At 46.9% G+C, this 141,681-nt stretch overlaps 11 protein-coding genes and 1 pseudogene across 17 annotated transcripts; 9 read left to right on the top strand and 3 right to left on the bottom strand.

Annotated features, from left to right (window-relative positions):
• Nucleotides 1-40,362: 40,362 nt before the first annotated feature.
• On the bottom strand, nucleotides 40,363-46,804 carry LOC117191191. 3 transcript variants are annotated; one of them, XM_033396133.1, is made up of 5 exons: nucleotides 41,857-42,039; nucleotides 41,471-41,776; nucleotides 41,014-41,405; nucleotides 40,791-40,952; nucleotides 40,364-40,727 (listed from the first exon to the last, which is right to left on the bottom strand). In XM_033396133.1, the coding sequence occupies exons 2-5, from the start codon at nucleotides 41,544-41,546 to the stop codon at nucleotides 40,428-40,430; spliced, it is 930 nt and encodes a 309-aa protein (XP_033252024.1). In that variant the 5' UTR covers nucleotides 41,547-41,776; nucleotides 41,857-42,039; the 3' UTR covers nucleotides 40,364-40,427. The 3 variants fall into 3 exon arrangements, with proteins under 3 accessions (XP_033252023.1, XP_033252024.1, XP_033252025.1); XM_033396132.1 differs by lacking the exons at nucleotides 41,471-41,776; nucleotides 41,857-42,039 and adding an exon at nucleotides 46,407-46,804 and having other exon boundaries at nucleotides 40,363-40,727; XM_033396134.1 differs by lacking the exon at nucleotides 41,471-41,776 and having other exon boundaries at nucleotides 40,366-40,727; nucleotides 41,857-42,036.
• A 2,446-nt stretch (nucleotides 46,805-49,250) lies between these two features.
• LOC117190981 (natterin-1-like) lies at nucleotides 49,251-56,889 on the top strand. Of its 2 annotated transcripts, XM_033395960.1 has the most exons (4): nucleotides 49,255-49,359; nucleotides 49,506-49,538; nucleotides 49,751-50,290; nucleotides 56,840-56,889. In XM_033395960.1, exons 1-3 carry the CDS (start codon nucleotides 49,356-49,358, stop codon nucleotides 50,239-50,241), a joined length of 528 nt encoding a protein of 175 aa, XP_033251851.1. In that variant the 5' UTR covers nucleotides 49,255-49,355; the 3' UTR covers nucleotides 50,242-50,290; nucleotides 56,840-56,889. The 2 variants fall into 2 exon arrangements, with proteins under 2 accessions (XP_033251852.1, XP_033251851.1); XM_033395961.1 differs by lacking the exon at nucleotides 49,506-49,538 and having other exon boundaries at nucleotides 49,251-49,359.
• On the top strand, nucleotides 56,633-57,437 carry LOC117190982 (the record flags this gene model as incomplete). Its single annotated transcript, XM_033395962.1, has 1 exon — nucleotides 56,633-57,437. A coding segment is annotated over one exon (594 nt), but the record flags the coding sequence as incomplete, so codon positions are not given.
• A 3,449-nt stretch (nucleotides 57,438-60,886) lies between these two features.
• LOC117190980 lies at nucleotides 60,887-61,798 on the top strand. The gene has a single exon (XM_033395959.1). The coding sequence runs from the start codon at nucleotides 60,904-60,906 to the stop codon at nucleotides 61,609-61,611; it is 708 nt and encodes a 235-aa protein (XP_033251850.1). The 5' UTR covers nucleotides 60,887-60,903; the 3' UTR covers nucleotides 61,612-61,798.
• A 13,306-nt stretch (nucleotides 61,799-75,104) lies between these two features.
• On the top strand, nucleotides 75,105-79,751 carry LOC117190791 (annotated as a pseudogene).
• Nucleotides 79,752-79,929: 178 nt separating this feature from the next.
• LOC108158276 lies at nucleotides 79,930-81,041 on the top strand. Its single transcript, XM_017290512.2, has one exon. It carries the CDS (start codon nucleotides 79,979-79,981, stop codon nucleotides 80,876-80,878), a length of 900 nt encoding a protein of 299 aa, XP_017146001.2. The 5' UTR covers nucleotides 79,930-79,978; the 3' UTR covers nucleotides 80,879-81,041.
• Nucleotides 81,042-81,210: 169 nt separating this feature from the next.
• On the top strand, nucleotides 81,211-82,698 carry LOC108160732 (sugar transporter SWEET1). Its single transcript, XM_017294918.2, has 5 exons — nucleotides 81,211-81,385; nucleotides 81,448-81,525; nucleotides 81,748-81,977; nucleotides 82,034-82,209; nucleotides 82,274-82,698. Exons 1-5 carry the CDS (start codon nucleotides 81,312-81,314, stop codon nucleotides 82,391-82,393), a joined length of 678 nt encoding a protein of 225 aa, XP_017150407.2. The 5' UTR covers nucleotides 81,211-81,311; the 3' UTR covers nucleotides 82,394-82,698.
• A 10,220-nt stretch (nucleotides 82,699-92,918) lies between these two features.
• LOC117191018 (vacuolar protein sorting-associated protein 28 homolog) lies at nucleotides 92,919-93,883 on the top strand. Its single transcript, XM_033395995.1, has one exon. It carries the CDS (start codon nucleotides 93,006-93,008, stop codon nucleotides 93,639-93,641), a length of 636 nt encoding a protein of 211 aa, XP_033251886.1. The 5' UTR covers nucleotides 92,919-93,005; the 3' UTR covers nucleotides 93,642-93,883.
• A 4,265-nt stretch (nucleotides 93,884-98,148) lies between these two features.
• Nucleotides 98,149-98,968, top strand: LOC117191017 (vacuolar protein sorting-associated protein 28 homolog). The gene has a single exon (XM_033395994.1). The coding sequence runs from the start codon at nucleotides 98,236-98,238 to the stop codon at nucleotides 98,869-98,871; it is 636 nt and encodes a 211-aa protein (XP_033251885.1). The 5' UTR covers nucleotides 98,149-98,235; the 3' UTR covers nucleotides 98,872-98,968.
• A 48-nt stretch (nucleotides 98,969-99,016) lies between these two features.
• LOC117191016 (protein lingerer-like) lies at nucleotides 99,017-103,518 on the bottom strand. Its single transcript, XM_033395993.1, has 6 exons — nucleotides 103,403-103,518; nucleotides 103,197-103,322; nucleotides 102,883-103,134; nucleotides 102,657-102,812; nucleotides 100,560-100,592; nucleotides 99,017-100,130 (listed from the first exon to the last, which is right to left on the bottom strand). Exons 1-6 carry the CDS (start codon nucleotides 103,454-103,456, stop codon nucleotides 100,032-100,034), a joined length of 720 nt encoding a protein of 239 aa, XP_033251884.1. The 5' UTR covers nucleotides 103,457-103,518; the 3' UTR covers nucleotides 99,017-100,031.
• On the bottom strand, nucleotides 103,458-109,482 carry LOC117191012 (protein lingerer-like). Of its 4 annotated transcripts, none has more exons than XM_033395988.1 (10): nucleotides 109,390-109,478; nucleotides 108,133-108,529; nucleotides 107,902-108,076; nucleotides 106,413-107,836; nucleotides 105,910-106,343; nucleotides 105,642-105,734; nucleotides 105,434-105,538; nucleotides 105,191-105,297; nucleotides 104,710-105,119; nucleotides 103,458-103,537 (listed from the first exon to the last, which is right to left on the bottom strand). In XM_033395988.1, the coding sequence occupies exons 2-10, from the start codon at nucleotides 108,499-108,501 to the stop codon at nucleotides 103,496-103,498; spliced, it is 3,159 nt and encodes a 1,052-aa protein (XP_033251879.1). In that variant the 5' UTR covers nucleotides 108,502-108,529; nucleotides 109,390-109,478; the 3' UTR covers nucleotides 103,458-103,495. The 4 variants fall into 4 exon arrangements, with proteins under 4 accessions (XP_033251879.1, XP_033251878.1, XP_033251877.1 ...); XM_033395987.1 differs by having other exon boundaries at nucleotides 103,466-103,537; nucleotides 104,614-105,119; nucleotides 105,642-105,722; nucleotides 109,390-109,482; XM_033395986.1 differs by having other exon boundaries at nucleotides 103,466-103,537; nucleotides 104,614-105,119; nucleotides 109,390-109,475.
• Nucleotides 109,483-110,290: 808 nt separating this feature from the next.
• On the top strand, nucleotides 110,291-111,296 carry LOC117191020. Its single transcript, XM_033395997.1, has 4 exons — nucleotides 110,291-110,583; nucleotides 110,639-110,907; nucleotides 110,967-111,123; nucleotides 111,181-111,296. Exons 1-4 carry the CDS (start codon nucleotides 110,580-110,582, stop codon nucleotides 111,204-111,206), a joined length of 456 nt encoding a protein of 151 aa, XP_033251888.1. The 5' UTR covers nucleotides 110,291-110,579; the 3' UTR covers nucleotides 111,207-111,296.
• The last annotated feature ends 30,385 nt before the right edge of the window (nucleotides 111,297-141,681 follow it).

Raw genomic sequence — 141,681 nt, 5'->3', positions numbered from 1 at the left:
CCGATTCCCTTTCCTGCTGAGGCTGCATTGCCAACAAGATTTAACCAGCCCGTAGCCGTAACATAATAAAATGGCGCCCAACGTGGGGCCCGAAGACGAAACGACGTGTTATAATCGGAAAAGTGTAGAAAAGATACGATTATTTCCAGATGAGGATAATTCCGAACGGTTGGAGTAACCTTCGTGCTTCACGGTTAAGCTCTGTTAATACATCCATTAGCCTGTTAATTAGAAAATTCGGTATATCGTGTAGACGTGTAGTCAGCTTTTGGAATGGAGATTTCAATTCGACTGAGTAGGGATTGGTCTACCAAGAAATGACGGCGTGAACTGTATAGATGTCTGAAGAAAATATTTTAGTAGAATAAAGATGTTAGTGCCGTGTATCTGAGCTGTGGAATTTGCGATTGCAATTCAGGATTTTGTATTGATCGACCCAAGCAGACACACGACCACTTTCAACTTTATAGGAACATGACTTGTTCGGTACTTGGAATGGCGGGTCTTAGAGAAACTTTGAGTTCCCGACGAGTATCAGACATAGTCTAATAGGAACCTTTAATATCCATTTAATTCAATAATCATAGAGGCAGAAGAGAGGAGTTACACATCGATGTAGAATTGGCATTTGTGGAAAAGACAGAAAATATTTTGCTGATTGGGGAAAAAAAATTAAGAGGAAATATGGCCAGTAAAGATAATAGCTTTGAAACTGCATTAAATCAGCATGGCTATTGTCGCATTTGCCACGATAAACTTGAGAAATATCAATTGTTTGCCACGACACCGTGTCAACATCAATTTCACCATTCCTGTTTGACCGATTGGCTTAAGAGTTCACCGAGTTGTCCAACCTGTCGCGGACTATGCACTACAGAATTGTTAGTTCGGGGAAATGTTGATTTGGCGACGGAATTAAATAACGCGGACCTTGCAGAGGTAGGAGATTCGAGCACCTTGAGGAGCCTGAACCAATAATATCAGCGATCATGCGTAATAAGGTGTCCTGCTGGAATTGTGATAAGATAGGGCATAGATGGGATGATTGTGTGGAACCTAGAAGCATATTCTGTTACGGTTGTGGAACCAAGAATGTTTACAAGCCACGTTGCTCTAAGTGCCATCCTTCGGAAAACCGGCTGCGGGATGTGTCAACGAACCCCCTGTAGGCACATCCGTACCAAAACATAGCGAAAGCATCAGTCAGACTATAGATGAGGGTTTAGCTAAAACCGCTATGGACTCAGGATTTTTATCGGATAAACGACCAACTAGATATTTACCCTTACATGTAAGACTGTCAAATTACAAGAAAACTAGAAATAGGATATTTGGCGATCTTTGTACCATATCAACTACGACAAAATCTAAAAGGTCTACCCTTCGATTACGCAAATTTTGGAAAACAGTTGTTAGCACTCGACAATGCTTAATTGCTTCCATATTCAGTACGGGAGATAACCGTCTGTACACACCCATCACGATTGAAGACAAGGGTTACAACGCCTTGTTAGATTCTGGAGCGTCGGTTAGTTGCGTTGGCAACAATGCCGCCCGTGCTCTCCTTAACCATCCGAAATCACGTAAGTGTTCGGGAAGGGTTAAAACAGCCAGCGGAACCAAATGCTCGGTTGAGGGCATTTTCACAGCGACTATTACATATCGTAGTCTCACGGAAAGTATAGATTTTTTCATCATACCAAACTTAACCCAAGAGGTTTACTTAGGAATTGACTTTTTTAAGAAATTGAAACTTGCTGATCGACTCCTGAGCGAAAGTGTCTCTGAGTTAGATATAGGTCCCACGGAGGATGAGGAAAGCTCACCCAAGTTACACAAACTTTCTAGTAAAGAGCAGGAGAGACTGCAAGGTGTCGTCGAAATTTTTCCTTCGTACGAACGAGACGGATTGGGCAGAACCAGCATTATTTCGCACTCGATCGACGTAGGTGATGCTAAGGCGATTAAACAAAGACACTGGCCAATCTCCCCTGCGCGCGAAAAACTTATGTTTGCTGAGGTAGATAACATGTTAGCTCTCGATATCATAGAACCTTCTTGCAGTCCTTGGAGTAGTAATTGTGTTCTTGTTCAAAAAGGTGATAAGGTTCGGTTGTGTTTAGACTCTCGCGAGATCAATACATACACGAGGAAGGATGCTTACCCCTTACCACATATTGACGGGATCTTAAGCCGCTTACCTCCAGCGCGGTATATAACTGGTCTTGATATGAAACATGCTTTCTGGCAAATACCACGACCGTATACTGCGTTTACCGTTCCGAATCGTCCACTGTACCAATATAAGGTCATGCCATTTGGTCTGACAAATGCACCTCAGACCTTATGCCGCTTAATGGACCATGTCATCCCCCCACATTTACGGAATCGAGTTTTTGTATATCTCGATGACTTGCTTGTTCTATCGGATGACTTTGATTCGCACTTGATTCTTTTGCAAGAAATCGCACTATACTTAAGAAAAGCGAATATCACTATCAACGTTCGAAAATCTAAGTTCTGCATGAGAGAGATTAAATATCTCGGTTTCATAATTTCGGATGGTCAGATCAAGACTGATTCATTTAATATTCAGGCAATCAACGACTTCCCAATTCCAGCAACGGTAAAGCAGTTACGACGGTTTCTCGGTTTATCCGGATGGTATCGACGTTTCGTCGAGAATTATGCCTCCGTGAGCTATCCATTGACCGATATGCTTAAGAAACAGAATACTTCCTTAATATGGAATGAAACCGCAACCAATGCTTTTGAAGAATTGAAACGAAGATTAACATCAGCTCCAATCCTAAGAACTCCTGATTTTTCTAAGAAATTCATCTTATTGTGTGATGCTAGTTCTTTTGGTCTCGGGTGCGTCCTATCTCAAGAGAATGAAGAAGGCTTCGAAATGCCAATTGGATACATGTCGGTTAAGTTATCCAAAGCTCAACGGAATTATTCCGTTACAGAACTAGAATGTCTAGCAGTTATTAAGGGAATTAAGAAATTTCGAGCTTACATAGAAGGCCAGGAATTCTTAGTAATAACCGACCATGCAGCATTGCAGTGGTTGATGCGACAAAAGGATTTGTCTGGAAGGCTCGCGCGATGGTCTATACAGTTACAGGGTTTTGATTTTCGCATTGAACACCGGAAGGGTTCACAAAATGTTATTGCTGACACTCTGTCAAGGCAAAATGAATCGTCAGTAGATGAGTTTATAGATCTAGGGCCGATCATCGATTTAGAGTCCGAGCATTTCACTTCGTTGGAATATCTTGATTTAATTGAACGCATTCAGAGAAACTTCCAGATTTAAAAATAACAGATGGCTATGTATACAAACGCACCGAAGCTTCGATTGGAGATTCTGAATCTGACCACCAGTCGTGGAAATTATGGGTACCCTCTGGCCTAGTCAGTAGTGTTATCAAACAAGCCCATGATTCTCCTAGCGCATCACATGGCGGGATGGGTAAAACCGTTGAAAAACTTAAGAGATACCTGTTCTGGCCCAAGATGTTGGTTCAAATCCGAGAGTATGTAAATAATTGTGTCATTTATAAACAGACCAAAAGTCGCAATATAGTATTACGACCACCATTGGGAAAGCCAATGCAATCAGAGAGACCGTTTCAACGACTCTACATGGATCTGTTAGGTCCATACCCTCGTTCAAAGGCAGGGAATATCGGATTATTAATAATCGTGGATCATTGTACAAAATTCCATTTCCTCTGTCCATTGAAACGATTCACTTCCGGAAAGATTTGCGAGTACTTAGAAAATTCCATTTTCTTTACGTTTGGAGTGCCGGAATCCATCTTAACGGACAATGGTTCTCAATTTCGATCAGGATTCTTTGAGGCTTTTCTAACTCGATTTTCAATTAAACATATTTGTACCGCTTTTTATTCGCCTCAAGCGAATGCAAGCGTGCGCTTAAACCGATCGGTTTTGGCGGCGATCCGTGCGTACGTGGGGAAAGATCACACTACCTGGGATCAACGACTGAATGAGATTAACGGTGCTATTCGATCCAGTCTACATACAACCACCGGATATTCTCCTTACTTCCTTACGTTTGGGCAAAACATGATTTTGAATGGCAAGGATTTCGAATTGCTCAGGAAACTTAACTTGCTATCAGATGATTCTAGAGTTAATTACCCCGATGCTCTGCAGTTGGCAAGGTATGCAGCAAAGGTCAACAATGCAAAGGCTCATGCAACCAACGCGAGGGTATACAATTTGAGGAGTAGAAACATACAATTCAACGTCGGAGATCAGGTTTACGTTCGCAATTTCTTCCAAAGCAACGCGTCTAAACAATTCAGCCATAAATTAGCGCAGGTGTTTGTGACAGCAACAGTAACGAAAAAGCTAAGTCCTGTTTATTACGAATTATCGAACGAGAAAGGAAAGAAAATGGGAGTATACCACGTAAAGGATATTCAAACCCGCTAATTCACTGTCCTTCTTTTCTTTTCGATTACGATCCCTGTCGATCACTCCGGGACATAATCTGGTGGTGGAGAGTGTAATGGCCAGTGAAGCAAACCCAGATTAAATTCCCTAATAATTTCCCAGATATAAAACAGATTCAAATCACGCGCCAACTTGATTAGTTCGAACACCAAGGCTTTAAAAACAGCTACTTCGAATATGGAGCTTTAATTGCTCGAATGTTCTTTTTCGTCTCTCGAGACCGAATTCCATGGAAGGGTCCCGTTAAAGCTCGTCTATGCCGCTTAAGCCGACAGCGACGGTGAACACGCGGATCAATTCCATTTTTCTCCCAAAACACTTCGGTTGTGCCTGTGCCAATAGTGCCAAACTCTAGTGGAAGTTCACGTGTCCCTGTATTACATAATACATACCAAATTACATAGCTGCAAGTCGGCGGAGAATCGACTAAAAAGCAAGATCAAGCTATATTGTGTGGTGAAAGTGCAAAGTGCTACGTAGAGAAAAAGAAGGTGATTATAGAGGAAAGCAGGTTTGGTACATTCACTGAATTCCGAATCTATTACAGAATCTCTTGGTCACTGGAGGTCTGCCGTGCTTTGGCGCTCTCACGCCTAACCCCCCACGCAACCTCCAGTGTCTTATTTTTGGCCGTTTCGAATTACCAGCGTTTCCGTTGTACGGACGATCTGTATCGACTTTTGAATGCCCTCTAATCGTATCTTGCGAGATGCAACTCAACATCCTTGATGCGGAATCGACAACGCCTAGGAGTTAAAGTGGAAATTTATGTCAGCTAAAATTGTGCAGAAGATGTGAATACAAGATCAGGAATCGGAATTTAGGGTGACCTGTGTCGTGGACAACATGTGATCATCGATTCGTGAGTACGAACATACCCGCGAAATAGCAGGGTATAGCAGCGGTGCAGCGTAATGAAAGGGAGAGCGTGATAACTCACACGCCAAGAGCGAGCTTTCGTTCGAAGAGAATTCGGGCATATGCGTGCGTATGCACACACATATAAACGTGCATTAATTTGATCATCGACATTCTCTTTGCTTTGTCTTGTTCTTTTCTTTTGCTTGCATTCTTGTGTTTGCACTGCAATTAAATTTGACTTTAAATGTAAAATCATATAAACATATACAGTTATATTAAGGAATATCTTTCCTATAGAATTAATTTCTTTATCATATGTCTTAAGTCCTTTCCTAATCAACTCAATGTTAAGCCTTGATTCACTCTGGCAATGTCGGCCAAAATATCATTCTTTAATTCTTTACTATTTTTATATAATTAATATTGTTCCACAGCTACCGAAGCAGTTCATTGGGCCCAACGAGCTCGTCAAGGAAAGTGTTTGAATTTGGTAATGATCATTAATTTCGTATTGAATGGAAATGTTGACCTTCGTGAGTAAAAAGGCTCAGTTTTGCTATGAATTGTATTTTATATTCTTAAGTTAATGAACCTTTTGTTATATATGAATCTTTTGAATCTTGATTAATCGAACTATATTGAATTGACATGAATTTGGAATAAATAACAACCATTCTGTCTAAGTACATAATGCCAATGATGCATCGAGTGTAATAATGCAGCGGTAGTTACGATAGGGGCCATGCCAACATCGTTCCACGCATTGCCGAAGGTAGGGAGGGTATAGAGGAACTAGTGATCTCCTACACCTAGGATCACTAAATTAAATACGCGACTACCGGATTCCTTCTTGCCATCTATGCCGACCGGGGATTGATTACATTTGTTTTTTTTTTTTGTTTTGATCAAAGTAGATTCTGTGTCAGTGCACTTAAATTTTTATAATATGGCGAGAACAAGGAAGTATATGGATAGGAAAGACCCCGACCCCATCCGGCGAGCTGAGCCCAGAGCGCAGTATAGTGCACCCCGATTCCCTTTCCTGCTGAGGCTGCATTGCCAACAAGATTTAACCAGCCCGTAGCCGTAACATAATAAAATGGCGCCCAACGTGGGGCCCGAAGACGGAACGACGTGTTATAATCGGAAAAGTGTAGAAAAGATACGATTATTTCCAGATAAGGATAATTCCGAACGGTTGGAGTAACCTTCGTGCTTCACGGTTAAGCTCTGTTAATACATCCATTAGCCTGTTAATTAGAAAATTCGGTATATCGTGTAGACGTGTAGTCAGCTTTTGGAATGGAGATTTCAATTCGACTGAGTAGGGATTGGTCTACCAAGAAATGACGGCGTGAACTGTATAGATGTCTGAAGAAAATATTTTAGTAGAATAAAGATGTTAGTGCCGTGTATCTGAGCTGTGGAATTTGCGATTGCAATTCAGGATTTTGTATTGATCGACCCAAGCAGACGCACGACCACTTTCAACTTTATAGGAACATGACTTGTTCGGTACTTGGAATGGCGGGTCTTAGAGAAACTTTGAGTTCCCGACGAGTATCAGACATAGTCTAATAGGAACCTTTAATATCCATTTAATTCAATAATCATAGAGGCAGAAGAGAGGAGTTACACATCGATGTAGAATTGGCATTTGTGGAAAAGACAGAAAATATTTTGCTGATTGGGGAAAAAAAAAATTAAGAGGAAATATGGCCAGTAAAGATAATAGCTTTGAAACTGCATTAAATCAGCATGGCTATTGTCGCATTTGCCACGATAAACTTGAGAAAGATCAATTGTTTGCCACGACACCGTGTCAACATCAATTTCACCATTCCTGTTTGACCGATTGGCTTAAGAGTTCACCGAGTTGTCCAACCTGTCGCGGACTATGCACTACAGAATTGTTAGTTCGGGGAAATGTTGATTTGGCGACGGAATTAAATAACGCGGACCTTGCAGAGGTAGGAGATTCGAACACCTTGAGGAGCCTGAACCAATAATATCAGCGATCATGCGTAATAAGGTGTCCTGCTGGAATTGTGATAAGATAGGGCATAGATGGGATGATTGTGTGGAACCTAGAAGCATATTCTGTTACGGTTGTGGAACCAAGAATTTTTACAAGCCACGTTGCTCTAAGTGCCATCCTTCGGAAAACCGGCTGCGGGATGTGTCAACGAACCCCCTGTAGGCACATCCGTACCAAAACATAGCGAAAGCATCAGTCAGACTATAGATGAGGGTTTAGCTAAAACCGCTATGGACTCAGGATTTTTATCGGATAAACTACCGACGGATAAACTAGATATTTACCCTTACATGTAAGACTGTCAAATTACAAGAAAACTAGAAATAGGATATTTGGCGATCTTTGTACCATATCAACTACAACAAAATCTAAAAGATCTACCCTTCTTAATGCTTAATGCTTAATTGCTTCCATATTCAGTACGGGAGATAACCGTCTGTACACACCCATCACGATTGAAGACAAGGGTTACAACGCCTTGTTAGATTCTGGAGCGTCGGTTAGTTGCGTTGGCAACAATGCCGCCCGTGCTCTCCTTAACCATCCGAAATCACGTAAGTGTTCGGGAAGGGTTAAAACAGCCAGCGGAACCAAATGCTCGGTTGAGGGCATTTTCACAGCGACTATTACATATCGTAGTCTCACGGAAAGTATAGATTTTTTCATCATACCAAACTTAACCCAAGAGGTTTACTTAGGAATTGACTTTTTTAAGAAATTTAAACTTGCTGATCTACTCCTGAGCGAAAGTGTCTCTGAGTTAGATATAGGTCCCACGGAGGATGAGGAAAGCTCACCCAAGTTACACAAACTTTCTAGTAAAGAGCAGGAGAGACTGCAAGGTGTCGTCGAAATTTTTCCTTCGTACGAACGAGACGGATTGGGCAGAACCAGCATTATTTCGCACTCGATCGACGTAGGTGATGCTAAGGCGATTAAACAAAGACACTGGCCAATCTCCCCTGCGCGCGAAAAACTTATGTTTGCTGAGGTAGATAACATGTTAGCTCTCGATATCATAGAACCTTCTTGCAGTCCTTGGAGTAGTAATTGTGTTCTTGTTCAAAAAGGTGATAAGGTTCGGTTGTGTTTAGACTCTCGCGAGATCAATACATACACGAGGAAGGATGCTTACCCCTTACCACATATTGACGGGATCTTAAGCCGCTTACCTCCAGCGCGGTATATAACTGGTCTTGATATGAAACATGCTTTCTGGCAAATACCATTGGACGAGCCATCACGACCGTATACTGCGTTTACCGTTCCGAATCGTCCACTGTACCAATATAAGGTCATGCCATTTGGTCTGACAAATGCACCTCAGACCTTATGCCGCTTAATGGACCATGTCATACCCCCACATTTACGGAATCGAGTTTTTGTATATCTCGATGACTTGCTTGTTCTATCGGATGACTTTGATTCGCACTTGATTCTTTTGCAAGAAATCGCACTATGCTTAAGAAAAGCGAATATCACTAAGTTCTGCATGAGAGAGATTAAATATCTCGGTTTCATAAATTCGGATGGTCAGATCAAGACTGATTCATTTAAGATTCAGGCAATCAACGACTTCCCAATTCCAACAACGGTAAAGCAGTTACGACGGTTTCTCGGTTTATTCGGATGGTATCGACGTTTCGTCGAGAATTATGCCTCCGTGAGCTATCCATTGACCGATATGCTTAAGAAACAGAATACTTCCTTAATATGGAATGAAACCGCAACCAATGCTTTTGAAGAATTGAAACGAAGATTAACATCAGCTCCAATCCTCAGAACTCCTGATTTTTCTAAGAAATTCATCTTATTGTGTGATGCTGGTTCTTTTGGTCTCGGGTGCGTCCTATCTCAAGAGAATGAAGAAGGCTTCGAAATGCCAATTGGATACATGTCGGTTAAGTTATCCAAAGCTCAACGGAATTATTCCGTTACAGAACTAGAATGTCTAGCAGTTATTAAGGGAATATTATGTCTTGGCGAGCAGGGAGGCACTAGATACCCTAAGCACGACAAAGTCAGTGCGGATCTACTGGATTCCCAGCCACCAGGGCGTCGAAGGGAACGAGACGGCGGACGTACTAGCTAAGGAAGGCGTCGGGCTGGCGAATACGAGAACCGAGAACGTGCCTGTCTCCCTCAGAACGCTGCAAAGCGATCTAGAAAAGCAGGCCGGATCACAAACCGAATGTAGGTGGAGGAGTACCACCGCCTGCAGAACCTCGAAAATCATGTGCAAGGAACGCAATGACAAACTCAGCCACTACCTGCTGCACCTACCACGGAAGGACTGCAGATTATTAGTGGGAATATTAACGGGCCATTGCCTGGCTGCGGCGCATGCAACAAAGCTAGGCATCACAAACAGAGACAGTTGTAGGAAATGTGACGAACCTGGGGCAACCGAAACCCTGGAACATCTCATCTGCAACTGTCCTGCTCTCTTAAGGGCAAGGAGGAAGTACCTGGGCGCTCCAGTGCTGGCATCACTGGAAGATGCCTCCAAGAGGACGCCACAGCAACTACTGGCCTATGCGAAAAATACCTCGATCCTCGAGGACTTCAAAACCCACTAAACACTGCCGCGACGGTTCATACCCCCCCTATCCGGACAACTAAGGGCCATACTGGCCTATGTGGGGCCCCCTCTGAGGGCCGTCCGGGTCAACCTAACCTATTAAGGGAATTAAGAAATTTCGAGCTTACATAGAAGGCCAGGAATTCTTAGTAATAACCGACCATGCAGCATTGCAGTGGTTGATGCGACAAAAGGATTTGTCTGGAAGGCTCGCGCGATGGGCTATACAGTTACAGGGTTTTGATTTTCGCATTGAACACCGGAAGGGTTCACAAAATGTTATTGCTGACACTCTGTCAAGGCAAAATGAATCGTCAGTAGATGAGTTTATAGATCTAGGGCCGATCATCGATTTAGAGTCCGAGCATTTCACTTCGTTGGAATATCTTGATTTAATTGAACGCATTCAGAGAAACTTCCAGATTTAAAAATAACAGATGGCCATGTATACAAACGCACCGAAGCTTCGATTGGAGATTCTGAATCTGACCACCAGTCGTGGAAATTATGGGTAACCTCTGGCCTAGTCAGTAGTGTTATCAAACAAGCCCATGATTCTCCTAGCGCATCACATGGCGGGATGGGTAAAACCGTTGAAAAACTTAAGAGATACCTGTTCTGGCCCAAGATGTTGGTTCAAATCCGAGAGTATGTAAATAATTGTGTCATTTGTAAACAGACCAAAAGTCCCAATAAAGTATTACGACCACCATTGGGAAAGCCAATGCAATCAGAGAGACCGTTTCAACGACTCTACATGGATCTGTTAGGTCCATACCCTCGTTCAAAGGCAGGGAATATCGGATTATTAATAATCGTGGATCATTGTACAAAATTCCATTTCCTCTGTCCATTGAAACGATTCACTTCCGGAAAGATTTGCGAGTACTTAGAAAATTCCATTTTCTTTACGTTTGGAGTGCCGGAATCCATCTTAACGGACAATGGTTCTCAATTTCGATCAGGATTCTTTGAGGCTTTTCTAACTCGATTTTCAATTAAACATATTTGTACCGCTTTTTATTCGCCTCAAGCGAATGCAAGCGTGCGCTTAAACCGATCGCTTTTGGCGGCGATCCGTGCGTACGTGGGGAAAGATCACACTACCTGGAATAAACGACTGAATGAGATTAACGGTGCTATTCGATCCAGTCTACATACAACCACCGGATATTCTCCTTACTTCCTTACGTTTGGGCAAAACATGATTTTGAATGGCAAGGATTTCGAATTGCTCAGGAAACTTAACTTGCTATCAGATGATTCTAGAGTTAATTACCCCGATGCTCTGCAGTTGGCAAGGTATGCAGCAAAGGTCAACAATGCAAAGGCTCATGCAACCAACGCGAGGGTATACAATTTGAGGAGTAGAAACATACAATTCAACGTCGGAGATCAGGTTTACGTTCGCAATTTCTCCCAAAGCAACGCGTCTAAACAATTCAGCCATAAATTAGCGCAGGTGTTTGTGACAGCAACAGTAACGAAAAAGCTAAGTCCTGTTTATTACGAATTATCGAACGAGAAAGGAAAGAAAATGGGAGTATACCACGTAAAGGATATTCAAACCCGCTAATTCACTGTCCTTCTTTTCTTTTCGATTACGATCCCTGTCGATCACTCCGGGACATAATCTGGTGGTGGAGAGTGTAATGGCCAGTGAAGCAAACCCAGATTAAATTCCCTAATAATTTCCCAGATATAAAACAGATTCAAATCACGCGCCAACTTGATTAGTTCGAACACCAAGGCTTTAAAAACAGCTACTTCGAATATGGAGCTTTAATTGCTCGAATGTTCTTTTTCGTCTCTCGAGACCGAATTCCATGGAAGGGTCCCGTTAAAGCTCGTCTATGCCGCTTAAGCCGACAGCGACGGTGAACACGCGGATCAATTCCATTTTTCTCCCAAAACACTTCGGTTGTGCCTGTGCCAATAGTGCCAAACTCTAGTGGAAGTTCACGTGTCCCTGTATTACATAATACATACCAAATTACATAGCTGCAAGTCGGCGGAGAATCGACTAAAAAGCAAGATCAAGCTATATTGTGTGGTGAAAGTGCAAAGTGCTACGTAGAGAAAAAGAAGGTGATTATAGAGGAAAGCAGGTTTGGTACATTCACTGAATTCCGAATCTATTACAGAATCTCTTGGTCACTGGAGGTCTGCCGTGCTTTGGCGCTCTCACGCCTAACCCCCCCACGCAACCTCCAGTGTCTTATTTTTGGCCGTTTCGAATTACCAGCGTTTCCGTTGTACGGACGATCTGTATCGACTTTTGAATGCCCTCTAATCGTATCTTGCGAGATGCAACTCAACATCCTTGATGCGGAATCGACAACGCCTAGGAGTTAAAGTGGAAATTTATGTCAGCTAAAATTGTGCAGAAGATGTGAATACAAGATCAGGAATCGGAATTTAGGGTGACCTGTGTCGTGGACAACATGTGATCATCGATTCGTGAGTACGAACATACCCGCGAAATAGCAGGGTATAGCAGCGGTGCAGCGTAATGAAAGGGAGAGCGTGATAACTCACACGCCAAGAGCGAGCTTTCGTTCGAAGAGAATTCGGGCATATGCGTGCGTATGCACACACATATAAACGTGCATTAATTTGATCATCGACATTCTCTTTGCTTTGTCTTGTTCTTTTCTTTTGCTTGCATTCTTGTGTTTGCACTGCAATTAAATTTGACTTTAAATGTAAAATCATATAAACATATACAGTTATATTAAGGAATATCTTTCCTATAGAATTAATTTCTTTATCATATGTCTTAAGTCCTTTCCTAATCAACTCAATGTTAAGCCTTGATTCACTCTGGCAATGTTGGCCAAAATATCATTCTTTAATTCTTTACTATTTTTATATAATTAATATTGTTCCACAGCTACCGAAGCAGTTCATTGGGCCCAACGAGCTCGTCAAGGAAAGTGTTTGAATTTGGTAATGATCATTAATTTCGTATTGAATGGAAATGTTGACCTTCGTGAGTAAAAAGGCTCAGTTTTGCTATGAATTGTATTTTATATTCTTAAGTTAATGAACCTTTTGTTATATATGAATCTTTTGAATCTTGATTAATCGAACTATATTGAATTGACATGAATTTGGAATAAATAACAACCATTCTGTCTAAGTACATAATGCCAATGATGCATCGAGTGTAATAATGCAGCGGTAGTTACGATAGGGGCCATGCCAACATCGTTCCACGCATTGCCGAAGGTAGGGAGGGTATAGAGGAACTAGTGATCTCCTACACCTAGGATCACTAAATTAAATACGCGACTACCGGATTCCTTCTTGCCATCTATGCCGACCGGGGATTGATTACATTTGTTTTTTTTTTTGTTTTGATCAAAGTAGATTCTGTGTCAGTGCACTTAAATTTTTATAATATGGCGAGAACAAGGAAGTATATGGATAGGAAAGACCCCGACCCCATCCGGCGAGCTGAGCCCAGAGCGCAGTATAGTGCACCCCGATTCCCTTTCCTGCTGAGGCTGCATTGCCAACAAGATTTAACCAGCCCGTAGCCGTAACATAATAAAATGGCGCCCAACGTGGGGCCCGAAGACGGAACGACGTGTTATAATCGGAAAAGTGTAGAAAAGATACGATTATTTCCAGATAAGGATAATTCCGAACGGTTGGAGTAACCTTCGTGCTTCACGGTTAAGCTCTGTTAATACATCCATTAGCCTGTTAATTAGAAAATTCGGTATATCGTGTAGACGTGTAGTCAGCTTTTGGAATGGAGATTTCAATTCGACTGAGTAGGGATTGGTCTACCAAGAAATGACGGCGTGAACTGTATAGATGTCTGAAGAAAATATTTTAGTAGAATAAAGATGTTAGTGCCGTGTATCTGAGCTGTGGAATTTGCGATTGCAATTCAGGATTTTGTATTGATCGACCCAAGCAGACGCACGACCACTTTCAACTTTATAGGAACATGACTTGTTCGGTACTTGGAATGGCGGGTCTTAGAGAAACTTTGAGTTCCCGACGAGTATCAGACATAGTCTAATAGGAACCTTTAATATCCATTTAATTCAATAATCATAGAGGCAGAAGAGAGGAGTTACACATCGATGTAGAATTGGCATTTGTGGAAAAGACAGAAAATATTTTGCTGATTGGGGAAAAAAAAAATTAAGAGGAAATATGGCCAGTAAAGATAATAGCTTTGAAACTGCATTAAATCAGCATGGCTATTGTCGCATTTGCCACGATAAACTTGAGAAAGATCAATTGTTTGCCACGACACCGTGTCAACATCAATTTCACCATTCCTGTTTGACCGATTGGCTTAAGAGTTCACCGAGTTGTCCAACCTGTCGCGGACTATGCACTACAGAATTGTTAGTTCGGGGAAATGTTGATTTGGCGACGGAATTAAATAACGCGGACCTTGCAGAGGTAGGAGATTCGAACACCTTGAGGAGCCTGAACCAATAATATCAGCGATCATGCGTAATAAGGTGTCCTGCTGGAATTGTGATAAGATAGGGCATAGATGGGATGATTGTGTGGAACCTAGAAGCATATTCTGTTACGGTTGTGGAACCAAGAATTTTTACAAGCCACGTTGCTCTAAGTGCCATCCTTCGGAAAACCGGCTGCGGGATGTGTCAACGAACCCCCTGTAGGCACATCCGTACCAAAACATAGCGAAAGCATCAGTCAGACTATAGATGAGGGTTTAGCTAAAACCGCTATGGACTCAGGATTTTTATCGGATAAACTACCGACGGATAAACTAGATATTTACCCTTACATGTAAGACTGTCAAATTACAAGAAAACTAGAAATAGGATATTTGGCGATCTTTGTACCATATCAACTACAACAAAATCTAAAAGATCTACCCTTCTTAATGCTTAATGCTTAATTGCTTCCATATTCAGTACGGGAGATAACCGTCTGTACACACCCATCACGATTGAAGACAAGGGTTACAACGCCTTGTTAGATTCTGGAGCGTCGGTTAGTTGCGTTGGCAACAATGCCGCCCGTGCTCTCCTTAACCATCCGAAATCACGTAAGTGTTCGGGAAGGGTTAAAACAGCCAGCGGAACCAAATGCTCGGTTGAGGGCATTTTCACAGCGACTATTACATATCGTAGTCTCACGGAAAGTATAGATTTTTTCATCATACCAAACTTAACCCAAGAGGTTTACTTAGGAATTGACTTTTTTAAGAAATTTAAACTTGCTGATCTACTCCTGAGCGAAAGTGTCTCTGAGTTAGATATAGGTCCCACGGAGGATGAGGAAAGCTCACCCAAGTTACACAAACTTTCTAGTAAAGAGCAGGAGAGACTGCAAGGTGTCGTCGAAATTTTTCCTTCGTACGAACGAGACGGATTGGGCAGAACCAGCATTATTTCGCACTCGATCGACGTAGGTGATGCTAAGGCGATTAAACAAAGACACTGGCCAATCTCCCCTGCGCGCGAAAAACTTATGTTTGCTGAGGTAGATAACATGTTAGCTCTCGATATCATAGAACCTTCTTGCAGTCCTTGGAGTAGTAATTGTGTTCTTGTTCAAAAAGGTGATAAGGTTCGGTTGTGTTTAGACTCTCGCGAGATCAATACATACACGAGGAAGGATGCTTACCCCTTACCACATATTGACGGGATCTTAAGCCGCTTACCTCCAGCGCGGTATATAACTGGTCTTGATATGAAACATGCTTTCTGGCAAATACCATTGGACGAGCCATCACGACCGTATACTGCGTTTACCGTTCCGAATCGTCCACTGTACCAATATAAGGTCATGCCATTTGGTCTGACAAATGCACCTCAGACCTTATGCCGCTTAATGGACCATGTCATACCCCCACATTTACGGAATCGAGTTTTTGTATATCTCGATGACTTGCTTGTTCTATCGGATGACTTTGATTCGCACTTGATTCTTTTGCAAGAAATCGCACTATGCTTAAGAAAAGCGAATATCACTAAGTTCTGCATGAGAGAGATTAAATATCTCGGTTTCATAAATTCGGATGGTCAGATCAAGACTGATTCATTTAAGATTCAGGCAATCAACGACTTCCCAATTCCAACAACGGTAAAGCAGTTACGACGGTTTCTCGGTTTATTCGGATGGTATCGACGTTTCGTCGAGAATTATGCCTCCGTGAGCTATCCATTGACCGATATGCTTAAGAAACAGAATACTTCCTTAATATGGAATGAAACCGCAACCAATGCTTTTGAAGAATTGAAACGAAGATTAACATCAGCTCCAATCCTCAGAACTCCTGATTTTTCTAAGAAATTCATCTTATTGTGTGATGCTGGTTCTTTTGGTCTCGGGTGCGTCCTATCTCAAGAGAATGAAGAAGGCTTCGAAATGCCAATTGGATACATGTCGGTTAAGTTATCCAAAGCTCAACGGAATTATTCCGTTACAGAACTAGAATGTCTAGCAGTTATTAAGGGAATATTATGTCTTGGCGAGCAGGGAGGCACTAGATACCCTAAGCACGACAAAGTCAGTGCGGATCTACTGGATTCCCAGCCACCAGGGCGTCGAAGGGAACGAGACGGCGGACGTACTAGCTAAGGAAGGCGTCGGGCTGGCGAATACGAGAACCGAGAACGTGCCTGTCTCCCTCAGAACGCTGCAAAGCGATCTAGAAAAGCAGGCCGGATCACAAACCGAATGTAGGTGGAGGAGTACCACCGCCTGCAGAACCTCGAAAATCATGTGCAAGGAACGCAATGACAAACTCAGCCACTACCTGCTGCACCTACCACGGAAGGACTGCAGATTATTAGTGGGAATATTAACGGGCCATTGCCTGGCTGCGGCGCATGCAACAAAGCTAGGCATCACAAACAGAGACAGTTGTAGGAAATGTGACGAACCTGGGGCAACCGAAACCCTGGAACATCTCATCTGCAACTGTCCTGCTCTCTTAAGGGCAAGGAGGAAGTACCTGGGCGCTCCAGTGCTGGCATCACTGGAAGATGCCTCCAAGAGGACGCCACAGCAACTACTGGCCTATGCGAAAAATACCTCGATCCTCGAGGACTTCAAAACCCACTAAACACTGCCGCGACGGTTCATACCCCCCCCTATCCGGACAACTAAGGGCCATACTGGCCTATGTGGGGCCCCCTCTGAGGGCCGTCCGGGTCAACCTAACCTATTAAGGGAATTAAGAAATTTCGAGCTTACATAGAAGGCCAGGAATTCTTAGTAATAACCGACCATGCAGCATTGCAGTGGTTGATGCGACAAAAGGATTTGTCTGGAAGGCTCGCGCGATGGGCTATACAGTTACAGGGTTTTGATTTTCGCATTGAACACCGGAAGGGTTCACAAAATGTTATTGCTGACACTCTGTCAAGGCAAAATGAATCGTCAGTAGATGAGTTTATAGATCTAGGGCCGATCATCGATTTAGAGTCCGAGCATTTCACTTCGTTAGAATATCTTGATTTAATTGAACGCATTCAGAGAAACTTCCAGATTTAAAAATAACAGATGGCTATGTATACAAACGCACCGAAGCTTCGATTGGAGATTCTGAATCTGACCACCAGTCGTGGAAATTATGGGTAACCTCTGGCCTAGTCAGTAGTGTTATCAAACAAGCCCATGATTCTCCTAGCGCATCACATGGCGGGATGGGTAAAACCGTTGAAAAACTTAAGAGATACCTGTTCTGGCCCAAGATGTTGGTTCAAATCCGAGAGTATGTAAATAATTGTGTCATTTGTAAACAGACCAAAAGTCCCAATAAAGTATTACGACCACCATTGGGAAAGCCAATGCAATCAGAGAGACCTTTTCAACGACTCTACATGGATCTGTTAGGTCCATACCCTCGTTCAAAGGCAGGGAATATCGGATTATTAATAATCGTGGATCATTGTACAAAATTCCATTTCCTCTGTCCATTGAAACGATTCACTTCCGGAAAGATTTGCGAGTACTTAGAAAATTCCATTTTCTTTACGTTTGGAGTGCCGGAATCCATCTTAACGGACAATGGTTCTCAATTTCGATCAGGATTCTTTGAGGCTTTTCTAACTCGATTTTCAATTAAACATATTTGTACCGCTTTTTATTCGCCTCAAGCGAATGCAAGCGTGCGCTTAAACCGATCGCTTTTGGCGGCGATCCGTGCGTACGTGGGGAAAGATCACACTACCTGGAATAAACGACTGAATGAGATTAACGGTGCTATTCGATCCAGTCTACATACAACCACCGGATATTCTCCTTACTTCCTTACGTTTGGGCAAAACATGATTTTGAATGGCAAGGATTTCGAATTGCTCAGGAAACTTAACTTGCTATCAGATGATTCTAGAGTTAATTACCCCGATGCTCTGCAGTTGGCAAGGTATGCAGCAAAGGTCAACAATGCAAAGGCTCATGCAACCAACGCGAGGGTATACAATTTGAGGAGTAGAAACATACAATTCAACGTCGGAGATCAGGTTTACGTTCGCAATTTCTCCCAAAGCAACGCGTCTAAACAATTCAGCCATAAATTAGCGCAGGTGTTTGTGACAGCAACAGTAACGAAAAAGCTAAGTCCTGTTTATTACGAATTATCGAACGAGAAAGGAAAGAAAATGGGAGTATACCACGTAAAGGATATTCAAACCCGCTAATTCACTGTCCTTCTTTTCTTTTCGATTACGATCCCTGTCGATCACTCCGGGACATAATCTGGTGGTGGAGAGTGTAATGGCCAGTGAAGCAAACCCAGATTAAATTCCCTAATAATTTCCCAGATATAAAACAGATTCAAATCACGCGCCAACTTGATTAGTTCGAACACCAAGGCTTTAAAAACAGCTACTTCGAATATGGAGCTTTAATTGCTCGAATGTTCTTTTTTGTCTCTCGAGACCGAATTCCATGGAAGGGTCCCGTTAAAGCTTGTCTATGCCGCTTAAGCCGACAGCGACGGTGAACACGCGGATCAATTCCATTTTTCTCCCAAAACACTTCGGTTGTGCCTGTGCCAATAGTGCCAAACTCTAGTGGAAGTTCACGTGTCCCTGTATTACATAATACATACCAAATTACATAGCTGCAAGTCGGCGGAGAATCGACTAAAAAGCAAGATCAAGCTATATTGTGTGGTGAAAGTGCAAAGTGCTACGTAGAGAAAAAGAAGGTGATTATAGAGGAAAGCAGGTTTGGTACATTCACTGAATTCCGAATCTATTACAGAATCTCTTGGTCACTGGAGGTCTGCCGTGCTTTGGCGCTCTCACGCCTAACCCCCCCACGCAACCTCCAGTGTCTTATTTTTGGCCGCTTCGAATTACCAGCGTTTCCGTTGTACGGACGATCTGTATCGACTTTTGAATGCCCTCTAATCGTATCTTGCGAGATGCAACTCAACATCCTTGAGGCGGAATCGACAACGCCTAGGAATTAAAGTGGAAATTTATGTCAGCTAAAATTGTGCAGAAGATGTGAATACAAGATCAGGAATCGGAATTTAGGGTGACCTGTGTCGTGGACAACATGTGATCATCGATTCGTGAGTACGAACATACCCGCGAAATAGCAGGGTATAGCAGCGGTGCAGCGAAATGAAAGGGAGAGCGTGATAACTCACACGCCAAGAGCGAGCTTTCGTTCGAAGAGAATTCGGGCATATGCGTGCGTATGCACACACATATAAACGTGCATTAATTTGATCATCGACATTCTCTTTGCTTTGTCTTGTTCTTTTCTTTTGCTTGCATTCTTGTGTTTGCACTGCAATTAAATTTGACTTTAAATGTAAAATCATATAAACATATACAGTTATATTAAGGAATATCTTTCCTATAGAATTAATTTCTTTATCATATGTCTTAAGTCCTTTCCTAATCAACTCAATGTTAAGCCTTGATTCACTCTGGCAATGTCGGCCAAAATATCATTCTTTAATTCTTTACTATTTTTATATAATTAATATTGTTCCACAGCTACCGAAGCAGTTCATTGGGCCCAACGAGCTCGTCAAGGAAAGTGTTTGAATTTGGTAATGATCATTAATTTCGTATTGAATTGAAATGTTGACCTTCGTGAGTAAAAAGGCTCAGTTTTGCTATGAATTGTATTTTATATTCTTAAGTTAATGAACCTTTTGTTATATATGAATCTTTTGAATCTTGATTAATCGAACTATTTTGAATTGACATGAATTTGGAATAAATAACAACCATTCTGTCTAAGTACATAATGCCAATGATGCATCGAGTGTAATAATGCAGCGGTAGTTACGATAGGGGCCATGCCAACATCGTTCCACGCATTGCCGAAGGTAGGGAGGGGATAGAGGAACTAGTGATCTCCTACACCTAGGATCACTAAATTAAATACGCGACTACCGGATTCCTTCTTGCCATCTATGCCGACCGGGGATTGATTACATTTGTTTTTTTTTTGTTTTGATCAAAGTAGATTCTGTGTCAGTGCACTTAAATTTGTATAATATGGCGAGAACAAGGAAGTATAGGGATAGGAAAGACCCCGACCCCATCCGGCGTGCTGAGCCCAGAGCGCAGTATAGTGCACTAACCCCGATTCCCTTTCCTGCTGAGGCTGCATTGCCAACAAGATTTAACCAGCCCGTAGCCGTAACATTATAGAGCCGACCACCAGGCCAAAGATTGCAAAGACGAACCAAGTTGCATTCTTTGCAAGCGCCACCGGGTGAAGGATCCGAAGCACCAAACGACGAGTTCGAGGTGCCCGCAGTACCAAAAGGCGATGCAGCAAATGAAGGATAGATGAAAATCATCCAACTAAACCTCAACCACTGCGAGATGGCACTGCAGCTGCTGGACCAGACCATAAGGGAGCACCGTATTGATGTAGCAGTCATAAGCGAGCAATACCGGAATAGCAACTCGGGAGAGTGGATTGCTGACTCGAGCAAGAAGGCAGCGATATGGAGCTGTGCGAGTCCCACACAGCAACTACTGCAAACATACGTCGGAGACGGATTCGCCAGAGCCCGGATAAATGGAGTGCACATATATAGCTGCTACCTGCCCCCGAGCCTCAGCCTACAGCAGGCGACGCAGGCACTGGAAAGGATTGCTGAAGATGCGCGGGAGAAACACCCTACGCTCATAGCCGGCGATTTCAACGCTTGGGCGACGGAGTGGGGATGCCCGAGAACGAACCCAAGGGGACAGGCGCTCTTAGAATGCTTTGCGACGTTGGATGCCGTACTGCTGAACACAGGCACACAGCAGACGTTCGGCAGAGCTGGAACGGGGTCTATAATAGACCTTACGTTCGTGAGCAGCAGCCTCAGCCGCAGGACAACGTGGGAAGTTAGTGGCTTATACACCAGGAGTGACCACCAAGCCCTCATATGTGAAATCCAGGAAGCGGGCGCACCTAACCCGTTCATTGGCAAGCAGATCGGTTATAAGACCGAAACGCTAGAGCCGGATATGGTCCGGGCCATGTTTGAGGACTACGAGACCAACGGTACGGCTGAAGAGAGAGCAAGCCAACTGGCTATACATACGCTGGAAGCATGTGATGCCTCCATGCTAAGGAAAAGAAGAAGCCTGAACAACCGCAGGCCAACGTATTGGTGGAACGCTGCAATAGGTAGCGCCAGGCAGGAGTGCCAGCGGAAAAGACGACTATACCAGCGTTCGAGAGGATCCCCGGAATTCGAGAGGCTCCAAGGAGAATATAAGGAAAGCAGACGCTGCTTGAAGAGGCAGATCAAGGATGCCAAGCGCAAATGCTTCGAAAAGCTCTGCGATGACGCAGATGCGAACCCTTGGGGCTACGCATACAGGCTGGTAATGAAGAGACTGCGAGGGTTCAGTCCCCCGCCGCCAATGTGTGCAGATCTGCTGGTTAACATAGTAGAAACCCTATTTCCAGAGAAAGTGGCAGCCCAGAGGGTGATGGATAGAATACCGCCACCTGAAATAGAAGCCACCACGGGAGCAGAAGTCCTCGAGGCTCTACAACGGATCAAGAACGGCAAAGCACCAGGACCTGATGAGGTCCCAAATGCCGTTCTCCGCACGGCTCCACACCAGGCTGGAGAAGGCAGTAACGCGTCAGCTCTCACCGAGACAGCACGGGTTTCGCAAAGGCAGGTCCACGGTGGACGCAATCGGCGAGGTATGTGAGATAGCAAGGCGAGCTATCGATGGCACCCGATGGATGTACGGGACCAAAGAGTATTGCATAGTGGCAACACTCGATGTCCAAAATGCATTCAACTCTGCCAATTGGGATCACATACTAGAAGAATTGAGAAACTTTCAAATACCGCCGTATCTGCAGAATATCATCGCGGACTACCTAAGAGACCGAGTGCTCATATATGAGACGGATAAAGGGACACGTGAGCACCAAATCACTGGAGGAGTTCCCCAAGGATCGGTCCTCGGCCCGCTGCTGTGGAACATCATGTATGATGGAATCCTCAAGATGGATAGGCCAATGGGCGCTACGGTGATAGGCTTTGCCGACGACATAGCAATAGTCGTAGTGGCAAAACAGAAAGAAGCGGCGGAAGAAATCTGCAACGACGCGGTAGAGAGAGCCAGAACATGGCTATCAGGGAGGGATCTCTCATTAGCCACCCACAAAACGGAGGCGGTGCTCATAAGCAGCAGGAAAGTAGTGGAGACGGTCACGATCCGAGTAGGAGACTGCACTATTAGCTCCAGTCCAAGCCTGAAGTACCTGGGGGTCATGATTGACCACAGACTCAGCTTCAAGCATCACATGGCGTATGCAAGCAGCAAGGCAGGAAAGACGGCAGTGGCCCTATCCCGCATCATGGCCAACACCGGAGGCCCGAAACAGCCAAGGCGAAAGCTACTAGCGAGCGTAGTTGGCTCAACGCTAATGTACGCTGCACCAATATGGGTTGATGCAATGAAGCATAAAACATATGCCCGAGAATGCAACGCAGTCCAGAGGCTGTGTGCCCTGAGGGTGTGTTGCGCATTCAGAACGGTATCCCAAGACGCCGCGCTTGTGGTAGCAGGAATGATTCCCATCCATCTTCTGGCAAGAGAAGCCGCAGGAATCAGGGCACAGCGAACCCTGGGGACTACGGACGAGGACACCAGAGGTGCCTTAAGGCAGCGCAAAATCCTGCAATGGCAAGATTCGTGGGATAACAGCAGCAAAGGGCGATGGACCCATAGGCTAATCCCAGACCTGAATAGTTGGCTGAACCGTAGCCATGGACAAGTGGAGTATCACCTGACACAACTGCTGACAGGACACGGTTGCTTTAAAGCCTACCTGCATAGCCTACCGCAGAGCACTGCTTCTTCGAATGTCCAAGATTTCGGCAAGAACGAGAGGATCTAAGCAACAAGCTTGGAAGAATGCCAGCGGTGACAAACCTGACAGAATGCCTGCTGGAGTCGGAAGGAAACTGGGCCGCGATTAGATTCATGGCCGTAACTATGGCTACCAAACTGCGTCGCGAAGAAAGAGCACGCAATGCAAGGAGATAAAGGATAAAGGAGATTATTAAGAGAAGAGCCCTACGGGCATCTCCTCCCGGCGAAGTAATATCTCGCGACAGTACCGCCGGGATCCGGGATAGGTGTGGTTGGTTTTAGAGCGGTTAGAGTCCCTCACTTCGGCTTCGGCTGAGTCGGCATGAAGCTTTCCTGTAGTCACACAACAAAAAAAAAAAAAAAAAAAAAAACACACACACACACATACCCATGTACATGTGCATGTACCCAGAGTTGAGCGTTTTCAAGTGCGGTTGTTTTGAATCACAGGCTCCTGATTTTCCGTTTTTAGCATCCGCGCTGCGCGTGGAAGAAAAGCTTTTGAGAGCAGGTTGCTGTCGCACCGGTACGTACTGCGTATAAAAACCGGCCCCACCGGCATTCCGCTCTGTTGCAGGGGCACAATCAGTGCGCTCCAGGCAGCAGGGGAAGGGGGGGTGAACCCTTGTTTTTGGCGCCTTCCACTTCCACTTTCCACATTGTTGGTGGAGGGAAAAAAGGAATTTTCACTCAACTTTTCTTCTTTCCTCCTCTTCTCGTCCGGAGCTTCACACACAGCAGCTGATCGCGCTGCCAGACAGGTGATCGCGTAGAGTTGCCACACGGACGGTGCTGCCAGACAGCGCCGATCGACCCAGGGCTGCCAGAGTGTTGGAGAGAGCTGGAGTTGCGCGCCAACGGAGGGAGATTTTAATTTCGAAATTCAAATTCTAATGTAAACAATAGGAATGGAGGAGGATGAAAAGCTCGCCTTCAGGAAGGGTAGCATGCTCGCCCGATCGCCGGCACCCGAGCCATCTCCATCTCCAGCAGCAGCGGCGCAGAGTCGGGACCTTGACTCGAGCATAGCCCGAGCGACATCTGCGAGGTTACGGAAGCCGAGGTGTTGCAGGCAGGCAGAAACCTGATACCTAGGAAGGCTCCGGGTCCGGAAGCGATCCCCAACAGCGCGTTGAAGCTGGCACTTCTTCTACTCCCGAGGGAAGTTGCGGGCCTTTTCAACAAATGCCTCCAGGAGGGGACGTTCCCCGAGAGGTGGAAAAGGCAACGGCTGCTATTATTAACCAAGCCGGGCAAGCCGCCAGGGGTGGCCTCTTCCTACAGGCCCATCTGCCTTCTGGACTCCATGGGAAAAGTCTTCGAAAGGGTGATCGGTGCGAGGCTGAGCGCAGCCATCGAAGCAGCAGGCGGTCTCTCCCAGAACCAATACGGGTTCAGGAAAAGGGATGTCGACGCTGGACGCCATCTTGAGGGTCGTACAAACGGCGGAGGAAGCCATTGCTGGGACTAGGTGGAGAGGCGGAACCAAGTCCTATTGTCTGGTGGTGACACTGGACATAAGGAACGCCTTCAACTCGGCCGACTGGACCCGGACGCTGGAGGCACTGAGGTCCTTCAACATCCCGGGCTACCTACTGAATATAGCGCGAAGCTATTTCAGCAATAGGGTGCTGACAATGGACACATGTCAGGGCTCTAGGGCATACGAAGTCTCAGCCGGAGTCCCGCAGGGCTCCGTTTTGGGACTTTTGCTCTGGAACGCCATGTACGACGGGGTCCTACGCCTCCCGATGCCAGCCAACACTAACCTGGTGGGTTTCGCTGACGACGTCGCAATAGTGGCGGTAGCGAAGGAACTTGCCGCAGTGGAGGAGCTTGCCAACGTCGCCATACAAGACGTCGAGGCGTGGCTAGCCGCCGCGGGGCTGGAACTGGCGGCCCAAAAAACGGAGGCGGTCCTGATATCCAGCCGTAAAGTGGTCGAGACCGCCAGAGTGCAGGTTGGTGGGACCGCGATCGAATCGCAGAGGTCCATCAAGTACCTTGGAGTCCTCATCGACACGCGCCTGTCCTTCAAAGAGCATCTGGAATACGTCCACACGAAGGCCGGTGGGACCGCGGGAGCGCTATCCAGGATGCTGCTAAACACCAGAGGGCCAAAGCAGGCAAAGAGGAAACTGCTGACGAGCGTCGTGACGTCGCAGATGCTCTACGCCGCACCGGTTTGGGCAGAAGCCGCGAAGGTGAGGAGCTACATGCGAGGAGTGGAGGCAACGTACAGACTGTGCGCCATTAGGATCGCGTGCTCGTTCCGGACCATCTCAGACGAAGCCGCGTTAGTCATTGCCGGGCAAGTTCCGCTCAGGGAGCTGATAAGGGAGAGGAAGGAGATCCATGATGCCATGACGGACAGTGCAGCCGAGGTACGCTCCAAAGCAGAAATTAAGGACGCCGCCAGAAGGACCAGCATAGACAGATGGCAGACTCGATGGGACCACTCACCCGATGGACCCACACCCTCATCCCAAGCATAGCATGCTGGGTTGAAAGGAAGCACGGCCAGGTGGATTTCTACCTTACCCAGGCACTGAGCGGACATGGCTGCTTCCGCGGCTACCTCAAGCGCTTCGGCCACGAGACAGAGGACTGGTGCCCCGAGTGTGGCACAGGCATAGAGGAGGACGCTCGCCACGTCCTCTTCGACTGCCACAGATTTGACCTCGAGCGTCAGACATTGGAGACAGCAGCAGGGTCTAGGGTCAGCACCGGGACTCTGGTGCCGCTGATGCTGGCAGACCCGAAGGTGTGGGAAGCGGCCGCGGAGTTCGCCTCTAGCGTGATGCGAACGCTTAGGTCCTTGGAGAGAAGGCGGAAGGAGCAGACGGAGTAGGTGGCCACGCCACTGCGAAGCAATGCTTTGCGGCAGTACCGCAGTCCGCGGGGCCCCTAGTCCCAACATACTCTTGTCCGTTAAATTTAGTTAAATATAAATTGTATAGTATATATTATAGAGCAAATAAATAAGTATATGAATATAAAAAAAAAAAAAAAAAATGTACATGAGTACATACACTATATATGTATGTGTACATATACTTGAATGTATATTCTCTGCTACGCATTCGTTCAACTGGCAATGCTCATTAAATACTCTTTTTTTTCTCTCGGTCCCTCTTCTATCAGCGCTGTGTGTGCTGCTCACATTCGTTACGTGCCGGACATTGGATGGGAATTTAAATTGGTAATGTGACCGTAGTTGTTGTTAGAGCTCGTTCTGTTGGAGCCGTAGCTGCTGTTACTGTTGTCGATGGTCGGGCGTTAACGTCCTCGACACTATCGCACACACTTGAGTACATACGAGCGTACCAGCGTTCTACCTACATAAATGCATGTGTACATAGTGTGCAGCGAATGCTGTACATGGCATTCGTGTGTACATAAAGTTGTATGTGCTCACAGCAAACTGCAAGAGACAAGACATCACACAGGGGCGTCTACCAGAGGGGGTTAGAGTATTTCATAGCATTTACAAGTCCCCTTTTGGATTTAGTTAAGCGATTGCGATGCAAGCAGTTCACCCAAGCACCCCCCTTTCGCCAGTAGCGATCCCTTCGGCGCGACGCCCCTGCGCACTCAATGTCCCATACCCATGCTTCATGCTGAAATATGTATTTTCGAGGCGCACAAGCTGCGCACATAATGCCCCGCACCACGTCCCTCCGCTCCATAGACCCACAACAGCTACAGCTACGTCTACCTCTCTGCCACGGCCGCTGCCACTGACACTGCCTCTGCCTCTGCCAGTTGTGCTTCTCTGCCTCTGCTGGCGTCCGTGGCCTGCCTCGACCGCTATTTTTATGTACAAACAGGGTTGCATGCAACATGGACATGGTTTTCTTGTTCTCCCTTCTCCCTCCTTCCGCTTCGTCGTTCCTCTTTGGTCTTGCGTTTCTATTGAGGTTGCGTTTTGGAAAGAGCATTTGGTGGGACAATTTTTTTTCGAGTTTCTTGTTTCTGTTTCTTTTTCTCTCGTTGCTTCCGCTGCACTTTCGTGCTGCTGCGGCTGCTGGCTGCCGCTGATTGTTGCTGCTGCTGATTCACACATTCCTAATTGAATTATCACGCATAAGCGGACTGGAGCCGGGGACGGAGATGAAGCGCCAGATGAAATGTGTTATGTTTGTGCCCCGGAGCAGCCCCCCTTCGGAAATTATATATCGTCTCTATTTTTAGACGGCAAAAACTAATTAGACGAGCAGCAAAGATACAGCAGCCCTGGCAACTAACTAACGGTCTCTGCTCAAGCTTTGTCCAAAAGCTGGCGCTGGCACTGGCGCTGGCATCGCAGTCAAAGTTTCAGTTCAATGCATTGGTTAGGAGGCCGTTTTTATACCCGATACTCAAAATGAGTATTGGGGTATATTAGATTTGTGGTAAAAGTGGATGTGTGTAACGTCCAGAAGGAATCGTTTCCGACCCCATAAAGTATATATATTCTTGATCAGCATCAATAGCCAAGGCGATTGAGCCCTGTCTGTCTGTCCGTCAGTCCGTCTGTCCGTCCCCTTCAGCGCCTAGTGCTCAAAGACTATAAGAGCTAGAGCAACGATGTTTTGGATCCAGACTTCTGTGATATGTCACTGCTACAAAAATATTTCAATACCCGCCCACTTCCGCCCCCACAAAGGACGAAAATCTGTGGCATCCACAATTTTAAAGATACGAGAAAACCAAAAACGCAGAATCGTAGAGAATGACCATATCTTTAAGACTGCGGAATCTGAATTGGATCGTATCATTATTATAGCCAGCATCAAGAAAACAATTTCATTTTTTCTCGCCCTGTCTCTCTCTAACACACACGTAGCATAGGCGGCTTTGCTTAGAGTAAAACATTAGCGCCTAGATCTCAGAGACTATAAAAGCTAGAGCAACCAAATTTGGTATCCACACTCCTAATATATCGGACCGAGACGAGTTTGTTTCAAAATTTCGCCACACCCCCTTTCGCCCCCGCAAAGGACGAAAATCTGGGGATATTCAAAAATCTCAGAGACTATTAAGGCTAGAGTAACCAAATTTGGTATCCGCACTCCTGTTAGATCTTACTATAAAACGTGTATCTCAAAATTTCGCCCCACCCCCTTCCGCCCACACAAAGGACGAAAATCTGTTGCATCCACAATATTGCACATTCGAGAAAACTAAAAACGCAGAATCATAGATAATGACCATATCTATCAGATTGCTAAATCTGGATCAGATCAGATCATTTTTATAGCCAATAGGAACAAATCAATTTGCAACGGCTACGCAGCGCCCGACGTCACGCTCAGACTGATTTTCTGTCTCTCTCGCACGCACTCTTTGTCGTGTCGTTTAATATTAGCGGCGTCTGCCGGAGGAGAGCCATACTGACTTAGTATCGGGTATAACCGTAGAGTTGCGGTGTCCGCAGCAACTCACAACGTTCCCCCTCGTTTTGTTATACCCGATACTCAAAATGAGTATTGGGGTATATTAGATTTGTGGTAAAAGTGGATGTCTGTAACGTCCAGAAGGAATCGTTTCCGACCCCATAAAGTATATATATTCTTGATCAGCATCAATAGCCGAGTCGATTGAGCCCTGTCTGTCTGTCCGTCTGTCCGTCCGTCCGTCCGTCCGTCCGTCCGTCCCCTTCAGCGCCTAGTGCTCAAAGACTATAAGAGCTAGAGCAACGATGTCTTGGATCCAGACTTCTGTGATATGTCACTGCTACAAAAATATTTCAAAACTTCGCCCCGCCCACTTCCGCCCCCACAAAGGACGAAAATCTGTGGCATCCACATTTTTAAAGATACGATAAAACCAAAAACGCAGAATCGTAGAGGATGACTATATGTTCTAGAGTGTAAAATCTCAACCAGATCGTATAATTATTATAGCCAGAATCAAGAAAACAATTTCATTCTTTCTCGCTCTGTCTCTCTCTAACACACAGGTTTCATGGTCGGTTTTGCCAATTGCAAAATATGAGTTCAAGGATCTCAGAACCTATAAGAGCCAGAGCAACCAAATTTGGTATCCACACTCCTGTGATATCGGACCTTGACCGTTTCGTGTCCAAATTTCGCCACACCCCCTTCCGCCCACGCAAAGGACGAAAATCTGGGGCATCCACAAATCTCAGAGACTATTAAGGCTAGAGTAACCAAATTTGGTATCCGCACTTCTGTTGGATCTCACTATAAAACGTATATCTCAGAATTTCGCCCCACCCCCTTCCGCCCCCACAAAGGAGGAAAATCTGTTGCATCCACAATATTGAACATTCGAGAAAACTAAAAACGCAGACTCATAGATAATGACCATATCTATCAGATTGCTGAATCTGGATCAGATCGGATCATTTTTGTAGCCAAAAGCAAGAAATCAATTTTCTGTGGCTACGCAGCGCCCGACGTCACGCTCAGACTGATTTTCTGTCTCTCTCGCACGCACTCTTTGTCGTGTCGTTTAATATTAGCGGCGTCTGCCGGAGGAGAGCCATACTGACTTAGTATCGGGTATAACCGTAGAGTTGCGGTGTCCGCAGCAACTCACAACGTTCCCCCTCGTTTTGTTATACCCGATACTCAAAATGAGTATTGGGGTATATTAGATTTGTGGTAAAAGTGGATGTGTGTAACGTCCAGAAGGAATCGTTTCCGACCCCATAAAGTATATATATTCTTGATCAGCATCAATAGCCGAGTCGATTGAGCCCTGTCTGTCTGTCCGTCTGTCCGTCCGTCCGTCCGTCCGTCTGTCCGTCCGTCCGTCCGTCCGTCCCCTTCAGCGCCTAGTTCTCAAAGACTATAAGAGCTAGAGCAACGATGTTTTGGATCCAGACTCTGTGATATGTCACTGCTACAAAAATATTTCAAAACTTCGCCCCGCCCACTTCCGCCCCCACAAAGGACGAAAATCTGTGGCATCCACATTTTTAAAGATACGATAAAACCAAAAACGCAGAATCGGTGAGGATGACCATATCTTCTACAGTGCAAAATCTGAACCAGATCGAATATTGATTATAGCCAGAATCAAGAAAACAATTTCATTCTTTCTCGCTCTGTCTCTCTCTAACACACAGGTTTCATGGTCGGTTTTGTCAATTGCAAAATATGAGTTCAAGGATCTCAGAACCTATAAGAGCCAGAGCAACCAAATTTGGTATCCACACTCCTGTGATATCGGACCTTGACCGTTTCGTGTCCAAATTTCGCCACACCCCCTTCCGCCCCCGCAAAGGACGAAAATCTGGGGCATCCACAATATTGCACATTCGAGAAAATTAAAAATGCAGAATCATAGATAATGACCATATCTATTAGATTGCTGAATCTGGATCAGATCGGATCATTTTTGTAGCCAAAAGCAAGAAATCAATTTGCAGTGGCCACGCAGCGCCCGACGTCACGCTCAGACTGATTTTCTGTCTCTCTCGCACGCACTCTTTGTCGTGTCGTTTAATATTAGCGGCGTCTGCCGGAGGAGAGCCCTACTGACTTAGTATCGGGTATAACTGTAGAGTTGCGGTCTCCGCAGCAACTCACAACGTTCCCCCTCGTTTTGTTATACCCGATACTCAAAATGAGTATTGGGGTATATTAGATTTGTGGTAAAAGTGGATGTGTGTAACGTCCAGAAGGAATCGTTTCCGACCCCATAAAGTATATATATTCTTGATCAGCATCAATAGCCGAGTCGATTGAGCCCTGTCTGTCTGTCCGTCTGTCCGTCCGTCCGTCCGTCCGTCCGTCCGTCCGTCCCCTTCAGCGCCTAGTGCTCAAAGACTATAAGAGCTAGAGCAACGATGTTTTGGATCCAGACTTCTGTGATATGTCACTGCTACAAAAATATTTCAAAACTTCGCCCCGCCTACTTCCGCCCCCACAAAGGACGAAAATCTGTGGCATCCACAATTTTAAAGATATGAGAAAACGTAGAATTGTAGAGAATGACCATATCTTTAAGACTGCGGAATCTGAATTGGATCGTATTATTATTATAGCCAGCATCAAGAAAACAATTTCATTTTTTCTCGCCCTATCTCTCTCTAACACACACGTAGCATAGGCGGCTTTGCTTAGAGTAAAACATTAGCGCCTAGATCTCAGAGACTATAAAAGCTAGAGCAACCAAATTTGGTATCCACACTCCTAATATATCGGACCGAGACGAGTTTGTTTCAAAATTTCGCCACACCCCCTTCCGCCCCCGCAAAGGAGGAAAATCTGGGGATATTCAAAAATCTCAGAGACTATTAAGGCTAGAGTAACCAAATTTGGTATCCACACTCCTAATATATCGGACCGAGACGAGTTTGTTTCAAAATTTCGCCACACCCCCTTCCGCCCCCGCAAAGGACGAAAATCTGGGGATATTCAAAAATCTCAGAGACTATGAAGGCTAGAGTAACCAAATTTGGTATCCGCTCTCCTGTTAGATCTTACTATAAAACGTGTATCTCAAAATTTCGCCCCACCCCTCTTCGCCCACACAAAGGACGAAAATCTGTTGCATCCACAATATTGCACATTCGAGAAAACTAAAAACGCAGAATCATAGATAATGACCATATCCATCAGATTGCTGAATCTGGATCAGATCGGATCATTTTTGTAGCCAAAAGCAAGAAATCAATTTGCAGTGGCCACGCAGCGCCCGACGTCACGCTCAGACTGATTTTCTGTCTCTCTCGCACGCACTCTTTGTCGTGTGGTTCAATATTAGCGGCGTTTGCCGCAGGAGAGCCATACTGACTTAGTATCGGGTATAACCGTAGAGTTGCGGTGTCCGCAGCAACTCACAACGTTCCCCCTCGTTGGTATTAAATTCCAGAAAGGTTTTCGGTTTCGGTGTCGTCTTATGTACCGAAACGCCCACCGCTGCCTTGGCCCGCTGCTGCTGAGGTGAGGGCTTAACAAAGCGTAGTCGCGAATTTCCATTTTTATGCATGTACATTTGTCGATTCCGTTTTGCTCTCTCAATTCGTATATACTATGTATATACCCTCATACTACAGGGCACCGCTTAAACGCTGCCCAGCTCAAAGTGGCAGAGGAGCGAACGCAACGAACGGACCGAACCGAACCCACCCTTCCAGTACAACAGGCACACGAATACGCACACACCACTCCAATCCACACCACTATGCAGCATCGAATCGTACTTTGGCTTTCCAGCAACTAATTGTATCGCATTTGTTGTGCGGCGGCTCGGAGTACATAAGACTTCCTCTCTATGTACTATGTACTATGATACTATTTATTGTATGAGTGGGTAGAAAACCCTCCATACACCACACTCCACACACCATCCGAGACGACTCGCCAGAAACAACAGATACGCTGCTAGGCGGCACAGATACAGCTACAATTTTTTACCAGCGAAATTTTGTCATTCCTCTGTAGAATCTGAGGACAATGCTGACGACAATGCTGTTGTCGCTGTTGTTGCTCGGGGCAGGAATTCCGAGCATTTTCACAGTTATTCGAGGGTTGGCGGCGCGGCGGCACGGCCAAAGGAAGCTTCGCTGGGATGTGGTCTCTGATAGCATCACAGTTGCTTTTTAATATCTTTTCAGCTAAATGGATACAATACTTCAGGGGCGGGGGCCCTATCTGTGTCCGTACCCGTACCCGTACCCACATCCATGTGTGTGTGTTTTACAATAGCAAAATTAAATTATAAGAATTTATATTGGCTGTGGTGCTTCTTTTGGGGCTTTAATTTCTGGTCTAAAATCAAGTTTTAAGCCAACCCAAAGTTTGTTTCGAGTCAAGGAGAACCGCAAATCCAAGAAAAACGCGTTCAATCAGCTAAATAGTAACAATTGGATGGAATTCCTAGACTAATTGAAGTGCTTACAACAATTTTCAAACTGTTACAAGTGCAGAGATTGACAAAAAAAATTAAATTACCATTTTCCAATACAAAACGAGGGGGAACGTTGTGAGTTGCTGCGTACACCGCAACTCTACAGTTATACCCGATACTAAGTCAGTATGGCTCTCCTGCGGCAGACGCCGCTAATATTGAACCACACGACAAAGAGTGCGTGCGAGAGAGACAGAAAATCAGTCTGAGCGTGACGTCGGGCGCTGCGTGGCCACTGCAAATTGATTTCTTGCTTTTGGCTACAAAAATGATCCGATCTGATCCAGATTCAGCAATCTGATAGATATAGTCATTATCTATGATTCTGCGTTTTTAGTTTTCTCGAATGTGTAATATTGTGGATGCAACAGATTTTCGTTCTTTGTGGGGGCGGAAGGGGGTGGGGCGAAATTCTGAGATATACGTTTTATAGTGAGATCTAACAGAAGTGCGGATACCAAATTTGGTTACTCTAGCCTTAATAGTCTCTGAGATTTATGGATGCCCCAGATTTTCGTCCTTTGCGGGGGCGGAAGGGGGTGTGGCGAAATTTGGACACGAAACGGTCAAGGTCCGATATCACAGGAGTGTGGATACCAAATTTGGTTGCTCTGGCTCTTATAGGTTCTGAGATCCTTGAACTCATATTTTGCAATTGACAAAACCGACCATGAAACCTGTGTGTTAGAGAGAGACAGAGCGAGAAAGAATGAAATTGTTTTCTTGATTCTGGCTATAATAATTATACGATCTGGTTGAGATTTTACACTCTAGAACATATAGTCATCCTCTACGATTCTGCGTAGTTTTTGGTTTTATCGTATCTTTAAAAATGTGGATGCCACAGATTTTCGTCCTTTGTGGGGGCGGAAGTGGGCGGGGCAAAGTTTTGAAATATTTTTGTAGCAGTCACATATCACAGATGTCTGGATCCAAAACATCGTTGCTCTAGCTCTTATAGTCTTTGAGCACTAGGCGCTGAAGGGGACGGACGGACGGACGGACGGACGGACGGACGGACGGACGGACGGACAGACAGACAGGGCTCAATCGACTCGGCTATTGATGCTGATCAAGCATATATATACTTTATGGGGTCCGAAACGATTCCTTCTGGACGTTACACACATCCACTTTTACCACAAATCTAATATACCCCAATACTCATTTTGAGTATCGGTTATAAAAATGACTGAAAAATACCCTCAAAGCAATGATTAAGTAGTACTTAGCGTTCTTAGCATCTGCTCATATCCTTTAGATAAGTTACCGACTCCCAAAATGTTGCCTCTCTTAGGCACTCTTTGGCACTTAGGCAGTTCTTTTATTCTCCCAAAGTGAAGTAGTGGGATCCATTCAAGAAAGATAACAAAAATAAACGAGGGGGAACGTTGTGAGTTGCTGCGGAGACCGCAGCTCTACAGTTATACCCGATACTAAGTCAGTATGGCTCTCCTCCGGCAGACGCCGCTAATATTAAACGACACGACAAGGAGTGCGTGCGAGAGAGACAGAAAATCAGTCTGAGCGTGACGTCGGGGGCTGCGTAGCCAGTGCAAATTGATTTGTTCCTTTTGGCTATAAAAATGATCTGATCTGATCCAGATTCAGCAATCTGATAGATATGGTCATTATCTATGATTCTGCGTTTTTAGTTTTCTCGAATGTGCAATATTGTAGATGCAACAGATTTTCGTCCTTTGTGGGGCGGAAAAGGGTGGGGCGTAATTCTGAGATATACGTTTTATAGTGAGATCTAACAGAAGTGCGGATACCAAATTTGGTTACTCTAGCCTTAATAGTCTCTGAGATTTGTGGATGCCCCAGATTTTCGTCCTTTGCGTGGGCGGAAGGGGGTGTGGCGAAATTTGGACACGAAACGGTCAAGGTCCGATATCACAGGAGTGTGGATACCAAATTTGGTTGCTCTGGCTCTTATAGGTTCTGAGATCCTTGAACTCATATTTTGCAATTGACAAAACCGACCATGAAACCTGTGTGTTAGAGAGAGACAGAGCGAGAAAGAATGAAATTGTTTTCTTGATTCTGGCTATAATCAATATTCGATCTGGTTCAGATTTTGCACTGTAGAAGATATGGTCATCCTCACCGATTCTGCGTTTTTGGTTTTATCGTATCTTTAAAAATGTGGATGCCACAGATTTTCGTCCTTTGTGGGGGCGGAAGTGGGCGGGGCGAAGTTTTGAAATATTTTTGTAGCAGTGACATATCACAGAAGTCTGGATCCAAAACATCGTTGCTCTAGCTCTTATAGTCTTTGAGCACTAGGCGCTGAAGGGGACGGACGGACGGACGGACGGACGGACGGACGGACGGACGGACGGACGGACAGACGGACAGACAGACAGGGCTCAATCGACTCGGCTATTGATGCTGATCAAGAATATATATTCTTTATGGGGTCGGAAACGATTCCTTCTGGACGTTACACACATCCACTTTTACCACAAATCTAATATACCCCAATACTCATTTTGAGTATCGGGTATAACAAAACGAGGGGGAACGTTGTGAGTTGCTGCGGAGACCGCAACTCTACAGTTATACCCGATACTAAGTCAGTAGGGCTCTCCTCCGGCAGACGCCGCTAATATTAAACGACACGACAAAGAGTGCGTGCGAGAGAGACAGAAAATCAGTCTGAGCGTGACGTCGGGCGCTGCGTGGCCACTGCAAATTGATTTCTTGCTTTTGGCTACAAAAATGATCCGATCTGATCCAGATTCAGCAATCTAATAGATATGGTCATTATCTATGATTCTGCATTTTTAATTTTCTCGAATGTGCAATATTGTGGATGCAACAGATTTTCGTCCTTTGTGGGGGCGGAAGGGTGTGGGGCGAAATTCTGAGATATACGTTTTATAGTGAGATCTAACAGAAGTGCGGATAACAAATTTGGTTACTCTAGCCTTAATAGTCTCTGAGATTTGTGGATGCCCCAGATTTTCGTCCTTTGCGGGGGCGGAAGGGGGTGTGGCGAAATTTGGACACAAAACGGTCAAGGTCCGATATCACAGGAGTGTGGATACCAAATTTGGTTGCTCTGGATCTTATAGGTTCTGAGATCCTTGAACTCATATTTTGCAATTGGCAAAACCGACCATGAAACCTGTGTGTTAGAGAGAGACAGAGCGAGAAAGAATGAAATTGTTTTCTTGATTCTGGCTATAATAATTATACGATCTGGTTGAGATTTTACACTCTAGAACATATAGTCATCCTCTACGATTCTGCGTTTTTGGTTTTAACGTATTTTTAAAAATGTGGATGCCACAGATTTTCGTCCTTTGTGGGGCGGAAGTGGGCGGGGCGAAGTTTTGAAATATTTTTGTAGCAGTGACATATCACAGAAGTCTGGATCCAAAACATCGTTGCTCTAGATCTTATAGTCTTTGAGCACTAGGCGCTGAAGGGGACGGACGGACGGACGGACGGACGGATGGACGGACGGACAGACGGACGGACAGACAGGGCTCAATCGACTCGGCTATTGATGCTGATCAAGAATATATATACTTTTTGGGGTCGGAAACGATTCCTTCTGGACGGTACACACATCCACTTTTACCACAAATCTAATATACCCCAATACTCATTTTGAGTATCGGGTATAAAACGAGGGGGAACGTTGTGAGTTGCTGCGGACACCGCAACTCTACGGTTATACCCGATACTAAGTCAGATTGGCTCTCTCCGGCAGACGCCGATAATATTAAACGACACGACAAAGAGTGCGTGCGAGAGAGACAGAAAATCAGTCTGAGCGTGACGTCGGGCGCTGCGTAGCCACTGCAAATTGATTTGTTCCTATTGGCTATAAAAATGATCTGATCTGATCCAGATTCAGCAATCTGATAGATATGGTCATTATCTATGATTCTGCGTTTTTAGTTTTCTCGAATGTGCAATATTGTGGATGCAACAGATTTTCGTCCTTTGTGTGGGCGAAAGGGGGTGGGGCGAAATTTTGAGCTACACGTTTTATAGTAAGATCTAACAGGAGTGCGGATACCAAATTTGGTTACTCTAGCCTTAATAGTCTCTGAGATTTTTGAATATCCAAAGATTTTCGTCCTTTGCGGTACGGAAGGGGGTGTGGCGACATTTGGAAACAAACTCGTCTCGGTCCGATATATTAGGAGTGTGGATACCAAATTTGGTTGCTCTAGCTTTTATAGTCTCTGAGATCTAGGCGCTAATGTTTTACTCTAAGCAAAGCCGCCTATGCTACGTGTGTGCTAGAGAGAGACAGGGCGAGAAAAAATTAAATTGTTTTCTTGATGCTGGCTTTAATAATAATACGATCCAATTCAGATTCCGCAGTCTTAAAGATATGGTCATTCTCTACAATTCTACGTTTTTGGTTTTCTCATATCTTTAAAATTGTGGATGCCACAGATTTTCGTCCTTTGTGGAGGCGGAAGTGGGCGGGGCGAAGTTTTGAAATATTTTTGTAGCAGTGACATATCACAGAAGTCTGGATCCAAAACATCGTTGCTCTAGCTCGTATAGTCTTTGAGCACTAGGGGCTGAAGGGGACGGACTGACGGACGGACGGACAGACGGACAGACGGACAGACGTACAGACGGACAGACAGACAGACAGACAGGGCCCAATCGACTCGGCTATTGATGCTGATCAAGAATATATATACTTTATGGGGTCGGAAACGATTCCTTTTGGACGTTACACACATCCACTTTTACCACAAATCTAATATACCCCAATACTCATTTTGAGTATCGGGTATAAAAATTCACTGTGAGTACTACCATAATAAAGCTAATCCACTACAGTTAATAAAATGCTTTTCTAAATATTTTGGGCTATCTATAGTACTACTATGTTATAGTGCCCTGAACCGTCGGATTTCTATGCTTTATGTGAGATAGAAGACAGACAAAATGGTAATAACAAGTTTCTATGAATCTATTTCTATTTATAAAGCTCAAAAACAACGGTAATTTTTCAATAAATTCATTTCTTGTCCTGATACTGAGAACCGTTCTTCCTTTTAAGTCTCGTTGGAGCCGGTTTGAATGGTTGTTGTCAGAAGCACAGAAGCGACGGTATTTACAGGCCCAATATGTGGTTCCATCCGAAAACCAGTTTCGTGAGCGTAAGACCCATAAGAAATGCTTCTTGGCATGAATACCAAGTGGAGAATACGATGAATATGCCGATGTGAAGCCTGATGTGGGGTGAGTGTTCCTCTTATTTGGCCTTCCAGGAACCAATGCAACGCAATTAATGCGGTGAGCGATACACGCCTCTTGGCTTGTCCACTTACTACTTGCCACATGTTGTACGTCCAGAGCGTATCGCCACCGCAGCCAATTGAATTCGACGCTCGTTTAAACCACCACCAATCACGAGAGAGTTGTTCCGAAGAGAAAACGAGCGAGCAAATCGGAGAACGGCTATCGTTATACTCTGGTAGCCAAACGAATGGAATCAATCGGTTCAAGGGTGAGAAAGAGAGAAAAGTATATACTTGTAAGTATCCGACGGATGCGAGTAACTCTACATGCATACGTGTCATTCTACATGCCATGTAGAGTTCTATTCGAAAGCTCACCGAAAGCTCAACAAAGTGAAGCATACGATGGGGATGGATCGATCGGATCTCCAAACAGTTGAGTAGCTATAGAAAACAGTGAGCGATTTCAGTTGCAGATTCAATCTCGAGGGATCTGATTCTCCACTAAATATATCTATCTACGCTTTGGTACTCAGCTTTCTTGATGGATCTTTTTCTGTAGAGAGGAATACACTTTGTTCTATATGTATATATGTATGTACGTATAAGATATTCGTTGCTCATTATATAGTACTTCTTATCCACATCCAACAATGCACTCGCTTTAATCTTTGGAAACTTTTTTTTATACCCGATACTCAAAATGAGTATTGGGGTATATTAGATTTGTGGTAAAAGTGGATGTGTGTAACGTCCAGAAGGAATCGTTTCCGACCCCATAAAGTATATATATTCTTGATCAGCATCAATAGCCGAGCCGATTGAGCCATGTCTGTCTGTCCGTCCGTCCGTCCGTCCGTCCGTCTGTCCGTCCCCTTCAGCGCCTAATGCTCAAAGACTATAAGAGCTAGAGCAACGATGTTTTGGATCCAGACTTCTGTGATATGTCACTGCTACAAAACTATTTCAAAACTTCGCCCCGCCTACTTCCGCCCCCACAAAGGACGAAAATCTGTGGCATCCACATTTTTAAAGATATGAGAAAAACAAAAACGCAGAATCGTAGAGAATGACCATATCTTTTAGACTGCGGAATCTGAATTGGATCGTATTATTATTATAGCCAGCATCAAGAAAACAATTTCATTTTTTCTCGCCCTGTCTCTCTCTAACACACACGTAGCATAGGCGGCTTTGCTTAGAGTAAAACATTAGCGCCTAGATCTCAGAGACTATAAAAGCTAGAGCAACCAAATTTGGTATCCACACTCCTAATATATCGGACCGAGACGAGTTTGTTTCAAAATTTCGCCACACCCCCTTCCGCCCCCGCAAAGGACGAAAATCTGGGGATATTCACAAATCTCAAAGACTATTAACGCTAGAGTAACGAAATTTAGTATCCGCACTCCTGTTAGATCTCACTATAAAACGTACATCTCAAAATTTCGCTCCACCCCCTTCCGCCAATCTTCCCCTTCCATTCCCAATCTGTTGCATGCACAATATTGCAGATTCGAGAAAACTAAAAACGCAGAATCATAGATAACTACCATATCTATCTGATTGCTGAATCTGGTTCAGATCGGATCATTTTTGTAGCCAAGAGGAACAAATCAATTTGCAGTGGCTACGCAGCGCCCGACGTCACGCTCAGACTGATTTTCTGTCTCTCTCGCACGCACTCTTTGTCGTGTCGTTTAATATTATCGGCGTCTGCCGGAGGAGAGCCATACTGACTTAGTATCGGGTATAACAGTAGAGTTGCGGTGTCCGCAGCAACTCACAACTCGCAACTCCGCAGCAACTCCCCCTCGTTTCTTGTGGAGTCTAGACCTTCTTCAAGGGGTAAAGTCTGTCCAACGACCTCTGGTGTAATCAAATCCACAAAATGTTTTCTCCACTGAACATCGTGAGAACCAAGCTAAGAATTTTTTCGTTGGCTTGAGTTTTCAATGAATCAAAGTTTATTTTGTGATTGATGGAATATAAATATTGTTGCTGACGAAATACCAAATTAAAGAAAACACCGTTTAGCCCCTGACGAGGACATCATAGGCATCTAGGCGCACCTCCTCGCCACCGAAGGGGATGTATAGGCAGCTGTGGGACGGATGGACCTTGCCGGGAGTCTGGCTGCCGCTGTGGTAGCATCGGCCAATGTACAGGTTCTCGCCCTCGGTGGTACGGCCGCAGACGATGGCATTTGGTGGCACATTGCCAAAGCTGTCGGGAACCCAGCCATAGCCGTATCCGGCCAGCAGCTCAAAGTCGTGCTTGACGTGCTCGGAGCCGCCGTATGCCACGTAGGCGCAGCCCTTGTTGGGAACCACCTGCAACGGAACGAAGAAAGGCATTAGGGATGTGGATTGCTACTGGCTTGGATGCTTTCATACCTTGGCTGGCAGCAAATCACCTTCGTGGTAAGCACGGCCCACAAAGATCTGATCGCCATCGGTGTCGTGTCCGCCCTGGACTGTTCCGGGCACGATATGGCCACCGGAGGAAGAGATCCATGTCTCCGGCTGGACCAGCACTTCGTACGCCTCTAGGCTGTGCTGTAAGCGAAATGATACGTGAGTGTGATGGCTCCTTTCGAGACGACTGCGGGATAGTTACCTCCTTTCCGCCGAAGGGGATGTACAGGCAGTGGTGCGAGGGATGCACCTTTCCGGGCGTCAGGCTGCCCTGGAAGTAGCCGCGGCCAATGAACAGAGGCTCTCCGTCGGAGGTCTGACACACGCGAAGGGCATGGGGAGGAACGTGTCCGCCGCTGGCCGGGATCCAGACGTAGTGGTCGCCGGTGACGATCTCTACGTCGTGCTTGTTGATCTCCTCGCCGCCCCAGGCCACATAGGCCTGGTTCTTGTTGGGAATAACCTTGGCCTGCAGCATGTCTCCGTTGTGGTAGGCACGGCCCACATAGATGGGATCATTGTCCGAGTCGTGTCCGGCGACGATGGCGCAGGGCGGCAGCTGGTCGAAGATGTTGCGGCTGATCCAGGTGTGGTCTGCAGAGGAAAAATGTGGACCAAGGTTAGACCTGACGTTTGTCTAAATATATTTTACTGATTACAGCCCAGCCCAACCCGGTGCTTTGACTGCTGATTTGTACAGTCGGCCTGCCACACCACACCACACCCCTCGCACATTAATAACAAGAACTTGGTCTGTTATCTATGATCTATGATAAAGCCACCGAATTTTAGCTGCGTTTTAAAAGCTGTTGTGCCGGCGGTCTTTTGCTCCCTTATCGGCCGGCAATGTTAACTGGCTTTGATAAGACATCTTAGTCAAAGTCATAGGGCCCATGCGGTCGCTGTGTCACCGTGTTTTGTGGTGCAATGTAATGGGGATCTCTGCTCCTTCAAGATACCATCAACTAACAGAAAGCAGTCATTATTCAATCCATCTATATATCATATAAATATTTCTGTCGCTCAGATATATGTATATACTTACGAATGGCCATTTCGTAGATTTCTTGGGAATACGTTTTGGGGAAAAATTGTGAAATTTTTAGGGCCGAAATGGGATGGGGTGTCGGTTAGTTTCTGTGTCTATTTCTTGTACATCTGGATTTTGAAAACTTTTGAGATTCTCTGTTGAGACTTCAATTTAGACAGGACGAAAAAGCCGACATTCTGACTCAAAAAACATCTGATTTCCTTAAGGAAGTACAACACACTGTGGTGGAGTCAACTTTTTGTCTACGAATAGGTTAGGTTAGGTTAGGTAGAGACGGCTGCCAAGCTCGCTCGGAGCCCAGCACACTTAGGCCGGTTTCGGCCCGTTGTGATACCGCTTGGGATCATTCCCTCCCTGCATATGAGACTTCATGTCAACAGTTGTCCCATCCAGATGCCCTTATAAAGTTGACGATCTTTCTGGGACATAGCGTGGACATCTCCGAGATGTCGTTCAGAAAGGCAGAGCCCAAGTGATGCAGCCTCCTTCTGCTGAGAGCTGGACAGGAACAGAACAGGTGTTCCACTGTTTCCTCCTCGTCCTCGTCTCTGCAGCTGCGGCAGAAATCATTGTATGGGGCACCCAGCCTGTTTGCGTGGGTGCCTACTAGCCAGTGTCCTGTGAGGGAACGTATGACTGCGCTGCACCTTTCCCTGCCTAGTTTGCAGAGCTCTGAGGTGCGCTTCTTATCTATGGTCGGCCATGTTTGTCGAGCTGTGCGACAACGTGGCCCTATTTGCCACTTGTTGTCTATCAGTCGCGTGTACTGCTCCTTTATGATGAGCTTGCAGGTGGCCATAGGCATACAAATATCCTCCGCTATGCAGTTGCCCTCGATATCCCGGTGGCCCGGGACCCATATAAGGCTGATAGCAAATTGCTGAGCCATCTCGTGAAGAGATCTGCGGCACTTCGCCACAGTAGCCGAGTTCGAGGAGATCGCGTTAAGTGATCTGATCGCAGCTTGGCTGTCGCTGTAGATGTTTAGATTGGTTGCCGTGGTGGTAACCGTGTGAAGGCAGTACAGAGCCTCCCTGATTGCTGTAACTTCCGCTTGGAGGACGCTACAGTGATCCGGAAGCCTGAAAGATTGCCTTATGTTAAGTTGTTCAGAGTAGATTACTCCTCCAACCCTGCCGTCCAGTTTTGAGCCATCCGTGAAGATGCTAATGGCCCCGTCTGGGCCGGGGAGTCCCTCGAGCCAATCGTCTCTATGAGGGATGATTATGCTGAATGGAGTCTCCGTGTGCTCCATTGGAACTTGAACGGACTATCTTGCTGGGACCATGTTGTTGTACCCGATACTCAAAATGAGGATTGGGGTATATTAGATTTGTGGTAAAAGTGGATGTGTGTAACGTCCAAAAGGAATCGTTTCCGACCCCATAAAGTATATATATTCTTGATCAGCATCAATAGCCGAGTCGATTGAGCCATGTCTGTCTGTCCGTCTGTCCGTCCGTCCGTCTGTCCGTCTGTCCGTCCCCTTCAGCGCCTAGTGCTCAAAGACTATAAAAGCGAGAGCAACGATGTTTTGGATCCAGACTTCTGTGATATGTCACTGCTACAAGAATATTTTAAAACTTCGCCCCGCCCACTTCTGCCCCACAAAAGGCGAAAATCTGTAGCATCCACAATTTCGACGATACGAGAAAACTAAAAAAGCAGAATCGTAGAAGATGGCCATATCTTTATGACTGCGGAATCTGAATTTTATCGTATTATTATTATAGCCAGCATCAAGAAAACAATTTCATTTTTTCTCGCCCTGTCTCTCTAACACACACGTAGTATAGGCGGCTTTGCTTAGAGTAAAACATTAGCGCCTAGAGCTCAGATACTATAAAAGCTAGAGCAACCAAATTTGGTATCCACTCTCCTAATATATCGGACCGAGACGAGTTTGTTTCAAAATTTCGCCACACCGCCTTCCGCCCCCGCAAAGGACGAAAATCTGGGGATATTCAAAAATCTCAGAGACTATTAAGGCTAGAGTAACCAAATTTGGTATCCGCACTCCTGTTAGATCTTACTATAAAACGTGTATCTCAAAATTTCGCCCCACCCCCTTCCGCCCACACAAAGGACGAAAATCTGTTGCGTCCACAATATTGCACATTCGAGAAAACTAAAAACGCAGAATCATAGATAATGACCATATCTATCAGATTGCTGAATCTGGATCAGATCAGATCATTTTTATAGCCAATAGGAACAAATCAATTTGCAGTGGCTACGCAGCGCCCGACGTCACGCTCAGACTGATTTTCTGTCTCTCTCGCACGCCCTCTTTGTCGTGTCGTTTAATATTAGCGGCGTCTGCCGGAGGAGAGCCATACTGACTTAGTAGCGGGTATAACCGTAGAGTTGCGGTGTCCGCAGCAACTCACAACGTTCCCCTCGTTATTTAGTATAGATGAGTGACCTATGTTCTGGGGTACCCATTGTTCAGAGTCCCTAAGACGTATTGCTGCCATTTCTGCCCGCTCCTTTCCTGCAAAGTCAAGGCTCTGAAGGCATAACATGGCGTTTAGCGCATCATTTGGTGTAGTTCGAAGAGCTCCACTGATGCAGAGGGCGGCTGTTCGCTGAACCTTGCCCAGCTGATTGGTGATTGTCCTTTTTGTTAGGGCAGGCCACCAGACAGTAACTCCGTAGAGTATTATAGGTCTGACTATTGCCAGATATATCCATCGGACTATGCTTGGGTTCATGCCCCACTTTAGGCCGATAGCTTTTTTGCAAGTATAGAGTGCTGTAGTTGCCTTCCTCACTCTATCCTTGACATTCAGGTTCCAGCTAAGCTTTTTGTCAATTACCAACCCTAAGTAACTGGCACTGTCGCTGAAGGAGAGCCTGTATCCGTTTAGTGTTGGGGGGTTGAGGGCGGGACCTTGTATTTTTTTGTGAATAACACGAGTTCCGTTTTCGAGGGATTTAGTCCCAATCCGCGCGATTCTGTCCATTCGGACAATCGAGCAAGCTTTGCGGTCATTAGGTCGCATAGTGTTTGGGGGTATTTCCCCGCAAAGATAATTGCAACGTCATCCGCGTATGCCACTACTTTACAGCCCCCCTCTTCCAGGTCGCATAGAATCTTATTGACTGCAATGTTCCATAGAAGAGGAGACAGAACTCCCCCTTGCGGGGTTCCTCTGTTGACATACCTTGACTGGGTGGACGATCCAATCGATGATGTCACCGTCCTGCGTATGAGCAATTGATCAATGAGCATCACTAAGTGACGGTCCACCCCCAGGTCAGTCAGGGCTTCTGTAATGGCGCCCGGTGTGACGTTGTTGAAGGCTCCCTCGATATCGAGAAAAGCTATTAGTGAGTATTCTTTGAGATGCAGGGATTTTTCTACACTCAGGATCACTTCGTGAAGTGCCGTTTCCGTGGATTTTCCTTTCCGGTAGGCATGCTGCGCACTTGAGTACAGCTGGGGACTTATGGTAGTCCGTAATTGTAACCCGATAAGTCTCTCAAAGGTTTTGAGTAGGAAAGACGATAAACTGATTGGTCTAAATTCTTTCGGGGTTGAGTGTGAGGCTTTGCCTGCTTTAGGGATGAAAACTATCCTAGCCTTAAGCCACGCTTGCGGTATTGTACATACCGCCAGTATCTTCCTGAAGATACTATGTAGCCAGTTGATGGCCGTCTCCCCGGCCTTCTGAAGTTGGGCCGGGATTACCTGGTCCGGGCCTGGCGATTTAAACGGGTTGAAGCTGTTTACTGCCCAACTTATGTTCCTTTTGTAAGGATATGGTCCATCGATTCTACCGATCCCTCTCCTGGGAGGTGTGACGGCTCGGTGGATGTGCATCCGGGGAAATGCGTGTCGAGAAGAATGTGTAGGGACTCCTCACTAGAGTTGGTTCACGTGCCATCATTCTTTTTGAGGTAACCTACCGAGGGGGTAGTTTTTGAGAGAACTTTCCGGAGTCTTGCGGCCTCCGAAATATTTTTGCCAGGAGGCTCTTTTAGCCTTCCTCGTTTCCTTTTTGTATAGTGCTGGACTGGTTTTATAGTCTGCCCAGTGATTATCCTCCTTAGTTCTTGTGGCTCTATTGAATAGAGTCCTGCAAGTTCTACGAAGGGTGTCTAGTTGCTTAGACCACCAGGGGGGTTTCTTCTTCCCCTTGGTCTGGTAGAAGGGCATGCTGCCTTGAAGGCTTTGTTGCACGCATCCGTAAACCTGTTCACAAGACGGTTTAGGTTGTCTTCAGTGTTCGGGCAATTAGGGGCGTTAGGAGGGAGTAGCTCCTCCAGGGTTGTGTTATATTTTTCCCAGTTGGCTTTTCTGGGGGTGATATAGTCGGTTGGTTTGGGAATATCGAAGGATAATATCGTCTCGATATACCTGTGGTCCGAGAAGTAGTGGTCTCCTAGGACTCTCCAGCTCTTGATTGTATCCAGCAGTTTGCTTGACACTAGCGTGAGGTCAATGACCTCCTGCCGATTTTTAATTATAAATGTGGGGTCGTTACCCCGATTGCATATGAATAAATTTGAGTTCAGGATGAAGCTAAACAGTGACTCACCCCTTACATTCGTGTCCGTGCTCCCCCATTGGGTGTGGTGGGCGTTGGCATCGCAACCTATAAGTAGGTCTTTGTCCGTCCTTTCGCTGTCGCTGGCTATTTTGCGAACAAGGTCGTTCGGAGGATCATCCTCCTCGTGGGCCATATAGGACGCCACCAGCCTGAGATGATTCCCTTTTAGTTCTAGGCTTACCGCCGTGTTATCGCCATCGCTATAATTATGGAGCAGAAAGATATTTAGGTGCTTTCTAGCAAGTATGCAGGTACGGATTTTACCTTCATTTTGGGATACAATGATCTTGTATTCCCTCGTCCCCAATCCACAGACCTTGCCTCCTACCACCCAAGGCTCCTGGATCAGGACTACGTCGGCTCCGCTTGCGTCTAGGCGGAGTATGAGAGCAGCCGATGCTGCTTCACAGTGGAGATTTATTTGAAGGATCGTTAGGACCATCTTCAAGATTCTCCACCACCGTGATGTCCGCGTCCGAGTCATCTGAGACTCTCTCTCGGCACATTGACTCAAAGTCGAGCATCAGCTCTGTCTCTGAGGAGAAGCCTTCCTGGTCTGGCTCCAGCTCGTCGATCTCCGGCGCTTCGATCTCCGCAGCGACATCCTGCACGTCTGGGTTGACGACAGGAAGCGCCGCGGCCGCCGCGTCCGATTTGTACACCTTGATGGTGACCGAGCTGAAGCCGAAGTTTATCTCTCCTTTTGCTGCGACTCTTTATTGAGAACGAGCACTGCCTGATTAGTCGGCCCTTGTGTCGTCTCAACCTTGGCTACCTTCCAATCTGAGGTTGGTAGTCCTGGGTTGCATCTCTGCAGCATCTTGAGGATGCGTTCTGGCTCCTTAAAGGTAGCCGGCACCCAAATTCTGGCCCTCGGTCTGCTGGGCACCTCGCTCCAGTCGACTGCGACGAGTTTCGCCCCAGCATAGACCTCGCCGACCTGCGCTACCGCCGCTTTATAAAGCTTTACAGAGCGCTCGTCTTCGCAGGCAATTATCTTAACATTGCCCTGGAACCACCCCATGTCCTTGCAGACTGGCGGAGGTCCAGGGTCTTTGTCGAGGAGTTCGAAGCAGCGGTCGGCCAGTGCCGCTTCCACCCACTTTCACTGACTCCTTGGGATTCTACCCTCTGCGCTGCCTCTGTCGAGGACACCAATTAGCGTCCTCTCCTTGGCAATCTGCGCAAAGGAGACATTTGGCAGCACTCTGGAGCGCTTTGCTACCGGTCCCGGTGTCTCCTGCGAGCGCTGTCTCTTGGCTTGGGGAGCCACCTTTTTCTGTTCCAAGGTGAACTCCGGGAGCACGGCCGAAGCCCATTCCACCTTCTTCAGCCAGTCGGCTGATGGGCTGGCTTCACTACTGGCGTGTTGCCGACGGAGTATGTGCCCTGCACTCCTCTTTTCGGCATATGTGTAGCGTCTGGCTTGGGCGCTTGTCGACGGCAAGTCAACCCCCTCCGCTTTACCAGAAGGTCGGGCAGCCGCAATATTGCTTAGCTTTCCTTCCAAGGTGTCAGCTTCGGGAGTTACCTTGCCACCCACACCGGATTCGGGATGGGACCCCCTCGGGTTCGCACAGGCACCTTCCACCTTGCAGGTATTCCCTACTATACAGCCGGTTGGGCCAGGCCTTTGGGCCGCTGCCTTTCCGAGCTTGAGATTGCTCCCAGTTGGCATTTGGGAGCGCCGCACTCATTTGTTTTTTTGTTTGTTTTTTGGTTTTTGTTCTTGTTATACATCCTGTTCCCACGAGATGCAGAGAAAGGGAAAGGTCAGCCCGGGCAGAGATCCACGTTGCCCGGGTAAGGCATCATTAGAACAGGGGGCTGCCAAGTCCCTGAGCCCTCCGTTAGCGACTGGGCTAGTTTTTTATACCGGGCCCCCAGCCAGACTGACTCTCGGCACGGGTCGAGTAACACCCTTAGTCCGGCCCGGTGTGAGGTGGGTGTGGGGGTTGGGATGTGGGTAGGTATTGTGTATGGATGGGAGTGTGTGAGCTACTTATTGAGGCGGCACCACAAGCGCATCGTCAGTGCTGCTACCTAGCTAACACCCGCTGGCTGTCCGGGACTGCTTATTTCGGTATGATGCCCGCTTATTCGCAGCTGACCTACCGAGGTAGGCCGTTCGCTATCCGCAACCCGCGACCCGTCCGGTGGCCTCAGCTAGGCCCCCTTTGAGCTACCTCACGAGCTCATCAGACCAGATTGTCTACGAATAACATTGAATACAAATCCTGTCGGAATATACTTCCTTATGAATGCGTCATCTTTCGTCACAGAATATCTGGAGAGTACATATGCATGTATATATGAACCTTTCGCACCTTTTCGTCTAGATAAAGGCTAATCAACTCTTGTGAAATATTGTTTCGGGGGATTTTTCGACAATACATATCTGCTACTGGCATGTTGTCAAATTGTTTTATGGATTCATTGAAATGGAACACCTGCTTTCGCTTTCTGTACCCTCACCGTCACCATCACAGAGGGAAAATCTCTCTGGGCCCAGCGACTAATGACTCATTCCCGGACATAGTACTATATGTGTGATACTTGAGCTTTTCAAGAACAGGAAAAGACCAGAGATATCGAAGCGTAGAAATCAAGGCCTCACTATCAATACCTATTGTCGTACTCTGCGCACAAATGCTCCTTCTCATTCAGATATATGTACATATGTATGTACCTACCCCCATATGATAGGGTTATTTACACATAAAAAAGCTCGTTGATAAGAAAAGCCGATGAAACTTGGCTGGGGTGCGCAGTTTTAACGCCACTCCGCTACTGACCAATTTCTCAGTGGAAAAACAAACCTCAAACTGTGAAGTCGCTTCGATCAAAAAAAAAAAAAAGTCAACGCCAGAAGACGTACTATATATCGTACAAAGTTTTACATTTATACAGAGGAATAAATATCTACAGAAAATTAAAATGGGTATGTGCCATGAGAAGTTGCATCAAAAATCGGTTGAAAGTTCGGATCAAAGTCGAAAAACACCCCCACCCATCCCACAGCTCTGTGTCTGACTCGAGTACATTTCTCTCCTGTTTGGTTCTCCGCTTTTCTTTGCACTCTTCCAGGCGCCGTGCAGCCAGGAGCAGTTTTGAGCATTGGTAGGACGAGTGCGCCCAGTCAGCCCAGAGAGAGTTTTCGTAGAATATGTAGAAACTCCCCCTGCCCCAACCGATTCCCCAACCAATGAATAGCAATTCATTGTCGAAATACACGGCACCCTTGAATATATAGGAACAAAAAAAAGAAAGAACCTAGTGTTATCTTATCGCGCAGTCAAAGCTTATCGGTTCCTCTGGTCCTCTCCTTGCAGAACACACCTGGGTGCACTCAACTCCATACGCCGCACTGCCACCCTACGCTGTCATCGGTGGCCACGACTCGGATCGCAGCCCCATCTATGTGGGCCGATCCTTCCACGAGGGCGAAAACCTGCCTGCCAAGGTCATTCCCAGCAAGGGTTGTGCCTACTTGGCCTATGGTGGAGCGGAACACTCGAAGACCCACTACGAGGTGCTGGTTGGACAGGGCTTCGCTTGGGTGCCCAGCTGCAGCGGTGGTGTGCCGCCCAATGCAGTTCGCAGTGGTACTACACGCACCGGCGAGCCCCTTTACGTGGGACGGGGTCACCATGCCGGCAGCTTGAGCGTCGGCAAGGTGCATCCTTCGCACGGCTGCCTTTACATCCCCTTCGGCGGCCAGGAGGTGCGTATCAACACCTACGAGGTCCTACCAGCAGCGGGACGTTTGGGTTTCGGCCTCGCCCGCCTACACTCCGCCTGGAGCTGTTGTCGCTGGCCATGACTCTGACCGGACTCCCATTTACGCCGGACGGGCCATGCACGAGGGCGAGATGCTCCCAGATGTGTGTAACGTTCAAAAGGAATCGTTTCCGACCCCATAAAGTATATATATTCTTGATCAGCATCAATAGCCGAGTCGATTGAGCCATGTCTGTCTGTCCGTCTGTCCGTCTGTCCGTCCGTCCGTCTGTCCGTCTGTCCGTCCCCTTCAGCGCCTAGTGCTCAAAGACTATAAAAGCGAGAGCAACGATGTTTTGGATCCAGACTTCTGTGATATGTCACTGCTACAAGAATATTTTAAAACTTCGCCCCGCCCACTTCTGCCCCCACAAAGGGCGAAAATCTGTAGCATCCACAATTTCGACGATACGAGAAAACTAAAAAAGCAGAATCGTAGAAGATGACCATATCTTTATGACTGCGGAATCTGAATTTTATCGTATTATTATTATAGCCAGCATCAAGAAAACAATTTCATTTTTTCTCGCCCTGTCTCTCTAACACACACGTAGTATAGGCGGCTTTGCTTAGAGTAAAACATTAGCGCCTAGATCTCAGAGACTATAAAAGCTAGAGCAACCAAATTTGGTATCCACACTCCTAATATATCGGACCGAGACGAGTTTGTTTCAAAATTTCGCCACACCCCCTTCCGCCCCCGCAAAGGACGAAAATCTGGGGATATTCAAAAATCTCAGAGACTATTAAGGCTAGAGTAACCAAATTTGGTATCCGCACTCCTGTTAGATCTTACTATAAAACGTGTATCTCAAAATTTCGCCCCACCCCCTTCCGCCCACACAAAAGACGAAAATTTGTTGCATCCACAATATTGCACATTCGAGAAAACTAAAAACGCAGAATCATAGATAATGACCATATCTATCAGATTGCTGAATCTGGATCAGATCAGATCATTTTTATAGCCAATAGGAACAAATCAATTTGCAGTGGCTACGCAGCGCCCGACGTCACGCTCAGACTGATTTTCTGTCTCTCTCGCACGCACTCTTTGTCGTGTCGTTTAATATTAGCGGCGTCTGCCGGAGGAGAGCCATACTGACTTAGTATCGGGTATAACCGTAGAGTTGCGGTGTCCGCAGCAACTCACAACGTTCCCCCTCGTTATTTAGTATAGATGAGTGACCTATGTTCTGGGGTACCCATTTTTCAGAGTCCCTAAGACGTATTGCTGCCATTTCTGCCCGCTCCTTTCCTGCAAAGTCAAGGCTCTGAAGGCATAACATGGCGTTTAGCGCATCATTTGGTGTAGTTCGAAGAGCTCCACTGATGCAGAGGGCGGCTGTTCGCTGAACCTTGCCCAGCTGATTGGTGATTGTCCTTTTTGTTAGGGCAGGCCACCAGACAGTAACTCCGTAGAGTATTATAGGTCTGACTATTGCCAGATATATCCATCGGACTATGCTTGGGTTCATGCCCCACTTTAGGCCGATAGCTTTTTTGCAAGTATAGAGTGCGGTGGTTGCCTTCCTCACTCTATCCTTGACATTCAGGTTCCAGCTAAGCTTTTTGTCAATTACCAACCCTAAGTAACTGGCACTGTCGCTGAAGGAGAGCCTGTATCCGTTTAGTGTTGGGGGGTTGAGGGGCGGGACCTTGTATTTTTTTGTGAATAACACGAGTTCCGTTTTCGAGGGATTTAGTCCCAATCCGCGCGATTCTGTCCATTCGGACAATCGAGCAAGCTTTGCGGTCATTAGGTCGCATAGTGTTTGGGGGTATTTCCCCGCAAAGATAATTGCAACGTCATCCGCGTATGCCACTACTTTACAGCCCCCCTCTTCCAGGTCGCATAGAATCTTATTGACTGCAATGTTCCATAGAAGAGGAGACAGAACTCCCCCTTGCGGGGTTCCTCTGTTGACATACCTTGACTGGGTGGACGATCCAATCGATGATGTCACCGTCCTGCGTATGAGCAATTGATCAATGAGCATCACTAAGTGACGGTCCACCCCCAGGTCAGTCAGGGCTTCTGTAATGGCGCCCGGTGTGACGTTGTTGAAGGCTCCCTCGATATCGAGAAAAGCTATTAGTGAGTATTCTTTGAGATGCAGGGATTTTTCTACACTCAGGATCACTTCGTGAAGTGCCGTTTCCGTGGATTTTCCTTTCCGGTAGGCATGCTGCGCACTTGAGTACATCTGGGGACTTATGGTAGTCCGTAATTGTAACCCGATAAGTCTCTCAAAGGTTTTGAGTAGGAAAGACGATAAACTGATTGGTCTAAATTCTTTCGGGGTTGCGTGTGAGGCTTTGCCTGCTTTAGTGATGAAAACTATCCTAGCCTTAAGCCACGCTTGCGGTATTGTACATACCGCCAGTATCTTCCTGAAGATACTATGTAGCCAGTTGATGGCCGTCTCCCCGGCCTTCTGAAGTTGGGCCGGGATTACCTGGTCCGGGCCTGGCGATTTAAACGGGTTGAAGCTGTTTACTGCCCAACTTATGTTCCTTTTGTAAGGATATGGTCCATCGATTCTACCGATCCCTCTCCTGGGAGGTGTGACGGCTCGGTGGATGTGCATCCGGGGAAATGCGTGTCGAGAAGAATGTGTAGGGACTCCTCACTAGAGTTGGTCCACGTGCCATCATTCTTTTTGAGGTAACCTACCGAGGGGGTAGTTTTTGAGAGAACTTTCCGGAGTCTTGCGGCCTCCGAAATATTTTTGCCAGGAGGCTCTTTTAGCCTTCCTCGTTTCCTTTTTGTATAGTGCTGGACTGGTTTTATAGTCTGCCCAGTGATTATCCTGTTCTCCTGTTGTGGCTCTATTGAATAGAGTCCTGCAAGTTCTACGAAGGGTGTCTAGTTGCTTAGACCACCAGGGGGGTTTCTTCTTCCCCCTTGGTCTGGTAGAAGGGCATGCTGCCTTGAAGGCTTTGTTGCACGCATCCGTAAACCTGTTCACAAGACGGTTTAGGTTGTCTTCAGTGTTCGGGCAATTGGGGGCGTTAGGAGGGAGTAGCTCCTCCAGGGTTGTGTTATATTTTTCCCAGTTGGCTTTTCTGGGGTTGATATAGTCGGTTGGTTTGGGAATATCGAAGGATAATATCTTCTCGATATACCTGTGGTCCGAGAAGTAGTGGTCTCCTAGGACTCTCCAGCTCTTGATTGTATCCAGCAGTTTGCTTGACACTAGCGTGAGGTCAATGACCTCCTGCCGATTTTTAATTATAAATGTGGGGTCGTTACCCCGATTGCATATGAATAAATTTGAGTTCAGGATGAAGCTGAACAGTGACTCACCCCTTACATTCGTGTCCGTGCTCCCCCATTGGGTGTGGTGGGCGTTGGCATCGCAACCTATAAGTAGGTCTTTGTCCGTCCTTTCGCTGTCGCTGGCTATTTTGCGAACAAGGTCGTTCGGAGGATCATCCTCCTCGTGGGCCATACAGGACGCCACCATCCTGAGATGATTCCCTTTTAGTTCTAGGCTTACCGCCGTGTTATCGCCATCGCTATAATTATGGAGCAGAAAGATATTTAGGTGCTTTCTAGCAAGTATGCAGGTACGGATTTTACCTTCATTTTGGGATACAATGATCTTGTATTCCCTCGTCCCCAATCCACAGACCTTGCCTCCTACCACCCAAGGCTCCTGGATCAGGACTACGTCGGCTCCGCTTGCGTCTAGGCGGAGTATGAGAGCAGCCGATGCTGCTTTACAGTGGAGATTTATTTGAAGGATCGTTAGGACCATCTTCAAGATTCTCCACCACCGTGATGTCCGCATCCGAGTCATCTGAGACTCTCTCTCGGCACATTGACTCAAAGTCGAGCATCAGCTCTGTCTCTGAGGAGAAGCCTTCCTGGTCTGGCTCCAGCTCGTCGATCTCCGGCGCTTCGATCTCCGCAGCGACATCCTGCACGTCTGGGTTGACGACAGGAAGCGCCGCGGCCGCCGCGTCCGATTTGTACACCTTGATGGTGACCGAGCTGAAGCCGAAGTTTAGCTCTCCTTTTGCTGCGACTCTTTATTGAGAACGAGCACTGCCTGATTAGTCGGCCCTTGTGTCGTCTCAACCTTGGCTACCTTCCAATCTGAGGTTGGTAGTCCTGGGTTGCATCTCTGCAGCATCTTGAGGATGCGTTCTGGCTCCTTAAAGGTAGCCGGCACCCAAATTCTGGCCCTCGGTCTGCTGGGCACCTCGCTCCAGTCGACTGCGACGAGTTTCGCCCCAGCATAGACCTCGCCGACCTGCGCTACCGCCGCTTTATAAAGCTTTACAGAGCGCTCGTCTTCGCAGGCAATTATCTTAACATTGCCCTGGAACCACCCCATGTCCTTGCAGACTGGCGGAGGTCCAGGGTCTTTGTCGAGGAGTTCGAAGCAGCGGTCGGCCAGTGCCGCTTCCACCCACTTTCACTGACTCCTTGGGATTCTACCCTCTGCGCTGCCTCTGTCGAGGGCACCAATTAGCGTCCTCTCCTTGGCAATCTGCGCAAAGGAGACATTTGGCAGCACTCTGGAGCGCTTTGCTACCGGTCCCGGTGTCTCCTGCGAGCGCTGTCTCTTGGCTTGGGGGGCCACCTTTTTCTGTCCCAAGTCGAACTCCGGGAGCACGGCCGAAGCCCATTCCACCTTCTTCAGCCAGTCGGCTGATGGGCTGGCTTCACTACTGGCGTGTTGCCGACGGAGTATGTGCCCTGCACTCCTCTTTTCGGCATATGTGTAGCGTCTGGCTTGGGCGCTTGTCGACGGCAAGTCAACCCCCTCCGCTTTACCAGAAGGTCGGGCAGCCGCAATATTGCTTAGCTTTCCTTCCAAGGTGTCAGCTTCGGGAGTTACCTTGCCACCCACACCGGATTCGGGATGGGACCCCCTCGGGTTCGCACAGGCACCTTCCACCTTGCAGGTATTCCCTACTATACAGCCGGTTGGGCCAGGCCTTTGGGCCGCTGCCTTTCCGAGCTTGAGATTGCTCCCAGTTGGCATTTGGGGAGCGCCGCACTCATTTGTTTTTTTGTTTGTTTTTTGGTTTTTGTTCTTGTTATACATCCTGTTCCCACGAGATGCAGAGAAAGGGAAAGGTCAGCCCGGGCAGAGATCCACGTTGCCCGGGTAAGGCATCATTAGAACAGGGGGCTGCCAAGTCCCTGAGCCCTCCGTTAGCGACTGGGCTAGTTTTTATACCGGGCCCCCAGCCAGACTGACTCTCGGCACGGGTCGAGTAACACACTTAGTCCGGCCCGGTGTGAGGTGGGTGTGGGGGTTGGGATGTGGGTAGGTATTGTGTATGGATGGGAGTGTGTGAGCTACTTATTGAGGCGGCACCACAAGCGCATCGTCAGTGCTGCTACCTAGCTAACACCCGCTGGCTGTCCGGGACTGCTTATTTCGGTACTCTCCCGTGAGGGATGCCCGCTTATTCGCAGCTGACCTACCGAGGTAGGCCGTTCGCTATCCGCAACCCGCGACCCGTCCGGTGGCCTCAGCTAGGCCCCCTTTGAGCTACCTCACGAGCTCATCAGACCAGATTGTCTACGAATAACATTGAATACAAATCCTGTCGGAATATACTTCCTTATGAATGCGTCATCTTTCGTCACAGAATATCTGGAGAGTACATATGCATGTATATATGAACCTTTCGCACCTTTTCGTCTAGATAAAGGCTAATCAACTCTTGTGAAATATTGTTTCGGGGGATTTTTCGACAATACATATCTGCTACTGGCATGTTGTCAAATTGTTTTATGGATTCATTGAAATGGAACACCTGCTTTCGCTTTCTGTACCCTCACCGTCACCATCACAGAGGGAAAATCTCTCTGGGCCCAGCGACTAATGACTCATTCCCGGACACAGTACTATATGTGTGATACTTGAGCTTTTCAAGAACAGGAAAAGACCAGAGATATCGAAGCGTAGAAATCAAGGCCTCACTATCAATACCTATTGTCGTACTCTGCGCACAAATGCTCCTTCTCATTCAGATATATGTACATATGTATGTACCTACCCCCATATGATAGGGTTATTTACACATAAAAAAGCTCGTTGATAAGAAAAGCCGATGAAACTTGGCTGGGGCGCGCAGTTTTAACGCCACTCCGCTACTGACCAATTTCTCAGTGGAAAAACAAACCTCAAACTGTGAAGTCGCTTCGATCAAAAAAAAAAAAAAACCGAAAACCCGAAAACAGGGCGAAAACCTGCCTGCCAAGGTCATTCCCAGCAAGGGTTGTGCCTACTTGGCCTATGGTGGAGCGGAACACTCGAAGACCCACTACGAGGTGCTGGTTGGACAGGGCTTCGCTTGGGTGCCCAGCTGCAGCGGTGGTGTGCCGCCCAATGCAGTTCGCAGTGGTACTACACGCACCGGCGAGCCCCTTTACGTGGGACGGGGTCACCATGCCGGCAGCTTGAGCGTCGGCAAGGTGCATCCTTCGCACGGCTGCCTTTACATCCCCTTCGGCGGCCAGGAGGTGCGTATCAACACCTACGAGGTCCTACCAGCAGCGGGACGTTTGGGTTTCGGCCTCGCCCGCCTACACTCCGCCTGGAGCTGTTGTCGCTGGCCATGACTCTGACCGGACTCCCATTTACGCCGGACGGGCCATGCACGAGGGCGAGATGCTCCCAGCCAAGGTGATTCCGAGCAAGGGATGCGCCTACGTCTGCTACGGAGGCTACGAGTTACAGAAGCCTACATACGAGGTGCTCACCGGCTACGGATACGTCTGGATTCATGTCCAACATCACGGCATTCCACCCAATGCCGTTTCCACAGGTCGCGCCCGCAATGGAGATCCCATCTACTTTGGCCGCGGTCACTATCAGGGCAGCCTGACTCCGGGTCTGATCTCGTCGCGCCAGCGCTGTCTCTACATTCCGTACGGTGGCCGGGAGATCCTTCGACTCGTACGAAGTGCTCTGCAGGCGGTGAATGCGAATCCCCGAACCTTTAAGTCTCGAACTACATTTAGAATTGAACAAAGTTTAAACCCTGTAACCCTGTAACCCTGTGTTCCTTATCCAATAAAATCCCATCTTTGCTAACCTAAAGAAACCCTGGTTACCCTTTTCCTTACCCTTATCCTTGTCCCTTGAGGCGTCTCCTTTACCAACCCGTACTAACCCCGCCTTACTCTCCTCCGTTTCAGCCTGCAAATGGGTGCAGTCCTCGGCCTACTCCTCCATCCCTGAGGACGCTGTGGTGGGCGGCAACGGCGAGGACGGCGCAATGATCTACGTGGGCCGGGCCGAGCACGAGGGCGACATGATGGTCTGCAAGGTGGTGCCCAGCCCGTCTACATTGGCCGCGGCCACTACGAGGGCCACCTGATCATCGGCAAAACATCCTCCGTCCATCGGGCTCTCTTTATCGCATTTCGCGGGGCCGAGCGCCGGCTGGATTCGTACGAGATCCTCGTGGAGGAGAGGAGGGTTGTGCCCGGCTGGCAGCTGCCACCACCACCGCCGCCGGAGGAGCTGGAAACGGAAACGATTCCTTCTGGACGTTACACACATCTAATACCCAAATCTAATATACCCCAATACTCATTTTGAGTATCGGGTATAACGAGGGGGAACGTTGTGAGTTGCTGCGGACACCGCAACTCTACGGTTATACCCCATACTAAGTCAGTATGGCTCTCCTCCGGCAGACGCCGCTAATATTAAACGACACGACAAAGAGTGCGTGCGAGAGAGACAGAAATCAGTCTGAGCGTGACGTCGGGCGCTGCGTAGCCACAGAAAATTGATTTCTTGCTTTTGGCTACAAAAATGATCCGATCTGATCCAGATTCAGCAATCTGATAGATATGGTCATTATCTATGATTCTGCGTTTTTAGTTTTCTCGAATGTGCAATATTGTGGATGCAACAGATTTTCGTTCTTTGTGTGGGCGGAAGGGGGTGGGGCGAAATTTTGAGATACACGTTTTATAGTAAAATCTAACAGGAGTGCGGATACCAAATTTGGTTACTCTAGCCTTAATAGTCTCTGAGATTTTTGAATATCCCCAGATTTTCGTCCTTTGCGGGGGCGGAAGGGGGTGTGGCGAATTTTGAAACAAACTCGTCTCGGTCCGATATATTAGGAGTGATGATACCAAATTTGGTTGCTCTAGCTTTTGTAGTCTCTGAGATCTAGGCGCTAATGTTTTACTCTAAGCAAAGCCGCCTATGCTACGTGTGTGTTAGAGAGAGACAGGGCGAGAAAAAATGAAATTGTTTTCTTGATGCTGGCTATAATAATAATACGATCCAATTCAGATTCCGCAGTCTTAAAGATATGGTCATTCTCTACAATTCTACGTTTTTGGTTTTCTCATATCTTTAAAATTGTGGATGCCACAGATTTTCGTCCTTTGTGGGAGCGGAAGTGAGCGGGGCGAAGTTTTGAAATATTTTTGTAGCAGTGACATATCACAGAAGTCTGGATCCAAAACATCGTTGCTCTAGCTCTTATAGTCTTTGAGCACTAGGCGCTGAAGGGGACGGACAGACGGACGGACGGACAGACGGACAGACAGACAGGGCTCAATCGGCTCGGCTATTGATGCTGATCAAGAATATATATACTTTATGGGGTCGGAAACGATTCCTTCTGGACGTTACACACGTCCACTTTTACCACAAATCTAATATACCCCAATACTCATTTTGAGTATCGGGTATAAAAATATCGATATTATTAAAAATAAATCACTTAAAAATATATCACAACGAGGGGAACGTTGTGAGTTGCTGCGGAGACCGCAACTCTACATTTATACCCGATACTTAGTCAGTATGGCTCTCCTCCGGCAGACGCCGCTAATATTAAACGACACGACAAAGAGTGCGTGCGAGAGAGACAGAAATCAGTCTGAGCGTGACGTCGGGCGCTGCGTAGCCACTGCAAATTGATTTCTTGCTTTTAGCTACGAAAATGATCCGATCTGATCCAGATTCAGCAATCTGATAGATATGGTCATTATCTATGATTCTGCGTTTTTAGTTTTCTCGAATGTGCAATATTGTGGATGCAACAGATTTTCGTCCTTTGTGGGGGAGGAAGAGGGTGGGGCGAAATTCTGAGATATACGTTTTATAGTGAGATCTAACAGAAGTGCGGATACCAAATTTGGTAACTCTAGCCTTAATAGTCTCTGAGATTTGTGGATGCCACAGATTTTCGTCCTTTGTGGGGGCGGAAGTGGGCGGGGCGAAGTTTTGAAATATTTTTGTAGCAGTGACATATCACAGAAGTCTGGATCCAAAACATCGTTGCTCTAGCTCTTATAGTCTTTGAGCACTAGGCGCTGAAGGGGACGGACAGACGGACAGACGGACGGACGGACAGACGGACAGACCGACGGACGGACAGACAGACATGGCTCAATCGACTCGGCTATTGATGCTGATCAAGAATATATATACTTTATGGGGTCGGAAACGATTCCTTCTGAACGTTACACACATCCACTTTTACCACAAATCTAATATACCCCAATACTCATTTTGAGTATCGGGTATAACGAGGTGGAACGTTGTGAGTTGCTGCGGACACCGCAACTCTACAGTTATACCCGATACTAAGTCAGTATGGCTCTCTCCGGCAGACGCCGCTAATATTAACCGTCACGACAAAGAGTGCGTGCGAGAGAGACAGAAAATCAGTCTGAGCGTGACGTCGGGGGCTGCGTAGCCACTGCAAATTGATTTGTTCCTTTTGGCTACAAAAATGATTCGATCTGATCCAGATTCAGCAATCTGATAGATATGGTCATTATCTATGATTCTGCGTTTTTAGTTTTCTCGAATGTGCAATATTGTGGATGCAACAATGGAGATCCCATCTACTTTGGCCGCGGTCACTATCAGGGCAGCCTGACTCCGGGTCTGATCTCGTCGCGCCAGCGCTGTCTCTACATTCCGTACGGTGGCCGAGAGATCCGTCTCGACTCGTACGAAGTGCTCTGCAGGCGGTGAATGCGAATCCCCGAACCTTTAAGTCTCGAACTACATTTAGAATTGAACAAAGTTTAAACCCTGTAACCCTGTGTTCCTTATCCAATAAAATCCCATCTTTGCTAACCTAAAGAAACCCTGGTTACCCTTTTCCTTACCCTTATCCTTGTCCCTTGAGGCGTCTCCTTTACCAACCCGTACTAGCCCCGCCGTACTCTCCTCCGTTTCAGCCTCCAAATGGGTGCAGTCCTCGGCCTACTCCTCCATCCCTGAAGACGCTGTGGTGGGCGGCAACGACGAGGACGGCGCAATGATCTACGTGGGCCGGGCCGAGCACGAGGGCGACATGATGGTCTGCAAGGTGGTGCCCAGCCCGTCTACATTGGCCGCGGCCACTACGAGGGCCACCTGATCATCGGCAAAATATCCTCCGTCCATCGGGCTCTCTTTATCGCATTTCGCGGGGCCGAGCGCCGGCTGGATTCGTACGAGATCCTCGTGGAGGAGAGGAGGGTTGTGCCCGGCTGGCAGCTGCCACCACCACCGCCGCCGGAGGAGCTGGAGAAGTGTCCACTAACACCGCCGCCGCCCCCGTCTCCACCTACCCCCGCTTCGCCTGTGGTTGAGAAGCCGTATACGAATCCGCATCTGGCCGCAATGCCGTTCCCAATGACCGCCAGGCCACCAGCTTATACGCCCACGCCTGATCCTCTGCTGCCGGTGGGGGAGTCCTTGTGATGCCCAGTCCCGCACATGCACCGCCACCGGGCGGTGTTTTAGTGATGCCACCTGTCCAGCAACCCCCACCGCCGCCACCCTCCTTCACCCCCGCGGCAGTGGCTCCGGTTCCAATTGTCGTCGCACCATCATACACACCAGCGGAGACGTACAGGCCACCCATGTACTCCTACGGAGCTGCCGGCTCCTCCTACACTCCGGCCGAGTATGCCCCTCCGGCGTATGGAGTGTCCTATTCCTACGGCTACGAAAGCGGCTACGACGTCTGGGTGACCGCTGGTCCGGGCAACTTCTACTCTCCGGAGGCCGTCATCGGAGGCCACGACAGCAACATGGAGCAGCTGCTCGTCTGCCGCGCCTACTATGCAGGTGTTCACGTCCCGGGCAAGGCGGTTGCCAGCCAGGGATGTGCGTACATCGCTCACGGCGGACGCGAGATCTTGGAGCCCACGTACCAGGTGCTGCTGGGGCAGGGAAAGTACCACTGGGTGCGCGCCTACGAGGGCAGCATTGCTCCCGGCGCTGTGATGGCGGGAAGGTCACCCGGAGGCGAGCCCCTGTACGTTGGACGCGCCAACTACTGTGGCAGTCTGACGCCCGGTGTGCTCCAACAGTCCAATCGCTGCCTCCAGATCCCGTTTGGCGGCAGGGAGATCCGCATCAGCAGCTACGAGATCCTGGTCCGCAGTGACCTCTACCACAGCTAGCAGGCCATGCGCCTGGTCTACTGAGCATCGATATTGATCCAAAAACGGAAACTACCGAAACGAATCGAGAGCAGCTACCTCATCTACGAAAGGATCTACCACATTTACTTACTATATACTATGTCTCCTTTATTTATTATCTATTATGTCCTTTCACTAATTATATTTATTCACCCTTTGAGTTAATCAGCGATGAAAACGTGTTTTTATACCCGATACTCAAAATGAGTATTGGGGTATATTAGATTTGTGGTAAAAGTGGATGTGTGTAACGTCCAGAAGGAATCGTTTCCGACCCCATAAAGTATATATATTCTTGATCAGCATCAATAGCCGAGTCGATTGAGCCCTGTCTGTCTGTCCGTCCGTCCGTCTGTCCGTCTGTCCGTCCCCTTCAGCGCCTAGTGCTCAAAGACTATAAGAGCTAGAGCAACGATGTTTTGGATCCAGACTTCTGTGATATGTCACTGCTACAAAAATATTTCAAAACTTCGCCCCGCCCACTTCCGCCCCCACAAAGGATGAAAATCTGTGGCATCCACAATTTTAAAGATATGAAAAAACCAAAAACGTAGAATTGTAGAGAATGACCATATCTTTAAGACTGCAGAATCTGAATTGGATCGTATTATTATTATAGCCAGCATCAAGAAAACAATTTCATTTTTTCTCGCCCTGTCTCTCTCTAACACACACGTAGCATAGGCGGTTTTGCTTAGAGTAAAACATTAGCGCCTAGATCTCAGAGACTACAAAAGCTAGAGCAACCAAATTTGGTATCCACACTCCTAATATATCGGACCGAGACGAGTTTGTTTCAAAATTTCGCCACACCCCCTTCCGCCCCCGCAAAGGACGAAAATCTGGGGATATTCAAAAATCTCAGAGACTATTAAGGCTAGAGTAACCAAATTTGGTATCAGCACTCCTGTTAGATCTTTCTATAAAACGTGTATCTCAAAATTTCACCCCACCCCCTTCCGCCCACACAAAGGACAAAAACCTGTTGCATCCACAATATTGCACATTCGAGAAAATTCTGAGATATACGTTTTATAGAAAGATCTAACAGGAGTGCTGATACCAAATTTGGTTACTCTAGCCTTAATAGTCTCTGAGATTTTTGAATATCCCCAGATTTTCGTCCTTTGCGGGGGCGGAAGGGGGTGTGGCGAAATTTTGAAACAAACTCGTCTCGGTCCGATATATTAGGAGTGTGGATACCAAATTTGGTTGCTCTGGCTTTTGTAGTCTCTGAGATCTAGGCGCTAATGTTTTACTCTAAGCAAAGCCGCCTATGCTACGTGTGTGTTAGAGAGAGACAGGGCGAGAAAAAATGAAATTGTTTTCTTGATGCTGGCTATAATAATAATACGATCCAATTCAGATTCTGCAGTCTTAAAGATATGGTCATTCTCTACAATTCTACGTTTTTGGTTTTTTCATATCTTTAAAATTGTGGATGCCACAGATTTTCATCCTTTGTGGGGCGGAAGTGGGCGGGGCGAAGTTTTGAAATATTTTTGTAGCAGTGACATATCACAGAAGTCTGGATCCAAAACATCGTTGCTCTAGCTCTTATAGTCTTTGAGCACTAGGCGCTGAAGGGGACGGACAGACGGACAGACGGACGGACGGACAGACGGACAGACGGACAGACGGACGGACGGACAGACAGACATGGCTCAATCGACTCGGCTATTGATGCTGATCAAGAATATATATACTTTATGGGGTCGGAAACGATTCCTTCTGGACGTTACACACATCCATTTTTACCACAAATCTAATATACCCCAATACTCATTTTGAGTATCGGTTATAAAAATGACTGAAAAATACCCTCAAAGCAATGATTAAGTAGTACTTAGAGTTCTTAGCATCTGCTCATATCCTTTAGATAAGTTACCGACTCCCAAAATGGTGCCTCTCTTAGGCACTCTTTGGCACTTAGGCAGTTCTTTTATTCTCCCAAAGTAAAGTAGTGGGATCCATTCAAGAAAGATAACAAAAACGAGGGGGAACGTTGTGAGTTGCTGCGGACACCGCAACTCTACAGTTATACCCGATACTAAGTCAGTATGGCTCTCCTCCGGCAGACGCAGCTAATATTAAACGACACGACAAAGAGTGCGTGCGAGAGAGACAGAAAATCAGTCTGAGCGTGACGTCGGGCGCTGCGAAGCCAGTGCAAATTGATTTGTTCCTTTTGGCTATAAAAATTATCTGATCTGGTCCAGATTCAGCAATCTGATAGATATGGTCATTATCTATGATTCTGCGTTTTTAGTTTTCTCGAATGTGCAATATTGTGGATGCAACAGATTTTCGTCTTTTGTGGGGGCGGAAGGGGGTGAGACGAAATTCTGAGATATGCGTTTTATAGTGAGATCTAACAGAAGTGCGGGTACCAAATTTGGTTACTCTAGCCTTAATAGTCTCTGAGATTTGTGGATGCCCCAGATTTTCATCCATTGCGTGGGCGGAAAGGGGTGTGGCGAAATTTGGGCACGAAACGGTCAAGGTCCGATATCACAGGAGTGTGGATACCAAATTTGGTTGCTCTGGCTCTTATAGGTTCTGAGATCCTTGAACTCATATTTTGCAATTGGCAAAACCGACCATGAAACCTGTGTGTTAGAGAGAGACAGAGCGAGAAAGAATGAAATTGTTTTCTTGATTCTGGCTACAATAATTATACGATCTGGTTCAGATTTTGCGCTATAGAAGATATAGTCATCTTCTACGATTCTGCGTTTTTATACCCGATACTCAAAATGAGTATTGGGGTATATTAGATTTGTGGTAAAAGTGGATGTGTGTAACGTCCAGAAGGAATCGTTTCCGACCCCATAAAGTATATATATTCTTGATCAGCATCAATAGCCGAGTCGATTGAGCCCTGTCTGTCCGTCCGTCCGTCCGTCCGTCCGTCCGTCCGTCCCCTTCAGCGCCTATTGCTCAAAGACTATAAGAGCTAGAGCAACGATGTTTTGGATCCAGACATCTACTATCTTTAAAAATGTAGATGCCACAGATTTTCGTCCTTTGTGGGGGCGGAAGTGGGCGGGGCGAAGTTTTGAAATATTTTTGTAGCAGTGACATATCACAGAAGTCTGGATCCAAAACATCGTTGCTCTAGCTCTTATAGTCTTTGAGCACTAGGCGCTGAAGGGGACGGACAGACGGACGGACGGACAGACGGACAGACAGACATGGCTCAATCGACTCGGATATTGATGCTGATCAAGAATATATAGACTTTATGGGGTCGGAAACGATTCCTTCTGGACGTTACACACATCTAATACCCAAATCTAATATACCCCAATACTCATTTTGAGTATCGGGTATAACGAGGGGGAACGTTGTGAGTTGCTGCGGACACCGCAACTCTACGGTTATACCCCATACTAAGTCAGTATGGCTCTCCTCCGGCAGACGCCGCTAATATTAAACGACACGACAAAGAGTGCGTGCGAGAGAGACAGAAAAACAGTCTGAGCGTGACGTCGGGAGCTGCGTAGCCACTGAAAATTGATTTGTTCCTATTGGCTATAAAAATTATCTGATCTGGTCTAGATTCAGCAGTCTGATAGATATGGTCACTATCTATGATTCTGCGTTTTTAGTTTTCTCGAATGTGCAATATTGTGGATGCAACAGATTTTCGTTCTTTGTGTGGGCGGAAGGGGGTGGGGCGAAATTTTGAGATACACGTTTTATAGTAAGATCTAACAGGAGTGCGGATACCAAATTTGGTTACTCTAGCCTTAATAGACTCTGAGATTTTTGAATATCCCCAGATTTTCGTCCTTTGCGGGGGCGGAAGGGGGTGTGGCGAAATTTTGAAACAAACTCGTCTCGGTCCGATATATTAGGAGTGTGGATACCAAATTTGGTTGCTCTAGCTTTCGTAGTCTCTGAGATCTAGGCGCTAATGTTTTACTCTAAGCAAAGCCGCCTATGCTACGTGTGTGTTAGAGAGAGACAGGGCGAGAAAAAATGAAATTGTTTTCTTGATGCTGGCTATAATAATAATACGATCCAATTCAGATTCCGCAGTCTTAAAGATATGGTCATTCTCTACGATTCTGCGTTTTTGGTTTTCTCATATCTTTAAAATTGTGGATGCCACAGATTTTCGCCCTTTGTGGGGGCGGAAGTGGGCGGGGCAAAGTTTTGAAATATTTTTGTAGCAGTGACATATCACAGAAGTCTGGATCCAAAACATCGTTGCTCTAGCTCTTAAAGTCTTTGAGCATTAGGCGCTGAAGGGGACGGACAGACGGACGGACGGACAGACGGACAGACAGACATGGCTCAATCGGTTCGGCTATTGATGCTGATCAAGAATATATATACTTTATGGGGTCGGAAACGATTCCTTCTGGACGTTACACACATCCACTTTTACCACAAATCTAATATCCCCCAATACTCATTTTGAGTATCGGGTATAAAAAGAACTATTTCACCACGAGACGAGGCTAGATCTTACCTTGTTGCAGCAATTATCTATTCGACTCGCCTTGTCTAAATTGCGACAATTCGGTTTATCTGGCTTGAAAATAATACTCGTATGTACATCTCTGAATTGAATACTATTTGCTGCTTGTCAAATGTACAAGCGTATAATTATTCAAAACAGAGGGGAAATCCATGCACGCAAATGGAATTGGAATGCGCGCCTACTCCAAGAGCCAAAGCCAGCCCAGCCTCCTCTGCAGAATGCAAGCGGGTTTCATTTAGTGGGTAAACAGACAAACAGGTTATTCCTCCAATAAGACCAGACCTGAACGAACCGAGCAGAGCAGAGTCGTCTATCCGAGTCTATCTAATCTACCTAATCTGCATGGGGAGACTATAATCACTTGTCGAACTGTTTTTGTTTTGCTGGAAACTGTTTACCAGTCAGGACCGAACAAGGAATGAGTATTGCTCCCCCAATTGGAGCGCGTCCGTCGCGACGGCGGTTGCCAGGGGGAGCACCGATTAAATTATACGATCGTGTTTATTGCGGTCTCCGATGCCGATGCCGATCCGAGATGTGAAACCGAGCTGTCGGCGCAACCAATTGACTGGGACTCGTCCAGTACAAATCGCGAGCTCGCTGACTCCAGACGCCAGCCTCTACCCTGCTCTTGCACTTGACCAAGTGATAGTCTGGCGCGGAGCATACAATACCATAGCATACCATACCATACTCTTGCCAAAGATACAGAACGTGAAACGAACCGACGCGTCCCGTCCAATCAGTCTGTCGTTGATTGCCGTCCGAAATGAATCTCTGAGGAGTGTGTGCAATCTGGGGAACCCATATATATGTACATAGATCTGTCCAGAGTATAGAGTCTAGAGTATAGAGGAGAGTGTAAAGCTGTGCGCGGAGATCGACAATTGTCAATTGAGAATCGTAATGAACGAGAAAATATCCCACTTTCCAATTGTTGTTAATTTATTAATATATGGATGCTTTTTCATTTGCGTAACCAGACTAATTTCCTTAAATTGACTTTGGAAAATGGTTTTTACTTTTTAATCAGCCCTTGCACTTTGCGGGCTCGATCTGTGCTCGTGTTTCGCATATATCAATATGCATATTCAATATGAATAAATAAACTAATACATAAATAAATAAGTAATTACAGAACTTACCCAAGTATTTCTACGTCTTAAAAAGATGCAAAAATTGAACAATAAAAGTGATCTGTTCAAATAAATACCTATTATTTTCGGATATATTCACTATAAAACTTATCAGTTTTCGTTTCAAATGAAAGTGTCATCGAAGTGGAGGAGCATATCAAGTCGTTGACATGATATTTCCTTTTTCCAAAAGACTTGGAGAATGACCACCAAAACCTTTTGAAATGACCAGCCAATGCCATGTATATTATTGTTGCAATAAACCTTAAATTAGTTAGACTTCAAGATAGTACTTTACAGTGGAATTTATTGCTCGTTTGGCAATCAGCTCGAGAAGATTTTGAGGTATACATACAGATACATTGGTGGGTCGGTGAACCAAATAGTGATTGTTTTATTGTTAAAATCCAACCTAGAAAATATTCCTTGTTTCAAACCAACAACAAATAGGTATTTGTTAGCCTTGTTTAACTACGACCCAATCCTCTTGTTTACAGGTTTAATTTGAACGAGGGGGAACGTTGTGAGTTGCTGCGGACACCGCAACTCTACAGTTATACCCGATACCCGATAGACGCCGCTAATATTAAACGACACGACAAAGAGTGCGAGAGAGACAGAAAATCAGTCTGAGCGTGACGTCGGGCGCTGCGTAGCCACTGCAAATTGATTTCTTGCTTTTGGCTACAAAAACGATCCGATCTGATCCACATTCAGCAAACGGATAGATATGGTCATTCTCTATGATTATGCGTTTTTAGTTTTCTCGAATCTGCAATATTGTGGATGCAACAGATTTTCGTCCTTTGTGGGGGAGGAAGAGGGTGGGGCGAAATTCTGAGATATACGTTTTATAGTGAGATCTAACAGAAGTGCGGATACCAAATTTGGTTACTCTAGCCTTAATAGTCTCTGAGATTTTTGAATATCCCCAGATTTTCGTCCTTTGCGGGGGCGGAAGGGGGTGTGGCGAAATTTTGAAACAAATTCGTCTCGGTCCGATATATTAGGAGTGTGGATACCAAATTTGGTTGCTCTAGCTTTTGTAGTCTCTGAGATCTAGGCGCTAATGTTTTACTCTAAGCAAAGCCGCCTATGCTACGTGTGTGTTAGAGAGAGACAGGGCGAGAAAAAATGAAATTGTTTTCTTGATGCTGGCTATAATAATAATACGATCCAATTCAGATTCTGCAGTCTTAAAGATATGGTCATTCTCTACAATTCTACGTTTTTGGTTTTTTCATATCTTTAAAATTGTGGATGCCACAGATTTTCATCCTTTGTGGGGGCGGAAGTGGGCGGGGCGAAGTTTTGAAATATTTTTGTAGCAGTGACATATCACAGAAGTCTGGATCCAAAACATCGTTGCTCTAGCTCTTATAGTCTTTGAGCACTAGGCGCTGAAGGGGACGGACAGACGGACAGACGGACGGACGGACAGACAGACAGGGCTCAATCGACTCGGCTATTGACGCTGATCAATAATATATATGCTTTATGGGGTCGGAAACGATTCCTTCTGGACGTTACACACATCCACTTTTACCACAAATCTAATATACCCCAATACTCATTTTGAGTATCGGTTATAAAAATGACTGAAAAATACCCTCAAAGCAATGATTAAGTAGTACTTAGAGCTCTTAGCATCTGCTCATATCCTTTAGATAAGTTACCGACTCCCAAAATGGTGCCTCTCTTAGGCACTCTTTGGCACTTAGGCAGTTCTTTTATTCTCCCAAAGTAAAGTAGTGGGATCCATTCAAGAAAGATAACAAAAACGAGGGGAACGTTGTGAGTTGCTGCGGACACCGCAACTCTACAGTTATACCCGATACTAAGTCAGTATGGCTCTCCTCCGGCAGACGCAGCTAATATTAAACGACAACGACAAAGAGTGCGTGCGAGAGAGACAGAAAATCAGTCTGAGCGTGACGTCGGGCGCTGCGAAGCCAGTGCAAATTGATTTGTTCCTTTTGGCTATAAAAATTATCTGATCTGGTCCAGATTCAGCAATCTGATAGATATGGTCATTATCTATGATTCTGCGTTTTTAGTTTTCTCGAATGTGCAATATTGTGGATGCAACAGATTTTCGTCTTTTGGGGGGGCGGAAGGGGGTGGGGCGAAATTCTCAGATATGCGTTTTATAGTGAGATCTAACAGAAGTGCGGATACCAAATTTGGTTACTCTAGCCTTAATAGTCTCCGAGATTTGTGGATGCCCCAGATTTTCATCCATTGCGTGGGCGGAAGGGGGTGTGGCGAAATTTGGACACGAAACGGTCAAGGTCCGATATCACAGGAGTGTGGATACCAAATTTGGTTGCTCCGGATCATATAGGTTCTGAGATCCTTGAACTCATATTTTGCAATTGGCAAAACCGACCATGAAACCTGTGTGTTAGAGAGAGACAGAGCGAGAAAGAATGAAATTGTTTTCTTGATTCTGGCTACAATAATTATACGATCTGGTTCAGATTTTGCACTATAGAAGATATTGTCATCTTCTACGATTCTGCGTTTTTATACCCGATACTCAAAATGAGTATTGGGGTATATTAGATTTGTGGTAAAAGTGGATGTGTGTAACGTCCAGAAGGAATCGTTTCCGACCCCATAAAGTATATATATTCTTGATCAGCATCAATAGCCGAGTCGATTGAGCCCTGTCTGTCTGTCCGTCTGTCCGTCCGTCCGTCCGTCCGTCCGTCCGTCCGTCCCCTTCAGCGCCTATTGCTCAAAGACTATAAGAGCTAGAGCAACGATGTTTTGGATCCAGACATCTGTGAAATGTCACTGCTACAAAAATATTTCAAAACTATGCCCCGTCCACTTCCGCCCCCACAAAGGACGAAAATCTGTGGCATCCACATTTTTAAAGATACGATAAAACCAAAAATGCAGAATCGTAGAAGATGACTATATGTTCTAGAGCGTAAAATCTCAACCAGATCGTATAATTATTATAGCCAGAATCAAGAAAACAATTTCATTCTTTCTCGCACTCTCTCTAACACTCAGGTTTCATGATCGGCTTTGCCAATTGCAAAATATGAGTTCAAGGATCTCAGAACCTATAAGAGCCAGAGCAACCAAATTTGGTATCCATACTACTGTGATATCGGACCTTGACCGTTTCGTGTCCAAATTTCGCCACACCCCCTTCCGCCCCGGAAAGGACGAAAATCTGGGGCATCCTCAAATCTCAGAGACTATTAAGGCTAGAGTAACCAAATTTGGTATCCGTACTTCTGTTAGATCTCACTATAAAACGTATATCTCAGAATTTCGCCCCACCCCCTTCCGACCCCACAAAGGACGAAAATCTGTTGCATCCACAATATTGCACATTTGAGAAAACTAAAAACGCAGAATCATAGATAATGACTATATCTATCAGATTGCTGAATCTGGATCAGATCGGATCATTTTTGTAGCCAAAAGCAAGAAATCAATTTGCAGTGGCCACGCAGCAGCCGACGTCACGCTCAGACTGATTTTCTGTCTCTCTCGCACGCACTCTTTGTCGTGTGGTTCAATATTAGCGGCGTCTGCCGCAGGAGAGCCATACTGACTTAGTATCGGGTATAACTGTAGAGTTGCGGTGTACGCAGCAACTCACAACGTTCCCCCTCGTTAGTTTTATACTATCTTTAAAAATGTAGATGCCACAGATTTTCGTCCTTTGTGGGGGCGGAAGTGGGCGGGGCGAAGTTTTGAAATATTTTTGTACCAGTGACATATCACAGAAGTCTGGATCCAAAACATCGTTGCTCTAGCTCTTATAGTCTTTGAGCACTAGGCGCTGAAGGGGACGGACAGACGGACGGACGGACAGACGGACAGACAGACATGGCTCAATCGACTCGGATATTGATGCTGATCAAGAATATATATACTTTATGGGGTCGGAAACGATTCCTTCTGGACGTTACACACATCTAATACACAAATCTAATATACCCCAATACTCATTTTGAGTATCGGGTATAACGAGGGGGAACGTTGTGAGTTGCTGCGGACACCGCAACTCTACGGTTATACCCCATACTAAGTCAGTATGGCTCTCCTCCGGCAGACGCCGCTAATATTAAACGACACGACAAAAGAGTGCGTGCGAGAGAGACAGAAAATCAGTCTGAGCGTGACGTCGGGCGCTGCGTAGCCACTGAAAATTGATTTGTTCCTATTGTCTATAAAAATTATCTGATCTGGTCTAGATTCAGCAGTCTGATAGATATGGTCATTATCTATGATTCTGCGTTTTTAGTTTTCTCGAATGTGCAATATTGTGGATGCAACAGATTTTCGTCCTTTGTGTGGGCGGAAGGGGGTGGGGCGAAATTTTGAGATACACGTTTTATAGTAAGATCTAACAGGAGTGCGGATACCAAATTTGGTTACTCTAGCCTTAATAGACTCTGAGATTTTTGAATATCCACAGATTTTCGTCCTTTGCGGGGGCGGAAGGGGGTGTGGCGAAATTTTGAAACAAACTCGTCTCGGTCCGATATATTAGGAGTGTGGATACCAAATTTGGTTGCTCTAGCTTTTGTAGTCTCTGAGATCTAGGCGCTAATGTTTTACTCTAAGCAAAGCCGCCTATGCTACGTGTGTGTTAGAGAGAGACAGGGCGAGAAAAAATGAAATTGTTTTCTTGATGCTGGCTATAATAATAATACGATAAAATTCAGATTCCGCAGTCTTAAAGATATGGTCATTCTCTACGATTCTGCGTTTTTGGTTTTCCAATATTTTTAAAATTGTGGATGCCACAGATTTTCGCCCTTTGTGGGGGCGGAAGTGGGCGGGGCGAAGTTTTGAAATATTTTTGTAGCAGTGACATATCACAGAAGTCTGGATCCAAAACATCGTTGCTCTAGCTCTTAAAGTCTTTGAGCATTAGGCGCTGAAGGGGACGGACAGACGGACGGACGGACAGACGGACAGACAGACATGGCTCAATCGGTTCGGCTATTGATGCTGATCAAGAATATATATACTTTATGGGGTCGGAAACGATTCCTTCTGGACGTTACACACATCCACTTTTACCACAAATCTAATATACCCCAATACTCATTTTGAGTATCGGGTATAAAAAGAACTATTTCACCACGAGACGAGGCTAGATCTTACCTTGTTGCAGCAATTATCTATTCGACTCGCCTTGTCTAAATTGCGACAATTCGATTTATCTGGCTTGAAAATAATACTCGTATGTACATCTCTGAATTGAATACTATTTGCTGCTTGTCAAATGTACAAGCGTATAATTATTCAAAACAGAGGGGAAATCCATGCACGCAAATGGAATTGGAATGCGCGCCTACTCCAAGAGCCAAAGCCAGCCCAGCCTCCTCTGCAGAATGCAAGCGGGTTTCATTTAGTGGGTAAACAGACAAACAGGTTATTCCTCCAATAAGACCAGACCTGAACGAACCGAGCAGAGCAGAGTCGTCTATCCGAGTCTATCTAATCTACCTAATCTGCATGGGAGACTATAATCACTTGTCGAACTGTTTTTGTTTTGCTGGAAACTGTTTACCAGTCAGGACCGAACAAGGAATGAGTATTGCTCCCCCAATTGGAGCGCGTCCGTCGCGACGGCGGTTGCCAGGGGGAGCACCGATTAAATTATACGATCCTGTTTATTGCGGTCTCCGATGCCGATGCCGATCCGAGATGTGAAACCGAGCTGTCGGCGCAACCAATTGACTGGGACTCGTCCAGTACAAATCGCGAGCTCGCTGACTCCAGACGCCAGCCTCTACCCTGCTCTTGCCCTTGACCAAGGGATAGTCTGGCGCGGAGCATACAATACCATAGCATACCATACCATACTCTTGCCAAAGATACAGAACGTGAAACGAACCGACGCGTCCCGTCCAATCAGTCTGTCGTTGATTGCCGTCCGAAATGAATCTCTGAGGAGTGTGTGCAATCTGGGGAACCCATATATATGTACATAGATCTGTCCAGAGTATAGAGTCTAGAGTATAGAGGAGAGTGTAAAGCTGTGCGCGGAGATCGACAATTGTCAATTGAGAATCGTAATGAACGAGAAAATATCCCACTTTCCAATTGTTGTTAATTTATTAATATATGGATGCTTTTTCATTTGCGTAACCAGACTAATTTCCTTAAATTGACTTTGGAAAATGGTTTTTACTTTTTAATCAGCCCTTGCACTTTGCGGGCTCGATCTGTGCTCGTGTTTCGCATATATCAATATGCATATTCAATATGAATAAATAAACTAATACATAAATAAATAAGTAATTACAGAACTTACCCAAGTATTTCTACGTCTTAAAAAGATGCAAAAATTGAACAATAAAAGTGATCTGTTCAAATAAATACCTATTATTTTCGGATATATTCACTATAAAACTTATCAGTTTTCGTTTCAAATGAAAGTGTCATCGAAGTGGAGGAGCATATCAAGTCGTTGACATGATATTTCCTTTTTACAAAAGACTTGGAGACTAACCACCGAGACCTTTTGAAATGACCAGCCAATGCCATGAATATTATTGTTGCAATAAACCTTAAATTAGTTAGACTTCAAGATAGTACTTTACAGTGGAATTTATTGCTCGTTTGGCAATCAGCTCGAGAAGATTTTGAGGTATACATACAGATACATTGGTGGGTCGGTGAACCAAATAGTGATTGTTTTATTGTTAAAATCCAACCTAGAAAATATTCCTTGTTTCAAACCAACAACAAATAGGTATTTGTTAGCCTTGTTTAACTACGACCCAATCCTCTTGTTTACAGGTTTAATTTGAACGAGGGGGAACGTTGTGAGTTGCTGCGGACACCGCAACTCTACAGTTATACCCGATACCCGATAGACGCCGCTAATATTAAACGACACGACAAAGAGTGCGAGAGAGACAGAAAATCAGTCTGAGCGTGACGTAGAGCGCTGCGTAGCCACTGCAAATTGATTTCTTGCTTTTGGCTACAAAAACGATCCGATCTGATCCACATTCAGCAACCGGATAGATATGGTCATTCTCTATGATTATGCGTTTTTAGTTTTCTCGAATCTGCAATATTGTGAATGCAACAGATTTTCGTCCTTTGTGGGGGAGGAAGAGGGTGGGGCGAAATTCTGAGATATACGTTTTATAGTGAGATCTAACAGAAGTGCGGATACCAAATTTGGTTACTCTAGCCTTAATAGTCTCTGAGATTTAAGAATATCCCCAGATTTTCATCCTTTGCGGGGGCGGAAAGGGGTGCGGCGAAATTTTGAAACAAACTCGTCTCGGTCCGATATATTAGGAGTGTGGATACCAAATTTGGTTGCTCTAGCTTTTATAGTCTCTGAGATCTAGGCGCTAATGTTTTACTCTAAGCAAAGCCGCCTATGCTACCTGTGTGTTAGAGAGAGACAGGGCGAGAAAAAATGAAATTGTTTTCTTGATGCTGGCTATAATAATGATACGATCCAATTCAGATTCTGCAGTCTAAAAGATATGGTCATTCTCTACGATTCGGCGTTTTTGGTTTTCTCGTATCTTTAAAATTGTGGATGCCACAGATTTTCGCCCTTTGTGGAGGCGGAAGTGGGCGGGGCAAAGTTTTGAAATATTTTTGTAGCAGTGACATATCACAAAAGTCTGGATCCAAAACATCGTTGCTCTAGCTCTTATAGTCTTTGAGCATTAGGCGCTGAAGGGGACTGACAGACGGACGGACGGACGGACGGACGGACGGACTGACGGACGGACGGACGGACAGACAGACAGGGCTCTATCGACTCGGCTATTGATGCTGATCAAGAATATATATACTTTATGGGGTTGGAAACGATTCCTTCTGGACGTTACACACATCCACTTTTACCACAAATCTAATATACCCCAATACTCATTTTGAGTATCGGGTATAAAAAGTCCCAAACAACAAAATGGATCTCAAAGCAACGAAAAAGGAGGAATCGCAGCTGCCCCAAGTGGGGGATTTCCTGGCACAGGATGGAGCTGTCCAGCAAAAGATAGAAAAGAAGTACAACTACCTGGATATGGTGAGAGCCCCCGAATGCAATCAGCATACAAATGGAATATAGTTCAATATCGAGCTTGTTCTCCTCCGATCTGCAGTTTAGATACTCCACCAGGTTCGAGCGAGTGCTGATCGGGTTCAGCATCGTGGTGGCTGCCGTCGCATCGGCATTTATTCCCTTCTTCATGATCATCTACGGAGAGTTCACGTCCCTGCTCGTTGACCGCACAGTGAGAGTGGGCACCTCCTCGCCCACATTCGCGCTGGCAATGTTCGGAGGCGGGAAGCGACTGTAAGTCCGGAGAAGAGTCCGTCCCCAGGAGTAGTCCTAATCTAGCTTAAATCTATTGCAGGACGGACGCCAGCAAGGAGGAGAATCAGCAGGCCATCATCGATGACTCCATCGCCTTCGGATGGACCGCACAGTGAGAGTGGGCACCTCCTCGCCCACATTCGCGCTGGCAATGTTCGGAGGCGGGAAGCGACTGTAAGTCCGGAGAAGAGTCCGTCCCCAGGAGTAGTCCTAATCTAGCTTAAATCTATTGCAGGACGGACGCCAGCAAGGAGGAGAATCAGCAGGCCATCATCGATGACTCCATCGCCTTCGGTGTAGGAAGTCTTGTGGGATCGGTCGCCATGTTCGTGCTCATCACCCTAGCCGTTGACATTTCCAATCGTGTGGCGCTAAACCAGATCGTTCGCATCCGCATGGTGTTCCTGGAGGCCATGCTGCGGCAGGACATTACGTGGTACGACACCACCTCCGGTACCAGCTTCGCCAGCAAGATGACAGAGTAAGTTGAATCGCATCCGAATGAAGTTGATCCCAGCCAAGCTGACCGCTGACTGACTGTTCTGCAGGGATCTGGACAAGCTGAAGGAGGGAATCGGCGAGAAGGTGGTGATAGTCACCTTTCTGTTCATGACATTCGTCGTCAGCATCGTTGCTTCGTTCTTCTACGGCTGGGGCCTCACACTGGTGATTGTCGGGTGCTGTCCCTTGATCATCATCGCCGGCACAGTGGTGGGCAAGATGCAGGGCACCCTAGCCGAAAAAGAGCTCAAGGCCTACTCGAACGTCAGCAATGAGGCCGAGGAGGTGTTCAGCGGAATTCGCACCGTGTTCGCCTTTAGCGGGCAAAAGAAGGAGAAGGATCGTTTTGGCAAGCTACTAATCCCCGCAGAGGCCACAGGCCGTAAGAAGGGTCTCTACACTGGCCTGGGCGGTGCTGCCACCTGGCTGATTATCTACCTTTGCATGGCCCTGGCCATTTGGTACGGATCGAAGCTCATTCTGGAGGATCGCAACCTCGAGGACCGCCAGTACACACCTGCGGTCCTTGTCATCGTCCTGTTTGCTGTCATTATGGGAGCACAGAATCTCGGTTTCGCCTTGCCGCACGTCGACTCGATGGCAGTGGCCACTGCCGCTGGACAAAACCTATTCAGAATCATCGATCGCCAGTCCCAGATTGATCCCATGGTCGAGATGGGGGCTAAGCCAGACATCATCCCGGGACGCATCCGCTTCGAGAACATTCACTTCCGCTATCCCGCCCGACCAGATGTCGAAATGCTCAAGGGCCTGACCGTGGACGTAGAGCCGGGCCAGACGGTGGCCTTCGTCGGTGCATCGGGCTGCGGCAAGAGCACGATGATCCAGCTGATGCAGCGGTTCTACGACCCCGAGCAGGGGAGCGTCAAACTGGATGGACGGGATCTGCGCTCTTTGAATGTTGGCTGGCTGCGCTCGCAGATCGGCATCGTTGGCCAGGAACCGGTTCTGTATGCCACCACCACCGGCGAGAACATCCGCTGTTCCCACCCGGAAGCCACATAGGCGGACATAGAGCGGGCGGCACGTGCCGCCAACTGTCACGATTTCATCAGCAAACTGCCCAAGGGTTACAACACCCATGTGGGCGAGAAGGGCGCCCAGATCTCGGGCGGGCAGAAGCAACGCATCGCCATTGCCCGAGCGCTGGTGCGGAAACCGCAGATCCTGCTCCTGGACGAGGCAACGTCCGCCCTGGAACCCACATCAGAGAAACGGGTGCAGAGCGCCCTGGAGCTGGCCAGCCAAGGACCCACCACCAAGGATGGTGGCCCATCGCCTGTCGACCATCACGAATGCCGATAAGATCGTGTTCGTTAAGAACGGAGTGGTGGCCGAGCAGGGCACCCATGAGGAGCTCATGCAGCAACGTGGCCTGTACTGCGAGCTGGTGAACATTACCCGGCGGAAGGAGACCACGGAGGAGGAGGAGACCGGAGATAGAGCGCTCCAAAAGACACAGAACCTCTCCGAAGAGGAGGAGGACGACGAAACCGATGATGATGAGCCAGAACTGGAAGCGGGCACCAGCAGGGAAAGTGGATTCAGCCGCGCCAGCACCCGTCGCAAACGTAAGTTAACGAGCTTGTGATGCGGGAGCCCAAAGGATAACCATCAACCGTCTTTCCATTTTGCAGGTCGCTCGCAGCGTCGCAGCAAGAAGCAGAAGCCGGAGGCTCCCAAGTTTTCCTTCACGCAGCTGATGAGGCTGAATGCCCCCGAGTGGCGCTTCATTGCGGTCGGGTGCATTGCCTCGGTTTTGCATGGAGCAACCTTCCCGCTGTGGGGCCTTTTCTTCGGTGACTTCTTCGGGGTGCTCGCCAACGGAGACGACGACGTGGTACGTGCCGAGGTCATCAACATATCGTGCATCTTCATCGGGATCGGCGTGCTGTCTGGACTGGGGACCATGCTACAGACCTACATGTTTACTACGGCGGGCGTGAAGATGACTACCAGACTGCGGAACATGGCTTTCGGCACAATTGTGTCCCAGGACATTGCCTACTTCGACGATGAGCGGAACTCGGTGGGTGCGCTGTGCTCCCGCCTGGCCAGTGACTGCTCCAACGTACAGGGGGTAAGCTAGCAGAGTACGTGGTGTGTCTGACGAATCCTGCTGATCCTCCCAATCCAATCCTCTCAATCCTCCTCAGGCTACCGGTGCTCGCGTTGGAGTCATGCTGCAAGCCGTCTCCACTTTGGGCATCGGCATGGTCGTAGGTTTTGTCTTCTCTTGGCAACAGACGCTTCTCACGCTGGTCACCCCGATTGTCTGCCTGTCGGTGTACCTGGAGGGTCGCTTCATCATGAAGAGCGCACAGTCAGCCAAGGCGGCCGTCGAGGAGGCTTCGCAGGTGGCTGTGGAGGCGATAACCAACATTCGGACTGTGAACGGACTGAATCTGGAGCGTCGCATCCTGGAAACCTACGACCAACAGATCGACAACGTGGATGTTTCCTGTCGTCGCAAGGTTCGTTTCCGTGGAGTGGTCTTTGCGCTGGGACAGGCGGCTCCCTTCCTGGCCTATGGCATATCCATGTACTACGGTGGACTGCTCGTAGCCGATGAGGCTATCAATTATGAAGACATTATCAAGGTGGCGGAAGCCCTGATCTTCGGTTCTTGGATGCTGGGCCAGGCGTTGGCCTATGCCCCGAACGTGAACGATGCCATCCTTTCCGCTGGCCGCCTCATGGAGCTGTTTAAGAGCAACTCCACTCAACCCAATCCGCCAGAGAATCCCTACAACACCGTGGAGGTGAGTTCCTTCCGACCCATTAAATTTTCCATGGGTTCTGACATCTGGTTTTGTTGTTATTCTAGAAATCTGAGGGCGACATTGTGTATGAGAACGTGGGCTTTGAGTATCCGACCCGGAAGGGGACTCCCATACTGCAGAACCTGAATCTCTCCATCAAGAAGTCGACGACTGTGGCTCTTGTAGGTACGTCAGGTTCTGGCAAATCGACCTGCGTGCAGCTGCTGCTCCGCTATTATGACCCCGTCTCCGGATCGGTGAATCTGTGGAGTGCCGAGCACAGACTTCCCTCTGGTCACGCTGCGCTCCAAGCTGGGGCTGGTCTCGCAGGAACCCGTGCTCTTCGACCGCACTATTGCCGAGAACATTGCGTACGGGAACAACTTCCGGGACGAGGTCTCCATGCAGGAGATCATCGAAGCGGCCAAAAAGTCCAACATCCACAACTTTGTCAGCTCCCTGCCGCAGGGCTACGAGACGCGGCTTGGCAAGTCGTCGCAGCTCTCTGGAGGCCAGAAGCAGTGCATTGCCATTGCCCGGGCTCTGGTGAGAAATCCCAAGATTCTGATACTGGACGAGGCCACATCTGCTCTGGATCTGCAGAGCGAGAAGGTTGTTCAGCAGGCCCTGGACGAGGCTCGTTCTGGACGTACCTGCCTCACGATTGCCCACCGCCTAACCACAGTACGGAACGCGGACCTGATCTGCGTCCTCAAGAGAGGTGTGGTCGTTGAGCATGGTACTCATGAAGAGCTGATGGCTCTGAATCGCATATACGCCAATCTCTACCTGATGCAGCAGGTGGCGGGATAAAACACACCCATCGGCATTATTTAGTGTGTAAATTAGAGTAATAGGAAATTAGATACGAATAAAATGAATAAACAGATAAGTTACGATATAGACTTTCTGGCCTTGTGCATGCCAAGGTGCAAAAATATTTAGGTCAATTTTACATTGTTGTTGTTATACACGAAATGGGATGTTCCTTTGATGGACCTTTTTCAGTCATACTTGAAGTAAGCTTTACCGTGCAAGTAGGCCCTTGAATATTTGTATCTCTCACTGAAAACACATCTGGGCTTCTACACTACACACAATGTATAGACATAATAATTTGTCCGAGGCGGAAAAACTTAAAATTTACTCAACGGATGAAGCGTTGAAGTCATCGGCACACGAACACGCCAACTTGCACATTCAAGGACATCCATTAAGAGAGTGGTACAGGACGAAGACAGCACCCATCACGCCAGCAACTTCTGGCCTAGCTAACAATTCGGCAGTCGGTATGCTAAGGCATTCCTCATTGCAACATGTGGATAACACATCGAATGCTGGGGAATATGAGTGGGTCCATAGAAAACAGACGGCAATGGAATGCTCCGAAAACTGGGCGGAATACTATGGGTCAACCGAGAGGACAACTGATTCCAGACATTCGTACGATTTCAAAGTCCTGTCTCAAGAGTGCGAAAATATAATCAATCTCGGGTTGGTAGCGAGCAGTAACCACTACCTGCAGCAAAGGAAGGAGAATGGTCCTGAAGCAGCTACCTCTAGCCGGGTTGATCTTTCGGTCGAGCTGGACAAACTGAAGATTAACTCACATGAATTTCCTCAAGGCAATTCTATCCAGCGGCATCCATCCTTTCCTGAACCTGTCCTACAAGCTAATGGTTCGGTTTGGGCGTTAAAGAATTCGTTATTGCACAATGTGGAAAATAAATCGAGGGCTGAGGAATATGACTGGACCCAGAGTAACATGGCGGCAATGGATGGCCCGAAAAACTGGGTGAACAGCGATTTGATATGCAATGAGAGAACCGTTTCCAGTAATCCCTACAATTTCAATGAACTGACTCAAGAGTGCCAAAATCTAAATAGCGGAAATGGCTCTTCGGATAATGTAAACGTCAATGAACTTTCCAGCTACTTTGACGACATTGTCCATATTCCGAAGAATATGACGGAATGGGCTGATCGAATGTACACTTGAATGTATGCCGGAGGATTGATTGTGTCTTATGTCTTAGAATAAGCGGGCATGGGAATGTGCATTTTTAAATTAATATTTGTTAAGTACTTGATGAGGGGGGTGGTGGGGGTCGGTTAAAATATATATTTGTGTCTTTTGCTTGCACCTAATTAAATATAATATAAATTATACAATGCAACATATTTAGAATTTAGTGTCAATAGAACGTATTATTTAAGGAACGGTACATTAAATGGTAGATCAAAATTTCACCCTACCTGTTTTAAATGTGCCATGCACAAAACGACTATCGATATATCGATTCTATGCGATGTGTTATATTCCATCTCAGCTGCAGCTGTTTAATTTTTTGTTGACGTTGTGCATACGCGTAAATTATTATCTTAAATAGTTAAACTTGAATATATAACTAGCAAAAAAGAGAAAGAGAACTATGTCGGCGGTGGCCTATGAGCTGCTGTCCACAACGGCGGTGATCAGCACCGTATTTCAGTTTCTGTCCGGCGCGTAAGTATTTCCAATTTATGTATATGTTTTTGAAGCAATTATAACGATTTGTTTTCATGTAGCATGATATGCCGCAAGTACATACAAAAGAAGAGCACTGGCGACTCTTCCGGAGTTCCATTCATTTGCGGCATCTTATCGTAAGTATAAACTGTCGACGTTGCCGTTGCCGGCCACATGGCTCGACATCCTATGATAAATTTGAATTGGTTGCGGTTGTCGTTGTCGGGCAAGAGTTGATTGTGTTCGTGGAACACGTCAAGAAATACATTGTCTAGTGTACATTGTCTACAGGGTTGGATGCACCTGATGAACGCTTTCACGCCTTTAACAATTTAAATAAATGCCATTTGTTTTAACAGCTGTAGCTTTTGGCTGCGTTACGGCGTGCTTACCGAAGAGCAGAGCATTGTTTTGGTCAACATAATTGGATCAACACTCTTTCTGATATACACGCTGATCTACTATATCTTCACTGTGAACAAACGTGCCTTCGTTAGGCAATTTGCATTCGTTCTTGCCGTACTGATTGCAGTCCTCGTATATACCAATCGACTGGAAGACCAGCGCGACGAAATGATACGCATTACAGGTATAAAAGGTATCCGAACCTATGATTACATTAATCAAATAATTGTTCTTTTTCAGGAATTTTCTGCTGTATTGTCACCGTGTGTTTCTTTGCTGCCCCCCTGGCCACTCTGCTGCACGTCATTCGGGCGAAAAACTCTGAGAGCCTACCACTGCCCCTTATAGCCACATCTTTCTTGGTCAGCCTGCAGTGGCTAATATACGGCATTCTCATATCGGACTCGTTTATCCAGGTGCCTATTTTCGCATGATTCCCCAGACATATATTATTAACTGCAAACATATACTTTATTTTAGATACCCAACTTTCTCGGCTGCCTCTTGTCCATGCTGCAGCTGAGTCTTTTCGTGGTGTACCCGCCACGCAGCTACTCTGGGCAGGGCTATAAGCTAGTCGAGCAGGCTGTGCCATTTTAGAGACTAAGTGGATGTGGGTTATATGGAAATGCGCCTCTGGCATAAGAGCACGTCTCATGCAGGATATATGTATGTATATTTTAATATACGGGAAGTATAGCGAGGCGGATATGCTGTTTGCTTATTTACTATAGACATATGTACGTAATAGTGATTGTATATTTTAAATTATTTATTAAATTATTTGTCTCAAAAGTGTGTACTTACATCACTATGCTGATCTTTGGCGCCCATCAGGATTTATCCTGTTCATTATGTCCTTGCTTAAAGAATAAAACGCTGTAATGTTTTCGAAAAAAGTTATATATGTATGTGTAATTGATTGTAAATTGATTCCCCGAACATTGTCCATGAAGGAAATCTGACTCCAAGCGATCATCAATCTTGGTTCAAACGATCTCCCGATTACAAGGAGGCGTGACACGCCCAGATCGGACAAGAAAAAGCGGGTCTATAGCGATATAATTAATAATTAGTTCATGAAATTGCCGACGATCGGTCGGAGCGCCGGTATCCAGACAGCCGGAATATCGGGAATATACCCGATACTAAGTCAGTATGGCCACTAACCATACAACGAAAGCGTCACACACTGGCTAGCGCGTTCAGTACCCCAGAGTGACGTCATCATGAGAGAGAGAGCGCAGAGAGAACATCTTTGCATGTGTTAGTACACACGCAATATGTTTCGACAAAAATATGTGATTGTATGCTTTTTCAGATTTTTTGAACTCTCTCAGGTCTAGTTCTGTTTTGCCACCAGCATGTTTTAGTGTATGGGTGCACATGCATTCTCACGTACTTTGCGTGTGTGTGTTTAGTATTGCTGGCCGCTAGAACTGAAATTTGAGTTTGGTTCTTGTTTTGGGTCTTTTGATTAGCTGACCTACCGCCAAAAAACAAATGAAGAATGGGCAGGGCGTGGGGGTATGGTACACTAGGGCGCGGGAAATAAAATAAAAGCTGTTATTTGTTTGATTTATACCACAAAATATAAAATATTACAATAATATAATTATTGTAATAAAATATAAATAGAGGATATATGTATGTACCTTAAGAATGTTCATATATGTATGTAACTACATATGTATACGTAAATACATACAGTGCCGCTCAACTGAATAGGTTCAACAATTTTCAAAAGTCAAACCGCTATATCTTTTTAACCAACTTACCGATTTATATGAAATAATTTTTTTTGCATAGATTGATTCATTATTAATATAGCAAGAAAGTTTTCAGAACACGTTTTTAACAGCTATTTATTAATTTTTTCAAAAACATTACAAACGAGGGGGAACGTTGTGAGTTGCTGCGGACACCGCAACTCTACAGTTATACCGGATACTAAGTCAGTATGGCTCTCCTCCGGCAGACGCCGCTAATATTAAACGACACGACAAAGAGTGCGTGCTAGAGAGACAGAAAATCAGTCAGAGCGTTACGTCACGCGCTGCGTAGCCACTGCAAATTGATTTGTTCCTTTTGGCTATAAAAATGATCTGATCTGATCCAGATTCAGCAATCTGATAGATATGGTCATTATCTATGATTCTGCGATTTTGGATGCAACAGATTTTCGTCCTTTGTGGGGGCGGAAGGGGGTGTTGCGAAATTTGGATATATACGTTTTATAGTGAGATCTAACAGGAGTGCGGATACTAAATTTGGTTACTCTAGCCTTAATAGTCTCTGAGATTTGTGAATATCCCCAGATTTGCATCCTTTGCGGGGGCGGAAGAGGGTGTGGCGAAATTTTGAAACAAACTCGTCTCGGTCCGATATATTAGGAGTGTGGATACCAAATTTGGTTGCTCTAGCTTTTATAGTCTCTGAGATCTAGGCGCTAATGTTTTACTCTAAGCAAAGCCGGCTATGCTACGTGTGTGTTAGAGAGAGACAGGGCGACAAAAAATGAAATTGTTTTCTTGATGCTGGCTATAATAATATAACGATCCAATTCAGATTCTGCAGTCTAAAAGATATGGTCATTCTCTACGATTCTGCGTTTTTGGTTTTCTCATATCTTTAAAATTGTGGATGCCACAGATTTTCGTCCTTTGTGGGGGCGGAAGTGGGCGGGGCGAAGTTTTGAAATATTTTTGTAGCAGTGACATATCACAGAAGTCTGGATCCAAAACATCGTTGCTCTAGCTCTTATAGTCTTTGAGCATTAGGCGCTGAAGGGGACGGACAGACGGACGGACGGACAGACGGACAGACGGACAGACAGACATGGCTCAATCGACTCGGCTATTGATGCTGATCAAGAATATATATACTTTATGGGGTCGGAAACGATTCCTTCTGGACGTTACACACATCCACTTTTACCACAAATCTAATATACCCCAATACTCATTTTGAGTATCGGGTATAAAAATCAACCCAGTAGAGCCATAATTTTTTTACTAACTGAACTATTTTGCGCTTCCGAAACATCCGACGATCGGCTAATTTTTCAACCATAATATTGATGGTACTATAGCACTATCGTTTCTTTTACCAACTCTATGAGGAATTATTATTATTATAATAATAATTAATAGTCTCGAATCAACTTTCATAGAGATCGGTTGTGTCGCGCTTGTGCAAAGTTGTTTTCTTTATTCTGCTTTAGCGGAGCATTCTCTTGTGTGCTAAAAATAGCATACATCGTAAATTCGGGTGCTGCTTTGCGCGGTGTCGGCAATTGGACTAAAACAAAAAACACATTTGTGAACGTTTTTACAACTGTATTCACTGCCCTTCGGGCAAGACATTCCCCTCAGTCTGCGCAATAAAAACTTCGCTTATCAGCTACGGTATAATGAATGCGAATAGTTCATCTGACTCTCGGCTTAGAAATAAGCGGACTGATCATGAGAGAATGCTTCTAATATCAGGCAAATTACCTTCTGAGATTCGTTCTGAGTACCGTTCAGAGGCTGAACGCTCTACATGCACAGAAACCACAACAACAGTAACATTCACTAGTCCCACCAACAACACCACCTACACCATGGCAACTGCTACAATAAGCAGTATCTGCCCTGCACTAAGCTTTGATAGCCAAGAAAACTCCATATCCACATGCCCCGACGACACTGAGGCAAAAACACTTCGCACTGCTGCCGAACGACTTCTGGATGCTCAAAACCGGAGAACGGGCAAAAGAAAAAACGATCAGACTTTGTAATCTAAATCTAAACGAGGGAGCGGCGGCCGGGACCTGGGCTTGCCCCCCACTACAAGCCAACAGGCAAACACCAACAACAGATTTTCCATTCTTGACACGAACATCCCAAGTGATAGTAATAATGAGGAAGTTCGGATGAATGTAGATGCAGACGCTGGAAATGACCAACTGGATGAACACCTTTATGAAGCAGTTAATACAGACCAGTGTCTTCAAGGAGAATCAACGAGCTCTGGTAATCAGCTTAAAGGCCCTCCAAAACCACCGCAAATAGTTGTCAATATTAGCAACTTAAATGACTTATTTGATGTCATAAAGGGCGTTGCAAATTTGAATAACGTTGTCGTCAAAGCTAACCAGGGGGAAACGGTCAGAATCCTCCCCAAAGACAGTGATACCTATAGAGCAATTGTGGATTGTTTCGATGCCATTGGAATAGAATTCCACACATACCAATTGCAGACTGAAAAGCCTCATAGAATTGTTGTAAGAGACCTACATCATAGCACCCTAAACAATGATATTACCGCCGATTTTAAAATGTTGGGCTTCGAGGTCCTTCACATCCATAATCCAAGCTCAAGGACTAACAAGGATGAAAAACTTAATATTTTTTTCATTAATATTAAGCCTTGTGCAAAAATTAACGAAATTTACCAAGTCAAGACCCTTTGCCGCCAAAAAATAAGGATTGAAAGGATGCGAAAATCCACAGAGATTGCTCAATGTCGTCGATGCCAGGATTTCGGCCACACAGCCAAATACTGCCGCCGACATCACAACTGTGCCAGATGCGGTGAAAATCACCAAACCTCACAATGCACACGCCCCCTAGATGCACAGCCAACGTGCATTCACTGCTCTGGAAGCCATATGGCCAGTTACAAAGGATGGCAATGGTATCAGGAGTTTCTACGCCGATCAATGGGCTCCGCAAAGAAGGCAATTAATACGAACAGGACGGGTCATGTCCCCTTAAATAATCAAGTGGCATATGCTAACTCTACCACACTTCCTGGAGACCAGCAACAGTTTCCTACCTTGCAGTCTAGTCACAAAAAAGGGGGCTAATAGACCAACAATACAGCAGTACCAGCGAAATATTGTTCAGCACCAACCTTTGGTAGGCACTAGAAGTAATACAGGAGCCTCCTATGCTGCCGTAGCAAATGGTAATTCAAATGCAATACCTGCTACACCTTCTCAGCGTCGTTTTCATAGTCTACAAGCGCATCAGCCACAAGGATTGAATAAACAGCAACAGAATTCATATGAAGTTCATGCACTGCTACAACAACAGCAGACAAAATTTCAACAATGGCAACAACAGCTCCAACAGCAGCAGCAGCAGCAGTTTCTTATGTGGCTACAGCAACAGCAGCAAGAACAGCAGCAGCATAATAGTCAAGCCAATCAACGCCTTGAAAAACTTGAAAAAATGGTTTTTGAATTGGCCAACACGATTAAGCAATGGGCTGGATCTAATCTTCAGCTCCAGAACAACGTTTCAGCATCTCAATGAACCCACTAAAGGTTCTCATCTGGAATGCTAACGGCATTTCAGGGAAAGCAAAAGAAGTTGAGCTCTTCGCGCACAAGAATAGCGTTGACATTCTTCTTTTGACGGAGATCAGAATTAAAAGAGGGGCAGCTGTAAAAATACATGGATATGCCTTCTATCCAGCCTTCAAGCCATCGCGGAATAATAATAACGTTGGTGGAGCTGCGGTTTTAGTTAAGACTTCGCTTCGTCATTTTCCACAAAGGGTCATTGAGACACGCAGCATGCAAATGTCAGCAGTAAAAGTAGCCAAAGGACTGGGCGATGTGGCGTTCAGCGCCATTTACTGCCCTCCCAGAGTCAGGATTGAGGAAAGACATTACATCGATGCACTCCGTGCTTGCGGGCAAAGGTATTTGGTTGGTGGTGACTGGAGTGCCCGACACTGGCTGTGGGGAGACACTTACAATTCCCCTAGCGGGCGAGAGCTAGCGGAAGCCATCTCTGCTACTGGCGCTAAGATCCTTGCAACTGGATCACCAACCAGGTACCCATATGTACTCAATCACACGCCGTCCTGCATAGACTTCGCAGTACATCATGGTATTCCGGATTCTCGAGCAACAATAAGTCAGAGCTGGGATCTGGACTCCGACCCTCTGGCCTTAGTCATCAGCATTAAAACAGATGGCATTATAGAAAATCCAAGCCCTCATCTAGTCACCAAGCACACTGATCTGCTCGCATTTAGGCAACATTTGGAGAGGTCGATTCAACTGAACGTCACGCTAAACTCTGAGGAAGATATCGAGATGGCTGTAGATAACATCAAAGAGCCCATACACATGGCTGCTGCTGCCTCAACGCCCTCGCATCCTCCGACAAGCGCCGCCTATGGAATAGTTCTTACAAGAGAGGCCAGAGAGCTTTTGTCACAAAAAAGGAGACTTCGCAGACGCGCAATCCGATCTCAAGACCCATGGGACCGAATTCTATGGAACCGGGCTGCCAAGCAACTTCGAAACACCCTGAGAGAACTTCGAAGCAACTTCTTTGAACAAAAGCTTGCTTCCATGGATTACACCGTGGATGCTGGATATTCGCTTTGGAAGACCACTAAGTCTCTTAAGAGACAACCGTTCAGACAGATTCCCATCCGGTGTCCCAACGGTGAACTTGCTAGAAACGAAGAAGAGCAGGCCAATTCGTTTGCACATCATTTAGGGGACAGGTTCACCCATTACCAATTCGCCACGGAGGCGCAGTACAAAGAGACAAAAGATAGTCTGCAAACACCTCTACAAATGGCCTTACCCATTAAACCAGCCAGGCCTGAGGAGATTGTTAAAGTCATCAAGTCCCTACCGAGGAAGAAGGCTCCTGGCATTGACAGAGTGTGCAATTCCACACTGAAAGCATTGCCTACTCGGGCGATACTCTACATAGTGCTCATTTTTAACGCCATGTTAAGGATGCAGTTTTTCCCTAAGCAGTGGAAGATAGCAACAATCCTGATGATCCATAAGCCTGGAAAACCGGAGGACGACCCTGAGTCGTATCGGCCAATAAGTCTTTTGTCTTCCTTATCTAAGGTATGGGAGAGGCTTCTTGCCAATCGTCTTGGTAGTATAATCAAGGAATGCCGTATCTTGCCGGATCACCAGTTTGGCTTTCGGGAGGGACACGGCACAGCGGAGCAAGTCCACAGATTGGCAGGACACATCCTACAGGCCTATGATGATCTAGAATACTGCAATGCAGTCTTCATTGATATGCAGCAAGCCTTCGATAGAGTTTGGCATATCGGCCTACTGAGCAAAATTAAAAAACTGTTCCCAGCACCATACTACGGTGTCCTACGATCATACTTGGAAGGACGTCAGTTTATGGTCAGGTTCAGGAACACACATTCAACACCTTGCCAAATGAGAGCTGGAGTTCCACAGGGCAGCGTCCTTGGCCCGCTGCTTTACTCTATCTATACTGCAGATCTACCCTCCCCAAGCAAGCAACATATGGAGGCCCCCCGTAAGGCTCTGCTTGCTACCTACGCGGACGATATAGCACTGCTCTATAGCTCCAAGTGCCGCCTTGAGGCAGCAGATGGTCTCCAAGAGTACCTCTACTCTTTGGCAGCTTGGTGCAAAAGATGGAATTTAAAAGTCAACCCACTGAAGACCACCAATCCATGCTTCACCCTGAAAGCGCTCATAGACCACACCCCACCCATAAAGTTTGAAGGCGTAACTTTGGACCAACCAGAGCAAGCAAAGTATCTCGGTATCACCCTTGATAAGCGTCTTACTTTTGGTCCACACTTGAAAGCTACGGCTCGTAAATGTGGGCAAAGAATGCAGCAATTGCGGTGGCTGATTAACAGAAGAAGCACCATGTCACTGAGAGCCAAAAGAGCAGTTTATGTACACTGTGTAGCCCCGATCTGGCTCTACGGTGTGCAGATTTGGGGTATAGCTGCCAAATCGAACTATAAACGGATACAGGTCTTGCAGAATCGCGCCATGAGGCAAATAACGAACTGCCCTTGGTACGTGCGCGGCTCCACCCTACATCGGGATTTGAATCTGCATACAGTAGAGGAGCAGATTGAAAGGCACACCAGCAGATACAGTGACAGGCTAATTAGACACCATAGTATGCTCGCCAGACGATTACTACCTGCCAGGCCTTTGAGGCGGTTGAAGAGATTGGGTTTTGCCAAAACTATTGGCCAACTCTAAGTTTCCCTCCCAATATTATAATATTATATTTTTTGTAAGTCGTCTCGCATTTAGCATTAGGTTTGGCTACCCCAATATTATTTACCAGTGATGTTAAGATACGTTATATGCAATGTACGGATTCAACGCTTAATAAAAAAAAATAAAAAAAATAAAAAAAAAACGAGGTGGAACGTTGTGAGTTGCTGCGGACACCGCAACTCTACAGTTATACCCGATACTAAGTCAGTATGGCTCTCCTGCGGCAGACGCCGCTAATATTGAACCACACGACAAAGAGTGCGTGCGAGAGAGACAGAAAATCAGTCTGAGCGTGACGTCGGGCGCTGCGTAGCCACTGAAAATTGATTTCTTTCTTTTGGCTACAAAAATGATCCGATCTGATCCAGATTCAGCAATCTGATAGATATGGTCATTATCTATGATTCTGCGCTTTTAGTTTTCTCGAATCTGCAATATTGTGGATGCAACAGATTTTCGTCCTTTGTAGGGGCGGAAGGGGGTGGGGCGAAATTCTGAGATATACGTTTTATAGTGAGATCTAACAGAAGTGCGGATACCAAATTTGGTTACTCAGCATCAATAGCCGAGTCGATTGAGCCCTGTCTGTCTGTCCGTCTGTCCGTCCGACCGTCCGTCCGTCCGTCCGTCCGTCCGTCCGTCTGTCCGTCCCCTTCAGCGCCTAGTGCTCAAAGACTATAAGAGCTAGAGCAACGATGTTTTGGATCCAGACTTCTGTGATATGTCACTGCTACAAAAATATTTCAAAACTTCGCCCCGCCCACTTCCGCCCCCACAAAGGACTAAATTCTGTGCCATCCACAATTTTAAAGATATGAGAAAACCAAAAACGTAGAATTGTAGAGAATGACCATATCTTTAAGACTGCGGAAGCTGAATTGGATCGTATTATTATTATAGCCAGCATCAAGAAAACAATTTAATTTTTTCTAGCCCTGTCTCTCTCTAACACACACGTAGCATAGGCGGCTTTGTTTGGAGTAAAACATTAGCGCCTAGATCTCAGAGACTACAAAAGCTAGAGCAACCAAATTTGGTATCCACACTCCTAATATATCGGACAGAGACGAGTTTGTTTCAAAATTTCGCCACCCCCCCTTCCGCCCCCGCAAAGGACGAAAATCTGGGGATATTCAAAAATCTCAGAGACTATTAAGGCTAGAGTAACCAAATTTGGTATCCGCACTTCTGTTAGATCTCACTATAAAACGTGTATCTCAAAATTTCGACCCACCCCCTTCCGCCCCACAAAGGACGAAAATCTGTTGCATCCACAATATTGCAGATTCGAGAAAACTAAAAAAACGGAATCATAGAGAATGACCATATCTATCCGGTTGCTGAATCTGGATCAGATCGGATCATTTTTGTAGCCAAAAGCAATAAATCAATTTGCAGTGGCTACGCAGCGCCCGACGTCACGCTCAGACTGATTTTCTGTTTCTCTCGCACGCACTCTTTGTCGTGTCGTTTAATATTAGCGGCGTCTTCCGGAGGAGAGCCATACTGACTTAGTATCGGGTATAACCGTAGAGTTGCGGTGTCCGCAACAACTCACAACGTTCCCCCTCGTTATACCCGATACTCAAAATGAGTATTGGGGTATATTAGATTTGTGGTAAAAGTGGCTGTGTGTAACGTCCAGAAGGAATCGTTTCCGACCCCATAAAGTCTATATATTCTTGATCAGCATCAATAGCCGAGTCGATTGAGCCATGTCTGTCTGTCCGTCTGTCCGTCCGTCCGTCTGACCGTCCCCTTCAGCGCCTAGTGCTCAAAGACTATAAGAGCTAGAGCAACGGTGTTTTGGAACCAGACTTCTGTGATATGTCACTGCTACAAAAATATTTCAAAACTTCGCCCCGCCCACTTCCGCCCCCACAAAGGACGAAAATCTGTGGCATCCACAATTTTAAAGATATGAGAAAACGAAAAACGTAGAATTGTAGAGAATGACCATATCTTTAAGACTGCGGAATCTGAATTTTATCGTATTATTATTATAGCCAGCATCAAGAAAACAATTTCATTTTTTCTCGCCCTGTCTCTCTCTAACACACACGTAGCATAGCCGGCTTTGCTTAGAGTAAAACATTAGCGCCTAGATCTCAGAGACTATAAAAGCTAGAGCAACCAAATTTGGTATCCACACTCCTAATATATCGGACTGAGACGAGTTTGTTTCAAAATTTCGCCACACCCCCTTCCGCCCCCGCAAAGGACGAAACTCTGGGGATATTCAAAAATCTCAGAGACTATTAAGGCTAGAGTAACCAACTTTGGTATCCGCACTTCTGTTAGATCTTACTATAAAACGTGTATCTCAAAATTTCGCCCCACCCCCTTCCGCCCACACAAAGGACGAAAATCTGTTGCATCCACAATATTGCACATTCGAGAAAACTAAAAACGCAGAATCATAGATAATGACCATATCTATCAGATTGCTGAATCTGGATCAGATCAGATCATTTTTATAGCCAATAGGAACAAATCTATTTGCAGTGGCTACGCAGCGCCCGACGTCACGCTCAGACTGATTTTCTGTCTCTCTCGCACGCACTCTTTGTCGTGTCGTTCAATATTAGCGGCGTCTGCCGGAGGAGAGCCATACTGACTAAGTATCGGGTATAACTGTAGAGTTGCGGTGTCCGCAGCAACTCACAACGTTCCCCCTCGTTATTATTATTTTCGCTCTCAAATCGTGCTTACGTGCATAATTTATTCCAATGCAATCCATTTAAATCCTTGTCGCGCATTTCAAACAATTTCTATTTGGCGCGCACCACTCGTCTCTTTTTGCTCTCTTCAAATCGGTTAAGGCTCTAAGAAAATTATGTGGGCGAGTACGATTAACCCATTGTAAGCCGAGGGGGTATTTTAATATTCCACCGAAAATAATGAAAATTGAATCATGTTAGCGCAGCTCAAATGAAAGAAATCGTGATTTTTTTAAGTTCAGAAGAAAGATGGCATGGATGTACAAGAAGAATTTACTATCAGTAATGTTTGCCGCCATTTACCTCAAGTCGTTGAACTGTTTAAATATAGGGGGGTTATGTGGGCTATACCGATTGTCGATTTATTATCGACTAATCGTATGACGAATCACCGTGTTCTTTTGTTGAAATATCCGTATTTATTATTAAAATTCGAAACTCGCCATTCAAAATGATGCAAGAACAAAGTCCTGAGCTGTACGAGGAGGTGAAGCTCCATCGCAATGCCCGCGAGCGTGAGAGGTACGACAACATGGCGGATTTGTACGCCATTATAAACACAATCCAGCAGCTGGAGAAGGCTTACATTCGGGACTGCATTACACCGCAGGAGTACACGGCTGCGTGCTCCAAGTACTTGGTACAGTACAAGATTGCCTTCAAGCAGGTGCAGTGCGACGAGTTCCCCACAGTGGAGACGTTCGTCAGGAAGTTCCGTCTGGACTGCCCAGCAGCGCTGGATCGCATTCGGGAGGATCGCCCCATCACCATACGCGACGACAAGGGAAACACATCCAAGTGCATTGCCGAGATTGTCTCCCTGTTCATAACGATTATGGACAAGCTGCGTCTACAGATCAACACCATGGACGCCTTGCAGCCCGATGTGAAAGACCTGGCTGACAACATGAATCGCCTGTCCCTTATTCCCGAAGACTTTGATGCCAAGCAAAAGGTCGACAAGTGGCTGGACAGCTTGAACGAAATGCAGGCATCGGATGAGCTGACCGAGGGTCAAGTGCGTCAGTTCCTCTTCGACTTGGAGTCGGCCTATGCGGACTTCAACAAACTGTTGCACAGCCAGTAGTCGGGTTGTTAGCCATTGTTCGTTTCTTAGCCTCCAAATGTATCTCTAAATTAGTATATTATATTCCACATTAAAACGTGTTTATTCGTGTATAAAAGCTCTGTGGTCTTTATTCCATTCCAGATAAACAAAAATGGGTAAAAGATTTGCATTTGTTTGGATTTAATCGTATCTTCTTTTTTGTATTTAGTTTAAATATTAAGGTTATAATTATACATATAAGTTTAAACCGATTACAATAACTGTTGTTTGTTTTGTTTTCTTTCGCTTTATCTTTATCATCCACGTAATGTTTGTTGTTTTGTTTTAGTTCTCTTTAATATATATACTCGTAGTTTTTAATTTACTCTTCTGCTGTTCTGCTTTCTGTTCGGTTTCTGCTCTGTTCTGTTCTGTTTCCTCTTAGGCACCTAATCTGTTACATCGCTTTAGGCCTTTAATAATTAATAATTGTTACTCTTTATCTTTGTATGCAATGTGAAAATGGTACTTGGTATATTAATGCGGATGTTTCTGTATGTTTCTTGTTTGTTTGTATGTATGTATGTGGCATTCATGCGTGTACGCGTCCGTGAGAGTAGCATCCTAGATGCACCTGTGCCACACATCCTCTCACTGTGCTCCTTTCTTGCTTTTGGCTACAAAAATGATCCGATCTGATCCAGATTCAGCAATCTGATAGATATGGTCATTATCTATGATTCTGCGCTTTTAGTTTTCTCGAATCTGCAATATTGTGGATGCAACAGATTTTCGTCCTTTGTAGGGGCGGAAGGGGGTGGGGCGAAATTCTGAGATATACGTTTTATAGTGAGATCTAACAGAAGTGCGGATACCAAATTTGGTTACTCAGCATCAATAGCCGAGTCGATTGAGCCCTGTCTGTCTGTCCGTCTGTCCGTCCGACCGTCCGTCCGTCCGTCCGTCTGTCCGTCCCCTTCAGCGCCTAGTGCTCAAAGACTATAAGAGCTAGAGCAACGATGTTTTGGATCCAGACTTCTGTGATATGTCACTTCTACAAAAATATTTCAAAACTTCGCCCCGCCCACTTCCGCCCCCACAAAGGACGAAAATCTGTGGCATCCACAATTTTAAAGATATGAGAAAACCAAAAACGTAGAATTGTAGAGAATGACCATATCTTTAAGACTGCGGAAGCTGAATTGGATCGTATTATTATTATAGCCAGTATCAAGAAAACAATTTAATTTTTTCTAGCCCTGTCTCTCTCTAACACACACGTAGCATAGGCGGCTTTGTTTGGAGTAAAACATTAGCGCCTAGATCTCAGAGACTACAAAAGCTAGAGCAACCAAATTTGGTATCCACACTCCTAATATATCGGACAGAGACGAGTTTGTTTCAAAACTTCGCCACACCCCCTTCCGCCCCCGCAAAGGACGAAAATCTGGGGATATTCAAAAATCTCAGAGACTATTAAGGCTAGAGTAACCAAATTTGGTATCCGCACTTCTGTTAGATCTCACTATAAAACGTGTATCTCAAAATTTCGACCCACCCCCTTCCGCCCCCACAAAGGACGAAAATCTGTTGCATCCACAATATTGCAGATTCGAGAAAACTAAAAAAACGGAATCATAGAGAATGACCATATCTATCCGGTTGCTGAATCTGGATCAGATCGGATCATTTTTGTAGCCAAAAGCAATAAATCAATTTGCAGTGGCTACGCAGCGCCCGACGTCACGCTCAGACTGATTTTCTGTTTCTCTCGCACGCACTCTTTGTCGTGTCGTTTAATATTAGCGGCGTCTTCCGGAGGAGAGCCATACTGACTTAGTATCGGGTATAACCGTAGAGTTGCGGTGTCCGCAACAACTCACAACGTTCCCCCTCGTTATACCCGATACTCAAAATGAGTATTGGGGTATATTAGATTTGTGGTAAAAGTGGCTGTGTGTAACGTCCAGAAGGAATCGTTTCCGACCCCATAAAGTCTATATATTCTTGATCAGCATCAATAGCCGAGTCGATTGAGCCATGTCTGTCTGTCCGTCTGTCCGTCCGTCCGTCTGTCCGTCCCCTTCAGCGCCTAGTGCTCAAAGACTATAAGAGCTAGAGCAACGGTGTTTTGGACCCAGACTTCTGTGATATGTCACTGCTACAAAAATATTTCAAAACTTCGCCCCGCCCACTTCCGCCCCCACAAAGGACGAAAATCTGTGGCATCCACAATTTTAAAGATATGAGAAAACCAAAAACGTAGAATTGTAGAGAATGACCATATCTTTAAGACTGCGGAATCTGAATTTCATCGTATTATTATTATAGCCAGCATCAAGAAAACAATTTCATTTTTTCTCGCCCTGTCTCTCTCTAACACACACGTAGCATAGCCGGCTTTGCTTAGAGTAAAACATTAGCGCCTAGATCTCAGAGACTATAAAAGCTAGAGCAACCAAAATTGGTATCCACACTCCTAATATATCGGACCGAGACGAGTTTGTTTCAAAATTTCGCCACACCCCCTTCCGGCCCCGCAAAGGACGAAAATCTGGGGATATTCAAAAATCTCAGAGACTATTAAGGCTAGAGTAACCAAATTTGGTATCAGCACTCCTGTTAGATCTTACTATAAAACGTGTACCTCAAAATTTCACCCCACCCCCTTCCGCCCACACAAAGAACGAAAGTCTGTTGCATCCACAATATTGCACATTCGAGAAAACTAAAAACGCAGAATCATAGATAATGACCATATCTATCAGATTGCTGAATCTGGACCAGATCAGATGATTTTTATAGCCAATAGGAACAAATCAATTTGCAGTGGCTACGCAGCGCCCGACGTCACGCTCAGACTGATTTTCTGTCTCTCTCGCACGCACTCTTTGTCGTGTCGTTTAATATTAGCGGCGTCTGCCGGAGGAGAGCCATACTGACTTAGTATTGGGTGTAACTGTAGAGTTGCGGTGTCCGCAGCAACTCACAACGTTCCCCCTCGTTATTATTATACCCGATACTCAAAATGAGTATTGTGGTATATTAGATTTGTGGTAAAAGTGGATGTGTGTAACGTCCAGAAGGAATCGTTTCCGACCCCATAAAGTATATATATTCTTGATCAGCATCAATAGCCGAGTCGATTGGGCCCTGTCTGTCTGTCTGTCTGTCCGTCTGTCCGTCTGTCCGTCTGTCCGTCCGTCCGTCTGTCCGTCCCCTTCAGCGCCTAGTGCTCAAAGACTATAAGAGCTAGAGCAACGATGTTTTGGATCCAGACTTCTGTGATATGTCACTGCTACAAAAATATTTCAAAACTTCGCCCCGCCCACTTCCGCCCCCACAAAGGACGAAAATCTGTGGCATCCACAATTTTAAAGATATGAGAAAACGAAAAACGTAGAATTGTAGAGAATGACCATATCTTTAAGACTGCGGAATCTGAATTTTATCGTATTATTATTATAGCCAGCATCAAGAAAACAATTTCATTTTTTCTCGCCCTGTCTCTCTCTAACACACACGTAGCATAGCCGGCTTTGCTTAGAGTAAAACATTAGCGCCTAGATCTCAGAGACTATAAAAGCTAGAGCAACCAAATTTGGTATCCACACTCCTAATATATCGGACCGAGACGAGTTTGTTTCAAAATTTCGCCACACCCCCTTCCGCCCCCGCAAAGGACGAAAATCTGGGGATATTCAAAAATCTCAGAGACTATTAAGGCTAGAGTAACCAACTTTGGTATCCGCACTTCTTTTAGATCTTACTATAAAACGTGTATCTCAAAATTTCGCCCCACCCCCTTCCGCCCACACAAAGGACGAAAATCTGTTGCATCCACAATATTGCACATTCGAGAAAACTAAAAACGCAGAATCATAGATAATGACCATATCTATCAGATTGCTGAATCTGGATCAGATCAGATCATTTTTATAGCCAATAGGAACAAATCAATTTGCAGTGGCTACGCAGCGCCCGACGTCACGCTCAGACTGATTTTCTGTCTCTCTCGCACGCACTCTTTGTCGTGTCGTTCAATATTAGCGGCGTCTGCCGGAGGAGAGCCATACTGACTAAGTATCGGGTATAACTGTAGAGTTGCGGTGTCCGCAGCAACTCACAACGTTCCCCCTCGTTATTATTATTTTCGCTCTCAAATCGTGCTTACGTGCATAATTTATTCCAATGCAATCCATTTAAATCCTTGTCGCGCATTTCAAACAATTTCTATTTGGCGCGCACCACTCGTCTCTTTTTGCTCTCTTCAAATCGGTTAAGGCTCTAAGAAAATTATGTGGGCGAGTACGATTAACCCATTGTAAGCCGAGGGGGTATTTTAATATTCCACCGAAAATAATGAAAATTGAATCATGTTAGCGCAGCTCAAATGAAAGAAATCGTGATTTTTTTAAGTTCAGAAGAAAGATGGCATGGATGTACAAGAAGAATTTACTATCAGTAATGTTTGCCGCCATTTTCCTCAAGTCGTTGAACTGTTTAAATATAGGGGGGTTATGTGGGCTATACCGATTGTCGATTTATTATCGACTAATCGTATGACGAATCACCGTGTTCTTTTGTTGAAATATCCGTATTTATTATTAAAATTCGAAACTCGCCATTCAAAATGATGCAAGAACAAAGTCCTGAGCTGTACGAGGAGGTGAAGCTCCATCGCAATGCCCGCGAGCGTGAGAGGTACGACAACATGGCGGATTTGTACGCCATTATAAACACAATCCAGCAGCTGGAGAAGGCTTACATTCGGGACTGCATTACACCGCAGGAGTACACGGCTGCGTGCTCCAAGTACTTGGTACAGTACAAGATTGCCTTCAAGCAGGTGCAGTGCGACGAGTTCCCCACAGTGGAGACGTTCGTCAGGAAGTTCCGTCTGGACTGCCCAGCAGCGCTGGATCGCATTCGGGAGGATCGCCCCATCACCATACGCGACGACAAGGGAAACACATCCAAGTGCATTGCCGAGATTGTCTCCCTGTTCATAACGATTATGGACAAGCTGCGTCTACAGATCAACACCATGGACGCCCTGCAGCCCGATGTGAAAGACCTGGCTGACAACATGAATCGCCTGTCCCTTATTCCCGAAGACTTTGATGCCAAGCAAAAGGTCGACAAGTGGCTGGACAGCTTGAACGAAATGCAGGCATCGGATGAGCTGACCGAGGGTCAAGTGCGTCAGTTCCTCTTCGACTTGGAGTCGGCCTATGCGGACTTCAACAAACTGTTGCACAGCCAGTAGTCGGGTTGTTAGCCATTGTTCGTTTCTTAGCCTCCAAATGTATCTCTAAATTAGTATATTATATTCCACATTAAAACGTGTTTATTCGTGTATAAAAGCTCTGTGGTCTTTATTCCATTCCAGATAAACAAAAATGGGTAAAAGATTTGCATTTGTTTGGATTTAATCGTATCTTCTTTTTTGTATTTAGTTTAAATATTAAGGTTATAATTATACATATAAGTTTAAACCGATTACAATAACTGTTGTTTGTTTTGTTTTCTTTCGCTTTATCTTTATCATCCACGTAATGTTTGTTGTTTTGTTTTAGTTCTCTTTAATATATATACTCGTAGTTTTTAATTTACTCTTCTGCTGTTCTGCTTTCTGTTCGGTTTCTGCTCTGTTTCCTCTTAGGCACCTAATCTGTTACATCGCTTTACGCCTTTAATAATTAATAATTGTTACTCTTTATCTTTGTATGCAATGTGAAAATGGTACTTGGTATATTAATGCGGATGTTTCTGTATGTTTCTTGTTTGTTTGTATGTATGTATGTGGCATTCATGCGTGTACGCGTCCGTGAGAGTAGCATCCTAGATGCACCTGTGCCACACATCCTCTCACTGTGCTCCTGTCTCGGGTATGGTATGGGCGTTGGTTGGGGGCATGGGTATGCTGAAGGAGGAGGCGTGGCCTTTTTCGGTGCGCTCGTAGTAAAAACGTTTCTTATTAAGTAAAGTATGATCGCTTATCTTCGTATATTAGATAGTCATCGTCCGATGAAGACGACGACTCCACGCTCGCCTCTTCAACGGCGTGTGTTTGTGGTTGTGTGTGTGTGTGTGTGTGTGTGTTTGGGGTGTGGATTAGGCTTCTGTCTGCTATGGTTGTGACTGCTCCTCGAACAGCAATAATAACTGACTGGGCGTGGTGGCTGATGCTGGGGTCGTGGTTGTGTTGGCGTCGTCTGTGGCGACTCCAGTTGCGGCGGTGGCTTCTGTAGTGGTCACTATTTCTGCTGTCATTGTATTGGTTACGGACAACGCTTCCGAATTGCTGATACTGTAGTTGTAGCTGTGATTGTTCTTGTAAATGTGTATGGGCGTGGTGCGGAGGCTATAAAATTCGCTCGCTAGGCAGGCGGCAGGCTGCAGAGCGATCTGCCAGATCTCCGGAAGCTAGTTCTGTCCGGTCCAGTACGAGGGCGAGTAACCCTGCTTGCCGGCCGACTTGGACTGGCTGCTCGACTGCTGGCGCTGGCCGGCGCTGTTCGAGTCCTGCAACAGAATGGGAGGGTCAAGCAAAAAAAGCAACAGGTTTCCGATTCCCTGTTCCCAGAAGAACAGTGCTCCCTCTTCCGGTCTCCACTTAGCTTAGCCATCGATACACAATTGTTAACATACATATAGAGTACACATATCACTTATTTACACAGCAGATATGGTATGGTCATGAGAGATGATTCTGATTAAAGTAGAGCATTTCGATAACTGATTTCCTTTTGAGTTTTTCAGCTGGGCGTCGTTTCTATGGAGGAGGATTCATGCAGACTACAGAATAAATGAGCCGATGTGGGTGGAGACAACAAGTCGATGGGATGGGATGGTATGGGATGGCACGGCATGTGGGGGTTAGATACGAGTTGTAGTGCGTGTTTACCAGAAATTAAGCAACTTTTACACATGATTTACAACAAAGGAACTTACCCGGCGGGATGAGCTATGAATCCTGCCGTCCATCTAGTTGTCCCATAAAAAAATCAAAAGAAATTATAAAGAAAGGTCATACAATAGAACAATTTCATGCATTTTAGAATTCTCTTCTCTCTCTCACTCTCTCTGTCTCTGGCACTTGCTACCCAACAACCAACCCAATGGATGGCTGATGAGACTGATGAGATATACTCAATTCCGTGTTCTATGGAGTCTACACTCCTTTGAGACTAATACCGAGCAAAATTTCATCAAAATACAAAATATCAAAATCAGAAAATGCATGAAATGTGTTTGGGTTAGTCACGAATACGCGATTAGATTAAAGGAAAAGAAAGGAGAAACAAACGAGGGGGAACGTTGTGAGTTGCTGCGGACACCGCAACTCTACGGTTATACCCGATACTAAGTGAGTATGGCTTTCCTCCGGCAGACGCCGCTAATATTAAACGACACGACAAAGAGTGCGTGCGAGAGAGACAGAAAATCAGTCTGAGCGTGACGTCGGGCGCTGCGTAGCCACTGCAAATTGATTTGTTCCTATTGGCTATAAAAATGATCTGATCTGATCCAGATTCAGCAATCTGATAGATATGGTCATTATCTATGATTCTGCGATTTTGGATGCAACAGATTTTCGTCCTTTGTGGGGGCGGAAGGGGGTGTTGCGAAATTTTGAGATATACGTTTTATAGTGAGATCTAACAGGAGTGCGGATACTAAATTTGGTTACTCTAGCCTTAACAGTCTCTGAGATTTGTGAATATCCCCAGATTTGCATACTTTGCGGGGGCGGAAGAGGGTGTGGCGAAATTTTGAAACAAACTCGTCTCGGTCCGATATATTAGGAGTGTGGATACCAAATTTGGTTGCTCTAGCTTTTATAGTCTCTGAGATCTAGGCGCTAATGTTTTACTCTAAGCAAAGCCGGCTATGCTACGTGTGTGTTAGAGAGAGACAGGGCGAGAAAAAATGAAATTGTTTTCTTGATGCTGGCTATAATAATAATACGATAAAATTCAGATTCCGCAGTCTTAAAGATATGGTCATTCTCTACAATTCTACGTTTTTCGTTTTCTCATATCTTTAAAATTGTGGATGCCACAGATTTTCGTCCTTTGTGGGGGCGGAAGTGGGCGGGGCGAAGTTTTGAAATATTTTTGTAGCAGTGACATATCACAGAAGTCTGGACCCAAAACATCGTTGCTCTAGCTCTTATAGTCTTTGAGCACTAGGCGCTGAAGGGGACGGACAGACGGACAGGGCCCAATCGACTCGGCTATTGATGCTGATCAAGAATATATATACTTTATGGGGTCGGAAACGATTCCTTCTGGACGTTACACACATCCACTTTTACCACAAATCTAATATACCCCAATACTCATTTTGAGTATCGGGTATAAAAACAACAAACGTTTGGTTAAGAAAATATAAAGAATATGTTTAATGTACACACACGTAAATGGATGCATAAAAGCATTACAAAATGATAGTGGGATTGGATTAGTGATGAATGTTGGTTAGGGCTTACAAAAGTGTTCAGTGTACGTTTATTTTGTTAGAGATTCTAGAGATTTAAAATTTCCTTCTTCCGTTCTACAGAGGGAAACGTGCGGAATAAAACTGCAAACTGTATGCTGCAAACTAAAAATAAATATAAAACCAAAACCAAAACCAAACCAAACCAATATGAAAGTGTCTACGAGAGAGTGCGTGTGTGCCGCCGAGAGAGTAACGTAAAGCGCATATTTAATATTAACTCAAGCAAATGGATTGTTGATTGTGTTTGATTGATGGGCTGTATTTGGTCTAGAGCTCAATGGAGGCCCCCCTCTGACAGGTCTAGCAGTCGGCCATGAATGATATTCCACAGACATTATCTTGAAGGTTTTCGGACAGCTCTGGCTGGCCCTCGTCCCCAACAATGCAGTTGTAATCTTGATCTTGATCTGTGTGAGTGCCACCATCGTCATAGTGAGGATCCCTCCAAATTTTCTCTTTCTTGATTTCAACATGTGTTCCAATCTCAAGGATGTGATTCTCGCAGCCTCCTCGTACCACAATCACTTGTTGCGTTTCTGACCCTACCTGGTGTATGGGCTGATGTATCATATTGTGGTGTCCGGCTGCTGGCATCGGCAAGTACATGCCGTACGGCTGGGCCGAGGTACCGCCCGCTGTCTGCGTGTTGGCCATGTTGAACGGTGGCGGGGTGCCCGAGTGGAAACTCTGCTTCTCATACGACTGTAGGGGAAAATGGAGAATCGCAAACGGATGTTAGAGCGACTAGGATGACTGGCCAAGCTGTACGTACATTAACCTTGTTCAGCGCCACGTGGCCCTTGCCGTACATCGATGAGGTCAGGTCAGAGGCAGTGCCCGCCTGCGGCTGGTTGGAAACCTTCTGGGTTTTCGTTTGTTGATTCACGCTCGTCGAGTAGCCGCCCTTGCTGTAATCCTGTGTGGTCTGTGAGAGGGTGTCGTAGTTGGTTGAGCCGTAGCCCGCGCTGTACGATGGCTTCGGGAACTGTCCACCGGATGCCGTGTTTGCCGTCGGTATTTGTTGCTATTCAAAAATAACATTGCATACATTAGGACATATATGGAGCAATATATTCAATGTATTACTGGATAAATGGCAGGCGTGCCGTACTGGAAACCACCAGGCATCACATTGCCACCATAGAAATAGGCATAAGGAACATTCAGCATGGGTGCACTTGAGCCCGCCTGTTGAGACATTGTGCTAGACACCTGCAAGGCAAAGGTATTGAGCGACATTTAGCTACTATTCCCGCATTCGCGTCTAACTTGCGACAGAACTAAGGACTCACGTTGCTTACTGGACTGGAGTTATTGTCGGTGCGGGCAAAGCGTCCGTCAGTCATGGTTGAGTACGCCACAGATCCGAGATTGTCGCGTCCCGCTCACAGGCTGGTTGGCGTGTAGTTCAGATCGTAATATCCCTGCTGCAATCGACACAAAACACACACAAAATTAGCTGGCCGTCGAGGCTGAGTATGAGAGTCGAGTCTGTTTAAGGGCCCGATGGCCGATGACGCGGCTTTACCAGACTTTTGTGCAATTGGATCAAGATCAAATCCGTGAAATCTGTATAGTTTGGCAAAGCTGTGTGCGGATCGGACCGCCTCAAAGCGCATTTGAATGGAAATGGAAATGAAAAAAAAAATATGATGTGTTGTTAAATGATTAAATTATTCATATGGAAAATATAAATATACATATATGAGAGAGCAGGTTAGGAGCGTGGAGTGGAGTGGAGTGGCGAGAGGATGCGGTTGCGAGATTAGTAAGAAGAAAACAAAACCCAAATTAAAGCAATTAAATATTTTTAAATTTTGTAGTTATTTTTTTTTTTTTAATTTGCATGAGATTTTTTGTTCATTTTTGGCATGATTGATTGTTATGTGGAGTACGAGTAAAAAACAAAAAAAAGGGATGACAAGGAAGAACAAAAGCAAAAGAGCCAGGATTTTCTGGATTTATGAATATTTTTCCGAATGAGTTAAGTTGGGAGATGAAGGGAGTGTGGAAGCGGATATGGTATGACAAATATTTAAATAAAGTGCAAAAGAAATCGTGATGATATATACACATTACACAGACAAAATAGACATAGACAATAGATATAGACACAGACATCGTTCAAATGCTACATGTTACAATGCACACTGAGGAGAGGATCGGATCGGATCTGTTAGAAGTAGAACGAGAGCCAGAGCCGGAGCCAGAGCCCCTGCGGCTAGAGGCGAAGCTGCTGGGATGCGCGGGAGCCGTTTATCTTGATCATGAATATACAATACGATGAGTAGTAGTAGTAGTAGTAGTTCTTATTATATCGTACGAGTGGAGTGAATGGAATTTGGACTGTGGCTTATGCGGATGCGGATAAGGAGACGGATACAATTGATTGATTATTGATATTGATATTAGAGTCGATTCGATTCGATTCGATGGATTGTTTACATTGGTTTGTTGTTGGTTTTGGTTTGGTTTTTGCTTTTGCTTTTCTCCATGAACTCACCACATGTGGCACTCTCTGTTGCATCATTTGTAATTCCTCGTAGGAATAAACTGGTTGCTGATAGTATGGCAATCCAGTCTGAATATATTGACTAACCATTTGGATGTTGGTGGACACCAAGCCGCTGCCGCTGCCACCGCCACCACCACTACCAGCACCAGAACCAGCGCCGCCGCCACTGCCGGTGCTTGCGCCTCCGACGCCACCAGCTGTTGTGGCGCCACCGCCAACGCCGCTGCCGCTGCTGCTACTGCTGCTGTTGGTCAGCGAGGCCAGCACTGCTGCGGTGCCGGCAGCTGTTTGGGCAGCGACCGCCGCTCCTCCCACCGAGCCGGCATTGTTGTTGTTCACATTCACACCGACGCTGGACGCACTACCGCTGCCACCGGCCACGCCCACGCCGCCGCTACTTACGCCGCTCTGGCTAACGCCTCCTCCAGCCACATTGCCGCTGGTCACGGCCGCCGTCACGTTGCTGTTGGAGCTGCTGCCGCTCACATTGTTATCTGCGGAACAAAACAAGGGAATACATCACGTGCTGCCGAGGGACAATCATCCCCACTTCCATTGCACTCACTGTTCGACACAGACGCCTGGTTAACCCCTGGCTGCCCACTCACGGCTCCTGCCGCTCCGTTGCCCGTGCTGCCGCTGCTGCTACTCACGCCGCTGCTCGTCGACACACTGAAATCAGGCCATTCAAAAACAATGCATTGATTAATCTGTGATCCGGGGAACTCGAAACGGCAACAGCTTGTTCTGTATCCTGTCGGGTTTTAGTAAGCGAACTGAGGATCACCAGCGGGGATGGGCAACATACCTGTCGTACTGCGCGGCGCCACTGGCTGTAGAGGCATCCTTGAGCTTGGCGCTGGCACCAAAGCTAGCGTACTGCGAAGACGCGTTGTTCGCGCTGCCAGCAAACCTGAATGGGCGATTGGCGGGAGTCGGGGCAGAACAAAACGAAGGAGCACGTGTTAAAATATTGGAGCAGGAGGGGGTAGAGAGAGCAGCATTCCCATACATACCCGCTACTGTTGCCATAGACACTCTGGCTGGACTGGTAAGCGCTTTGTGGCGTCGAGTATCCCGATGTGAGATACGCGGAGCTGGCATTACCGCTGCAACATTCGACATGGGGCAGGGCAGGCAATGGCGGGTTGAGGCAGGTATTAGCAAATGAACAAACAGTGAACGTGTGTGTTAGGAGAAGAGAAAACAGAACAGAGCAACAGAACGGCATAAGTTGTTAGAAATCAACGGATGGCAACAAAGAAACCGACGGGGGCTGCTTACCTGGAGCTGTTCTGGCTGGCACTTCCGCCGACCGGAATGTTTTGCGTTGACGCTGACCCACTTCCGGGCACACCACCACCCACGGAAGGCTGCGTCCCGGCGCCAGTCTGCTGCTGCTGGTAGGAGTTGAGACTTGGCTGGTACGAGCCATACCCCTGCTGCTGGTAGCTGTTCGCCACCGACGACTGGACATTCGCATAGCTGGAGCTGCCGTAGCCCCCCTGCGCCGACGTCTGGTAGGCACTGTTCGCCTTACTGGCCGCACTGCTCTGGTACGCATTCTGATAGGCACTGCCCGCATTGCTTGCCTGCCCGTACGGATCGTTCTTGGTCAGTTGATCCAGGGCATTGCTGGCGACAGTCGAGTTAGCAATCTGCTGCTGTTGCTGCGTCGTTGAACGGGCCGCATAGCCGGCAGCACTTAAGGCATCACCCTGTTGATAAAATGATTGCGGATTAGATGTTCCATGGGGTTCCATGGGCCCAAGGCGGGCATGACTCACAATTTGAGAACTTTGCAGGCCCGCTGTCAGAGTCGACTGCTGCTGCTGCTGAGACTTGTTCTGATAGTCGTCCTGCTGCTGCTGCTCGACGCTCGCGTTGAAATTCTCTGGCATGGAGTCGAAGCTGCCGTCCGTGCCAAAGTCCAGAGCACCGAATTGCACATCCAGGTAGCCAATTTTGTTCAGGGCATTGTCGCCGGGCATCTCCACCGCGGTCGCCGGGATCTTCGAGGGAGGCGGCAGCTTGACGCGTGCCCTCCTCACCTGCGTCTGCTGCTGCGATTGATCACCAGCTGTCGAGCCAAACACATTCGCATACGTGCTGGGGTACTGGCTGCCAACCACGCCCCCACCGCCACCCACGCTCGTACTCGTCTGGGAGTAGGCGGTGGCAGAGCTTGGGGCATATCCAGCTGGCGTTGGCTGCACGGCAGTGGATCCGGGACTGACGCCCTGGCTGGCCAGGGAGTTGAAATACTGAGATTGCTCCACCGAAAGGGTAGCCGACGGCTTTATGGGAGTCTTCTGCTGAAGCTGTTGCTGCTGCTGGGCCTGCTGCACTAACGTGGCTGCTGCCGAGGCGGCGCTTGTGAATGTGTCTGATGCGGCGGATACGAAGGATGATGAAGCGCTGCCCCCACCACCAGCGGCAGTGCCTGCGCCGCTGCTGTGCTGCGTGCCCTGCGACTGCATCTGGGGCGGTGGATTGCTGACCGCGGCGCTGTACTGGAGGAGCGGCGTGGTGGCCGAGCCCGACAGCGCTGACGGCGGTGTTGCCGGCGGCCCACTGCTACCACTGTTGTCCTCGCCACTTGTTCCCACTGCGACCGACGATACCAGAGCACCCAGATGAGATCCTTGTTGGCCCAGGGCACTGCTGCCCAGATGATGCTCCAGTCCTGGCGGGGCCGAAAGCTCGCCCCCAGATCCAGTACTTGTTGCTGCACCGGCACCTCCTCCGCTGACCACGGTGGCGGCCGTCTGTGTGGACAGATTGCTGGTGGTGAACACTTTGCTGTCCTTGAGGGAGCCCTCGTACTCCTCGTTGTTCCAGTCGCCCCAGGAATCGTCGGGGCCAAGCTGCTGTTTCTCAGCATTCTGCGCAATGGTGTTGTCCCAGAGCTCCACCTCGTTGTCCTCGTTGGCATTACTACTGCGTCCTGCTCCAAAGCCACCGCTGCCACTGGTGCGATCTCCGCGTGGGCCACTGCTACGACCTCCCATGCGACCTCCTCCGCGTCCAGAGCGTGAAACGAAGCCGCCGCCGCGTCCACCACCGCCTCCGGGCGCACTTCGTCCGCCGTTGCGCTGGCCGCGATAGTTGTCGTTTGCCCGGTCATCACCACGTTCGCCGCCGCGTTCCCCACCGCCGCCGTGAGATTGGCGAGTATTGCGCTCGTTCTCGCGGGTCTCTCTGCCGCGCCCTGGAGCCAGAGAAAACAGCATTAAATCGGGGGATCCGTGAGAGGAAAGTGTAAGATATACTTACATCCACGGCTGTCAGTGCCGCCGCGTCCGCCACCGCGGTTCGAGCTGCGGTTCCGTGTATTTTCGCGCTTGTCCGCATTGGAATTGCCATCGGCCCACTCACCATCGCCAGCGGCACCATCGACAGCAGTGCTTGCAGGCCTCTTCCGCTTCTTCTCGTACTTGGCAAAGGCGCCCTGCAAGGATTCAGATTCAGAGAGGGGATCTCTCCTATAGTGGCAGAATCGCTCACCTGAGGGAGCACCTCGATCAAGAAGTTGGCTGCTGCTTCCAAGTCGTAGTCGCACTCGTTGAGGGCGCAACACACCTCCTCCTCGGAACGTTGAGTCATGGTCAGTAAGAGGGTACCCTTTTCGTTGATCTGTGGATCCTCTGTGGTGCTGTTGGTAATCTGGGCGATGCGCAACTGTTCCGTGGTGGCCTTGGGCTGGGCCTTCTCTGGTTTATCTGTCTTATTAGCGTCGCCTTTCTTGTTCGCTGCTGCATGTGGGGCTGCATCGTGGGCCGTGCCCCCGCCAACATTGGCGGAATTTGACTTTTTCTGGCTACGACTGCTGCCGCCTCCTCCGCCACCGCCGCCTGAACGAGTTTGTGTGCTCATCTCTATGTACACTGTATATACAAATTAGCTGCAAGGGGTAGGAAATCAACAAGAACTTATTAGCTTTCCAGTCCAGAGAATCATCGTCAAAACCTAAATTTTCATCTAGCCAAATTTGACGAGTTGCAAAACAAGTGGCAGAGTAAAAGCTAACAGAGAGATGATGAGAGCCGCCGACAGATGAGAGTTCAATGTACATTTAATCAAAGAGAATAAAAGAACGAAACCCACACACACACACACACGCACCTAAGCAAACATACGAGAGAGACATGAGAGAGCCGGAGCGAGAGAGCGACACGCACGCACAAACAAAGCAAGTATTCAGAAATAACAAAAATTTCATGCAAACCATGCAAGAGGTCGGGAGTGAAAAGAGGAAGTAATAGCAGCTATGCCGTAGAGAAGACAGCGGCGGAGGGGTGTGTGTATTGGCAAAACAGGTAACGCAAAGTGAGCGTCGCGGGACGGCGGCATCACAACGAAAAACGTCGTCCGCTTTTCTAATCGGTGGTGGCTGACGGTGGAGTATTTACCCGGGGGGGTTGGACACACAAGAGAACGGTGCACAGACGACAATGGTAAATTGTTTCGATCCAGTGCACGACCCCGTTACCAAGTGCATCTGAATCATTTAATTTTGTTGTCACCGCAGTTTTATCAAATCTCGTCATGAATAATGCCTTTTCATACATTATTCATATTCACATAAACACACACACACACACACACACACACTTGTCCCCTCTGCCGCATACACTTTTTCACATAGGACATATGTATGTATGTACATTTCGCACGTCCGCATACCGCCTCTCGCTCATTATTCTAGTGTATAGATTTCTTTTGCTGGCCCCAGCATTTGGGAAGAGTAGACACAAATATTACTTGAATATGCCAATTGCCAGCTCGGGGCATAGACAAGAATTGATTTATAAAATTTTTGGACTCCCCGCTTCGGTTTTCTGCTTTTTCTTTTGTGCTCGGATTTCTACAGCTGCCATAGCTGCATCCCTGTCGCACTAACTATCCTATCCCAAGTGCTTGGTGTTGCCAGGTGTGAGTGGTGGGCCCGGCGTGCAGCGGGTGGGATATATTTATTTACCAATTGTTCGGATAAAGAATGTAAGAATTTGCACAAACTATTCGAGTAAATTACAGCAGTAAAATTGCATATTTTTTGCGGAAACACACACTTTTTCAAACCAAATTTCGCAATTACACATCACTAGATATGCCGCGGCACTCGGCAACACTGAATGCGAGAGCATTGAAACCGAATGAAGCGCACAAAGCGGAATAAAAAACCGGACAAAATGGTGTACAATGCACTTGATATGAAATGTAATGCCAGTTTCCATTTAACTTGACTATTTCCAATAGCTTTCAAGATTGTGAATGCATTTTAAATAGATAAAATGCGAGCTCAGCTGCAAATTATTAATAAGCAGCCCCGGCCATTGTCTAAAGTCTTGGCCATGTGCTCACACTTCGACGCCATTTCTGCAAACATTATAGCCGACTCTCTCTCTCTTATGTAAACTTATGGCCACAGTAATTATATTGACGGCGACACTGCCGCTCCAGACAGCGGCGAGTGTTGAATTTTCAACAAAGTTTTACGCCATAAAAATATGGACAAACACCAGGAAAACACTACACAGAGGCGGACAAGCACTTCAACTACACTTTAACATCTAATTCTAGAATTCATCACGCTACTTTAATGTGTAAACAAATTTTTAAAACGGAGCAAACCTGCAAATGCGCCGAAAAACGCACTTATATTAAAACAGTGCTGTAATATACTCGCGGGAGCTAAAGAGCACTGTCGCGATACTTATCGAATAGAGGAGTGCAATCATCGGCTAGTTGCAACAACAACGAGTGGTGCGTCTAGAAATGCGCAATGAACGATAGCTCACAAGAGAGTATAAAAACAATGCGGTGCTTCGCATCTCTATGTAGTCGGTAAGCAAACAAAAATAAACCACACGAAACGAGCGCCCAGTTTTCCAATTAAAGCTGAACGAATTGTTTCATACATAACTGCGAGCATATCATTGCTGTCCCAGGCGATGGGTAAGACACATTTCCAACAATATTCCGTTCTTATTGTACTAAATTCAATCCACAGCATTTGCGACTAGGAAGAAAGAAGATCCGCTCTCGTCCAATGACGATGAGATATTGCAAATCAAAATAAAAGAGCTGCAGGACAAATTAGATGACATCTTGAGCAATCAAGACTTGATAATCACTCTCCGAAGTCAAGTAAACACTCTGCCAAACATTAATGGGCCGTTGACTGAACCCACTGAGATCAGAACGGAATATTTCCCAGTGCGAGAGCAGCAAGAACTGGAAAAATTAGACTCTGAATTGGCCAATCCCGGAAATAGCTTTGTGAGTACATAGTGCAAGATCGTGTCTACAATTCGCAGATATTAATTTTAGCTCTTCAGATTCCTATGATGAAGCGAATTTTGCGGCCAGAAGGCATCATCCAGCCACTGAAGGATAGTATACCCAAGATATTCGGAGAGGAAATAATAATGGGCTTCAACTTCGATGGTGTTAACCACAAACAGCCGTTTAAGAATATTAACAGGGCCATCTATGGTGACTATTCATGCATATAATGTACATATCTGTAAATCAACATGTATTTATTTAGAGATTCAAAAAAGAAGTGGATACACTGAAGCAGACTACATCGCAGACATAAGAATTACTTTTCACACCCTAAAACGTCGGTATCATAAAAGAAAACACGATGTGAAAAGGAGGAGTAAATTGAACAAGTTCTTTGACTGAGTTTAGACAGTTGTGCTAAGAATGAAACAAGCAAATGTGACAATCGCATAGTTAGTAACATATGTAATGATGGTCCGACAGTTCGACAAAGACATCTGCAAGACACTGAACGAGGTGGACAGCTCAGCAAGAACCTGGCCTCAACAGATACTCTGGTACAGAAGCACATGGTACATGGAGAAGATCTGAGATCTGACAACTAAGAATATTGTGTGGCTTATGAGAGATATTGACCCTTTTGGGAGATTTAATTTTCTTTTATTTATATAAACATAATTTACTTTCATTAAAATGATAAGATATTATTGTGTTCATTTTAAATATCATTTTGTTTATCATTTAATCTAATCTCACTTAGAGGATCTTGAAATACCTGATAGAGGAAACAGTGGTGTGTTGGGCAATCGAAGGCCCGCGCACTTTACGGAGTTCGGTAAACTTGATTTCCATTGGAAAACGGTCGCTGCAGCCGGATAAAATGCATTTTCCGATTGTTTTGGCACTATGGGTAATGGTGGTAATTGTGGTAATGGCAACAACGAGTACACTTGCGGCACAGTACAGTGCACAGCAGATGTCGGTGGAGCTACAACCACTGGCCATAAATGAGAACTCAATTAGAACGTTTACATTTCTGTAAGACAAACCAGCAGCAAAGCAAACGAGTTGCTGTTCACCTTCTTGTTGTTGCTGTTGGTGTTGCTGCTGTTGTGGTACATTATTTTTTGGCCTAAATAGTAGGCCTTGAGGAATCGGAATCGCTTGAGTTGTTTTTGTTCACCGGAGAGCGCCAGCCGCGCGCAGCAGCAGCAGCACCAGAAACAACAGCTCAATCTACCGCCGTTGCTCTGTGGTGTGGTGCGTCGTTTTGCGACACCGCTTCAGTGTACATTTTTCTTTTGGCCCATTCGGATGTGGCCACGACGCGCGCGTTGTCCGTTAACATTATTCTTATTATTATTGTTGTTATTATTTAGGCTTTAACTGTGGATCCGATCCGCTACGCTTGCCCTTTCGTTTCTGTCGTGCATATATTTGTGTTCCAGTTGCAGCAGCGTTCCCGAGTCCGGGTTGTGGGAGGAGGTTAGTTGTTGGATAATACATAAGTGTGCGACGCGTTTCCAAAGTGTACGCAAATTGCAAAATCCCCTACTGTCGCTGCCACCCCACCCAGCCCCTGCCCACATTCGAGTCCATTGAGAAATATAGATCCAAGAATTGCAGCTCTGTGTCCATGTGTGTGTGCTTGTGAGTGCGAGAGAGGCAAGGTGCCCGAACGAAGGAGAGAGATACAGCGCGCGAACCAGAGAGCGCGAGTGAGTGAGTGTGTGTGTGTCTGTGTGGTGTGTTAGAATGCACCTTGTGGTATTTTGAAATCAAAAAATTTCAAAACACAAAACGTTTCTTTTTTTCGAGAAGCATTGCAAAAGACTTCAGCTGTGCCTAATGCTAAGGTAACAGAAAACATCAGAAACTGAATAAAAATCAGACAGACGGCAAGAACCAAACCACATCCATCCACATCCAAGTCTGTTTTTGGTTATAGAAATCTCTTTTGGCGGGTATGTATCGCACAATAGTATGTAATAACGAAACTCCCTTCGAATGATGGCTATTTCGGATCTTGGATTGCGACACATTTCGTTGGATTTTCTGTTATGGATTATGGGCGCCAAGGGTACAGCTGCAGCTACCACAGCACCATCATCGGCATCTAGGTGCTTGCTTTCCCAAAAACGTTCCCACACATACACACAGACACACTGGGACACACGAACACACAGATAGACGGCCGCATTGGCCAACATATTTACCTACGTCACGCCCACCTGATTTCAGTGCAATCGCGTTGGACCAGTTTACGGGCATGCTCAAAGACAAAATACATATACTCCTACAAGGTCGATTGCCTGCCTCTATGTGTGCTTTTTATACCCGATACTCAAAACAAAATGAGTATTGGGGTATATTAGATTTGTGGTAAAAGTGGATGTGTGTAACGTCCAGAAGGAATCGTTTCCGACCCCATAAAGTATATATATTCTTGATCAGCATCAATAGCCGAGTCGATTGAGCCCTGTCTGTCTGTCCGTCCGTCCGTCTGTCCGTCTGTCCGTCCCCTTCAGCGCCTAGTGCTCAAAGACTATAAGAGCTAGAGCAACGATGTTTTGTATCCAGACTTCTGTGATATGTCACTGCTACAAAAATATTTCAAAACTTCGCCCCGCCCACTTCCGCCCCCACAAAGGACGAAAATCTGTGGCATCCACATTTTTAAAGATACGATAAAGCCAAAAACACAGAATCGTAGAGGATGACTATATGTTCTAGAGGGTAAAATCTCAACCAGATCGTATAATTATTATAGCCAGAATCAAGAAAACAATTTCATTCTTTCTCGCTCTGTCTCTCTCTACACACAGGTTTCATGGTCAGCTTTGCCAATTGCAAAATATGAGTTCAAGGATCTCAGAACCTATAAGAGCCAGAGCAACCAAATTTGGTATCCACACTCCTTTGATATCGGACCTTGACCGTTTCGTGTCCAAATTTCGCCACACCCCCTTCCGCCCCCGCAAAGGACGAAAATCAGGGGCATCCACAAATCTCAGAGACTATTAAGGCTAGAGTAACCAAATTTGGTATCCGCGCTTCTGTTAGATCTCACTATAAAACGTATATCTCAGAATTTCGCCCCACCCCCTTCCGCCCCCACAAAAGACGAAAATCTGTTGCATCCACAATATTGCACATTCGAGAAAACTAAAAACGCAGAATCATAGATAACGACCATATCTATCAGATTGCTGAATCTGGACCAGATCAGATAATTTGTATAGCCAAAAGGAACAAATCAATTTGCACTGGCTACGCAGCGCCCGACGTCACGCTCAGACTGATTTTCTGTCTCTCTCGCACGCACTCTTTGTCGTGTCGTTCAATATTAGCGGCGTCTGCCGGAGGAGAGCCATACTGACTTAGTATCGGGTATAACCGTAGAGTTGCGGTGTCCGCAGCAACTCACAACGTTCCCCCTCGTTTCTATACCAGTTTTCTATAAACTTGCCGCAGCGACTAGTTTCAATTTTTACTGGGATTATCTGCAGCGCTGCCTCTGGCTCTGGCTCTGTGTCTGTCTCTGTCTCTGCTGCAGGTGGCTGCAGCAGCTTTGCCTCTCTGGGAGCCTCATTATTCCTCCTCTCTGTCTTGTCACTCCCTCCACCGTCCGCCGTCGACCGTAGACCGTCTCTGCCTACCTTTTCGCATCGCTGTATGTGTGTGCGATTGTGATTGTGACATAGAAACCAACTAAGAAGTATGTGGAAATCTCTTGGCTGCAACGAAATCAATTCAGAAGCCCAAGTTAGTTGGTTGCCAGTTGAGTTTCCATTTCAGAACATATGCGGATTTTCGCAACATTTTGCAGCAACGGACGCAGCGGATACCTGCTACGGGCTGGCTTTTGTTGTGAGAATATTGGAAAGATTTGATTTACAAAGGGTTCCCTTTTCCATGCTTCAATGAAGCCCTGAAGTTGTGCTGCATCCCTGGTTCATTTACCCAAATGTAACGGGCGCCCTCTTGTCTCCCCCTTGCACCCACACTGCGGTGTGCTCAATTCTGATATATATATAAATGTGTGTGTGTGTCGACGAGTGCATCTCCCCCACAGCCACTGCAAACTGCACGAACTCTGGTGCAATAAACGACGGAACGAACGGAACGCATATTGCGTTGGCGGCGACAGCGATAGCTTTGGATGTTGCTGTCTCTGCCTCCGTCGCTGCTGCTTCTGCTTCTGCTTCTCTATTGATGATGACAGCCGAGGTCGTAGGCAAAGACGACGGACGGCATACGCTCGAGTAACTGGCTCAGGCCCACTACCACAATCAACCAAACCTGTTGACCTAATTTCAAATTCTGCTGCGTCTTGTTGTTGGTGTTGGTGTTTCTGCTGCTGCTGCCTGCTGCTGATCTGTGTCTCTGTAACTGTGAGAGTCTGCGTATGTGTGTGTCTGTCGGAGAGCCGGAGCGCGCCAACGATTTGCAAATCTTTGACAGTGGTAGTAGTGTTAGGTGCTGCTGAGGTGCGCAGACTTTGTCTGAACGACCCCCCTTTGGGCGACACGCCACCCTTGGCATTTCCGTTCCCAAACACAACAGAGATAGATACAGTTGGGTCTCCTAGTCAGTCGGTTGGTCGTGTCAGACTGTTGGTGGAACTGCCATTGCATTTTCGAATCTGAATTTGAATTTGATCGTAGCACAACGTTTCAGTTGGATTCGAGCCCACATATGTCACTCCCCGTGTTCCCTTTGCCCAAAGTCTATATGCAGATATATCTCAGCTATAAATAGTGAGTATGAATAAGGATTAAGTCTCTTTTCCTTACACCTGCCCAAGCCTTTACTCCCACACTGCCACTCTTCTACATTCATCCTCCCTCTACGCGCTCCCTAGCATGTGCATGTTCTGTGGAAACCCAATAATGTGCGTCCCAGTATCCAGCTCTGCTGCCACTGCCACTGCTGCTGCTCCACTTGTCGTCTCAGTGACAAAACGTCCATATGTGCGTCTGTGTGGTTGCGAGCAGAGAAAATCAAGTGAATCAAAATGAGCGTATAATTAGGTCAACACAACAAAAATTATACGCTAGCCAGTGCCACTTACCAAAGAGAGCGCGAGAAAGAGAGAGAGCAGCGAGAGGGAGTGATAAAGAGAGAGCCGCAACAGTAGCGGCGGCAGCAGCAGCAGCAGAAGCTGAAGATTGGGGTCGGGAAACGGAATCGGAAGTGGGGCAGAGCTCATTGCATAGGCCATCAATTAGAAATTAATTCACGCGGCTAATGCTGATAAATTGCAATTGTTGCAACCACAGGCGAGAAGAAGAACCATAGCAAAAAGAGCAAAGAGAAGAGCGCGCATGCACCTGCGATAGAAACAACAAAAATTACAACAAGAGAAGCGCAGCGGCAAACCATAAACAACGAGGGGGAACGTTGTGAGTTGCTGCGGCCACCGCAACTCTACAGTTATACCCGATACTTAGTCAGTATGGCTCTCCTCCGGCAGCCGCCGCTAATATTGAACGACACGACAAAGAATGCGTGCGAGAGAGAAGGAAAATCAGTCTGAGCGTGACGTCGGGCGCTGCGTAGCCACTGCAAATTGATTTCTTGCTTTTGGCTACAAAAATGATCCGATCTGATCCAGATTCAGAAATCTGATAGATATGGTCATTATCTATGACTCTGCGTTTTTAGTTTTCTCGAATGTGCAATATTGTGGATGCAACAGATTTTCGTCCTTTGTGGGGGCGGAAAGGGGTGTGGCAAAATTTTGAGATATACGTTTTATAGTGAGATCTAACAGAAGTGTGGATACCAAATTTGGTTACTCTAGCCTTAATAGTCTCTGAGATTTGTGGATGCCCCTGATTTTCGTCCTTTGCGGGGGCGGAAGGGGGTGTTGGACACGAAACGGTCAAGGTCCGATATCACAGGAGTGTGGATACCAAATTTGGTTGCTCTGGCTCTTATAGGTTCTGAGATCCTTGAACTCATATTTTGCAATTGGCAAAACCGACCATGAAACCTGTGTGTTAGAGAGAGACAGAGCGAGAAAGAATGAAATTGTTTTCTTGATTCTGGCTATAATAATTATACGATCTGGTTGAGATTTTACACTCTAGAACATATAGTCATCCTCTACGACTCTGCGTTTTTGGTTGGTATCTTTAAAAATGTGGATGCCACAGATTTTCGTCCTTTGTGGGGGCGGAAGTGGGCGGGGCGAAGTTTTGAAATATTTTTGGGTCGGGAAAGAGGGGTCACTGTGGGGTCGAGAGAGGGGCGCAGGGCGTGTCACACCTGCGTGAGGGGGGTTTCGGGGATTGATCGGGGGTTAGTGGAGGTGAGTGTGGCTCGCTGGCGAGTAGTTGTTGGTAAGGGTGACCGGGGAGGGGTTTGGATCCCCAAAAATGACTTACTCGGGGTTGGTTCTCGTTACAATAATGATTTATTAGCTTGCTGGTTATACAGGTAATTTGTTACATTGAATAATTTTTGTTGTTTCGTTACGTTCCCGAAAGGATTCTTAACTTGTATCTTAGTTGTCACGCGGGACAACGTCTATTCTCGGCCCGGGTCTCCGCGTAAGTGAAGTCTGCTCGGCACTTGCGCGCTCGGGAAAACTTCGCTGGGTCTCCGCGTAAGTGAAGTCTGATCGGCGCTTGCGCGCTCGGGAAAACTTCGCTGCCGCCGATCTCTAACTTATCAGTATCTACGTGTCTTCGTCTTCGTCGGCTTCAGATTGGCTGCCGCTTCGCGGAGCGTCCCGAAGCCGCGAAGGGAAGGGGCGGGGGTTCATATCGGCTAGTCTGTGCTTCGGGAGCTTAAGCTTAAAGGTGGGGGTAATGTGTTGGCCCGGTGGGGAGTTGTAACCGGCTAACGGTTCGTGTCTCGGGAGCTTATGGTTAAACGCGGGGCAATGTGTTGCTGTGGGGGGCGTTCTTACCGGCTAATTGTCAGTGCTTTGGGAGCTTTTCGTTAGAGGTGGGGGTAATGTGTTGGTACGAGAATGTGGGATTGGCTGTCGTGAAACGGTAGGCGAAACGATATGGGAAATGAGTTTCTTTATTGGTGGTACATTTATCGTATGCATTCTCTGTTCTTAAGGCTAAGTAACGATATATTTAAGGGAAACTGGAGATAAAAAAAGGGGAAAAATGAGGCGGTGACGATCCCGCGATGTAGCGCGCTGTGACGAACCTTCCTAAGGTTCGTTACACCCCCCCTTTCTTCCGGGAGGAGGTCGACGCAGACAGGCGCGGCCCGGGATCGCTTGTGGACCCGGTAGCACTGATCCCAGGACCAGCTTCGGAAACGGAGCCTCTCCGTTTCCAGCAGCCGCTGGTGTATCTCCTCGATGAGGCCCGCCGGTAGGGCTCGGCCTGGGATGTTCACCTGCCAATCTGCCGGTAATAAGTCATTTTTACCCACTGGGTGGGCTGGTTCAGCTCTTCGATCAGGGAGAAGTCCGCTGGACTTTGCCCCTCCCGCGTAGATTCGTCTTGAAGAAATCGTAGTATTTCATCCAAGTCGCAGTCCACCAGCAACTCGTCTTGTCCTTCCCACTCCCCAGTTTGGGGGGTCGGCGCCGTCTCCTCCGCAACGGTTTGTTTTACCCTCCGTATGGTCATGGTGGGGTACCCGCTGTCCGGCCCCGTTTCCCACTGCTCCTCCGGTTCGGTCAGCTCCGCTTGTCGAACCGGAGCGGCGTTTCCCTCTTCTGTAGTCCAGGTGGGCCGTTCAGTGGGAGGGCCTTGCGCTGCCTCCGCGTGGGGCGCTTCGGCGTGCGTTGGTGTGGTCGCCGCTGACTCTTCTGGAGGATTGGGGCGTCGGGGAGGATCCGATGCGGGCGTTGGCGGTCGCGCTTCGGCGTGCGGGGGGCTTGCCCTGGCTGGGGCGGCCGGTTCGGAGCGGTAGTCGATTGGTTCCGCGGCTTCTCGGAATGTCCTGAAGAACGCGTTGACATTCCGGCCGGGAGGGACAAAGACTGCTACGGACATCTGGTGGTTACGCGTGACGCGTAACCCCCATGGCGTGACCGTGTGGTGAAAGGTCTCTGTTTCGGCTATGAATTGCCGACCGTAGGGTTCCTCCTCTTCGCTCTCCCCGTCGTCGTAGTACGCGTTGTATGGTTTCGGCGTGTAACGCTCCAGCCCCCTCTCGGGGCGGTAAATGCCACGGCCGGTTCGGGGATCGCGGCGCTGGTGATAACCGGCATCTTCAAACTCCTGTTCGAACATCGGCGCGTATGATGGCGTCTCTGGTTCCGGGAAGCTGTACTGGCTAGAACCGGCATCTTCGAACTCCTCTTCGAATGACGGTGACCCTGGCTCCGGGGAGCAGGGCGCGGCTCGTCGTTTATACGGCGGCGGCGACCTTAGGTTCTCTCGACGGAACCCGGATGGTCGGCGGGAGAACAGCGGGGGGCTGTTTCGGGGACCCTCGTGGTCCGCTGGCCCTGCCTCGTCGGCGTCTAGCTCCATATCCGCGTATATGTCCCCATCGGGGGTGTGGGGTTCTTCGGCTACTCCTGGCTGCGGGGCGGCTTCCTCGTCCGCCTTGGCAGCGGACTCCGGTTCCTCGGCGTCGGGGAAATCCGTGAGGTCTACGACTTCGGGGGCCTCTGCTGATGCAGCGGCTCTCTGGTGCGCCTTAGCTGGGGTGTTCTCGGTGGCGGTCATGGCTGGTTCTTCGGTGCGTAGAGTTCGGGGAGGGGGAGAGTGTCTATTTTCTATTTAATCTACTTTAATCTTCTTAATTCGAGGGCCTCCCAGGGGGCGTGACGAAAACTTACATTGTTTTGGTTCTTGTATAGTAGGGTTTTATCAAAATCGCCTTGCTCGCTCGGCGTTCGGAATCTGACTTATTTCTTGTATTTCTAACGTCATGCATTTCCCTCCGCTGACAGCGCGACTCACGGGAGCCGGCGTCAGCGGGCTTGCAATTCTGTAATCTAAGCTATGGTAAATGGATCCGTGGGACGATTATGGACGTTTGGGGCATGGGTTTATGAATGTGTGTAATGAGTGTAATGCATGAATCTGCCGAATTGACATTTATATATTTTTTTTCGTTCTTTCTTTATTTTATTATTTTTTTTTTTTATATTTCATTTTTGTCGTCTTTTCCCTTCGTAACTTCCGTTTTACGGACAGCGCAGCTATGCGTCGCACGCGGGCTCCGATCGGATTTCGGGCGCCGATGGGCCGGGTGTAGGGCCAGCTCTTATCGCTGGGCTCGGCCGGCCGAGCATGTATCGGGCATGTATCGCCGCGGGAAGGCTCTGCCGGGGGCGACAGTACCGTGCGCCGTCTCTGTTGTTCTGGCCGGTTCGTCATTGGCCGGGGGGTTTGAGTCGGCGGTATAGCACCCAGATGATGGCGCAGAGAGGGATGGCGACGACGAGGGTGAACAAATACGAGGCGGCGCTCCTTATCGTCACCGTCACGTTCAGGTCGTCGATGTAGTTTGAATTTTGTAGGCTTAACTCCCGTAGGAACGGCAAGCTTAGCTTTTCCTTGTGTGCCGTTACGTTTATTCGAGTCATCGCCTTTACCACCTCCTTTCTTTTGGAGTTAAACGAGACCCGGTGGGAATACGTAACTAGGTACGATCCCGAGATTGCTTGGGTGGTCCCCGCCTCATCTACAACGGTGAACCTTCCGTCGTTGACGATGATGGTGCCGTGGTCCACCACGACGATCGGATCCAAGTGACCGGGCGAAGTCGCGCAGAGCGCGACGCACCCGGTCACCATCTGCTGAGCGCAGGTGATCCCCTCGCGTTCTCTGCAAAACGTGGCGCCGATGGTGGCTTCGCAATCCCCGATGCTGAGGGTTTGGGGCCCGCATTCTGATCCGGGTTTGAATCCTGGAGTTGATTTCGTTTTGGCCACGGCTGGACTCCGCCAGCTGCTTTTGTTGGAATTTGACCTGCTCCCAGTCGTCGAAGTCGGGCGTTCCGGCCACTACCTTCAATGCTGTTCTGAGCAGGTTTATACTCCTTGTTCCCCGATGGTAGACCCTTAGCGTGGCCACCAGGTTCTTGATGTGGTCCAGGTCGGCTGCTATCACTTGCGCCATCCGGTCTAGGCTAAATAGCTCCGCGGCTTGTTCCGTTTCGGCGACGTAATCTTCGTATGACGTCACGTTCGTAGTGTGGTGCAGGTATACGTGGTTGGCCCAAATGATGGCGTCCCCGTCCGCTATTGGGATATAGTCCGCGTTAGTGTAGTCATTCAACTTGACCAGCGCGCGCGTCGAGGTTAGCAGAGTGAGGAAAATCAGTAGGTCCTTTATGTTGTATGGTTTTGCGTTATCTTCGGATGCGTTTGGGTTGTGATCGATTCGACCGTTCGGCTGTGGTGGCAAAATGGCACTGATCGGTGATGTTGGGGTCTCGGACTGCCGGAGACGCGTGTCGCGGGCTACGCCGTCGTGTCGGTACTTTTCGGGATCCGGGCAGTCGTCGCTTGCCTCGCTCGGGTTTTTCCCCGGCACGGGCGCCCCTTCCCCCTTTTCCCTTTGTTTCAGCCGGTACCTGTGCCCCTGTCGTGGTCCGGCGATTGTTCGGCGGTACCTGGGTCGTCCGCCTCCCCGGCACGTTCGACGGGTTCGCGGTCGTGGAATTCTCTAAGATCGTTGATGTTGGCGACCTTCCGTTTCCGGCTGCTCGGGTGCTGCAGCTGAACGATGTTTGGCGACGGGAAACCCTTCACGCGATAGGGGCCGTCAAATTTAGGGGCCAGTTTTGCCGCGAAGCCTTCGGCGGCGTTTGAGAGGTGATGCTGCCGTAGAAGTACTAGCGAACCGATCGTGGGACGCCACTGTCGTCGGCGAAGGTTGTAGTGCCTCCCTTGTTTTTGGCTGGCCCTTTGAATGTTGTTTCTGACGATGGCGAACACTTCTTTTAGCCTGGCGGCCTTACCCATAGGAGTTTCCTGGGCGCTTCCCGTCCCCGGCGTGACCTCGTCGTATAAGGCGCCGGGCAGTCGGGGCTCTCTTCCGTGTACGAGGAATGCCGGGCTGAAACCGGTAGTCTCCGAGACGCTCGAGTTGATCGCCAGCGTCATTTCTGGCAAGAGTTCGTCCCACGTGTTTTGGTGATCGTCCACGAATTGGGCGATCATCGTCTTCACGGTCCGGTTTGCCCTTTCCGTCGGGTTCTCTTGCGGACAATAGGGCGCGGTGTGTTGGAGTTCCACGCCGGCGGTGTGCAGGAAGGTCTTGAACGACCGACTGGTGAACTGGGTGCCGTTGTCACAGACAAACAGCTTCGGAACACCGATGCTACTCAGTATGAGTTCCCTGAAAGCTCGTTCGAGGCTAGCCGTCGTTGCCTTCTTAAGGGGCACCAGTTCGAGCCATTTGGAGAAGGTGTCAAAGAAAACTAGCAGGATGGCGTTCCCCCGTTTGGATCGGGGTAACGGTCCGACGAAGTCGGCGCACAGGGTGTCGAAGGGTTCCTCGGCCTTGCGAGTGAGCATCCGGCCCACTGGCTTGCGTTGGGTAGCCTTGAACTTCTGGCAGCTCACGCAACCGCGGATATATCGCCTCACGTCGCGATAAAATCCCGGCCAATAATACCTCTGGGATATCCTCGTGATAGTTTTTCGCACGCCGAGGTGGCCTGCCGTCGGTTGGTCGTGGCACTCGCGGAGGACTCTCGCTCGGCAGTCCTTGGGCACGCAGAGCTTCCACGGCACGTGGTCGTCATCGTCGGCTCCGTGCCCCAGGTTTCGGTAAAGCTGCCCGTTTTCGTACGTGTAGTCCGGGTATTTTTGGGGCTCGTCGTGAACTTGTTGGATCCTTCTTCTGTGCCACGGGCAGGTCGTGCCCTCTTCTTCGACGCGTGAAAGGGATTCCAAAGGTTGCCTAGAGAGCGCGTCGGCGACCACGTTCTGGTTGCCGGCCCGATAATGTACGTCGTATTGGTACTGCTGCAGCTCCAGCGCCCATCTCGCCACTCTCCCGTAAGGGCTCTCAAGGGTGTTTAGCCATTTCAGCGCGAGATGGTCGGTCACCACGTCGAACCGGTATCCTTCCAAGTAACAGCGCAATTTCCCGATTTCCCCTATGACGGCCAGGCATTCCTTGTCGGTGGCCGAATAATTCTCCTCTGCCTTGTTAAGGCGCCGGCTGACGTAGGCGATGACGCGTTCCTTCCCTTCGATCTCTTGGGTGAGGACCGCGCCCACACCCACGTTGCTCGCGTCGGTCTGCAGGGAGAATTTGACGTTGAAGTCCGGGCAGGCGAGCACCGGGGCGGTGGTGAGTCGCACTTTGAGTTCGTCGAAGGAGTCCTGTTGTTCCTGTCCCCATGCCCATGCTCTCCCCTTCTTTAGTAGCAATGACATCGGTTGCACTATGGTGGCGAAATTGGGGACGAATCGACGGTACCAGCCCGCCATGCCTATGCATTGTCGCAATACCTTCAGGTTAGTGGGCGGTCTCAGGTCTTTGACGGCCGCTATCTTGTCAGGGTCGGTATGAATGCCTTCCTCGCTGACCATGTGACCCAGGTATTTTATGCGGCGCTGGAAAAATACGCATTTGTCTGCGTTGATCCGCAGTTTGGCCAGGCGCAGTCGCGAGAAGACTCTCTCGACGTTGCGCAAATGTTCCGCGAAATCCTTGCCGACGATGACGATGTCGTCCAGATACGCGAAAGCGAAGGGTTCCATGTCTGCGCCGATTGCCGTGTCTAGGGTACGCTGGAACGTGGCTCCCGCGGAATGTAACCCGAAAGGCATTACCTTCCACTGATAGAGGCCTCTTCCGGGCACCGTGAACGCCGTGGCCTCCTTACTGTCGTGGGCCATCGGTATCTGCCAGTATCCATTCTTCAGATCCAGCGTGGTGATGAACCGCGCGTTTCGGAGTCTTTCCAGTATATACATAGTTGATACTCGGCAACGGGTATGCGTCCGGGATCGAATGTTCGTTTAGTTGTCGATAGTCCACAAACATGCGCCACCTTCCGTCCTTTTTGCGGACGAGGACAATGGGGGCGCTGTGGGGACTTCGCGAGGGCTCGATCAGGCCTTCTGCTATCACATGGTCGACCTGCTCGTCGATGATCCGACGCATAGCCGGGTTCTTTGGGTAGTACCGTTGCTTTATGGGACGCTGGTCCCTCATAACTGTCGTGTGCTCCGTGAGGTCCGTGGTCCCTCGGAGGCCTGCGAGCTTCGGCAGCTCTTCGTCCAGGAATTCCTGGATTTGCGGCGCCACGTCGGGAGGCCAGGGGTCGGGGACTCTTTCTGGCTCCTCTTCGCTTAGCCGGCTGGTTCCGGGAGCAGGGGTCTGGTCTCGGCCCTCGGGGAGTATGGTCATGTCGAACGCGCTTGGCGGTTCGATCTCACGAGGGTACTCCCTTATATTAGCGACCACCGGGTGTAGGCAGGGCATTTTCGGGACTCCGGCTGAATACATGGGTTGGTCGTATTCGGCGTGATGCACGAACATGCGGGTCTCGCTAGTGCTAGACCAGTGGCTCGTTCGGGTGACGCAGATTTCCGCTCTGGTGCCTGCTATAGTGAAACCTTCGGCGACGCGGGGAGGGTGGCTCCGGCAGCGCCCCGTGGCGTTGGTGCTGATGAGTTGATCTCCGGCCACGGGCGCGTCGGGGCCCCGGTCGGTGTCTCGAGTGGCTGGGAAAACTTCGGGCAGTAAGGACGATTTCGGATGTGGGAGTTTCGGTTATCGAAAGGGCTGCGTTACCGCGCTCGCTCGCCGGGGCGGCTAACGTGGTCGTTGTATTCGGCGCTGGGCCGCTGGACGATCGTCGCCGCCGTGGGGGTTCGATCATTGCTCCGGGCTCTCCACCACTCGTCGAGGACGTTGGACCGGGGGTCCTGGTGGGTCTGTTCGCGTCCCTTGTTGCCTTACCCGAGATTTTGCCCTGGATGGATGACCTGGGGTCAGGGCGTTCCGTCGGGGTCCTGGGCTTCGTGTTCCTGATTCCTTGTTTGCGTGGCGTATTGTTCGTCGCCTAGGGTTTCGTAGGCGCGTGTTCCGGGGTGTGCACCGAGCTGGCGGTAACTACCGGTGTATTTGTCGCGAGGGGACTGTCGCGGAGTTGGAGGAGGGTGGTGCCACACTGTATCGTTGTTTCGATGGCGCAGAGGAAGTACATCCCCACGATGACCTGCTCTAGCATGTTTGGTAACACTAGGAGCGGTATCTGTACCTCGCGTTTGTCCAGTTTAACGAACGCCAACAGAGTTTGCGTTATTTCGCGTACCGACCCGTCTGCCAGGCGGATCTGGACGCACGCTTCCCTGACGAAACTCCGGGACGCCCCGGTATCCACAGTGGCCTCTGTGTCCCGTCCTCCTATCGTCACCCTCGCCACTATCCGGCCGTCCTGTATCTGTAGTGGGTGGCTTAGTTCTGGGTTTGGGGAGGCGTCGTTCCCGGCTGTTCCCGTGCCAGTCGGGGACGCTGATCGTTTCCCGACGAGTCTTGGCGGCAGCAATCGATGGTCCTTACGCCTCGCTTACCGCATTCCCAACAGAACAGGATAGAGGGGTTGGTGCAGTTGTGGGAGGCATGGCCGGCTTCGCCGCAGCGGCGACAGGCCATCCGTGGGTTGGCGATGGGGGTGGTGACCATGCGGTGAGCGTATTCCGGCGCTGGAGTGTCGGGTCGGTTTGACGATGGTCTCCTTGCCGGTCCTGCCGTGTCCCATTGGGGCTTCCGAAAGGAGGTCCGGTTTGCTTCGACCTCGTTTTGCGTCTGGTGCGTCGTCGGTCTAGTGTATCTTGGGCCGGGCCGAGGGGCACTGGGAGCAGTGGGGTTATTCCGCTCTTGGATGGATTCGAACTCCGTAGCCAACATCGTTGGTTGGGCCAAACTTCGCAGTTCGTGTCTTCGCACGTACAGTTCATATGCCGGCAGAGTATTATCATAAATCCTGTTGAGCTCTTGGGCATCATCGTACCCGGCGTGGTGCATGAGCAACCTGAGCTCGATTATGAAGTCCATGAATAACTCGCCCGTCGCTTGCTTGGGGGCTCGGATCTGATCCTCTAACTGTTCGAAATACCGCGGCGGGAGGAAAAAGGCCAAAAATTCTTGCCGGAAGTTGACCCACGAGGCGCCTTGCAGCCTGCTGGTGCGGAACCAGCGGTTGGCTCGGTCGATAAGGATTTCCGCCATAGCTCGAGGCAAGTGGTTGGTGTCTATCCCGTACGAAAGCGCGCGCTCTTCCAACAGCTCGATGAAACACAACGGATCATCCTGTCCGTCGAATTGGATCCCCCACCTCCTAATCCGTTCCGCCATCTGGGCAGCTTGACTGTATCGAAGGGCTTCCAACGCGTCGTTACCTCCCCGGGGTCTATCGCTTTCAGGGAGGAGCCTCCTCATGGGTGAGGAGCGGACCTCTTGGGACGGGGTTCTTGGGGGGCGGCTGCGGTCACCACGATGGGTGGGCCGGTTGGTCTGCCTTCGGGGGCCCCAGGGATCTGCAGACCGCTTTTGGGGTCTGCCTTCCGTCTCTCCGCCTGCCCGGAAGTAGAGGGTTGCGGCGACTTTGCGCGTCCCGGTGGTTTGGCGTATTGCCGTTCGAGTTCCGCCAGTCGAATCTAGGCCTCTTGTTCGAGGGGTCCTTCGACCAGCGTGGCGAACCTTTTCCGTAGGTCCTCAACTGTCCCTTCGCGGTCGAACCCGAATTCTTCCGCGAAGGCTTCCAGTTCTTCCCGGCGGCGCTTGTGGATCCAGCCGGTGCTGACCCCCGGATTAACGGTCAATTCGTCCCCGTCGTACTCACCTGATTGTTCCCCGTATAGGGCTCCATGCTTCTCTTGGTCGTTGCGTCGCTGTTCCTACGGACTGGTTGAGCGTCTTGAGGTACTGTGTTCCCTTTTCTTTTCACTGTCACTTAGTACACGTACGTAGACTCGTTCGCGATCCTCACCTTTAGAATTGTGGGGATTTGAGCACTGCGGTCGAGCGGTCGGCCGCGTATGCACGTAGGCGTACACGCGGAGAGCTATCTTTCACCTTTTTTTTTTTTTGGTCTGTCTCTTGCACTCCTGACTGCCGTGGGTTTTTAATCCACGAACCCCTCGTTAGAGTTTCCTTCGGGTCCCTGCTCTGGCGCCACTTGTAATGTCTCCTCTTCCAGGCTGAGGTAAGCTCAGTCCTGTCCAGGGGTCTTCCTACAAGAAATTTGTAGTTCGCAGGAACTCCGAAAGGGGGTCGGCTCGTCTTACTGGGCGGACGTGAGGGTCGAGAAGAAAGGCGCGGAGCGAGGCACACCCGCGTGGGTCGAGAGAGAGGCGGGCGCAGGGCGAGGCACGCCTGCGTCGGGAAAGAGGGGTCACAGGGCGAGTCACACCTGTGGGGGTCGAGAGAAGGGCGCAGGGCGATTTATTAGCTTGCTGGTTATACAGGTAATTTGTTACATTGAATATTTTTTGTTGTTTCGTCACGTTCCCGGAAGGATTCTTAACTTGCATCTTAGTTGTCACGCGGGACAACGTCTATTCTCGGCCCGGGTCTCCGCGTAAGTGAAGTCTGCTCGGCACTTGCGCGCTCGGGAAAACTTCGCTGGGTCTCCGCGTAAGTGAAGTCTGCTCGGCGCTTGCGCGCTCGGGAAAACTTCGCTGCCGCCGATCTCTAACTTATCAGTATCTACGTGTCTTCGTCTTCGTCGGCTTCGGATTGGCTGCCGCTTCGCGGAGCGTCCCGAAGCCGCGAAGGGAAGGGGCGAGGGTTCTTATCGGCTAGTCTGTGCTTCGGGAGCTTAAGTTTAGAGGTGGGGGTAATGTGTTGGCCCGGTGGGGAGTTGTCACCGGCTAACGGTTGTAATGTGCCAGAAATTCATATTCGTAGAGGTGTGTTATTGTATGTACGGATGGAGGTTGTACATACTTTTTTTGACGGTCAGACACCAATAGTATAGCAGGATTTCGGAACGTGTACCTCTAGCTATGCTCTAACTAGCTCGCCGGAATGTCGTGGGATCTTTCCTACTCTCCTATCTGCTATACGAACACATTCGCAAAGATGTTTTAGGTACACTTGATTTAATGTTCAAAAGGAACTCTACCAAAGAAATCAAAAAGAAAATAATGTGAATTTTAACTAACTGTTTAACCGACTACCGACAAATAGTCAGGCTATATTCCGTCGCTCTTGTGGAACTCAGATGACTTTGGCCCCTCCTCTACCCTCCCTCCCTTTGTATGCCGTTTAATCGACAGCATAACCCTAATCGAGCGCATCTCTATTTGATCATCGGACTTCCTCAGGCTCTACTCAGGACAAACACGAAAGGTTTAATGTTCCATTATTATCTACTAATTATTATTTAATAATTCAAAATTTAAGGGTTTGGACTTCATGGATTTCCAGATAAGTATAAACTTAGCATAAAGTAATTAAATAAAGAAGGAGGAAATGGTATCCAGTTATACCTAGTTATATGTGTATATGTATATAGGACTTATGTGTAGAGAATATGGCGTTAAAGAAATTAAATTGGAAAGAAGAGAAAAATATGATAATTATATAACTAGAAGGCAAACGTGAAAGAAAAATTAGTAGCCGATCCGCTTTAAATTATGGCACGGATATGGTTGTTTTATATACCGGAATAGAAGTTTTATAAGACAGATATATATTTCGAAAATACTCGAGAATTCCGTTTAAGGAAGTTTCGTAACTCACTCATACTTTATACGAATTATCCGGCGTGTCCGTTGAGCTCAAGGGGCGACGTAGGAACATATTCTGAGGAAGTGAGAAAAATTATGAATATACAGGTCTTCACTTCTAATTCGGATGAAACACCGATTTTCTTTCCATTTCCATACCCGTACGACGACGATTTGCCACTCAACGGCGGATCTTAAAAAAATGTGTTTTTCATTTGCGCTAATTTCTAATTATGGGTAATTATATACATTATTGGTTTTTTTTTTTCTTTTTAAATCTAGACAATACAAAAATAGTTAGTGCGTAGCCTAATCTTTAATAAATGGAAAATCTTATGACGAGACTCAAAACTAATACTTTGGTACATTTTCACACGACGACTATTAAACGGCAGTGTGGATCGCCGCAGAATAATGTTTTATTTTCACAGTTTGAGAGCCACTCCACACATTGCGAAGAACTACATGCGAAAGCCTTAGCCGCGCGCTTAATTCATAAGCGAGAAGGGTGACGAGTGCGGCATATTAGTTTCTCCGAATTCGCAAGAAAACCATTCTTCTCGTCTTACTCCAAAATGTACTTCAGCTCAAGTATGCCTCCACATAACTTCGGGTTTCACTCTAGTATATCTTCGGACGGCTCTTTCTGGTTTATTTGGTTGTAGTTATCGTTGGTTTATGTAGATGCTGGATCCTGGGAAATCCGAGGTCTTTCCCAGATCTACTAAGAAATCGATGGACTTTGACGACCTCGTTCTTGGAGGGGGGGTCAATTGGTTTTTCTTTCCCAGTGTCGAACGTAGTAAGATTTCCAGCCCTATGATACGAGACTGTTAAAGCTGTGTCACTATTGTAAGGTCCAAATACCTTTTATTTTTTCTTAATCCAAAAGGAATAATGTAGTCCACCAGAACTTCAATTTACTTGGCACGTGTTTGATTGCACAACGTTTTCAAATTCACTTGGATCTATATATTTGTATAAAAAGACACATCCGAATTCGCACAGCTTCACTATAGCAATGATCTAGCCAGAAGTTCTATTACTTGCATTAGCCCTTACGATCGGAACTTTACCTTCCACAACCAACGGGGTAATCGTACGATTTTAGACAAAGCTTACACCTTGCTTCCCTAGATAACGGAGTAATCGTACGATGCTAAGCAAAGCTTACACATAGCTTCCACGACTAACGGAGTAATCGTATGATTTCTAGTAAAGCTTTAAAACATAACTCCCACAGATCCACGCTGCTTCTCTAAATTAGACATTAAGCTCTTCAATGGAAGCTTTAACTACTGCTCTCTTGTAATTGATCTCTTATCTTGTTTTTGTAAAGAGCAGAGTTAATGTTAAACGCGAGGGCCGTACTTCCCAAGCTGTTCTCTGGAGTTTTAGAGTCACAACTGGCCACTACACCACAGTTGAGGAAGCGCTAGTTTTAACTGGCGAAGCCTAAACGGAAAAAGGACAGTTGCCTAGTGTTTCACTTGTATGTCTTTGAGGTGAAATATTCCTAAGTTTTTACCCTGTTCGTTCTTCAGTTGATAATAGGATGAGCCAACTCGTCTAGATACCACGGCTGAAATAAAAACCGGCGCTAACTTTGCATTGAACTTTTTAATAGCATTGCTTTGGCAGAAATTGCGGGCAAGTACTGGCTCTCTAACCTTAAACTCTACTTTCCGACAGCGTAGATTATATCGCCTAGCATTTTGTTCATGTGACTCTTTCACCTTTTTCTTTGCCGATTCGCGAATAATTTGTAGTGCTTCCGGATAACTAATGCGGCTGTCCTCCGATAAGAGTCTTAAGCGGCGAAGCAACTCATAGTCTTTGCCATTCAGAATCATATTTTGTCCAAAGGTTAGGAAATAGGGCGAGTACCCGGTGCTTTGGTGAATGTTGGATCTGAGAGCAGCACTGATTTCCGGTAATTTGGTATCCCAAGTGGAATGATCCCGGCTTATGTAAGCTCTTATAGCTGCTAACACCGATCTATTGAGTCTCTCAATGGCATTCGCCTGTGGTGAATATATCGCCGTACGAATATGTTGTATCCCAAAGCGGGTTAGAAAAGCCTGAAAGGCTCCAGAAACGAATTGAGATCCGTTATCTGTTAATATCACCTCGGGGACTCCAAATGTACAGAACAAATAATTTTCGAGGTAATCGCACACCCGATTGGAAGTAAACACCCTAAGGGGGCATAGGAAATGAAATTTTGTGAAGTGATCTACGATAATAAGTAAACCAATATGCCCTTTCTTGGATCGGGGATGTGGACCCAGCAAATCAATATAAAGCTTTTGAAACGGACGATCAGACACCATTGGTTTTCCCATGGGTGGTTTCAACACGGTGTTCGGGTGTTTGGTGTGACGACACACTTCACAATGAGTTACATACTCACGTATTTGCTTGTTCATTTTTGGCCAAAACAAATATCTTTTAATCTTTTCGATGGTTTTCCCTACTCCACTGTGAGCGGCATTGGGCGGATCATCGGCCCGCGAGATTACACCTTGGGTGAGTTCCCTAGGAATCCACAATTTCCAAGATAGATTATCTACACCATTATTTCCCTGATCAGGTTCGGTTCTTTTGTAGAAAAAATCATTGAGAATCTTCAAGTCTGGTAATTTGTCTTGCTTAGCGCGAATATTATCAATTAAGGTCATATATTCTGGTGATTTAAATTCTGCGGCAGATAGATCAACTATCGGACCCTGCTCTTCCATTTCAGAAACAGTAATTTCCTCTTTACGCGATAGGGCATCCGATACCACGTTTAGTGAGCCCTTCCGGTGCGTTATCTCATAAGAGAATCCCTGTAGTTTTATGGCCCATCGAGCTAATCTACCAGATAACTCCTTCTGACGCATAAGCCATTGTAATGAGGCATGATCGGTTATCACCTCGAATGCCTGACCTTCTACATAAGCACGAAACTTTTTAATTCCCTTTATCACCGCTAAACATTCTAATTCCGTGACTGAGTAGTTTTTCTGAGCTTTAGATAGCTTCTCGGACATGAATGCTACGGGTAATTCTTCTCCTTCTTCGTTTTTCTGAGCTAACACACAACCAATTCCTACAGTACTAGCATCACATAACAGCAAAAAGGGTTTTGAGAAATCAGGAGTAGACAAAATGGGAGCTGACGTCAAGCACGTCAAGTTTTTCAAATGCCTGATTGGACAGAGGATTCCACGCATACGCTTTCGGTTTCTTTAATAGTTCTGTGAGGGCGCAACTTACCGTTGCATAATTGTCGACGAAACGACGGTACCACCCAGCAAGACCAAGGAATCGTCGCAATTGTTTTACCGTCTTGGGAACGGGGAATTCTTTAATAGCTTCAATTTTACTCGGATCCGTCTTTACCTGTCCGTATCCAATGATGAACCCCAGATACTTAATCTCACGCATGCAAAAGTGCGACTTGGCAATGTTTATCGTAAGATTAGCCTTTCGTAAGTGTACTGCAACTTCTCTCAGTAACATTAAATGGGATTCGAAATCGTCTGATAAAATTAGTAAGTCATCGAGGTAAACAAACACTCTCGTACGTAAGTTAGCAGGTATTACCTTATCCATTAAACGACAGAGGGTTTGTGAGGAATTGGTTAGACCAAAAGGCATAACTTTGTATTGATACAGCGGTCGGTTAGGTATGGTAAACGCGGTGTATTGGCGTGAAGACTCCTCTAGGGGAATTTGCCAATAAGCATGCTTCATATCGAGTCCCGGTATGTATTTGGCAGGTGGCAATCGACTGAGTATCCCATCTATATGGGGAAGGGGGTATGCATATTTTCGGGTATATTTGTTGATCTCTCGAGAATCAAGGCATAACCTATTCTTGTTCCCTTTCTTTACTAGGACGCAATTGCTACTCCATGGACTATTTGAAGGTTCTATCACGCTCAGCTTAATCATCTTCTCTACTTCTTCGAACATCACTTTCTCTTTCGCGGGGAAATGGGCCAATGTCGTTGTTTGACGGGTACTTCGGCATTGATTACCATAGAATGTTGTATTAGGTGTGTACGACCTAGTCCGTCGCATTCATATGACGGGAAGGTTCTTATTACCGCCTCTAATTGGTTCCTTTGTTCTTCATTTAGGGAATGCATTTTAGGCGTTTCCTTCATAATCGTGTCGTCTCTATTCTCCAAACAGCTCACAGTTCCTTCTCGGGTCAATAATTGGGATAGAAGACCGAAGTCTTTCCAAAAGTCAACTGCTAAATAAACATCTTGCTTTAAATCTGGTATGATAAAGAACTCTACTTCCTTAACTATTTTACGGAATTCAATCGGGACCACCAACTTGGACACTACGGTACAAGCTTCGTTGCTGGCAGTGCGTATGGTTCCCAAACACTTCTGAGATTGTGGGTGATGTGCTAAAAAGGTTGCTGCTCTCCCACCCAAAGAACTAATGGTTGCTCCTGAATCCAGCAAAGCCTTATAAGTTTGCCCTTCGATCATTACCTCCGTGTACAATCGGTTATCTGAACTCAGAATAACTGCTGAGACTAAACGTTTTCGAACAGATTGGACCTTTTTCCAGAACGCTCGTCTCCGGACCGTCGATCGTTTGGGCTTAACTATCAATTTAAACCACGTATTCACATTTTCTGAATCTAACTCTTTGCTCTCCATCGTTTGTAGCGCATCTATACCTGTACAAATTTGGTGTAGTATCATATCCGGTTTTACGTCAACTACCCCTTCGTAAAGCCCTCTTAAGGTAGTTGGTTTACTTTCGTTTAGTTGCTGTTCTTGGTCGGATGTTCTGACTGGGCTCCGGTCGGTACATCCCGTTTCAAGTTTTTTGATGGGTTACATTTGACGCATCGAGGTTTATAAATATCCTTAGCACCCCACCCATAGCAGAAAATTCGCCTTTCTCCTAAACAATCTTCAAAACGATGCCCTTCCTGGTCGCAGTTCCAGCATACCAGTTTCTTACGATAAATCCTCGAAACGTCTTCTTCCTCCATATCTTCATTGTCCGTAAGTATTTCTGCTACATTCGGTTTGCTGAATTTACCTCGTGGAAAAGGGTTATGGTTGTCTTTACAGAAGTTTTCATGCTTGCGAACTTCTTCTCTCAGGCCAGTTCGATCGCTGATTTTGAGATGCAAGAGTTCATATCTGAGGGCCGTTTTTGCGTTACGTTTTAAAATGTCTGTTCGGAGCAGAACCCAGCCGATTAGCTGCTTGCCAAATAGCCCTTATTTCTGGGCCCTCAGCCGCTTATTTTGTTTGTTGCTTATGTCTATGTCACTCATTTGTTTGTTAAAGCTCTGCGCTTGCTTGCCCTGCTAAACGCTCTCTGCCAGCTCGCTCTTCGCTATCTCCGCTTTGCGTCTGCCTACCGACGTCGGCCGAGCGAAGCTGCGCTTAGCGATCGGAGCGGCAATGTAAAGGGCAGGCAAGCCACACTTGCAATTTGGATGTCACGCATTAAAGAACATATCGTAATTTTATTTCTGCGCCGAGTTTTATTTAATTCGAAATAATTAGTCGGCCGATTGGGGATAAAAAACATTATCTCCACATAAAATTTGGTGACCCCGACGTGATCTCTGAGTTGCAGTGTCAATTAATAATCATTCGCGATCGACATTCGCTAGCCCTAGCAAATTTTCGGCGGTTAAGCACAATTCGGTGCTAAAACACACTTACATACACCTACATACACGCATTGCTGGCTATTAATTTCTCTGTCGCGACAATTCGGTCAGTGCAGTGCGGTAGGCAGTGCAGCGAACTCACTAATACACACAAGCGGAGTACAAAGCGGAATCGGACAGCTCGCACAGCCGCACAGCTAAAGGCATTAGCTGTAATCCCTTTGCTTTCGGTTCCCACGTTTATACGTATACAGGGTGTCTTTTTCGGTCGTGCTGAGTGACTCTTTTAAAACCTCAACATGGCAGCACCTGAGCCTACCAATGTCGCGAACGCAGCAATGCCGAGTGATGTAGATTTCTACAAGCACAAGGCCGAGTCCATCGCGCGCCAACTAAAGGCCATGGATCGCTTTCTCACCAAGGGAGAGCTTGCCGAGTTAGATGAGGCAGAACTTCAAGCTCGCTTAGAGCAGATCGAGCGAATGAATGCGGATTTCGATGCCGCTCAAACGAGCCTTGAAAGGCTGGATTTCCTGCAGTTAGCCCATGATGCCCGGCTGGACTTTTCGAATGTTTATGTCAAGGTTAGGTCCAGGCTGTCGCGGGAGTTGATGGCGGCTCGCACGGTAAATGTTGCCAATTCAACGGCTCGGCATACTCTCGAGGGGAACTCGTCGTTGTTCGCCTATAATAGTATAGGCCGTTCTCGAATGCCCGAGTTGCAGCTTCCGCGATTCGGGGGAACTACATGGATTGGCCAGAATTCCACTCGATGTTCTCGACAATGGTGCACAAAGACCATCGTATACCAATCATCGAAAAATTCCAATATCTTCGTGGATGTCTAGATGGTGCTGCGCTGGATACGATTCGTTCCTTGGAACTTTCTGAGGAGAATTACGACAAGGCGTTGAATTTGCTAATGTTGCGATTCGATAATAAACTGTTACATTTTCAGGCACACGTCAAGGCTATTTTCGGGTTGCAAGGGGTGGAGAAGGGCTCAGCTATCGGCTTGCGCGCGCTCAGCGACAAAATCAATTCGCACTTGCGTGCACTTCAGACCTTGGCGACCCCGCAGGAGATTTCCGATGGGTTGCTGATCTTCATCATAGGCACGAAATTGGACCACAAGACCAAGGAGAAATGGGAAGAGAACTTGCCGACGTCAGGATTGCCTCGGTGGTCAAGCATGGCCTCATTCTTGGAAGCAAGATGTCGGATGCTGGAAAATTTGGGATCGGCTATGGTAACAATTCCTAGCCAGCAGGTGGGAGAAAGTAAACCTAGCACCCTAATCACCTCCATTAACGATCATAATAGCTCAACATGCAAGTATTGCAAATCCTCCGATCACTACATATCCCGATGCCAGGCATTTATAGATCTCCCTGTTTTTTCTCGATACAAGGAGGTGAAGAAGCGCCATTTATGTCTAAACTGCCTCAACAAAGGCCATTCATTGCAACGCTGCAAGTCAGGGGCATGTAGAAATTGCCAAGCCAAGCATCACACACTGCTCCACATGCAGTCGGGCTCTGACGCTGAGTTGCCGTCGCCGAGCACGGAATCGACCCAGCATGATCCTGCAAGTGCCCTAGTAGCAAGCAAATATATTAGCCCTCCCCCCTCGAGTCAAAAATCTCTGCCTAGCCAAAACGTGCTGCTAGCTACTGCAATCGTATATGTCAGGGGCCGTTTTGGATCGCTTATTCCATGTCGTGCCATTTTAGATTCCGCTTCTCAGGTTAACTTTATAACATCGAGACTCGCCAATCAGCTGCAGTTAGATCCTCACCCGTCTCACGTTAAAATCGCCGGTATTGGAGAGTCAATTCTACCATCCAGCAAGGCTGTGGACATCGTCCTGCAATCTCAAGACGAAAGCTATCGCGGTTTCCTCTCTGCAATTATCACTGCCTCAATCACAGGAATGCAGCCTAACTTCGGCCTAGACGCAAAGGATTGGCCAATGCCAAATAACCTAAAACTAGCTGATCCTAATTTCGCCAAGCCCCAGCGTGTCGATCTGTTGATAGGTGCTGGTTTGTTTTTCGAATTAATGTGCGTTGGACAGATTCGACTGTCAGACCAATTGCCAACATTGCAGAAGACGAAACTTGGCTGGATAGTGTCAGGAAGTATTAAAAACTCTGAGAAAGCCCGTGCGGCGCTAGCAGCCGTTGAAGATCCCCCTGTCATCTCCGCTTGCGAGACTAATTTGTGCGATATTGTAAGGCGGTTTTGGGAAGTCGATGGAGATTATTCGCCCTCATCAATTTCGGAGGAAGATGTTCATTGCGAACAGCATTTCGTCACAAACTGCATTCGCCTAGAGTCCGGAGCTTACTCCGTGCGTTTGCCAACCAAATTCAGTCTAGAGGAATTAGGAGAATCGTATCAGCAGGCGCTACGTAGATTTCTCAATTTGGAGAGGAAGCTAGCAAAAAATGCACAGCTTAAGGCAAAATATATGGAGTTTCTTCAGGAGTATCGTGATTTAGGACACATGTCGCCAGCTTCGCGGCAGTCAGACCTCCCGCAGTACTTCTTGCCTCACCATTGCGTCCACAAGCAGGATAGTACAACCACCAAATTACGCGTAGTGTTCGATGGATCTGCCAAAACAGCGTCTGGAGTATCACTGAATGATGCGCTTATGGCTGGACCCACCATCCAACCTAAAATTCTGATAACTCTGCTTCGTTTCCGCCTTTTTAAAGTCGCCTTGTGTGGCGATATCTGCAAAATGTACCGCTGTGTACGCGTTTCCCATCCCGATACGCACGTGCAGTGCATCCTATGGCGCAATGACCCGAAGGAGGAGATTCAGGTGTTCAAGTTGGAGACTGTTACTTACGGAACCAAACCTGCCGCTTTCTTAGCAATTCGTGCTATGCATCAATTGGCAAATGATGAAGAGTTGCGTTTTCCGCTTGGCGCTGATGTTGTTCGAAGAGATTTCTATGTCGATGATCTCATATCTGGAGGGGACAGCATTGATTCTGTCATCAAAATTCGTCAGCAGGTAAAGGAGCTACTTTCGAAAGGATGTTTTCCCATACGTAAATGGTGTTCCAATGAACCCGCTGCTTTGGAAGGCGTATCGGAAGCGGATCGCGAAAAGTTCCTTACCTTTCATGACGGGACTGAAGTAACCAAGGCGCTTGGTCTAGTTTGGGATCCCACCACGGACAATCTTCTGTTTAGCTTCGCTCACGTCGGAACCGCTGCAGGCCCAATATCGAAGCGTTCGGTCCTGTCTACACTAGCTAGGTTCTACGATCCTCTAGGGCTCATCTCTCCCATCATCACAAAAGCTAAAATATTTATGCAGTCGCTATGGAACGAAAGCCTAAAATTGAATTGGGACGAAAGCCTGCCCCAGGATCTACATACGACTTGGATTGAGCTGACTTCGCAGTTGTCGATGGTTAAAAACTTTAAGTTTCCACGTTACGTGCTTCGGCAGCAAGCCAGATTAGAAATGCACGCGTTTTGTGATGCGAGCCAAGCAGCATATGGCGCCTGTGTATACATGCGTTCGGAAGCTCTTGGCATTGTGCAAAGTCATCTCTTATGCTCTAAATCCAGAGTCGCGCCCTTGAAAAGTATGACTATCCCCAAGCTTGAGCTGTCCGCTGCCCTCGTATTAGCCGAACTAGTGTCCACCATAGTTAAGGGATTATCAGCTCCATGCCAAATACATTGCTGGTCGGATTCGTCCATAGCCCTTGCCTGGATTCGAGAATCACCATTGAATTTTAATATATTTGTTTCTAATCGAGTTCAGCGGATTCAGGAGCTCACCGCTGGAATGACTTGGCATCACGTGCCCACAAAGTTGAATCCTGCCGACATCATATCACGTGGAGCCACGCCCGCTGAACTAATGGATAGCAGCCTTTGGATCTCTGGACCACCATTCTTGCGTCTTGAGAGCTCAGAGTGGCCTGCAGGCTTGCAATTGCCGACCGATGTACCAGAACGTCGTCATGCAGCATTGGTTGTTTCAAACGAAAGGGATGTATCGTACGATTGCAAATTTCAAAACTCATTCGGATCCATGCAGCGCGTCTTTGCTTACATATATCGATTCTACATTCTCAAGGACAAAGGCATAGCGCGGTCGAAGGGTCAACTTACCGTAATCGACATCAAAAATGGTACGCATTTGCTCATAAGGGCAATACAGCAGCAACAATTTTCGGAAGAGATAAGGGCCCTCGCCAGCAAACAGGCCCTACCCCCAAAAAGCACGATGGCCTCACTGAATCCATTTCTGGATAGCTTTGGATTGCTGCGTGTTGGAGGCCGCCTCCAAAATGCCGAATTGGACTACGACGCGAAGCACCCGATCCTGCTTCCTAAGGGACATCCTGTCACTGTCTCTATTATTATCTTCTTTCACGAAAGGTTTCTCCACGCAGGAGCTCAAGGATTGCTCGGACTGCTTCGGCAAAAATTCTGGCCTATTGGCGGACGCAAATATGTTGCGGGAATCATTCGCAAATGTGTTAGATGCTTTCGTTTGAAGCCAGTGCTGAGGGAACATATCATGGGAAACTTGCCTGCGGATCGCGTAAGGACTAATCCAGCATTCCACATAACGGGCGTTGATTTTTGCGGACCCTTTTATCACAAGTCGGAAGTCAGAAGCAGGCCTCCTATCAAATGTTACATCGCTGTCTTCGTATGCTTTAGCACCAAAGCAACTCATTTGGAAGTCGTTCGGGATCTATCTACAGAATCCTTTCTGGCAGCATTAAGGCGTTTTATAAGTCTACGTCCCAAACCTCGAATCATCTGGTCAGACAACGCTACAAATTTTGTAGGAGCAAAAAATGAGCTTTTGGAGCTTCGGCAAATGTTCCTCAGCGATCCTCATACGTCGGCTGTGTCGCATCTCTGCGTTTCTAGTGGAATCGACTGGAAATTCATCCCCCCTCGCTCACCTCATTTTGGGGGTTTGTGGGAGGCGGCTGTTAAAGCAGCTAAATATCATTTTCATCGCATCGTCGGGACCTACATTTTTACTCTTGATGAAATTCAGACCTTGGCTTGTGAAATCTCTGCTTTGTTAAATTCCCGTCCGCTTTATGCAATTACAGAAAGTCCCGATGATCTAGATGTGCTCACGCCAAACCACTTTCTCAATGGAGCCCCGAAAGCTGCATTCGACGAGCCAGATGTGGCGCATCTCCGGGTCAACCTACTTAGTCGATGGCAGCGGCTGTGTCAAATGAAGCAGGCGTTTTGGAGAAAATGGAGCACGGCGTATCTTTTGATTCTTCAGGGGCGGAGCAAGTGGCGGTCATCGTCTCCAAACATCAAGCTAGGAGCGCTCGTCATGATCAAGGAGGAAACGCTGCCACCATTAAGGTGGCCGCTTGGCCGCATTGAGAGCGTCATCCCAGGAAAAGATGGAACCATCAGAGTAGCCGTCATTCGCACTCAAAAAGGCCTTTTCAAGAGGGCCGTTGGAAAAATAGCGGTTCTGCCCCTTCAGGATGGACCTGTTGAAAGCCTTTGCCTTCCAACGGGGGGGGAATGTTCGGAGCAGAACCCAGCCGATTAGCTGCTTGCCAAATAGCACCTAATTCTTGGCCCTCAGCCGCTTATTTTGTTTGTTACTTATGTCTATGTCACTCATTTGTTTGTTAAAGCTCTGCGCTTGCTTGCCCTGCTAAACGCTCTCTGCCAGCTCGCTCTTCGCTATCTCCGCTTTGCGTCTGCCTACCGACGTCGGCCGAGCGAAGCTGCGCTTAGCGATCGGAGCGGCAATGTAAAGGGCAGGCAAGCCACACTTGCAATTTGGATGTCACGCATTAAAGAACATATCGTAATTTTATTTCTGCGCCGAGTTTTATTTAATTCGAAATAATTAGTCGGCCGATTGGGGATAAAAAACATTATCTCCACAATGTCTACTAACTTATTTTCGCTAACCTCGTGTGAGAGCCTGGACACTAATTCTTCGACGGCCGTCTGGTAATCGTCAAACGATTCAACCTCTCTCTGACGGCGTTTTCTAATCAACTCCCACAAGTCGAAATCATCTTTAGCATCATCGAATCGTTGTCTAAATGAGGCAGAAAAAGTTTGCCAAGAAAACTGTGGGTTCTTTCTATGGAAGTTCCAAAACCAATCGCTGGCTTTAGACGAGAAAAGCAGATGCATATTGTCACAGAGTAAATCGTAATCGTTATTTAAAGTGGAGGATGTAAGTGAACGAACCCTGTACAGGAATTCGTCGACGTGCATAGCGTCTTTGGATCCGTCAAATTTTAGTCGCCAACTGGCTAAGATATTAGCGGCCTTCCCAGGAGCTATTGCCCTGTTAGAGACATTTGGATGTGGTAATCCCCTTTCCCTTCCATTTTCTGAAGACAACGAGTTTCCTGTTATATTAGGCTCGTGATTTTGCCTTGTCGCTTGCACAGGCGTGCTATCTGAAGCTATAGTCATCCTACCTAATTGTCCGCGTAGATTTTCTTCGATCAAATTCTTAACGAATGAACTTAGCTCCACCATCATATCTTTCTGCTCACCTTTTATCAGGGCTTGTATAACCTCAAGGGTTCTTTCCGGCATATCTCCTTCGCCCGACCTATGGCTGATACTGCCCAAAGAATTATCCCGAAATTGTTGAGACTGCAACCTAGTATGCCTAGTATCCCTCTGCGCGATGTAGTTCCCCGTCCCTGTTTAGGCCTCTTGACTTTTGATGTCCTCTCTCTGAAGCGTTTGACTCCGGGTTGGATCCCCCTTCTAACGGCACTATACCCGAACCCATTTCGGGTGGTAATTCGGCTGCTAGAGGATTCTCATCAAACGAAAGTTCCTCCGGATTCAACTCCGCCCTACATACGGGGCAATTTCTGTTATTTTTCACGAATTCTTTCATGCAAGTATCATGATACCTGTGCCCACAAGATGCAGTACATATTAGTTGACTTCTTCTTATGGCTTCTTGACATATACCACAGATCTGGGCGTCCACGTCACCCGACGCCTTGCCCCCTGGGGTACGTTGTACTGGTGACATGTTAAGGTAACCCAGTAATACGAGTTCTGATCACTAAATGTGGAAATCCCTAATTATAGGACCAAAGCTTCAATAAATTCTACAAAATTTTCCTAAATACCCAATATTGGTCCTTTTCGGGCTTGACTCCGTCCGATATACGCTTTCTCTTGTCGCCGGAATATAACCTCAATGAAATCTAATTTGGTCTATGGTATGTTTATGTGGTCAGTAACCTTGGCAATGGCTAATTTCCAAATCTATATCTAGAAAATTAGACTTCCGAAAGCCATCGATACTCTTCCCTCATAAACTCTTTTGGGGTTATCCTATTATAATTTGGCCGACCTATCCGTATTCATATTCGTAGAGGTGTGTTATTGTATGTACGGATGGAGGTTGTACATACTTTTTTTGACGGTCAGATACCAATAGTATAGCAGGATTTCGGAA

This window comes from Drosophila miranda, assembly GCF_003369915.1.
Source record: "Drosophila miranda strain MSH22 chromosome Y unlocalized genomic scaffold, D.miranda_PacBio2.1 Contig_Y1_pilon, whole genome shotgun sequence".
Taxonomy (NCBI): Eukaryota; Metazoa; Arthropoda; class Insecta; order Diptera; family Drosophilidae; genus Drosophila; species Drosophila miranda.
This window is presented reverse-complemented; position numbering and strand designations above follow the sequence as displayed.

Bases quoted from the DNA above. Each gene is read 5' to 3' on its own strand.
- LOC117191191 (XM_033396132.1), bottom strand. From the start codon at position 46,551: ATGGCCCACGAGGAGGATGATCCTCCGAACGACCTTGTTCGCAAAATA. The intron at 41,406-46,406 runs GTGAGTCACTGT...TTTCCTCTGCAG, and splicing joins CACGGACACGAATGTAAGGG to ACCACACCTGGATCAGCCGC. The intron at 40,728-40,790 runs GTATGAAAGCAT...GTTCCGTTGCAG, and splicing joins GTGATTTGCTGCCAGCCAAG to GTGGTTCCCAACAAGGGCTG.
- LOC117190981 (XM_033395960.1), top strand. The intron at 49,539-49,750 runs GTAGGACGAGTG...CTCTCCTTGCAG, and splicing joins AGGAGCAGTTTTGAGCATTG to AACACACCTGGGTGCACTCA.
- LOC117190980 (XM_033395959.1), top strand. From the start codon at position 60,904: ATGCCCAGTCCCGCACATGCACCGCCACCGGGCGGTGTTTTAGTGATG.
- LOC108158276 (XM_017290512.2), top strand. From the start codon at position 79,979: ATGTATAGACATAATAATTTGTCCGAGGCGGAAAAACTTAAAATTTAC.
- LOC108160732 (XM_017294918.2), top strand. From the start codon at position 81,312: ATGTCGGCGGTGGCCTATGAGCTGCTGTCCACAACGGCGGTGATCAGC. The intron at 81,978-82,033 runs GTATAAAAGGTA...GTTCTTTTTCAG, and splicing joins CGAAATGATACGCATTACAG to GAATTTTCTGCTGTATTGTC. The intron at 82,210-82,273 runs GTGCCTATTTTC...ACTTTATTTTAG, and splicing joins TATCGGACTCGTTTATCCAG to ATACCCAACTTTCTCGGCTG.
- LOC117191018 (XM_033395995.1), top strand. From the start codon at position 93,006: ATGATGCAAGAACAAAGTCCTGAGCTGTACGAGGAGGTGAAGCTCCAT.
- LOC117191017 (XM_033395994.1), top strand. From the start codon at position 98,236: ATGATGCAAGAACAAAGTCCTGAGCTGTACGAGGAGGTGAAGCTCCAT.
- LOC117191016 (XM_033395993.1), bottom strand. From the start codon at position 103,456: ATGACTGACGGACGCTTTGCCCGCACCGACAATAACTCCAGTCCAGTA. The intron at 102,813-102,882 runs GTACGTACAGCT...TTTCCCCTACAG, and splicing joins TGGCGCTGAACAAGGTTAAT to TCGTATGAGAAGCAGAGTTT. The intron at 100,131-100,559 runs GTAAGTTCCTTT...ATTCTGTTGCAG, and splicing joins TTCATAGCTCATCCCGCCGG to GACTCGAACAGCGCCGGCCA.
- LOC117191012 (XM_033395986.1), bottom strand. From the start codon at position 108,501: ATGAGCACACAAACTCGTTCAGGCGGCGGTGGCGGAGGAGGCGGCAGC. The intron at 105,539-105,641 runs GTATGTATGGGA...TCGCCCATTCAG, and splicing joins GTCTATGGCAACAGTAGCGG to GTTTGCTGGCAGCGCGAACA. The intron at 103,538-104,613 runs GTGAGTTCATGG...TGTCGATTGCAG, and splicing joins AACAGAGAGTGCCACATGTG to CAGGGATATTACGATCTGAA.
- LOC117191020 (XM_033395997.1), top strand. The intron at 110,908-110,966 runs GTGAGTACATAG...TTAGCTCTTCAG, and splicing joins CCAATCCCGGAAATAGCTTT to ATTCCTATGATGAAGCGAAT. The intron at 111,124-111,180 runs GTGACTATTCAT...ATTTATTTAGAG, and splicing joins TATTAACAGGGCCATCTATG to ATTCAAAAAAGAAGTGGATA.